Raw genomic sequence first — 144179 nt, 5'->3', positions numbered from 1 at the left:
GGTTCGATTCCCAGCTGGGTCAGAGATTTTCTCCACTCAGGGACTGGGTGCTGTGTTGTCCTAATTATCATCATTTCATCCCCATCGACGCGCAAGTCGCCGAAGTGGCATCAAATCGAAAGACTTGCACCAGGCGAACGGTCTACCCGAAGGGAGGCTCTCGTCACACGCCATTATTATATCATTACCTAGGGCGTGATGATTCATATGAACACCTAAATTGGGCAAGGAGGCATATCTCACTCACTTACCAGGCGTGCAAATTAGGTGCATCAATAACAGATGCATATCATATGACACACGTACTGTCACTAACATCTGTCACTAATGCCATGGTCCGGTGAAGGATTTGGTTGACTTATCGCTTTGTCATCAAACGTTTACGGTTCTCATTCAAAAGCCATTACCTTTCAGATGCTTAATAACAACAACATTGACATGAAGGAGTTTGTGCATGGGTTACCCGCTTGACAGTCCAACACTGGGACTATTTATTCATGACGTTGTCACTGTTTTGACCTCCTCTGTATTCTACTTATTGTCTTTGCACAGGTCACAGTTTCTATTTTGCTTGTTTTCCACAGTTCAGTACACCTTCTTCTTGTTTTCATGTTTGGTCTATGTTCATTCTTCGACAGGCTGCTCACTGGGCCATCTTACCACTAAATCTCATGAATGTGAAATCGGGAGTTGCCCTTCTCAGAAGAATCGATGAAGCGCGACTGGACAAAGCTCAGGTAGCAGAAGAAAAAAATGCCAAAGTTGGGTAGGCAAAGGAGGCAGGGGAAGAGATTGCTCCAGGAAGACAAGGAAGAGAACAAAGATTATGGATATGGACAGCGTTAGTCACTAGAGGTATAGTAATATTGTCAAAAATTTAAATAAAAGCTTTGAATGCTAATTGTCATAAACTGACTTTTTTGAGCCATAATGAACCCTTTCTTAGGAACTACAAAAGCTAACATACTGAAATTCGGCATAGTTGTTAAGAATTACTAAATAATCCTTTGCAGCACTATTCAATTATTTTTTCTCAACGGAGACGTCCAATGCCACCTGTCTGCTTTGACCCGTGATGTAAGGGTGTTGTGGTGTGTGACTTCATTACGGCACGGACTTTAGTTTACAAGTTAGTTATGTTTGTAGATGTCGCCTTGTTGTGTTACGGTGGAATTGGTTATGTTTGTTAATGTCATTGTGTTGTTTTTGATGGTGCCCCTCTGCTGGTGGTGGTGGTGGTGTGTGTGAATGGTCTGAGTGTTATGTAGTGTATTGGGTTCATTTGAGCTTTGGTGTTGGTAGAGCGGAGTTGTTGGCAGTGTCTGTGACTGAAGGTTTGAAATTGTTTTCAGTGAGTTATCAATTAATTTTTTTGTCTATGTGTTTGTGTTTTCGATAGGTGTCAAATGTAGTGTCTGCTGAGAAAATATGACATTCGCGAGAGCTTCAGCATCTCGGACCAGGGACGGGTACATGTGGCAGTGTCGAAAGGAGAACGTTTGGCGCTGCGCTAGATGCAGTATCAAGTTCGAGAAATCTACATTGGCCATGAGAGAGATAGTTTTGATAACTTACTATTTTTGTCATAGGACCTCTATTAGTTTTTGTGCACATGAGACTGGAGTGAGTGAGAGGACGGTGTTAGATTGGTTTTCTTTCTGTAGGGAAGTGTGTTTTGAGTATGTAAGGTATAGGGGTTAGTTGGGTGGGCCAGGGCTGGTGGTTGAGATAGACAAATCACAGCTTGGGAAGAGGAAGTATGGGAGGGGTAAGTCTGTGGCTGGTTTATGGGTGTGGGGGTCAGTTATTTTGTTATTTCGGGGGGGGCATACTAAGAGGGAATTGGTGGGGTTCATTGGAGAGTATATTGAGGAGGGGAGTACTGTAGTTTCAGATGCTTTTTAGGGCGCAACGGAAGCGTCTGATTCCACAAGTCTGCTTTGAAACGTGACGTAAAGGTGTTGTGTATGACGTCACTATGGCGCGGAGTTTGAGTTGGTGGTGTTTGTAGATGTCGTCTTGTGTCTGTTGGTGATAGTAATTGTTTTTTGGGACTGTTTGTTGTAATGTTCTATGTATTTATTGTGTATTGGCTCTGAGCACCATGGTCATCAGTCCCCTAGAACTTAGAACTACTTAAACCTAACTAACCTAAGGACATCACACACCACCCAGCCATCACGAGGCAGAGAAAATCCCTGACCCCGCCGGGAATCGAACCCGGGAACCCGGGCGTGGGAAGCGAGAACACTACCGCACGACCACGAGATGCGGGCTATTGTGTATTGAATGTCTTTTAATTTACGTAGGGATGTTTGACTTTTGAATTTTTGAAGTGTTGTGGTTTTGGTTTTGTTTTTCGCAGTTGTAGGTGTTGGTTTTTTCGTATCAATAGTTGTGGTTGATCCATAAACGTCAAGGAAAATGACCGCTTCCAATCGTTTTATGTGTAGGTATTGGTGTTTTGGTATCCTTAGCAGTGGTCAAGGGAAATGTCTGATTCAAATTTCCGTAGTTTTTGCTGTAGGCGTTGGTGTTTTGGTCAAGGGAAGCGTCCGATTCCTACAGATTTTGTAGTTATTTTTTCGTTCGTCTTCTTGTGTGTTTTGGGAGCGTGGTTTGTTTTCTTTTACTGTTATATTTAGCTTATCCCCTCCCAATAAACCCCAGTTTCCCGCGGTTGTCCCGGTAGTTTGATTGTATTTTAGGAGGAAGATGTTATTGTCTTATTTATACATATTTCCGTGTTTGTTGCCCTGTGTATGTAGTGACATCATAGGCATCATATTGGAGACGCTTAGAATAGCAATTTCCGCCATATTGATGACGTCATGCGTCAAAGCAGACGGGTGGGATCGGACACATCCGTAATCCCTGAAATTTCATGAGATGATCCCGTCGCAACGAAAAATGCCTTTTTTTAAATGATTTCCACTCCAACTCACGTATCATGTCTGTGGTGCTATCCCCCCTACTTCGCGATAATACAAAACGAGCTGCCCTTCTTTTCATGTTTATGTAGTGACGTCATCGGCGCCATATTGGAGACGCTTATAATGGTCATTTCCGTCATATTGATGACGTCATGGGTCAAAGCAGATGGGGGGGAATCGGACGCTTCTGTAATCTCCTCTGAGAATACCTCTCCCTTAAAGTTTGAGAAATATAGAGCAGTCACACAAAACTGAAAAATTAATTACAAACCAATTATAACCTTAAACAAAAATCTGTTCCACACATTTTATTAGCCTCTTATGCAGATGTAAACTGTGAAATTCCAGTTTCATAGCTTGGTTAGTTTTCGAGAAAAGGTACATAATAGAAACAATGGTAAGGCATAGAATTTCAAGTATTACGTTGTACACAATAGTCTCAACTTTACTATTTCAGCTGTAAAATTTTTGGTGATATATATGTTTAAGTACAAGAATGCATTTTGCCCTACTTCTGTCCTTAACACAACAAACGAAGTATTAAAGTGGAAAACTGTACGTTCGTCTTGAGGCAGTGTAACTGATGGCACGATCATACCCACACTATATTCATCCATTACTTAAGAAAGAGAGCACTTAGCGACTTCCAGTAAACTCTGCCCATGATTTCAAACCTTTACAAATCATCTTCTCACTGACACCCCCCCACACACTGAGAAAGTACATGCAGTCAAACTTCAACATCAGGTATGACATTTTAATTTATTACGTCTTCACTGCTAACTCTTTTTGCCTCACAGTTTGCAGACAGTTTCACCATATACCACTGAATGTACCTATAAAATTATATCATTGTGTGACATCATAAACAAGGAAGATGCATGAAAAACTATATTCTGCTTAAAATGGAGCGCAAATTACCAAGACTTTATTCATCCAGCTTTTCGTAATGAGAGCACTTAGTGACTTCGAACAAGCTTTAACCACGGTTTCAAACCTTCCTAATTTTTTCTCACTTCTAGAATTAAAGTCAAATATTTAACACATTAACTCATTCACAAAGTAATTAAATATTTGAAGGCGTTTTACATGTGGGAGTCTGATTCTTTAAAGAATCTGGGGTTTAATGGTAGATTTTAATTTCCATATTCCCTACACAAATGGGCTTGGAAAAAACCCATACTTTATAGCGATTCGCTGAGAGTGGCTGGAGATGCAGACATGAGAGTCTTGATTAGTTTATCTATGTGTTAGCTCAGTTTAAGGTTATAATATAGCCGGACCCAATGTAAATTTGTAGTGTAACAATCTTCATTGTGAACAGACTTCCACTTTTACACAACATAAAGTCTTTAAAGAAACAGCACCACATAATATATGCTGAAGTTAAGCCACTGTTTAAGAAGGGAGATAAAGAAATAGCATCAAATTTCCGTCCAATTTCACTGTTGCCAGCATTCTCAAAAATTTTCGAAAAAGTAATGTACAGTCGTCTTTATAACCATCTTATCTCAAATAACATACTGTCAAAGTCACAGTTTGGATTTCTAAAAGGTTCTGATATTGAGAAGGCTATCTACACTTACAGTGAAAATGTACTTAATTCATTAGACAAAAAATTGCAGGCAACTGGTATATTTTGTGATCTGTCAAAGGCATTTGACTGTGTAAATCACAATATCCTTTTAAGTAAACTAGAATATTATAGTGTAACAGGAAATGCTGCAAAATGGTTCAAATCTTATATCTCTGGCAGGAAACAAAGGGTGTTATTAGGAAAGAGACATGTATCAAGCTATCAGGCATCATCCAACTGGGAACTAATTACATGTGGGGTCCCACAAGGTTCCATTTTGGGGCCCTTACTTTTTCTTGTGTATATCAATGACCTGTCATCAGTAACATTACCAGATGCCAAGTTTGTTTTGTTTGCTGATGATACAAACATTGCAATAAATAGCAAATCAAGTGTAGTCTTAGAAAGATCAGCCAATAAAATATTTGTGGACATTAATCACTGGTTCCTAGCCAATTCTTTGTCACTAAACTTTGAAAAAACACACTACATGCAGTTCAGAACTTGTAAGGGGTGTCCCAAGAGTATATGTCTAACATATGATGACAAGAAGATAGAAGAAGTGGACGGTGTTAAATTCTTGGGATTACAGCTTGATAATAAATTCAACTGGGAGGAGCACACCACAGAACTGCTGAAGCGTCTTAACAAATCTCTGTTTGCAATGCGAATTTTGTCAGACATAGGGGGTATAAAAATGAAAAAGCTGGCATACTATGCTTACTTTCATTCCATAATGTCATATGGGATTATTTTCTGGGGTAATTCATCAAGCCAAGCTAAAGTTTTCCGGGCACAAAAACGTGCAGTAAGAATTATATGTGGTGTGAACTCAAGAACATCCTGCAGAAGCCTGTTTAGGGAACTAGGGATACTAACTACAGCTTCCCAATATATTTATTCCTTAATGAAATTTGTCATTAAAAATATATCACTTTTTCAAACCAACAGCTCAATTCATGGAATCAATACTAGAAATAAGAATAATCTTCACAAGGATTTAAAGTCACTTAGTCTTGTACAAAAAGGTGTGCATTATTCAGGAACACACATTTTCAATAACTTGCCAGCAGCCATAAAAAGCTTAACAACCAATGAAATTCAGTTTAAGAGAAGCCTAAAGGATTTATTGGTGGCCAACTCCTTCTACTCCATTGATGAATTTCTTAGGAAAACCAACTGATTTGTATATAAGTACAACATAACTTCTGCACAATTTCAGTGCAGTAATGTGTTCACTGAAAATTTGTGTGTGTGTGTGTGTGTGTGTGTGTGTGTGTGTGTGTGTGCTTGTGTGTGTGTAAGTGTGTAAGTATAATCTAACTTCTGCACCATTTCAGTGCAGTAATGTGTTCATTGTAAATAAGTATTACAGTAGTTGTATTACATGTTTCTTACCTTATAAATAAATAAAAAACTTTTTTATTTTAAATTCAGTGCAATAGTATTTGTAAAATGACTCTTAGTGTTCATTAAAAAATGACGATCATTCCACTTGGGACCTGTGGAATGGTACATTAGCTTATTTGTTTTAGTTGTAAATATTTGTCATGTATTGTTGTTTTTCTGACATGTTCCACATCCTTGAGGACCTCCTCACTACGGATCAATTGGAATGAAAGTAAATCTAATCTAATCTAATAAGGGTCTTTTTGTTGATTTTTCAGTCACTTAGTATCCTCAATTCTAAGGATACCTGCTGTTACCATGGGAATAATGAATTGTTAATTTTTAGAACTAAAATGAGGCTGAAACAATATCACATAAGACAAGCATGTAAATAGCTGTAAATTCTGCCTAAGTGAAAAGAATGAAATATTGCCTAACTGGAACACAGTGGTTATGGTAAACAATACTGAGTAATAGCAAATGCACATGCGCAGAAAGAACATTATTTTTTATTATTGTTCATTACTAATTCTTGTCATAGCTTTATTTCATGGAGATGTTTAGTAATTCACAAGACAATCTTTTTTCTGTGGAAGAATTTGTTGCTCATCTGAAAATAAAACATATGAATGCTTGACAGTGATAAGAAAAGAGTTATGTTTTCTACATATCATGTTGGCAATTCCCAAAATTGTGTCTTAACAACTCAGTTGCTTTGTTGTAACTGACCCTTAATTATTGGGATTTATACCAGAATGCCAAACTTTGACCATTCTGTGCTGAACAGATTTCTTTCATAGATTTTAAAATATCAACTTAATTGGTTATTCTGTGCTGAACTGATTTCTTTCATAGATTTTAAAATTTCAACTTAATTGGTCATTCTGTGCTGAACTGATTTCTTTTATAGATTGTAAAATATCAACTTAATTGTAGGTTCTTCTGTAAATTCATAATTGACAACAGGAGTACGTGTACTGAAACAATGCATAAAAAAGAGTAATTAATGCTATATATAATGATCTTATTCGTTTTTCCTGAACCATCCAACGAAAAGGTAATTTTTGTTGTTACTGGTGTCATCCTTGTTGAGCACAAGTTAAATGTAGGTTGAAGCAGAATGTTAGCTTAAGGAAAAAAGATGGCTCGTGATCAAATCAGAATAGGTAAAGAAGAATTCTGCTTCTAGGTAGCAAGATATCATCCCAGACAGGATAAAGTATGCAGATGTGAAACAACTATTCAAGAAAGGGGAAAAAACCGATTCTTCTAAGTACCGCCTGATTTCCCTTTTAACAAGTTTCTCCAGAGTTCTTGAGAAACTTATATATAAGAGAATTTTGGAGCACCTGAACATCCACAAGGCTCATAGCCATTGTCAATTCGGATACCAAGCAGACCTGTCAACTGATGATGCTACAAGGGCTGTTCAATAAAGAATTATCATAATTTTTTTTACAACATACCTTTACTCACCCTCATAATTTTGATGGTCCTTCTCAACGTAGTCTCGCATGAATGCGATGCACTTGTCCCAGCGTTTCGGTCAGCCTTCAAATACATGCTGGAAACCATTTTTTGACTGGTCCTTCAAAATCGCCTCTGCAGCCTTGCACCACTGCTTCTGATGATTGATAATCCCTCCCACAAAGGCGTCCCTTCATATCAGGGAATAGAAAAAAGTCCGGACTATAGAGAGGGTGAGGGGTTCACTTCACATCGATTTTTGCAAGATATTCAGCAACAACATTAGCAATATGTTGCCACGCATTATCTTGGTGCAGCATCCCGCCTGCTTCACGGAAATGTGGTCTTTTGCACCTGATATCGACTTACAATGTTTTCAGGACATTCCTATAGTATTGTCCAGTTATTGATGAACTATTCTATGGACATCAACGAATGAGATTACTGCAAATTTCCCAGCAGAAGCAACCACTTTTGCTTTTTGGGGGTTGGTGATGAAGGAGATTTCCACACTGAGGTTTGCTGTTTGCTCTCAGGATCAAACTGATGTAGCCAAGTTTTATCAGCAGTGATGACATTTGAAAGAAACACAGGATCTTCCTCTAACGTCAACTTTAACTGCATGCAGACATGTAAATGTTCTTTTGTTCAGGAATCAAAAGTCTTGGAACCCATCACGCACAAACACGTGTCGTGTAATTTTTCTGTCACCAACATGTGGGTGGAACCAAATGAAATGTTCAGTATTTCAGAAAGTGATCTTAAGGCAATTTGTTGATCCTCTCTCACAATGACAGTAGCAGTGTTGATGTTTTCTTCCATAAAAGCAGTAACTGGAACACCGGGTACAACTCAGCTGAAGATTAGTTGAGAAAAAAGGAGAATTTCAAAGCCGAGTATTGTTCCTCAGGAGTTGCCTACATTGCAGCGGTAGGTGATACTGAACATGTCTGACCTTGCCTGCCTCTCACAGGTGGGAACCGGGAGTGAAACTACTATGGCGTGTTTGTTGCACATTAAGCTAACAGAACATCATAAGATTAAATTTTGGCACGAGAAATTATGACCATAAAAATTATGATCATTCTTTATTGAACAGCCCTCGTATATTTGCATTTACCAGTAATGTTTTAGAAGCACTGAACAATAGATTAGCTTAAGTTTTGTATTTTGTGATTTAACCAAGGCCTTTGACTGTGTGAACCACGAAATCCCCCTTTCAAAAGCTGTCTATTACAGTTTACGTGGCACAATGGGAATGTGGCTTCGATCATACCTAACTGATAGAAAGCAGAGGGTATCGCTTGATCATAGAGATGGCACAATAGCCTCATCTGGTTGGGGGACAGTAGCTACAGGAGTGCCGCAAGGTTCTATGCTGGGCCCCTTGCACTTTCTTATTTGTATTAGTGTCCTTCCACCCTCCACAAAAGCAACTATCCAATTTACTCTCTTTGCAGATGATACATCTGATCAAGATATGTATTGTTATATGTACTAAGCATAAATGACACACACGATTACAGCAGAGTATATCTGCTGTTGGTAAACGTTGTTTGGATACTGGTCACCCTATGTTATATAACAAACCAAGATATTGGCATGCACGTCCAGCTATTGGGATAGTGTTATTAAGGAAGCTGTTGAGAATAAATTAGCGGGCAACCTTGTAAACAGGGATGGAGGTCCAGAATGAGATTTTCACTCTGTAGCGGAGTGTGCGCTGATATGAAACTTCCTGGCAGTTTGAAACTGTGTGCCAGACCGAAACTTGAGACCTTTGCCTTTCGTGGGCAAGTGCTGTACCAACTGAGCTACCCAAGCACAACTCACGTCCCGTCCTCACAGCTTTACTTCTGCAGTACTTCGCCTCCTACCTTCCAAACTTTACCGAAGAGTTCCGAGTCTCAGTCCGGCACACAGTTTCAGGGACGGAGGTTTTTGTTTAAGCTCTGCTTCGAATCCTGCTCTCTCCCCTGTCAAAAAACAGAAGGACAGTGTCAATATTACCTCACCTGCTAGTTCATAGTCTTTCGCTATCAATACCTCTGACTGTGGTCATCTTTGGTGGCACTAGTGTTTAGTGTGTGTGTGTGTGTGTGTGTGTGTGTGTGTGTGGTTCCTGAATTACTCCAAGAACCAAGGTTTTAAATTTGCTTGTACATCACTGTCCGTTGCTGTTTGTGCCTTGAAAATGGCGGTGTGTATCCCACTGAAATATCGGCGGTCACTGTAAATATTACCTGGCTGAATTCTCGTAAGTTGTTTGAAAATTTTATACGCCAGGAGAAACTCAGGAGTCACATTGCTTACCTCTAAGGGGAGAAAATGTAACGGTGTTTACGAAATTTGGATAAACTTCGTAGCTGTCGAGTTAGACTGCGGTGTGCTTTGTCTTTTTTATTGAGGTGTCGTAATGAAAATCGTGTCCCAACATTTGCTAAGGTTGTCCACCATATTAATTCTCCTGCCGCCAATCGCATCAAGCAACGTTCTGGCTTGGCTCTTGTGTGTGAAAGGATTCGTTTTACTCATCGACGTTTGGATTCTGTTTCCAAACAATTGTTTCATTTCCATTTAATAGTTGCTTCGAAATTGTCTGATTTCATTTGGGATTGGTCGACGGTGCCTCATGGACTCAAGCTGATTGGGAATACAATTCTGTTACTGCTTGGCAAAGTTTCCATCGCTCGGAGTCTGATTTTATACCTTGACGTTCTGTGATAAATCTCTCAGACAAATCTTTTGACAACGCAACCTTATCCTTGCTAGGGAAGGGTTTAAATTTTGCACCCACACTGAAGAGTTCGCTAGTAGTTGATTTTATTAGTTCAATTGAACAGGCAGCTTGCGAACTACCTCCTGACACTACAGAGGAGGTTAGGAGGGATGCACTTCGTGTGTTGACTAGGGCTCATCCACCCAAAAGTAATGTCCTCGTAATAGCCGCAGAGAGGGCTGCTTTACACTCTCTCAATGTTGATACTGACATTGTTATTTTACCTGCACACAAGGGCAATGCCATCGTTGTTTTGAACAAACAATATTATATACAAAAGATGCAATGTTAATTATCTGACTCAGCATATTGTAGGATTGATGCTGGCTCCATGAAAACTGTTAGAGACAGACCAACAGCCTCCTGAAGAAAAGTGGTTTGGCACAGGATACTATCAAGAGACTTAACACCTATAGTGGTGTTTCCCCAAGGTTATATGGCCTTCCAAAGGTACACAAGGAAGGGGTTCCTTTCCGTCCTATAGTGAGCAGTATTGGCGCTCTGGCACATCGTGTAGCTAACTGTCTTGCTTCTCTGTTAAGCCCACAAATTGGTCGCCATAAACATCATATCAGGAACTCAGCTGATTTTTTATGTTGTTTGGAGGGAATGCGATTGAATGACTCTGATATTTTAGTAAATTTTGACGTTGCCTCTCTCTTCACTCAGGTTCCTCTGTTTGATTCGTTGTGGTTAATTGAGGTTAGGTTTAGTGTTGAATTAACTAATCTCTTTCGACATGTGTTTACATCCACTTTTTATTTAATGACCAGTGTTACGAGCAGACAGATGGAGTTGCGATGGGTAGCCTGTTGTCTCCTGTAATTGCAAATTTGTTTATGGAAGACTTCAAGGTACGTGCATTGGAGTCAGCACCTTTGAAACCTGCCTGCTCCTTCATAGATGTTGATGATACTTTTGTTGTTTGGCCTCATGGTACAGAGAATTTGAATGCCATTTTAGAACATCTGAACTCAATCCACCTGAACATTTGATTTACGATAGAGGTGAAAGAGGATGGTTGCCTTCCCTTTCTTGGCATTCTGGTTAGGAGGAAGGTTGATGGATCATTGGGACATGTGGTTTACCGGAAACATACTCACGCTGACTTGTATTTACAGCCTGATACTTGTCACCATCCAGCTCAGTGTGAAGGGGTTCTTCGTACCTTGGTACACAGAGCGCGTGTCATTTCCTACACTGAGACTTTACCAGCTGAGCTGGCCCATCTTGCAGCTACACTTCGTCAGAACGGTTTTAGTGAAAGACAAGACTGAACATGCGTTGCGCTATTGACCAAGTGTGCATGGGATGACTGATAATAATACTGAGTCGACAGCTAAGTCTTCTGCCTTTTTGCCTTACACAGGAAGCACTTCCAACAAGATCGGTTGTATTTTACGAAAATACAATGTGAAATGTGTTTTCCAACCTGCACCTAAAATTAGAGTGCGTTTGGGCTCTGTTAAGGATGATCTTGGTTTGCGTAAGGCGAGTTTATATCGTATTCCTTGTAGCTGTGGCATGGCGAGTGTATATCGTATTCCTTGTAACTGTGGCATGGCATACATTGATCAAACTATCAGGACCGTGGAGGACAGATGTACTGAGCATAAATGGCACACAAGATTACAGCAACCAAGTAGAGCTGTTGTTGCTGAACATTGTTTGGGTACCGGTCACCCTATGTTATAGAAAAGTACCAAGATATTGGCATGCATGTCCAGCTATATGTTATTAAAAAAGCTGTTGCAATTAAATTAGCGAGCAACCTCGTAAACAGGGATGGAGGTTTTTGTTTAAACTCTGCTTGGAATCCTGCTCTCATCTTTGTCAAAAACAGGAGGACAGAGCCATTGTTACCTCACCTGCTAGTTCGTAATCTTTCGCTGTCAGTACCTCTGACTTGGGTCATCTCTAGTGGCACTAGTGTTCAGTGTGTGTTTGTTACCTTTCCTGAATTACTCCAAGAACCAAGGTTTTAAATTTGCTTGTACATCGCCTGCCTGTCCATTGCAGTTTGTGCCTTGAAAATGGTGGGGTGTTCTGCCGAAATATCAGCGGTCGCTGTAAATATTACTTGGCTGAATCCCTGTAAGTTGTTTGAAAAATGGCACATTCTTAAATAAAACAAACTAAAAAAACTGAAAAATTCATTGTCAGACTTACTAATTTGCCATTGCATTACTACAAGAAATTCTCCTCCAACTGGTACCTTGTGCCTACAGAACAATGCTAAATACGTCTTTACAGACTGCATAGAAAAATCTGAAGTGAAGAGTTTTTCTACCTTTAGCTAGAATTTTGAAGAGAATAACCTTAGCCTATTTTCCCCAAGGAATATCAGTGCACTATGTGTTGCATTTACAAGTTCGGTAACTTGAGGGAAGACATCTTGAAGCACCACAGAGAACAGAAACGGCAGCCAAGGCGCCAGAAAAAGGGTAATGCAGATGTAACAGCTCTGCTCTGTGTACACCATGGAATTATAGATCACGGAATTAGCTCTTTATTGGTATAGCAAGAGCAGTTAATTATAAAACAAAACTGATTGGTCATAATTTTAGTGTTCAGTCTGGAAAGTCGTGATGAACTGTGCTACTGGATAGATAATGCTGAAGAAGAGAGTGTTGCAATGAAATTTGTAGTCTGTATCATGGACACACTGTCTAGGCCAATTTAAGGAAAATCATGTACAAGTCATTTTGTGTTCGAATGGCTGCACGTATCAGAAAAGGAACATGACATGAGCAAATTATCTTCTATCATTAGCAACTGGAAAAGGAGCATTTATTACACAGAAGTTATCGAAGAAAGGTCATACCCAAGATGGAAAGTGAGACAGTCCAAGTTCCAGATTAAATGATATAAAGTTACACACCCTAGGCACTATGTCTTTTGATTTAGAGAGCAGAGAAGAAACTATAATCTTATCGAGTTATTAATCTAAAAGTTGTTAAGTATGAGAGAGGACAATCCCCATGACTATATGGCAATCCAACTTCAGTGCCTCGCAGGCCAGGGATCATTGACCAACTTTCAGTCTATTCCTCAATTGTTCCACTCTCAAACAGTGCACTGTGCGATGGGGCGATAAATAAAGAAGAAGTACGGTTGCAGAGTGTTCACACGAATGTGCATATACAAATGTTGTTTTGCTATCATGTAAGTCTCAGCGGATGATTTCCACACTTGGTGCATTAGTACACTGTTCCACACCCGCATATTAGTTATAGTTTTTGAATTAATATTCATGAGTGCAGTTTATGCTAGGGAACAAAAATTAGGCGATTGTTATAGCAAAATCAGTTTTTTACGACACAGTTCAATCACTATTTATTGGCGTTGTCCTTATCTTTCACACAATGAAATTAGCACTCGTGAGACGGTTTAGTTTTACTTTAATAATAATTTGACTCCGAGCCCCCAATAGCAGTAATGTAGGCTGCTATAAACGAAACTTATTCAAATAATTCGAACAGAACCACAAGTTCCACTGTCCTCTTTGTTCTAGCAGTTTTGGCGCGAAATCACAGATCGTCATATGTTCACTTACGCCGATGTATACCTCGTAATTCGCACTCACACAAATAATCGTAGCACTTCCAGTTCACCAAATATATGCTTGCACACTTGCACCATTAAACAATACTCTTTGTCGAAATAAATCGGGGCGAGAAGAAATTCTCAAACGACCACATCGGCCACCCTCCAAAACGACTGACCAACGACTCATCCTGGCCAAGACGGCCGCTCGCTTATATAGGCTCGGACATCAACCCCCTGGTTATTTAAGTGCCAATCTCACCAGTTAGGGTTACAAATTTTGATACATACATCCCTCGACAGCAATAAGTACACCATCGCAACCGCGCTAAAACGTACATCTTATTTATTATGTTATATTAATTTCTGGGATTATTCTATCGCCCGTAAATCAAGTTTTAGTTTCTGCAAAATTTCGCCACTTAGCGCAAATTTGTTTGTTTACATGTGTGCTGCAAAGTTTTAACATAGAACTGTGTATAGCACCGTTTCTAGACGTAATCTATAGTGATCTATACATTGTGCTGCTCAGAATCTTCATATTCATAATAATTAATTAATTATGGGCGATAAATGTTAATAATAATTTGCAAACAATGAAAACTATTGCAGATTAAGTGTATAGTATAATTTAACTAGCTTAAAATACGTGAGATGCCACCCAAAATATTATATAGTGCCCTTCTCGCACGTCGTGAATTTTCTATTGAATTTTACCTCAAACTTCGTTTATTGCTCTTTATGGACTTAATTATTTATGAATCTTAACATTTGACTACGACACTCGATCCGGTATGACGAAACATTTTTTATGAGTGCTCGCTCATCCCTGTAAGTTGGTATTTACTATTTTTATTAATCTTCCAGTATTCGTGACATTAACCGATTTTGAGGTTACTGTAACTTTTGCGTCTCGTGCCTTGAAATAAAGATCGATCTTTCAGAAGGTGCATATAGCTGACCACAATCCACTGCCGCATCGCTCTTCGCCGTAAGTTACATAGTTTTCGCGTAATGCGCGAAAAACCAAACAATGTCCCAAGCTGCGGGCCACATGGTCGCCCGGCGGCGGAGACCATCCCACCGACCGTTGCAAATCTCGCGCAGGCGCGCCACGCTCTTCCACGAATCGCGCACCATGTAGCGCGCTCGCTCTCCACAAAGGAATCCTTGCATACTAGAAATATTCATCTAGTAACGGAGGTTTGTACCGTCACAACTGGGAGAAGTAACACTTAAATCTTTCTGTGGGAACTCTGATTTGTCTTATTTTATTACGATTATCATTTCTTCCTATGTAGGTGGATCTCAACAAAAAATATTTTCTTTTCATTCGGAGAAGTTTGGGATCGAAGTTTTTGACAAGATCTTGCAGCCATGAAAAACGCTTCTGTTCTCATCACTGCCATCCCAGCTCATGTGTCATATGTGTAATGCTCCACGCCTATTTCAGGCTGATACAAAATGAACTGCCCTTCTTTGAACTTTTCAATGTCCTCTGTAAATCCTATTCCCATACCGCACAGCATTGCTCGAGCTGGGGACAGACAAGCATCGGGTAGGCATTCTCTTTACTACACCTGTTGCACATTCTAAGTGTTCTGTCTTTGGTTTGCCTTCTCCACATTATCTACGTAATTGTTCCAGTTTAAGTTGTTTGACATTGTAATTCCTAGGTTGTTGTTGTTGTGGTCTTCAGTCCTGAGACTGATTTGATGTGGCTCTCCATGCTACCCTATCCTGTGCAAGCTTCTTCATCTCCCAGTACCTGCTGCAACCTACATCCTTCTGAATCTCCTTAGTGTATTCGTCTCTTGGCCTCCCTCTACGATTTTTACCCTCCACGCTGCCCTCCAATACTAAACTGGTGATTCCTTGATGCCTCAGAACATGTCCTACCAACCGATCCCTTCTTCTAGTCAAGTTGTGCCACAAACTCCTCTTCCCCCCCCCCCCCCCCCCCAATTCAGTACTTCCTCATTAGTTATGTGATCTACCCATCTAATCTTCAGCTTTCTTCTGTAGCGCCACATTACGAAAACTTCTATACTCTTCTTGTCCAAACTATTTATCATCCATATTTCACTTCCATACATGGCTTCTCCATGGATTTTAATACCTACGAATACTTTCAGAAACGTCTTCCTGACATTTAAATCTATACTCGATGTTAACAAATTTCTCTTCTCCATAAGCGCTTAACTTGCCATTGCCAGTCTACATTTTATATCCTCTCTACTTCGACCATCATCAGTTATTTTGCTCCCCAAATAGCAAAATTCCTTTACTACTTTAAGTGTCTCATTTCCTAATCTAATTCCCTCAGCATAAGCTGACTTAATTAGACTACATTCCATTATCCTCGTTCTGCTTTTGTTGATGCTCATCTTATAACCTCCTTTCAAGGCACTGTCCATTCCATTCAACTGCTCTTCCAAGTTCTTTGCTGTCTCTGACAGAATTACAATGTCATCGGCGAACCCCAAAGTTTGTATATCTTCTCCACGGATTTTAATACCTACTCCGAATTTTCCTTTTGTTTCCTTTAATGCTTGCTCAATATACAGATTGAATAACATCGGGGAGAGGCTACAACCTTGTCTCACTCCCTTCCCAACCACTGCTTCCCTTTCATGCCCCTCTACTCTTGTAACTGCCATCTGGTTTCTGTACAAATTGTAAATAGCCTTTCGCTCCCCGTATTTTACCCCTGCCACCTTTAGAATTTGTAAGAGAGTATTCCAGTCAACATTGTCAAAAGCTTTCTCTAAGTCTACAAATGCTAGAAACATGGGTTTTTCCTTTCCTTAATCTTTCTTCAAACATACGTCTTAAGGTCAGTATTTTCTCACGTGTTCCAATATTTCTACGGAATCCAAACTGATTTTCCCCTAGGTCGGTTTCTACCAGTTTTTCCATTCGTCTGTAAAGAATTCGTGTTAGTATTTTGCAGCTGTGACTTATTAAACTGATAGTTCGGTAATTTTCACATCTGTCAACACCTGCTTTCTTTGGGATTGGAATTATTATATTCTTCTTGAAGTCTGAGGGTATTTCGCCTGTCTAATATATCTTGCTCACCAGACGGTAGAGTTTTGTCAGGACTGGCTCTCCCAAGGCTGTCAGTAGTTCTAAAAGAATATTGTATACTACCGGGGCCTTGTTTCGACTCAGGTCTTTCAGTGCTCTGTCAAACTCTTCATGCAGTATCATATCTCCCATTTCATCTTCATCTACATCCTCTTCCATTTCCATAATATTGTCCTCAAGTACTGGGTGATCAAAAAGTCAGTATAAATTTGAAAACTGAATAAATCATGGGAATAATGTAGATAGGGAGGTACAAATTGATGCACATGCTTAGAATGACATGGGGCTTTATTTGAACCAAAAAAATACAAAAGTTCAAAAAATGTCCGACAGACGGCGCTTCATCCAATCAGAATAGCAATAATTAGAATAACAAAGTAAGACAAAGCAAAGATGATGTTCTTGACAGGAAATGCTCAATACGTCCACCATCATTCCTCAACAATAGCTGCAGTCGAGGAATAATGTTGTGAACAGCACTGCAAAGCATGGCTGGAGTTATGGCGAGGCACTGGTGTCGGATGTTGTCTTTCAGCATCTCTAGAGATGTCGGTCGATCACGATACACTTGCGACTTCAGGTAACCCCAAAGCCAATAATCGCACGGACTGAGGTCTGGGGACCTGGGAGGCCACGCACGAGGAAAGTGGCAGCTGAGCACATGATCATCACCAAACGACGCGCATCTGTCGGACATTTTGTGAACTTTTTTTCTTTCTTTTTTTTTGTTCTAATAAAATCCCATTTCACACCAAGCATGTGTGTCAATTTTTACCTCTATATCTACATTATTCCGTGGTTTATTAAGTTTTCAAATTTATACTGACTTTTTGATCACTGGTACATCGCCCTTGTATAGACACTCTATATACTCCCTCTACCTTTCTCCTTTTCCTTCTTTGCTTAGAACTGACTTTCCATCTGATCTCTTGATATTCATACAAGTGGTTCTCTTTTCTCCAAAGGTCTCTTTAATTTTCCTGTCGGCGGTATCTATCTTACCCCTAGTGAGATGAGCCTCTACATCCTTACATTTGTCTTTTAGCCATCCCTGCTTAGCCATTTTACACTTCCTGTCGATCTCATTTTTGAGACGTTTGTATTCCTTTTTGCCCGCTTCATTTATTACATTTTTATATTTTCTCCTTTCATCAATTAAATTCAATATTACCCAAGGATTTCTACTAGCCCTCATCTTTTTACCTACTTGATCCTCTGCTGTCTTCACTACTTCATCCCTGAAAGCTACCCATTCTTCTTCTACCGTATTTCTTTCCCACATACCTGTCAATTGTTCCCTTATGCTCTCCCTGAAACTCTGCACAACCTCTGATTTAGTCAGTTTATCCAGGTCCCATCTCCTTAAATTCTCACCTTTTTACAGTTTCTTCATTTTTAATCTACAGTTTGTAACCTATAGATTGTGGTCAGAGTCCACATCTACCCCTGGAAATGTCTTACAACGTAAAACCTGGTTTCTAAATGTCTGTCTTACCATTATATAATCTATCTGATATCTTCTAGTATCTCCAGGCTTCTTCCATGTATACAACCTTCTTTCATGATTCTTAAACCAAGTGTTAGCTATGATTAAGTTATCCTCTGTACAAAATTCTACGAGGCCGCTTCCTCTTTCATTTCTTACCCCCAATCCATATTCACCTACTACGTTTCCTTCTCTCCCTTTTCCTACTCTCGAATTCCAGTCACCCATCACTATTTAATTTTCGTCTCCCTTCACTATCTGAATAATTTCTTTTATGTCATCATACATTTCATCAATTTCTTCGTCATCTGCCGAGCTAGTTGGCATATAAACTTGTACTACTGTGTTGGGCGTGGGCTTCGTGTCTATCCTGGCCACAATAATGCGTTCACTATGCTGTTTGTAGTAGCTTACCTGCACTCCTACTATTTTATTCATTATTAAACCGACTCCTGCATTAGCCCTATTTGATTTTGTATTTATAACCCTGTATTCACTTGACCAAAAGTCTTGTTCCTCCTGCCACCGAACTTCACTAATTGCCACTATATCTAACTTTAACCTATCCATTTCCCTTTTTAAATTTTCTAACCTACCTGCCTGATTAAGGGATCTGACATTCCACGCTCCGATCCGTAGAACGTCGGTTTTCTTTCTCCTGATAACGACACCCTCTTGAGTAGTCCTCGCCCGGAGATCTGGATGGGGGGACTATTTTACCTCTGGAATATTTTACTCAAGAGGACACCATCATAATTTAACCATACAGTAAAGCTGCATTCCCTCGGGAAAAATTATGGCTGTAGTTTTCCCTTGCTTTCAGCCATTCGCAGTACCAGCACAGCAAGGTGGTTTTGGTTAGTGTTACAAAGCCAGATCAGTCAATCATACAGACTGTTGCCAATGCAACTACTGAAAAGGCTGCTGCCCCTCTTCAGGAACCACGCGTTTGTCTGGCCTCTCGACAGATACCCCTCCACTGTGGTTGCACCTACGGTACGCATTCATGGGGGGAATTCCTAGGTATTTAGTTGAAATGTGTGATTTATCGTATAACCAAAATTTACTGGACTCCTTCTAGTACTCACGTGGATGACCTCATATTTTTCATCATTTAATGTCAATTGCCATTTTTTGCACCATAGAGAGATTTTGTCTAAATCATTTTACAATTAGTTTGATCTTCTGATGACTTTACTAGACAGTAAATAACAGCATCATCTGCAAACAATGTAAGATGGCTTCTCAGACTGTCCCTAAATCATTTATACAAACTAGAAACAGCAGAGGGCCTCTAACACTTCCTTAAAGGAACGCCAGGTATCATTTCTGTTTTACTTGATGACTTTCTGTGAGTTACTACGAACTGTGACATTTCTGAGTGGAAATCATGAATCGAGTTGCACAACTAATACTGGCATGCAACTTGATTAGAAGCAGCTTGTGAGGAACAGAATCATAACTGTTTCAGAAAGCTATAAATATGGAATCAATTTGAGATCCCCTGTTGATAGCATTCATTACCTTGTGAAAATAAAGAGGTAGTCGTGAACCACTAGAATGATATTTTCAGAATCTGTGGCGATTGTATGTCAACTTATCGTTTTCCTCGAAGTAATTCATAATGTTCCAGCACAGTGTATGTTCCATAGTTCTACAGCAAATTGATATCAGTGGTATGAGTCTGTAATTGAGTGGATTACTCCTACTTCATTCCTTGAGTACTGGGATGACCTGTAGAACTTTCCAGTCTTTCGGTTCAGATATTTCGGCGAGCAAATGGTTTTATATGATTATTAAGTATGGAGCTATTATGTCTGCATCTTCTTAAAGGAATCTAATTGGTATACAGCCTGGACCAGATGACTTGCCTTTTTAAGCGATTTAAGTTTCTCTGAGCGTATCTGTTTCTAAGTTACTTAAGTTGGAAGTCATTCTTGATTTGAATTCTGGAACATGTACTTCGTCTTATTTGGTGTAGCAATTTCGGAAAACCATATTTAGTAACTCCGCATTGCTGCTGTGAGGTGAAGGTGCCGATGTGTCTTGCCACTGGTGTACTTCACATGAACAGAATCTCTTTGGGGTTTCTTCCAAGTACTGAGATTGGATTTTCGTTGTGGAAATTATATTAAAATCATCTCACACTGAAATCCACACTAAATTTTGAACTTCTGTAGGACTTCAGCAATCTTGTGGATTTTATATTCTTTTAAACGTGCAAGCTTTCTGCATTGCTTCTGTAACAGTATTCTGACCTGTTAAGTGTATCATAGGGGTAACTTCTGTCTCTTACTGCTGATAATACAAATTTCTTTGAATTTAAGCCACATCTGGTCTACAGTTAGACAGAATGGGAGCTGACTGTCAGGATGGTGTCAAGCAAATTTTTATTTGTATTTTTAAATAGATATATTTTGTGTTTATTTTTGGTGGATTTGGATGTTGCGATGGTCAATATTGCTACAACGATCTTGGGGTCACTAAAATTCATATTCACCATAATGCTCCCAATTTGCCTGAGAAATTTAAAATAAGCCTCAAATCGTCTTTGAACTGTTCAACAACTGTATCAACTGAATCGGGAGGTTATTAAAAGGAACCAATTACGGTGTTAAATATAATATCTATCCATACCAGTCCTGGATCCACGATATTTCCGAACAGGGGCAAAAACTTGACAGTGCCCCCCCCCCCCCCGGCCATTCGAGCGTTTGGCATAGTACGTAAAAAATACAAAAAAATCGATTTTTCAAAAATATGTTCATTTTGTGCGCCCATCTTTCTGAAGAGTTTGATATATAAAACAGTATGTTCGAGGGACTGTACGACATGTTATTTGGTCTTAAGTGCACCAAAGTGCAGTACCACGCTTCTTCAAACAGCATTCTTCTATCGCACGTCACTGTATTTCGCTCTGCGGAATTCAAATGTGTGTATTTTGTAATAGAAGCCTTTAAATATATATTCAGGACAGTTGAAATTAAAAAGTGCCGTGGTGTCTCTTCTACTCGCAGTCTACCTGACCTACTGCCAGTTGGTTGGTTTGACATCCTCCCTCCACCACCACCACCCACCCACCCTTATAATAAAAAACCTCACAGTTATTACGAGGTGGGATTATTTGTGACCAGGAGAATAAGAACTCTGGAGAACAAGAACTCTGCAGAAAATTTCCACTCTTTATTGCCTATTTGACATAAAATTAAATATAGGAAAAGAAAAAACCAGTAAAGACAAGAGACAAGCAAGACAGTACACATTTCTTCAATCCCTAGGCCCCAGCATTTTCTTCTAGCTACTCTTGCTGCAACTTTACACGGCGTGCTGTTCTGTGAAAGAAACTGTTACCTCATCAAAGTTCGTCAAACGTTTTGCTACACAAAAAATCAAAACGTCGTCGTCTTATACTGAAAGGAACTGTTATTAGGAATAGTACTGAAGAGTGGTGTGTGTCTCGATTTGATTACGACAATTCTGTTACGTAACACATGCCAAATAAGCGAGATTGTTTTGGCACAAATTGTCATTTTTATCTACCTCATTTACATAAATAACACGATAGAATATAATTCATGAAGTATCAGTATTAACTGCCTAGTAGACCTATTAAAAGCAAAGAGTTTTATGTTAGGAAATACACTCCTGGAAATTGAAATAAGAACACCGTGAATTCATTGTCCCAGGAAGGGGAAACTTTATTGACACATTCCTGGGGTCAGATACATCACATGATCACACTGACAGAACCACAGGCACATAGACTCAGGCAACAGAGCATGCACAATGTCGGCACTAGTACAGTGTATATCCACCTTTCGCAGCAATGCAGGCTGCTATTCTCCCATGGAGACGATCGTAGAGATGCTGGATGTAGTCCTGTGGAACGGCTTGCCATGCCATTTCCACCTGGCGCCTCAGTTGGACCAGCGTTCGTGCTGGACGTGCAGACCGCGTGAGACGACGCTTCATCCAGTTCCAAACATGCTCAATGGGGGACAGATCCGGAGATCTTGCTGACCAGGGTAGTTGACTTACACCTTCTAGAGCACGTTGGGTGGCACGGGATACATGCGGACATGCATTGTCCTGTTGGAACAGTAAGTTCCCTTGCCGGTCTAGGAATGGTAGAACGATGGGTTCGATGACGGTTTGGATGTACTGTGCCCTATTCAGTGTCCCCTCGACGATCACCAGTGGTGTACGGCCAGTGTAGGAGATCGCTCCCCACACCATGATGCCGGGTGTTGGCCCTGTGTGCCTCGGTCGTATGCAGTCCTGATTGTGGCGCTCACCTGCACGGCGCCAAACACGCATACGACCATCATTGGCACCAAGGCAGAAGCGACTCTCATCGCTGAAGACGACACGTCTCCATTCGTCCCTCCATTCACGCCTGTCGCGACACCACTGGAGGCGGGCTGCACGATGTTGGGGGGTGAGCGGAAGACGGCCTAACGGTGTGCGGGACCGTAGCCCAGCTTCATGGAGACGGTTGCGAATGGTCCTCGCCGATACCCCCAGGAGCAACAGTGTCCCTAATTTGCTGGGAAGTGGCGGTGCGGTCCCCTACGGCACTGCGTAGGATCCTACGGTCTTGGCGTGCATCCGTGCGTCGCTGCGGTCCGGTCCCAGGTCGACGGGCACGTGCACCTTCCGCCGACCACTGGCGACAACATCGATGTACTGTGGAGACCTCACGCCCCACGTGTTGAGCAATTCGGCGGTACGTCCACCCGGCCTCCCGCATGCCCACTATACGCCCTCGCTCAAAGTCCGTCAACTGCACATACGGTTCACGTCCACGCTGTCGCGGCATGCTACCAGTGTTAAAGACTGCGATGGAGCTCCGTATGCCACGGCAAACTGGCTGACACTGACGGCGGCGGTGCACAAATGCTGCGCAGCTAGCGCCATTCGACGGCCAACACCGCGGTTCCTGGTGTGTCCGCTGTGCCGTGCGTGTGATCATTGCTTGTACAGCCCTCTCGCAGTGTCCGGAGCAAGTATGGTGGGTCTGACACACCGGTGTCAATGTGTTCTTTTTTCCATTTCCAGGAGTGTAGTTTCACATTGTGCTCATATGCTCCAGTTTCTCAAGCATGAAATCCAAAAGTAGTATTAGTAATAGTAGTAGTAGTAGTTGCTGCTGTACGAAATTTTTATATAACTTTGGAATTGTCATATTCTTTCATATAATTTGTGTTACGTCTCGGTTTTTTCTCATTCCTCGTTCTAACAAACAATTTTGTCATCGCTAATTCTGTAACTACTCATGCTATTATCAAAACTTATTCTCCTGTTAACTTCACTACCCGCCAGGGTTGCCAAGCGTGCTAACGCGCTGCTTCCTGGACTCGGGTAGGCGCGCCGGCCTCGGATCGAATTAACGACGAGGGCCGGTATGCCGGCCAGCCTGGATGTGGTTTTTATGCGGTTTTCCACATCCCACTAGGTGAATACTGGGCTGGTCCCCACATTCCGCCTCAGTTACATGCGTCGCAGATATTTGAAACACGTCCACACTATTTCGCGATTTACACTAGATGCAGATGGTTGGGGTACACTGATTCCATTCTGGGGGGTACGTGGTGGCAGGTGGGAGGGCATCCGGCCATCCCTAACACTAACACTGCCAAATCCGTTGTAACCACGCCGACCCTGCGATTACTGTGGGCCTATGGCGTAAGCGAAAGAAAGAAATTCTCCTGTTAACTTCACTAATCCTGTCAGAATCACCGTTTAGTTATCCCGCCATTTAAGGTGAATTCACACTTGCCAGAAGGTCAACATCATGTTTTTTAACGTCGACGGTCAGAGGAATTCTTGAGCATTCGCACTACACAGCACATCAATGTCGAAAGAATGTCGTGACTTTACAGCTCGTACATACGAGTCAAATGAAAACCTTAAATTTGTAATAACAAATTTCACACTGTTATCCTGTAAGTTTGTACGCGTGCTATAAACAGCGTGCAGAATGGCAGCATAGTGCAGATGCACACATACCGTCACAGTATCAGTATAAAGTTGGCCACCCCACTTACGACTTGCACCAGGGAGGAACAGCGTTCTGCTATTCGGTTTTTGCGTAGTGAAGGTGTGAAACCTATTGAAATTCATCGACGAATGAAGGTTCAGTACGGTGATGCATGTTTGTCACAGCAGTAAGTCTACGAATGTAGTAGGAAATTCGCAAATGGTGTGAGTTCAGTACAAGATGCTCCTCGTCCAGGTCAGGCACAACGAGTTGCGACTCCACAGAACATTGCAGCAGTTGAAGCCATAGTGAAGGAAAACCGCCGAGTAACACTGAATGACATTGTAGGTTTACAGATTAGTCATGGGTCAGCACACCACATTGTGGATGATGTGATGTGCTCCAGTTTCACAAAGTGTCTGCAAGATAGGCGCCACAGCGGCTGACTCCTGAAATGAGAGAATGACGTGTTGATGCTTGTGAAGAACTTCCTCGGCGCTTTGAACGAGGTGATGGCTTCCTTGCAAGAATCGTTACTGGGTACGAAACCTGGGTTCACTTCCACCAACCGGAAACGAAGAGAGCGAGCAAGGAATGGTGCCATTTCTCATCGCCAAAACCAAAGAAGTTTCGAACAGAACCATCAGCAGGGAAGGTTATGGTGACTCTCTTTTGGGACGAAAAAGGCGTCATTTTGGAACATTACATGCCTGGAGGTACCACTGTCTCCAGATCACCTAAAAAAAAAATTAAAAAAAATCATCTGCGGCCTGCAATCAAATCAAAGTGACGTGGATTGTTGTCAGCAGCTGTCCTTTTGCATCATGACAATGCAAGGCCTACACTGCCAATACAACAGTTGTAGCAATCACAGGCCTGCATTTTGGGTGTCTTCCTCATTAACCATACTCACCAGACCTTGCCCCAAGTGATTTCCGTATGTTTGGACCACTCAAAGACGCAATGGGAGGAAAGAAGTTCCGTTCTGATGAAGAGGTACGCCACGCGGTACATGAGCGGTTGGGCGGACTACCAAAATAATTTTTTTCTAAAGGAATTTATGCACTTTGTAAGCACAGGAGGACTTGCATTGAGCGTGGGGGAGATTATGTTGAAAAGTAATACAGCTTTGTACCACTTCTGCACAATAAATAATATTTTTTAAAAATTTAAGGTTTTCATTTGACTCACCTTCGTAGAATACGCACCAGAGGCGCTATTTCTCAGTTCATGGTACATCTTCATACCAAAATTAGTTTAAACACAGTCTAATATGTTAGACTATGTTTTAAAGCACTTTGCAATGATTGCTGTTACACTTGATGATGAGGAACAGACAGCAAGAAGTCTGGATCAGAAAAATATTAAAAAATCGAGACTGTGAAGGAGAACACTCTTTATAAGGAGCTTTTTTACCTCTTAAGCAAGATACAAATAAAAATTACCTAGAGAAATTCAAGATTTTGGCGTCCAACATCATCTTGACAAAAGCTGATGGTTTGGCTACAATATGTCTAGAATGCGCCGTTTTAGTGTACTAATATAGTAGTGTCTTCCAGCACATATTAAGATCTTTTCGCAATAGCAGTCAGTGGGGAATATTTCCGTATAGTTCACACTGTGTACTTAATGTATCAGCTGCTCGCCAAGTAGGCTACACTATGGCCCATGTGTGACATGCCGATGAAGCTCCATAGATGGCGTGTGTGAATGCCACCATTTGAACCGCAGAGGAGAATATTTTGACGTGATGGATGTAACAGTGACGTTCTGCTATGTGTGAATCCACCTTTATTCTCCGGCTAGGAGTTATTGCGTGTTCGTACAACGCATTTTCGTGCTACTCAGAGAATAGAAATTACGCGGCTGCTAACCGGAGACTGTACAACTTACGCTTAGTAGTGTAGCGATCTGGCAAAAAATTTCTATGAAAATTTAATTTTCTTGGACACACCGAGAAGATAATATGTAATCTTCCTGTTAGTCATTTATTTCCTCTCTGCTAATCCGAATCTATGGATTACGCTAATAATTATAACAACGCTAATCATGCGCGCACCCAATCGACCACATAAACGAACAGCGACTAGTGTTCGCTCTTTCGGCTCATCTTGTGTAGCCCCGCCCCCTTTTGTCAACAGGAAAGTTTTTTATTTCTTGAAGCGACGGGGATTCCCCTGCCAGACACATCACGTACACTATGCACGCATCCAAAAATCAATTTATGATTCATTCAGAAATCAACCAGATTGCTCAAAAACCAACAGGGATGCTTTCACAATCATATGAATATCGATAGACCAATGTGCGCTGGATGCTAGGCGCTTTGTGAAACAGTTTTTTACTTCTTCAAGAATATGAATTTGGCGCCCCCTGAAATGGCCGCCCGGGGCAGGTACCCCTGTCCCCCACCCCAATATGCTACTTGTAACAGCAAAATCACCCCATCACCAACATTATTTTCTCAATCCTTTCTGAACAATGTCACATACTTCGTACAAATTTCAGCTTAACTAATCTTCAGCTTTGGACACCTTTCAGTATCTACAGTTTGTTCTTCAAAGCTTTCTGTTCGTGCATGGAGCTGATTCTTTCCCCAACACAGCTATGACAATATATTTTTCACTGAGAAAGTGTACTACAATTGAGGTGTTGAAATAGGGGCAGGTAGTACGTAACAAAAATTAAATTTTTTCTGCAGAAGGAAAAAAGCTATTTGTGATTACTCTGATACTTCCAAATTGAAGAAATCCACTCACGCAACATACTGTAAAATCAATTTTAACGATTAGTCACAGTGTGGTTGATAAATTCATAGTTCCTACATTATCGGAATAGAAAGTTCACACCATCAGCGCTCCTTTGCAAAAGTCTTTTGCTACGCACAAATTTCCCTGCAAGATGCACGATACTTTTTGTCCAGAAAGTGCATCATTGACAGTGTCTTTCTTTTTTGCCACATTGAGAACAACTCTTCTCCCTGGGACTTCAAACTCTGAAGACTGGTGATGGCGCTGATAATGACTTGATGCCTTTTGAATATGTTACATTCCTTCCACATTTCAAGCTGGCTGCACGACTGCCTTGTTTTAAATAACTGGAAAATAATCTCTTGAAGTTCGTATCCAGTTGAGAGTTCTTATTTGAAGAGAGATTCGTACTAAACATTTATCAGCTTCAACAGCAACGTCAATAAAGTCTTCTGGTTTAATTTTAAATATTTCATAGGGCTTAAAAGCTTTGGCACTTTGAATCATTTCATCTACTTCTTCTGGAACCATAGTGTTACACTTGTGTTTTTCTCTTTTCAATTATGCCAAATTCCCTGTCACAGGGCATCTATGAATGTCCAGAAATCAGGAATTTTAATTCCACAGAATTGGAATAGTTCTTTGCAATGGCATAAAAGCATAAACATTAACATTACTTGATTATTATTCTTGCCTGCAACTTTACCATACCATATCTGAAAATTCTGATTTGCAGTGATACAGGAGGAACGAACTTTCAGACAGAAGAAATGACACCATTTCCACCACATCCACCAATGCCCTCAAGCCACAAGCACATGACATTTTGTCCTACATCACCATGGTGAAAGCATAACTATAATTTTAAAGTTGCTGACAATAAAATATGTTGGAATGTATTAATGAAGGGATGAAAATAGCTTGTTGCATGTTGGTACATGTGGGTGGTGTGCTGGAGGGCATACATGATTCGATGTTGTCAACAGTTTAGACTTTTGTAGCCTTTTCCGCTTTGTGTAGGTGTAGTTCACTATCACTTCCAAGCAACAAATGTGGGAACTTGGTTGGTGCAAAGTGGACTTACTACCTTCTCTGAACTGTGAGCTCTGTAGAGAAGCCATCTACCAGGAATATTTCAAGCTGTTCTAATTGTCATTGGACAAACAGCTTTCTCTGTGCTGATCGCCTTGGCTGTTATTTTATCCACGGAAGGGGGAGAATTTTTGGCACTTACTACCTCCCCCATGTCAATGCCTCAATTGTAGAATTGATTCATATTCCATATTGTTGCCAGATATCTCAATTATGAGCAATGGAAAATTCAGGTAATTAACTAGGTCTTTTATTTTTAACTACATAGTGAAATATTTGTAGCTTGTGATTAAATGGGAACAGGAAGAGCTGTAAAAATAATTAATCTACTACAGTATAACAAAGCCAAAAACAATGCAGTAATGTATGGACGGTAGGGTAATACAGAATCCAGAATCAATAATCAGCTATGAAGGGTCATCAACAAAATACAACTGTACACGGAATACACATTTATGAAGCAGAATCAGATCTGAGACCTGCACACAACAGCCAGTTACACTACAGTGAACGACATATAGTACGTTATAGTATTATTTGCTACAAACGCTGTTTAAACAAAGAGTGGCAGAAAAAAATCTTGGAGAAGGTTGCTTACCCAAGCTGTAAAAAGAAAGAATGAAAAGCAAGAACAACAACTTACATGTGTTCTCCTTAAGAAGTGCCACAGCTATTCTGACAGCAACTTTTGTAAATGAACCTCTTCTGGGAAGCTGTTAACTCAGCAGTGTCATCTTTTATTACTGCTGAAGGAACTTGTGATTTTTTTTTTTTTTTTTTTTTTTTTTTTGAGGGAGGGGGGGGGGGGGGGTGGGCGAGAGGAAGACTATGAAGTAACCATATTAGGAGTGCAAGAAGTATATGGAGCAAGTAGTTTCCAGTTGGGTGAGCTGGTATGGCAGTAAAGTGCATTCTTGGAAACCGAAAGGTCACAGTATCAAATTCAGTTGGACCACAGATTTTTTGTCTGCCTTGAACCTAGTTTTCAGTACTTGATGATGTGAAGATTCACAAGAAATGACACATGGTTCCTATTCCACATTAAACTGTATATTCCCTTTCCCTGGTTCGATAACTAGTGACTTGCAAGTTGCTGAAATGACACGCAATTGGAAGTCTTGCTTTAGGCCACTGAACCATGCAAAATGTGTGTCATTTCTCATCACCTAGTTAATAAACAAAGAATTAATCTTTATACAACTGTCTGTTGTCACCATTTTCACTACCAGAAACAACCTAAAAGTATTAAGTTGCACAGTACCCTTATTTTGTGTCTCTATAAAAGATTTCATCCATTTTATTTCTAAATTTTTTCATCTCTTATGTAAAATTCATGTTTTGCTATTTCAATAGCAATTCATAACTATTGTTATATGATCGGTATCACTGTGGTCAAGTAGATTTTTAGGTAGGAAAAAAAAAAAAAAAAAGAGATAAACAGCAGGTAATTAATTTTACTGAGGAAGCAGCAACTTCCAATTTCCACTATAATCAACACTATGTAACTATTAAACTATCTTAATTATTAATGCAGATTCTAACAGGTGCTTTAATTTGTTAATGCCTAACCTGATTCCTTCTAGATCCCTGATGTTTACCTTTCATAGTGGGATATGGAATATGAAATGCTAGTGCGATACAGGACTTCAGGTTAGTCATCAAAATTTGCAGAGTAATTTTCGTGCTCAGGTTGTACCAAATCTGCAGAATCACCACTATCAATTAGAAAGAAGTTCTTCATAGTGCAAATTGTTCAAACATTCCAACTGGATCCACAGTCATATACTTTTCCAATCATTTCTCCTTCACATAAGGAAATTTGTATCTGATGGGAGACAATGATTCTAATACTAATTAAAGGACTCTCTACCCTGCTTATCAAAGAGTTCCAAGCCGTTTTTAAATCTACTGGGGAGAAAAAAAGAAAGTGGACAAGGTGCATTCCAATAAGTTCTATGTTAGCTTGAATCACCATGACAATTTCAAGACTATATCCTGAAAGGTTAGGTGATGTTTTCAATACCAGATTTTTTGCAGATTTACTTGTTCATTGGTATTGGAGAGTTCAGCTTACCTGCACAAGTTATTGACATGATGATGCCAATTTTGTGTGTGTGTGTTTTTTTTATTACCTGTATATAGTGTTGGCATATTGGATTTTTGCAGAAGGTTTTGTATGGGTGTGTGTGATAGGAAAGGAAATGTTGTTCTTAACCACATAGATGAGGCATTGACTCACAGACAGGCACACTGAAAAGGTTGCTACACATTTAAGCTTTTGTCAAAAAAAGTCTTCTTCATAAACACACACGTGCCCACATCCATGAATACTGTGTCTGGTCAAAGCGGCAGTAGACAATGGTCGTGTGTGTGTGTGTGTGTGTGTGTGTGTGTGTGTGTGTGTGTGTGTGTGTGTTTTTCTCTATTTGTGAAGGACTTTTTGCAAAAAGTTTAAAGATATAAGTCTAATAATGTGTACCACCCAAGGGAATCAAGACCAATTAATTTATTAGCTCCATCAGCTAAGTAGCCAAGAAGAGAACTAATTAGGTTTGCAGTGTTATCTACTTGTAAGCCTTAGCATTGTTGCTGAGAAGCTCCATCTTGTGAAGGAATGAATGGTAGGTGTCATTACAGCAAGCTGTAGTCAAATCACCTTTAAATGGCACATGGTTTTAACAGTCACATGATGATCAGCATGCACATGATTGTTGCATATCGACTTTTCCATTTTATTTCAATATATTTTAACCACGTTCATTTCAAGTAAATCTTTTTTGGGCCCTAAGAACCTAGTCATTATACACCTAAATCTCAAACCAACCACTCAGTGTGAAGTCAAGTCACAATGAGCTGTTTGATCAGCCTGTTAATGTGCTATCAACATTCAAACTTTTTTAGTATGGTTCACATGCTTGATTTACTGTTTAACGGGAAAACCATAAGTGGAAAATTACATTCTTTATACATTTGCTGTGATATTCACATGGATCCACAATTACAGTATCTGCATGAGTTTTATGCCAATAGGAATTAGTGAATGAATGACAAGTATTCACAAACTTTATTTCACCACATTTACATATATTTTACACCAAAAATATAGGTGTTATACATTGCTTTACTTGTATTTCAGTAAGACAGAGACAAAACTGACAAACAGGAACAAATTATTGAATGTATTTTTGACGTGTCTGGAGTGCAGCAGTTGCTTAGACGTGACCTGACACCAGAGACATGACTATTATTTTATTATAATTCAGTGATATTGGGTGTATATTACCTGTGAAAATGATTTGTAACAACAGTGATAGTCTGACTGCTAAATTCTGAGAAAAACAGGTTCAACTGTGCAAAATTGAAGCTACAGTTGTCACAAATGGCACATACACCTAACATAGTGTAAATTTCAATCACAGACATTCTTGCTGTTCCATTTGCCAATATGGCTTGGGGTATGAAGCCGCACACAAAGAAAACTGCACAAGTCACAGTTACATACCTCGAAATTGAAAATATGGCAGAAATAAGGGTCAGCTAGTTGCCTTAAAACAATATGGATGGCAGCATAGCATATTGGCATCATAACACGAGTGTCAGCAAACAAAATTACTGTTTCAATGAAACAGAAAATCCCTATCAGCTTCACAAACATCCTGTACATACCACTGACGATAAAAAATGGTTCAAATGGCTCTGAGCACTATGGGACTTAACTTCTGAGGTCATCAGTCCCCTAGAACTTAGAACTACTTAAACCTAACTAACCTAAGGACATCACACACACCCATGCCCGAGGCAGGACTTGAACCTGTGACCGTAGCGGTCGCGCAGTTCCAGACTGTAGCATCTAGAACTGCTTGGCCACCCCAGCCAGCACTGAGGATAAAACATTGTATGCTATGTACCTCCAGAATTTGTCAAAGAAACTAGCAGAATGGGTACATTGTAATGGACTATTACTTTCTGATGCCTCCTTCAATACAAAGTGAGTTCCACTGCAACATCCAAGTTACTTGCATACTATAGGAAATGTGACTCCACTGTCAAATATATTTTCTTAAGTTTATTTCAAGCATTTTTGTAAATTTCAATTTTCTCATTTGATTATGACACCCTATAAACGGAGGAGAGCCTCAAAGATTTTACATGTATGCACAGTTGCTTAACATCATCACTGTTGTCATATATTATAAACATATATCATAAACTATTATAGTCATGACATTCATAATAACTATGTATATATTATGATTCATACACACCAATTCATGAAAATCACACATTGTTTTCACTTTGTTACATTGCAAATACTTTTTTCTATAGTATCTCATCAACAGACCAAATTCAAAATAAATTACTGGAAAAAAAATCAATGGTTCCTGCAATTCACTGAGCAGTGGGACCCACATCAGAAAAAAACCACATGATAACTAATCACAAACATATACCCTCCAGTTGATAACAGTGTGCAATCACTAACTTCATAAAATACAATAAATGATGAAATTCCAGTTTTGTGACAATTTTAAACATGTATCAGTGTGAACAGTCACTTTGCTGGATAACTTTGGATTTTTAAGTATCCTATAAAACTCTGTAACAAAAAAGCATAAAATTTCAATTCATCTCTGTTGCAACCTGGTTAGATGAAAGCAGGGTATGTCGTCTCCCACCAATTTTTTCTCCACATTCATTACACCTAGATACCTGCATTGCTCGTCCACACTCTGTAATCACATAGATGTGGCCATTAGGACATTTATACCAGTGACCTTGCTTCAGATTCAAAGCTTTTACAATCTGTTGCCTTTCTTGTGTAGGTAATACAATAACATTGTTCAGAATCCTGTTAAGATTTCCCAATGATTGTCTGAAGATGGTGCTTTGATCTGTTGTAAATTTTTTAACAGAACACACGGTTTTTCGAGCTATATCGTACTGATACTGTACATGAGCATTATTGCAGTGCATTTTGTACATTTTTGTGCTTTCTAAACGACAGAGGTGTAGGAACAAACTGAACCTGTTAAGTTCACAATTAATATCATTAACCTCTTGATTGCTTAAATATCTGCCCCTGGATTCCATGATATTCATGAGAAACAGCACTTGTTGTTCAACCTTTGTGATGGAGTGGCTGTCTAGACCTCCTGATGCATATCTCATGGTCATGACAATTTCTTGCATGAACTTTATGTGCAGTTCTAATGACTCCGTATCCATAATACTCAACTGATTGCGGCGTTGTCCTTGGACTGGCAGCATCTGCTGTTTCAGGTTATCTAAATGCTGTTTCAGTTTAGCTGAGCCTATTACTGAAACGACAGAAACACACTAAATTAATGTCTAAATATGGTGATGGAAAGTTACTTATGAAATACATAGGGAAGGAGAAAGGGTAATAATTCACAGTACAGTTACATGTTGAGTTGTTGACAGGCACATAATCAAGACTGAAAATGTTGCTAAGCTTTCAGACAAAGATCAAAGGTAACTAATAACGATACAGATTGTGAACTTTCCCAACTAAACAGTGAGTTGATACATTTACTCCTACCATAATTTACCAAATTAATGTCTTTTATCCAGGGTTAACCCACTTAATACTATTTCTATAGATCCTTCATTATTGCTAAAATGAGAAAGGTATCAAGAGACAGAATGCTGGCAAATGTAAGCTCTGTATATGAGTGATCAGAAAAAAATTTTTGGTGCACTCAGAACATAGTATCTACATCTAATTACATACTCTGCAAACTACTGTGAAGTGCACAACAGAGGATACTTAGCATGGGGGCAACATGTTAAGAGTTTCTTTACATGTCAATCGTATATGGAGTGTGGGAAGAATGACTACTTAAATACTTCTAGGCGTGCTGCAATTTATCTAGTCACATCTTCACTGACCTCAGAGGAGAAGTACCTAGGGCACTTAAGAATATCTTGTTAAATAGGCTTTTGTGGGATAACTGTCACCCATCTTCAAGGGTCTGCCAATTAAATTTTGTAAATACTCCCTTGTGAGTAAAACCAGATACACAGTTACCTGAAAACCACAAGAAACCAAAGAGGGTCCCAGCAGACGGGTCTAAATGTCAACTAAGCAGAAGAAACATGGTGCTGTCTTGCAACCTAGAAGAAAATAACAATGGCCATGGAAGCCTGCAGACTTACATAAACATGTGACTATCTGTGCCACCCTTCCCTGTTAGTTCTACTTGACAATGTCATTCTATTTGACTATCTGTGCCACCCTTCCCTGTTAGTTCTACTTGACAATGTCATTCTATTTCATATCCCTACATACTGTTACACACAGGTTAATTGACTTCCATTGTGACTCATTGATATTACTTGTTATATGATACTAAATGTTTTAGTTTTGTGAAGTGCGCATTTATATATTTTTGAACACTTAAAGTTTACTGCCAATATTTAAAATACTTTGAAATCTGATCAAGATCTGACCAGATATTTGTACAGCTTTTTTTTTTCAGACAGTACTTCATTACTGATAACTGTATCAGAAGTTACTATTAATGCTGCCTGGTGTGTCACTAACAAACAGCATGAATAGTAAGGCTCTCACCACACATTCTTGAGGCATTACTTCTACTTTTGTCAGTAACTCTCCTTCCAGGATAACATGCTTTGTCCTACCTGCCAAGAACGTCTTAACCCAAGCACAAATTTTGTTTGGTGCCCTTGACAATCATACTTTCATAGATAAGTGTTGGTGTGGTACTGAGTCAAATGATTTTCAGAAGTTAAATATTACTGCACCTACCTGACTGCCTCTATCCATTAATTTCAGGTCACGTGAGAAATTCAGAGGTTGTGTTTCTCATTATCAATGTATACAAAGAAGGGCAGCACTAACAGTCACAAGAGAGTGTCATGGAGATGCTGGAAAAGTTGAACTAACAAGACACTTGAAGATAGGTGCTAACTATTCTTTGTAAGCCTACTTACAAAGTTTCAAGAAGCAGCTTTAAGTTAAAAAAGAGAATATATTACAACCCTCTACATTTTGGTCCCATAGGAATCGCAACGATAAGATTATTCTGTAACAGCTCGCACAAAGGCATTTAAGCAATTATTCTTCCCATGCTATATATATGAAAGAAATGAGAAGCAGCCCTGATAATGGGTACAATGGCAACAACTCTTTATCATTCACTATACAGTAGTTTGTAGAGTATACATGTATCTGTAGCTCAGTAAGTGACTGTAGTTTGAACTCACCCAAATTTGGACTTTGAAGTCATAAAACATAGTTTTTGTAAAAGCTAATTATTGTATCATCCAAATACATCCCTGACACTTTGCCTAGCTGCAGCCAGCTCATAAAATGGAAGTTGTAAATGGAGTGAGTGAACATGGAACTACAGATTTTGCCAACAAAATGCTATTACGGCACAACCTGATATATCATACATCTGAGAAGGAGGTATTGCGTATGGTATTTAGATTCCAAAAGTTGGGAAGGTAGGGATGATTATGTATTAACTGACTATAAAGCTGTAAGTGATTTCAAGATCCTGATTAATGAGGAACACCATGTCCCTTCAGAAATTCATTTACAATAAACAACACGTAAAAGGGATTGAGAACAAGGTGGATGATCTGTCCTATCTGGTGCTAGATGAGGGTGAATACAGGGAAGAAAATGAATATTACGGAGTGTTCAAGACATTGTAAATAAAAGGTTCCGAAGATGAAAACAAAATTAAATTTAGCTACAAAGAAACACAGACTTCAGAAAGGGGATCCAACATTAAAATTAATATAGTAAATTGTGGCTATAAGGGATTTACGTAGTTACATCATCACAAAATTTAACAAGATGTTTTGTTTCAGCAGAAAGATTTAGACAAGAAATATTGAAACTTTCAAGGGGTAGTCATAACATTTTAATCACCACTTAAGTAAGTACAGAGTTACTTAATAAATTTTTGTTTGTTTGCAGGTACATGTCTGCAGTCCCCGTACACTTTTCTAAACTTAAAATAGAAGGGGACGCTGACCCTGGATATTTTTAAGAGCACTTGCAACATCACTACCAGAAAGTTGGGTTGACACAAAAGAGGTAGATTTTGTTGTTAGCTACCTAGAATGGGAAGCTGTGTAGGAGGGAACAGCTCTATCGGAAGATTCACTTAATGAAATGACTTTGAGGGAAAATTTAAAATGAAATATTGGTCATCAAGCACACAAGAAATATCAGAACTTGAGTTGTTGGATCCACAGTGGCAGTTGGTGCAGTTATAAGAAGTGTATAAAATGGAATTTGACAAGGTCAATGTACTAAGACTGCCACACAGAGAAAAACTCATTTGGTGAAGGTTAGTTCATAGTTTACCTCAACAGTCGCAAAATGAGATATGGTATCACAACTATACAAATGCTAATGAACTTTTGTAGAAGGGATCAAGGGGACTATGCTCAAGGGAAAATCTATCTATCACACAATAAGAATGGAAATCAGTATCGTCCACAATTTTAACGCAAAAGTGAAAATAATTACTGTAAATTAAGAAACAAAATAACAGAGTCAATAACAAATTTCGTATTAGAAATCAACCATTTAATCCAACAAATACACAATGAATATGCACATAGATCAACAGCCAGACTTTTTCCAGATCTATCATAAGAAGACAACACAATTTCTGGAGCAGGGACAAGCTTTAGAATGTGCAAATAGAGCTTTAGGTTCTCGTACAGAACAAGTAGAGGCATACACATGTCCAGAATTTACTCCATTTACAACTTTCATATTATGAGCTGTCTGAGGCTAGGCAAAGTGGCAGACACATCTTTGGATAATACAAGGATTTGCTTTTTCATAATCTATTTTTTACGGTTTCGAAGTCCTTGCTGCATTCATGTACCTGCTTCCATGTGACATTTTTTCTTTTAACAGGCGACATAAATCTGGGCGAGTTCAAACTACAATCACTTCTGAGCTTCTACAAATACATCTATACTTGAGGAACAAAGAAGGGAACATGAAAAGGAAGATGTATGACCTATTACAGCTGGCAAAATTGTTAGAATAAAGGGGGATGTTCATTTACATACAGGTAGCATATCAAAAAAATGTTTTCATGTACTGTACTACCACTAACAGGGATGTATGTCAGTGGAATTAAAGGAAATAAAGGGAACCAAAAAACATGAATTGGAAGATTCAGTTAGTGTAGCAGTAGTAGTAGTAGTAGTAGTAGTAGCAGCAGCAGTAGCTTTATTCATCCATAGATCTCTTTTGACATGGATATAGGACATGTCAAAGTATTTACAAATTTAGATCAATTTAGATGAATGTCTTTCACAATTAATACATATACTTCCTACTAAAGAACGCTTGTAATTCCTAATTTAAATGGTTGATGGATAACAAAGTTTTGTTGGATTCTAACAGAAAAGGGGCTGTATGAAAAGTAAATGGACAACTAATATACCTTTCCAAAATAATTTACTGGAGGTTAAGGAAGAATGACAATGAGTGAAGCATGTAAATGCATAAAACTGCAACCAGTCACTTTGTTGAGTAGTCATTTATTATTCCATGAAGCAGTTTCGAACCTTTTCAGGTTCATCTTCAAATGGTTTCCTGGATGTTACATCATTATTTAATGCTGCGTGCTGGCGATAACATGAGAGCACAAATTTTTCTTGGTTTTAAAAATAAAGTCTATGCTCATAAATACAGCTTCAGTTCATTACAACCACTATAACTTTTATACATATTACATTTAGCTAAAATAAACAAAATCTACTCTTACTAATATTCCAGATCTGTTTAATGTAATAATGGAAATAAGTCAGCAGTTCATTTGAAGGTTTGTTATTGTTTTAAATTTAAATACAAAGGTCATGGTCATACAAAAAGCTGAGTCTCACTGCAAATACTGTAATTCTGTACTATTTTATTCCTGAGCATTCATGTTAATCCAATCTTGATTATAATATTTGCTCATAAATTCGTACATTAATATACGAATGGAAATAAGACATCAGATGACTTGAAGTTTGTTCTTGTAGTAATTCATTTATTTATTTATTTTATTTTGTGTTCTCATGTTATCGACAGACTGATTAAAATATTTGCCCTTATAACGACTTTAAAAACATGTAAACAAGAATAAACTACATCTCTGAGCAAAGTAGGCCTATGCTATATCTTTTTGGCAAGATCTTTGTAACAAGCAACAGTTGTATAGCATATGCTGGATGCTGGCAAAGTTTCACTGTCATAGTGTAAATGAGTACAGATTGTGTAAAAGTGTGTTAAGTGATGCATCAACTGGCCATCGAAAAGTACAAGACTAAATTTTGCATTCATATCGACAGATAAACAATAGTCAACATTAAAGCATGTTCCCTCTTCTTGTCACAGAGCCAGCACGCAGCACTGTGCTAAAATAATGATGTAACATCCAGGAAACCATCTGAGGATAAACCCTGAAAAGGTTCGAAAACTGGTTCATGGAACTATGTAAAAAAGTGACTAGCTGCAATTTTATGTATTTACATTCAATTAACAGTCACAGGTTCTAAAACATCTGTAATAAGTAGTGAAGTGTCTTCATCTGGTAGCATCTGGTGGTAATGATGATGCAGATCATCAAGAACAGGCTGAACAAGGATTACTGAAAAATATGGTATCAAAACCTCTAGAATAAAATATTTTGACTTAAGAACAAAAGGCTCTACTAAGCAATATCTTATTAAAGTGTAAGACTGTAGTTTCAGACAAACCAGGTATAATTAAAGAGTACTTACGTAAGTTTAAGGTAAAGGACAATAAACCTTTTTTCTTAATACCTTATCCCCATCCAACGAGCCTTTGGGCTGCAGTTCGAAAATAAATTCAAAAGATGACTGACAATGATGTTACAGAATGTAGTTTTAGGTTCCTTTAACTATTAGTGATAGACTATTTAGACACTGTGGGAGGCTTTCACTTGGTTTTGAATGCCAGAACACTCAGAGACTGAAATACATGGACTTGCAGCTACAGAAGAGTTATTTATCTAAATGTGAGAAAGCTAGGTTGTTTATCTCAGCTAAATAATCCAGATCAAATACTGCCTTCCTGTTCACAGGTAAATCTTACCAATTTCAGATATTAACTTTTGGATTAAACATTCCAGTACCAGGTTTATTTAGGTTTTAGACAGGTCTTTGAACAGTGAATTATTACCTGATCTAATAATGTGCATAGACAATTTACTTCTAATTTTAATTCTTGTGAAGATCATTGTAAACTACTAATGTGAACTTTAAGCTGATTAGAAGAAAAAGGAATAACAATAAAACTTTCTAAATCGCATTTTGTGAGACAAGAATTAACATTTTTAGGCCATACAAAGGGTACTACAAAAGTTTTGCAATACGACACAACAATAAGCCATAAGTGGCTGATTGTTGCTGTGTTCTGAGAATACTCCATACTAACATTGCAGCTGCTGTGCCAAGTCTATGGGTGCAGTTGTTAACTAGCAGGGTTAGTTCGAAGTGCTTGCTATGGCATCATGGTCGTGAGTGAGATTCGGGCAGTTTTGCGGTACAACTTCACGCACAGTTTAATCATAGACTAGTGCTTTGAAAAAGTGACTCTTGCACTCTGTGTCCACATTGTACAACCATATTCAAGTACAGAGAATTCCAAACATGAAATTTCACTCTGGGTTATGCCGGGAGGATGGGAAGATCACAATCATCAGTTATGGAGGAAAACATTGGTGCTAAAAGGAAAATGCTAGACGAAGACAGGTGAGTAATCTTTAAGCAGATAGAGGATACCTTGGGGCTAAATGCACCAGCAATTCGTTCAATTCTGCATGATCACTTGCAAGTAAAGAAACTTAGTTGTGTCTGGGTGCCGCATAGACTGACAGAACAGAAGATGATGCAACATGCGACTTAGTGCCAGGAGATGTTAAAGAAGCTTTCAAGTTACAATCATGACAGGTGACAAGACTTGGCTGTACTACTATGATATGCCAACTAAGGCTCGACTTAAAGATTGGGTATTTGAAAATGACCAACACACTCGTAGCTGTCAGAAAATCTCGATCAGAAGAAAATTATAACTGTTCCTTTAAAATTGAGTAGAATTGTGGAGCATGTGATACACTGAGCAGTGCCTGCCCAAAGTCAATCAATCTTTGAAGAACCTGTGATCAAAGTCAAGAATGGACACTTGGTTCCTCCATCATGAGAAGCTCCAGCTCACCGTGCCAAAGCGTGCACTGAACATTTGCAGAATATAGGGCTGAAACTTCTTGAGCACCCTCCTTACAGTCCAGAACTTGCTGTTCGGACTTTGCACTGTTCCCGCATGTGAAACTGAAACTCAAAGATGGGCAGTTTTTAAGTGATGAGGACCTTCTGAGGGCTTGGGACAGTGAGTGTGCCTTACTGCCTACAGAAACCTGGGAGAACTACTTTAGGAATTGGTTTCAGAGGATGTAGAGGTGTATTCAATGTGGCAGAAATTACTTCGAATAAACAAATAAATAAAGCTGTATTGCAAAACTTTCCTATCACCCTTTGTATTATACAAATTACAGTAATAAAACCTGATCATGAAAGAATAAGAGCCTTCAAAGATTGTTCCAAAACTAAGTGTCAAATAGTAAAGTGCATTTTTACGTTTAGCTGGGTTCTTAGCATATTAGTAGAATATGAAAATGAGAAGCTAAATGGGTGTCGGATGATGGAATTGTCAATAATGTTGAGCAAGTCCTACTGGATGCTAAAATTTTGTGTCACCCTAAAATGAACAAAGAGTTTTAAGTTGATCACAAACATGTTGCAATACTGTCTTGGGTATAAATAGTTCCACAGAGAATGGGACCCAGAAAGAAGTGAACATCAAACTATGGAATTTGCTTGTTGCAGTCTCAATAAACATGAGTTGTATTATTCAGCAACAGAGAAGGAGCTTTTTCCAACACTAACAGGGGATTCTATGTTAATAATACACACACACACACACACACACACCCCATCAGGCTTTGTCGTTCAGGATGAAAAACAAGAATATAAATTGGAGATTAATCACATTAAAGGCTGACAAAAGGTGGTCCCTGATGCACTGTGTCAGTTACCACTTGGTATGACTAATAAATACAGAACTGCAGGATCTGGAGTCATATTTAGAGTTAATTTTATGTCAGTAAATTATTGAAATAATGAGATAAGATCATTGGCTCAAAAATGAAAGATAGGTTGAGATCAGATAAATATTGTGGTCCCATAATTACATCTTGGGAACAAGGAACATTATCTCAAGAGGAGGAAACAAAATGTTTACTACAGGAAAAAGAATTTATTTGGAAGATAAACTAAAATTCAAAGGGCTGTAGAAAGTGTATTCCTACTACAGCAATTAATGACTTGTGTGTTATACTTTAGGTTAGGTGCATTTAGGAATACATTTGTGTATTAGACATGTAATTGTGTCCGAATTTCAAATGCTATTGAGTATGAAGATGTCCAATAATACTTAAGAGATTAAATGATTTAACAGCAAAAGTTCTATTTGGGCCTTTACCAAAAGATAGTATGAGAGTTGCTTCCTTTTTTGTAGCTATAGATTATTGTAAATAATCCAAATTCTATTCCACTAAATTAATAAATACTGTCACAGTAATAAATTGTTTAAAAAGTTATTTTATGGATACTGGAAAACCTAGGTTACTTACTGACAATAGATGGATGGATTCATTTAAAACTGTAAACAGTGAGGTCATCGGCGCCATTTATTGAGGTCACAGTACTGCCGTATAAGTAGCCACTGTTGTTAAAATGAAAAGTAAAAGCCGACTAACTACAGTCCCAGTCATAAACAGGTTTCTCAAACATTCACCATTGTATCTATTCATACTGCCAACATACATGATAACTCTCCATGCTACTCTGTTCTCTGCAAGCCTCTTCATCTCCTATCAATCAATCAATCCCTTCGTTTACTTAAGTCATGCCACAAATTTCTTTTCTCCGAATTCTAACCAGTAACTCCTATTAATTATGCCATCTACCCATCTGATCTTCAGTATTCTTCTGTAGCACCACATTTCAAAAGCTTCTATTCTCTTCTTGCCTCAACTCCTTATTGTCAACACTTCACTTCCATGCAAGGCTACACTCCTGACAAATCCTTCAAGAAAAAACTTCCTAACAATTAAATCAATATTCAATGTTAACAAATATCTCTTCTTCAGAAACCTTTTCTTGCCATTGCCAGCCTACATTTTCTATTCTCTCTACTTTGGCCATCATCAGCTGTTTTGCTGATCAAACAGCAAACTCATTTACACCTTTCGGAGTCTTATTTCCTAATGTAATTACCTCAGTATCACCTGATTTAATTCACCTTAACTTTCATTACCCACATTTTGCTTTTTTTAATGTTCATCTGATATCCTCCTTTCAAGACACTGTACATTCTGTTCAACAGCATTAATACAAAGGTTGTCCAGAAAGTAATGCACCATTTTTTTTTCCTTCATCAATTCTTTATTGAACATTAAGAGAATTACACGCATGAATGAATGGTGTTTTATCTACACACACTACCTTTCTGCATAACCTCCATCCCATTCTATGGCCTTGCTCCAGTGCAAAACAAGGGCATGTATACCCCGTCGGTGCCATACCAATCATTGTCCTGGTAGAGGAGCCAGTGCTTCACTGTGTGAATCACCTCCTCATCGTCCTCAAAATGTCTTCCAAAAATGGCATCCTTTAATGGCCCAAACAACTGGAAGTCCAAGGGAACTATGTCCAGGCTGTAGGGTGGACGGCCTAACACTGTCCGACCCTGTTTTGCGATGTGTTCAGTTGTTCTCAGACGAGTGTGAAACTGAGCATAGTGTTGCAGCAAAACATCTCCTGGGTTGCTGTGGTGCTGAAGTCGCTGTAACCATGTCTCAAGTTTTGTTAATATGTTGACACATGATTCTGAATTAATGGTACCACTTCTTGGCATCACATCAATGAGGATCACACATTCACAGTTCCAGGACATGTTGATCGTGACGATAAGCAGTTGCTTTGAATTTTTTCTTCTTTGGGGAGTGGAAATGGGGACAGTCCATCGACTGTCGTTTAGTTTTGGAATCAAAATGGTGAACCCATGTTTCATCACCTATCGGAGTCCAGGACGAGAAGGCGTCCCCCTCAGCTTCAAAACGTTGCAACAAATCCAGACAAATGTTTTTTATGTGTTATGTGATCCACCATTAGACACTGCCAGACCCATCTTGCACACACTTTTGAATATCCAAGAGTGCGGATAATTGCATCCACACTTACTTTGCTAATTGACAGATGCAGCACCAACTGCCGAGTTGTAATGTGTCTGTCCTCATGAATGGCAACATCAGCTCACTGCAACATGTCAGGTGTGACAGGCATGGATGGTCTCCCCAACCGCTGCAAACTGTGGAGCTGCACCGAAACACATCCTGATGACCTCACCCTCTGTGCGCTGTGACTAACTGTATTTCTGTCGACAGCAGATGCTCCATAGATTTTGCACAAGTGTTTGTGAATATTCCCCACAGTTTCTCCCTCTGCAGAGAGAAATTCAATGACGGCACATTGCTTGTACTGTACATCACCTACAGGCGCCATTTTGAAACTGTCCTGCAGCTACGTCATAAGTGATGGAAACTTGGTGCACTCATTACTTTCTGTGCAACCCTCATAATATAATGAACTGCATTAACATATCAATTTATGACATAAATATGGCAGGTTGATAGTGTATCTACTAGGATGAACCAGTCACCTAGAATCACTTTAAAATCTCTGTCCAATTGAACTGGGCAGGAGTCCTGTGTGACCAAAATGTCAAGTTTTCTTGCTATTGTCACATCATTGTCTAAAACTGAGGGTAAGCCCTCATTAGACCAAAAGCCTTCCTTGTATCAGCATCAAAAACACACACAGTGTTAAAACATGATGCTCTATGAGGTGATGCCACGAACACTGCATTCCAGCAGATTTTCTTGCCACACGAGAGAAGCATGTGCTGAGTGGGCAGTGTCCAACGTGAAGACAAGTGAGCACCATTTCATGCCTTCTCCGAGTTAAAAGGATGTGCACCATGGTCGAACAGTTCATCTGAGAGCATGTTGTTGGCAAAAATTTTAAGAAATTTCTAGCTTCAGAAGGAATAAGACATACTAAACTTTCTAAATACTATCCCCAACCAAACCCATCTTAAAAGAGTTGTGATGGAAATTTGCCAACTTTGCCAGACATACTGTACAAGCCAACCTACCTGGGCATAACTGATACCTGAATTCCAAGTGATTTTAAATGAAATGCCTCATTTAACTGCTGGGCTTTCACCAGAAGAGATATTTAACAGGAATTTTATAGGAGAGCCTTTATCAAAACTGTTGAAATGGTCCAAGGGTATAGCTGAAGAAAAGGGATAATATTCACAAATGTCTAATATGCAAATTAAGCCACGAGACACAATGATCTTACATCTGCAACTTCTAATATTAAAATAAGTGATATGGTGTTTGCTATGGCTGATCATTCAAATTCTGATCTAAAAATGGAGACTAGTAAGTTTTTTTCGTAAGTATGAAGGACCTTATTGAGTGTTGGACATTCCACATCCAAAGAAAAATTTTCAAGAGATCTGTCATCTGAAAATGGTAAAGTCTGAAAATGATAAAGGACTGTATAACACTGATATGATAAAAATATCAATAACCCACACAAAGTCCCTCAGGGGTTTCATATTATCTGTGAATTTGAAGTTGACACCTACAAGGTCTCAAGTCAACCACTGTGTTCTTTCATACTTCGTTTTCTGTACAATGACCCTACCCTCTTACTATTCTGTGTACTCTGCTTATAACTTTTTTGACTATTACCATCTATCTATATAGGCTTCATAACTGTGGCTTCACTAACAGGTTGCAGTGCTTAACAGAGAGAAAAAAAAAGTAAGCTTGTGTTACAATAAAAAGTCAAGGAACACTTTCTAAAAGAGAATGCATAAACCACACTAGTTTAAAACAGCAGGTTCTTCTTCTTCTTCTTCTTCTTCTTATGCTGATTAGGATTGTCCTTGTTTGTATGCCTCATTCCAGGGATGTCTGGACCAACTGCTGTCCCATCTCTTGGGTGGTCATCCTGGTAGTCATTTCCCCTCACGGTTGTCCATGTTTACCAATTTTAGCTAGTCTTTTGGGGTCCATCATTTCCACATGATCGATCCAATTTTTTTAAAAATTGTCTTCACCCATTTATTTATATCTTGTATTCAAAATTGTTCCCTAATCCGTACATTTGTTCTTTTGTTCCATATGGTTACACCTTGGATCTGTCTTACTACCTTCTTCATTTTCACTGGCTTTAATGTTTCTTTTATCCTTTTTTTTCTGCTGCATATGTCATAACAGGTTGCACCATTGTTGTACATATTTTTATTTTCCCTCGATTGTCATGAATTTGTTTCTCCATACAGTATTTTGCAGGCATAAAGCTACCTGTACTGTGTTTGTCACTTGATTTTTCACTTCCAAGGTTAACGTCGTTATAGCTGGTAATAACAGTACCTACATAATTAGAGATCATCACTCATTCAACTGACACCATCTACTTTTAATTTACATATATGTTTCTGATATTACTATACCTTTTTAGATGAGATTTCCATGCTATATTACTTAGCTGTTTTATTAAATGGGTGGAGTAATCTTCGTAAATTATCCTCATTATTTGCTGTCAGTACAGCATCATCAGCAAGCCATGTAACATTTACTACTTTGTTGTTTGGTTTCTTTCTTATGGCATCAATGATGTGGACCACTTACAAGTGGACTTCATAAATCTCCTTGTCTAATTCCTTTATCTAGTATGATCCTGTCTGTGTTTTGCTTCTAATTTTATTACTTGTGTATGTATCTTTTATGACTTCCATTAAACCCAATGGTACACTCTTGTCAATTAAAGTTTGACTTAAAATCCTTTTTCGCAATCCTATCAAAGGATTCAGACAAGCCAACATAGCACACATACCTGAATACTTGCTTTTTTCTGCTATTTCTGTATCATTCTGTATTTTGTCTCTAATTATTGATGTTAACAGTTTTAAGGTGGTATCATGCAGGGTAATTCCCTAATACTTGTTTATCTCCCTTTTCATACGCTGGAACTCTAATACTTTTCTTCCATTCTCTTGATATTCTACCTTCCTTCGTGATACTGTTAAATAAAATATGAAGTTGTTGATATAATACTTACCTCCCATATTAAATCAATTCATTATACATGCCACCTGGCCATGGAGTCTTTCTATTCTCAAGCTTTTTTATTACAGTTCACATTTCCTCCAATGAGAAATCTATATGATTGTCATTTTCTGTGCTCTGATTATTCGTTATATTTCCACCTTTGTTATGTCCTTACACTGTAAAATAATTTTTCCACTGAATTTTGATTACATTTCATATCCGAATGTGTTCATTAATATCTTTCTTCTGCTTAATTAAGAGCATCCACCATAATTTCTTTTGTGATCCATAAGGGTCTCATCCCATACACTTTGTATATGCTTCCAATAATCCTTTTATTTTTCAAATATCTGTGTTCACCCTATTACAAATGATCTAATACCCCATGTAACTATATTCACTTAGACCGGCTTTATATTTTAGAAATGTTGTCTTCCTCTGAATAGCTCATTCTTTAATATTCTGGTTAAACCATGGTGTTCTGCATGTAGTACTGCCTCCTGTCACATTCAACACCAAGGTGTTGAGACCAATTTTAGGGATCTGTTGGGGTGATGCCGGTGGCATCCATTCTGTAGAAATGACACATGTCCATCCTCTGCCAGTGAAGTACCCCTCCCCTCAGAGGAGTCCTGGTATGGGGGATGGACAGTGTATTTGTCTTTGTGGGCCTTCCTTCTTTTCTTCCGTGGTCTCAACATTCTGAGCCTCTTTTTCCTTTCATACTTACCTCTAGCCACATCCATATGTCCTTTTGTATGTCTTCCTGGCTAGAAAGGTACTTAGAAGATAGACTAAAGAAAAATATGCCACCAGCTGGTTTAATATTTCCATTTGCAAAGTACAATATATGTAATAATGGAGTTTCAATTTTAGAAAAGTACAGGAGAAGGATATGAAATATTTAATTTTAAAGGCAAATTCCAATGTTGTGCAAAATAATAATAATAATAAACCCTTGACTGAGTAGCAGAAGGTTAAGAAAGTTAAGTAAATAGGAAAATATTACAGATATGAAGAGAGACTGAATGTGTCTGTCTTAGACATAACAGATGTCAAAAAGACAAATGAATTACAGTCTAAAAGCCACACGTAAGTTTAAAGAGTGCTAAGCATTCAGAATATAATTTTAGCAAGATTAATGCTCAAGACAAAAATAAAACCTATTACAAAATGAAGTGGTAGCCTGAGCCTATTATCTACTCAGGACAGATCTACCGTATTTACTCGAATCTAAGCCGCACTCGAATCTAAGCCGCACCTAAAAAATGAGCTCGAAATAAAGGGAAAAAAAATTTCCCGAATCTAAGCCGCACCTGAAATTTGAGACTCGAAATTCAAGAGGAGAGAAAAGTTTTAGGCCGCACCTCCAAATCGAAACAAAGTTGGTCCATTTTAATATGAGACACAATTTAGGTCGAATGAATGACGATACAACTACAGTAGTTTGGTTCGAGTCGTAAGCTTAGCAGTTAAGTTTTACAAGGTAGCCATTGCTATGCGTCAGGCGCTCCGTCCGTATTGATAAGGGTATCCTTCCTCTTTCACATGCTTCGTCTGGTTTGAATTGATTGCTTATTTTTCTTTGATCTGATAAGTGCCATTTTCTTTGTTAAAGGTGTTGACGTCACTCTAAGCTGAAAATGCATTACTGTACTGTGTCATGCATTGTTTGTCGCATTCTGATAGTGCGTGTTCACGGCCTGTCGCCGCTCACGGCATGGCTTGCTTTTCTGTGTACTACCGTGGCTTAAAAGAGAGAGAGGAATTGTCTCATTAGCGAAACAATGGCAAGAGACTGCTATTTGTTGTTACTTACACTGCTGCTTTCTTCGGTAATGATCAACAAGAACCAAATAATAGACTGCGTATGATAGAAGATGTTCTGAACGAGAGTTTAGCGAAAATGTTTCCCTGTTTTAAAATCTTTGCAGACGCCGCTTTAGTACATTACATTACATTACATTCTACACAGAAATTAGTCATCTTAGATTTAAAAATCTAGTAAATTGCCGTGCTTCATTTCTGACTGTATCACTATTAGCCATAAGAAGAATACGAATATAAACATGACATGATATTTTTGCTGACGCAGAAGTTTTGGCGCCAGTATTTATCTTTGTGCCTGCAAAGCAAGCCTGTGTAACGCTACATATTTTCGACGGCAGAAGTTAGTTGTGGCGGCACCTACCAACATTTTTCAGAACTTCCGCTTACTTTGCACTCGATTCTCAGCCGCAGGCAGTTTTTTGGATTACAAAAACCGGAAAAAAAGTGTGGCTTAAGATTCGAGTAAATACGGTATATTTGAAGACTCATTCTTGTAACTTTGTCACAAAAGCAATTTTCTGTCCATATAGTGTACGAATCATTAAGTTTCAGATGACAAACACAACATTCTTACCATACTGTGTACAGTTGGCATTACCGATAAAATATTTGTGATGATAAAGACATGCTATGTACTGGGTGTTTATACGGTGCAGCTAATCACAGAGATCCAGTGCGGGCTGTAATTATCATATGGTAGTGGAAATTGGGAGAGATGCTAATGCGTTAATGCATCAACTCTGTTGGTGTTGCACTACATAGGCAACATACCAGCTCCCAACAAACAGATCATGCAAATTTTACCTATGAGGCCTCCTACGAGGTCTGAGAGGCTGATCACTCTCCATCACTGGCACTGAGCTGATCCTAAATCCTGACAACCAAGAGACTGAAGTTTCCCATGATGCCTCTCCCTATGTATGCATACACACCTTTTTCAATAAACAAACCATTTGTGTGTTAAGTATGCATTCTTATTAACTTTGTGTAAGCTAAGAATTATATCGTTGACTATTGATAGTCGCCTAATGCAGAGCAACAGTGTGGAGTAATGGCGTAGCCTTCATGGATTTTTTTTTTTAAAGGGCACACAGCTACAGTGGTCATTAGCGCCCAGACTAAGTTATGAGTGCACTGTGAGGCACAAGGTTAAAACAGCAACTAAAAAGGACAACACTATAAAAGGCACATGAACAGGCAAGGGATTAAAAGAAAACAGCATAATCAAATGTCCTTAGACAGGTGTGTCAAGTGGATAAAACGAAGAACGCGAGCAGCTGCTCCTGGGACATCCACTAAAATTTCATCCAGAGTACATGGAAGGCAAAGATCAATGCGCAGTGTATTAAAATTCGGACAGGACATTAAAATGTGGCTTACTGTCAGCAATTGCCCACATGTCAGAACGGCGCCGGCGCAGCCGTCAGCAGATGGCGATGGCTGAATCGGCAGTATCAAATTCGTAACCAGGCCAAAACGACCTCCTCCCAGCGAGAAGGGCGTGAAGAGGTCGTCCAAGCCGTGGGGAGAGGTTTCAAGGCTTGAAGCTTGTTTGCAGAAAGTGTAGATAAATTGGCATGCCACAGCGATAAAATGCGCTGACAAATGACCCTCGTAAAATCAGATGAAGGCACATGACAAGAAGCTGTCCGAGGCTGGAGGACTGCAGCCTTGGCCGCGGCATGTGCAGCTTCGTTCCCAGGGATACTGACATGGCCAGGAACCCACATAAAGGTAACCGGAGAACCGTCATCCGCCAGCTGCTGAAGAGAGTGTTGGATCCGGTGCACGAAAGGGTGAACCGGATACAGATCACTGAGACTCTGGATGGTGCTCAGGGAATCAGAGCAGATGACATAAGCAGAATGTCGGTGGCGGCGGATGTAAAGAACAGCCTGATAGAGGGCAAATAGCTCAGCTGTGAAGACCGAACAATGGCCATGGAGCCGGTATTTGAAACTGTGTGCTCCGACAATAAAAGAACACCCGACACCGTCATTGGTCTTAGAGCCTACTGTATAAATGAAGATTGTATTAATGAACTTCAAACGCAGTTCAACAAACCGCGAGCGGTATACCGAAGCTGGGGTAACCTCCTTTGGGAGCGAGCTGAGGTCAAGGTGAACGCGAACCTGAGCCTGGAACCAAGGTGGCGTTTGGCTCTCGCCCACTCTAAAGGTTGCAGGGAGTGAAAAATCAAGGTGCTGAAGGATGCAACGAAAGCGAACTCCAGGGGGTAGCAGGGCAGATACATACAACCCATATTGACAGTCGATAGAGTCATCAAAAAAGGAACGGTAAGATGGGTGGTCGGGCATTGATAGTAGCCGACAGGCATACCGACAAAGCAGTACATCGTGCCGGTAGGTTAGTGGCAATTCAATGGCTTCTGCGTGAAGACTCTCGACGATACTAGTATAGAACGCTCCGATCGCAAAATGTTACCCCCGATGTTGTATAGCGTTGAGGCGGCGTAAGATGGACGGCTGTGCAGAGCTCCCATAATCCAGCTTTGAGTAGACGATCAACCGATATAGGCAAAGTAGGGCGGTTCGATCCACTCCCCACGAAGTACCGCTGAGAACACGGAGAACATTTAGGGAACGGGTACAATGGGCAGCCAAATATGACATGTGGAGACCAGCTACGTTTCCTGTCAAATGTAAGACCTAAAAATTTTGTTGTCTCCACAAATGGGAGAGCAACGGGACCAAGATGTAAGGACAGTGGGAGAAACTCTTTGTAGTGCCAGCAACGGGACCAAGATGTAAGGACAGTGGGAGAAACTCTTTGTAGTGCCAGAAGTTAATACAGACAGTCTTCTCGGCAGAAAAACGGAAGCCAATGGCGACACTCCAGGCGTAAAGACGGTCAAGACAACGCTGAAGACAGCACTCCAGGAAACATGTACGCTGCGCACTGCAGCAGATGGTAAAATCGTACACGAAAAAGGAGCCTAATACATCAGCTGGGAGGCAATCAATTATTGGATTGATCGCTATGGCGAAGACAGCGACGCTCAAAGCTGAGCCCTGTGGCACCCCATTCTCCTGGCGAAAGGCATCGGACAGGACAGAACCCACACATACCCTGAACTTTCGATCCATTAAAAATGCAAGAATAAAAAGAGGGAGGCGACTGCGAAGGCCCCATGTATGCATGGTGCGGAGAATGCCCGCCCTCCGACAGGTGTCGTAAGCCTTCTCCAAATCAAAGAACACAGCCACTGTCTGGCGCTTCCGCAAGAAGTTATTCATAATGAAGGTCGACACGGTAACCAGATGGTCAACAGCAGAGTGGCACCTACGAAATCCACATTGTACATTGGTAAGTAGGCGTCGAGATTCGAGCAGCCAAACCAAACAAGAGTTAACCATTCGTTCCATCACCTGGTAAGGGAAATGGGTCGATAACTGGAAGGCAAGTGCTTGTCCTTCCCCGGCTTAGGAATCGGGACAACAATAGATTCGCGTCAGCATGTGGGAACATGACCCTCAATCCAGATGCAATTGTAAGTACGAAGAAGAAAACCTTTACCCGCAGCAGAAAGGTTCTTCAGCATATGAATATGAATAGAATCAGGCCCCGGAGCATAGGACCGTCACCGGGCAAGTGCATTTTCGAGTTCCCGCATGGTGAATGGGGCATTATAACTTTCATGATTCGAGGAGCGTAAGTTAGGCGGTCTTGCCTTCTCTGCCTGTTTTCGGGGAGGAGGGCAGGGTGGTAATGAGTAGAGCTCGAAACCTCGGCGAAAAATCGGCCGAAGGCATTGCAGACGTCCTCGGGCCACAAGAACGTCATTCACGACCATCAAGCCAGAAACTGGTGAGTGGACCTTAGTGCCAGATAGCTGGTGCAGGCTACCCCAGACAACAGAAGAGGGAGTAAAACTGTTGAAGGAGCTTGTGAAAGCAGCCCAGCTGGCTTTCTTGCTTTCTTTAGTAACAAGACGACACTGCGCACATAATCATTTATAATTAATACAATTCGCCATCACAGGGTGGCATTTAAAGGTGCGTAAAGCACGTCGACGAGCACGTAAAGCGCCTCTACATGCTGCGGGCCACCAGGGGACCGGTACGCGACGTGGAGAAGAAGTGGTATGAGAGATAGAATAATCAGCAGCATTGAGAATGACTTCCGTGAGGTGTGCAACCTGACTATCGCAGCTTGCGAAGTTTTGATCCTGAACTGTCGCCCTGGAAGAGAAGAGCCCCCAGTCTGCTTAGGAGATGCTCCAACTAGTTGAGGATGGAGATGGGGTATGATGCAGGAGATGGATAACATAAGAGAAGTGGTCACTCGAATACGTATCAGAAAGAGCGTACCACTCAAACCGGCGTGCAAGTTGGGTAGCACATACAGAGAGGGTCTAAATGGGAATAGGTGTGAGTTGTGTCCGAAAGAAAAGTAGGGGCGCCAGTATTGAGGCAGACAAGACTGAGGTGGCTGAAAAGGTCTGCTAACAGGGAGCCTCTCGGGCAGGATGCTGGAGAGCCCCAAAGAGGATGGTGGGCATTGAAGTCTCCAGTCAACAAAAATGGTGCAGGTAGCTGAGCAATAATTTGCATCATGTCTGCCCTAGTAACGGCAGACGATGATGGAGTGTAAACGGTACAAATGTTAAAGTGGGGAGAGTAATTCGGACGGCAACTGCCTGCAGATCGATGCGCAATGTGATGGGATCGTAGTAGATATCATCCCGGACCAGCAACATAACCCCTCCATGAGCCAGAATACCTGCCACAGGGGGTAGGTCAAAACGCACAGAGGCATAGTGTGCCAAGTCAATTCGATCGCATGGGTGGAGCTTCGTTTCCTGGAGAGCTACTACGAGCGGACAGTGCAAGCGTAGCAGCAACTTTAAGTCCTCTCGGTTGGAGCAAATGCCGCAAATATTCCAATGAAGAAGTGCCATCGTGAGAAGAAAAAGGAGAAGCAAGAAGGGGTCACCTCGAAATCTGCTGAGGGCCGCTTTTGAGCAAGCACTGCTGCCGCTATCAATAGGCCGAGTGTCACTGCCCATTTTCTCAAGAGGTTCATCGGCCACCCTGTGAAGATGGCCGGGAGGAGGAGCTTCCTCCGCTGGTGAACGGCCAGATGTCCGGCTACCAGCGGTGCGGCCAGGCGAAACGGATGACGGCCTGGGGCGGCAACCGCTGGGTGGCGCAGGAGAAGAAATGTGCCGAGGTGGAGAAGGAGAACTTTGCTTCCTATGAGCCTTCTTCGAAGGTCGTTTAATCGAAGTACTGGTCAATGGCTGGGAGTTCGGGGTACGTAGGAAGTCTTCACGGGACGGTTCCTTCTTGAAGGCCCGTGCATCTGACTTCTGGGTCTTAGTCTTGGCAGAGGCTGATGAAGGTGCTTGTGTCTTAGGGGTGACGGGAGGAAGAGGGGATGTTGACTGGGCGATCTTGGCACTGGCCGAACAGACGACCATAGCGCTAAAGGTCAGATCGCATGTCTGCGTCGACACCTCCCTGGTAGGCTGAGGAGAGGCGAGGACAGTACCGTATTTCCCCGCTGGCAGCAGTGTGGGCTTCCTATTAGCAAATAGCTTGCGAGCAGCCGAGGTGGACACTTTCTCTTTGACCAGAATTTCCTGTATACAGCGTTCATCCTTGTAGATGGGACAGTCGCGGGAGGACGCTACATGGTCACCCTGACAGTTCAGGCAACGAGGAGACGGAGGTGGACAGTCACCCTCATGGGTGTCCCTGCCACAAGTGACGCATTTAGCCGCATCAGAACAAGACTGGCGGGTGTGATTGAAATGCAGACACTGGTAGCAGCGTGTAGGTTTCGGGACATAGGGGCGAACAGAATTAACCTCGTAGCCCGCTTTGATGCACATCGGCAGCTGAACACTATCAAAGGTCAAGAAAAGTGTCCGGGTTGGTACAAGGTCATTGTCTACCTTTTTCATGACCCTATGGACAGCTGTCACGCCCTGCTCAGCGAGGAAAGACTGAATCTCCTCGTCAGTCAATCCGTCGAGTGATCTAGTATACACCACACCACGCGACGCGGCGATTTCAAAGTGTGGTGAGCCTCCACCTGGACAGGAAACGTGTACAGGAGTGTGGCCCGAAGGAGTTTGTGTGCCTGAAAGGCGCTCTCAGTTTCTAACAAAGTACCGTTATGCATTCTGGTACAAGACTTGACAGGTCCGGCTATGGCATCTACGCCCTTCTGACTAATGAAAGGGTTGACAGATGAAAAATCCTTTCCGACCTCAGATCTAGAAACTACGAGGAACTTTGGGGCAGGCGGTAGTACTTTTGTCACTGGTGGCTGGTCAAGTTTTCGTTTTTGGGCAGAAGTCGAGAGAGAAGAAGAAGAAGAAGAGAAATCCATTGCGGAGGAATCCCCCATGATTTCCAGGGTCTCCGATGGCGCGCTCCTTCCTTGTGGGGAGCCTCTCAGACGGCGCTCCCACTTTAGGTGAATGTTTACACCTCAGGTCACATCTCCCGAGATACGGACGGAGGGACCAATCGGCATGGTCGAAAGGTGTCAGCTCAGGCAATAACCCCTCCCTGGGCCTGGCCTTTGCCAGGGGGTACATGCGTGCCTTACTTGTCTACCCAGGGCGGGGAATTACGCATTACCCCGTCACCGGCTACGCATGCGAACACGTGGGTCGTCCTTCAGGCACGCACAGGGAGGAAAGAAGAGGAGGAAAAAAGGGAGAGGGAGAGAAAGTACAGACTGTCTCAAACGCCGAGGCGGAGACCATAGGGTGGACAAGAAGGTAAGGAGAAGGAGGCAAGGAGAAGAAGGCAAGGTAAAAAGTAAGGAAGACAGTGAGAGAGGGAGATGGACAAAGAAAGGAAACAAACAATAGAAGGAAGAAACCAGAATAAGCAAAAAACCAAAATGACCACAAATATAAGACATGGAACCGTCCAGCACCGCACGCAGGCACAAACTACCCCCTTGAGGGGGAGGGACTCCTTTTAGTCACCTCTTACGACAGGCAAGCCTTCGTGGAGTGTGAGTGGAGTGTTGTGTTGATTCCGTGGCTGAAGCACATATCTTACAAGTTATGGTGAAGTAATTGAAAATGTTTGCCAAACAAGTTTCGAGTTTCAGTGTTCATGAGGCAGTATCAATGTTTACCAAAAAGGTACTGTTTCTCAGTTTCTTATGTCGAGTTGGGAGAACAAAACTCAACCACATCGCGATGGTTAGGACAAATAATGTGGACTGGTATGATACTAACTGCAAGTTCTAAGTGAAAGAAACACATATTGTTTTGACTGGCTGACTATCACCAGCGCAAGTACTATCTTGTTCGTATATCATACCCGAAATTTTATGGAGCATCCGTGTTGCGATTCAGTCATGCGCACACTTGTGTTACAAGCTACTGAATTGTTCAGTACTGTTGGAAGAACTGTGCCAATCGTAGACTGATAAAACATCTGTTGAACAGTGATTATTTTGTGTTCTATGCACCGTGTTTTTGCGCTGGATGCCATCATTTAGACAGCAACCTTATACGTGACAACGGACACATCCTTGGAGTACAGATACTGATTGTGTCTACTGTGGAATAATGTAAATTGTGAACAGTGCAGCCCCACCCTGTGCGGAATACAGTGAATTCTACCAGATCAACTTGGTATTGCTGGTTTGAGTGGCTCCTCTCCCTGCTAGACAATAGTTGCTACAGGACACTTCTAGCAGGCAGTGCAGAGAGCAGCAGATCAACCCCGCCACCAGGTACACGGGTTTAGCCACACGGTCGTTAAATATCCAGCCCCGTTCCTATGTCTAGAGATGTTGTACAGTCTCTAGTGTTATAGGATAGCTTTTATTAGTACTGCCGATCATCCCCTTTTCCTCCCAGGTGTGTTACACTTGAATAATCCTAATCATGTCACCCACTTCCTAAACTGGCAATTCTGTACAATTATAATGCCATTAGTTACATAAACTAGGTGCTTATTAGTACTGCAATCTGCCTGCAGTTATTCAGTGGGAAGACCTATCAAACATGGCAACAAAGGTATACAGAAATTAATTACATTTGTCATTAGCTTTAAATATCTGCACTGCAAGTGGAGGCATCCCCTGAACCTTCAGTTACTACTTTTGTTTAAATAACTGATGCAATTTAAAACAGTGCACAATCTGCCCTTCACAAGTGGCCACTGCTGACCTGTGCGTGGTGGGGGCCATGGCACAAACTCGGATACGGCAAATTATTTCATGGCCCTCATGCAAGGAAATCCATACCATGAAAGATGACAGAATACGCAATGGCAGCATATGGAAGAGAGAAAAGAGGCAAGAAAGCGTGTCTAAACATTCGCTCATTACATATAATAGTATTTTAGATGCCGATGATTCAATGCATAGTGCTTGGACAACATATCAGAAAGCAGCTTCAGAATTTACTATTTTTCTGGGTAATGAGCTACAACTTTTATTCTGAGAGAACACATTTTAGTGCTAAGCGAATTTCAAAACAATAAATGCACTGGAATGCTAGATACTAGACTATGATAACAATCTATGGACATTTGATCTTCAATAGGGTTAAAATCAATAGCAAATAATGATAATGTTCATTTCACTGAATGGAATGTAAATAACCCAAAACCCAAGGACCCCAGCAACATCTAATGTTACCACAAAAAACTGGCAAAACTTAAGTCCTAATTCCTGTACTGGGTGGGGCAAATAAAAAGTTTCCCAGAAGAGTGGATACGATTGGATGTAAATGTGTGCATATAACCACACCCCATGATGTGCACACCATGTGTATGCCTGCCACATGATCCACACTAGTTCAGAGCATAGCGCAGGTTGTGTCAAAGTGGAGCAGTGCAAAGCGGACAATGGTACTCACAGTGGAGCAGTGCGTCTTCATTGTGGAAAGTCAAGAGACAACAAAGTCTTGAAAATAGAGTCATCAGTTGTTTGCTGAGGAGTTTAAAGGTATCAAAGTACCAGCAAAAAGTGCCATGCAATGCTTAGTCCAAAAATGGTGTCAGGCAGGATCTGTTTCGAACAAGTCAAAAAACATTCTGAAATGTGCCCGCGCGTCAGAAAATGTGGTTGCAGTTCACCAGAAAATGCTTCAAAGCCCTACCAAATTAACCCAACACCTGTCGCAAGAGACCAGCATATCATGTCGACCATGCAATCGAATATGCCATATGTACCTGCACATGCATCTCTACTTCCTCCAGAAGCCTTAGCCCCACAGAAATATCGGTCCTTTCCGAAGGTCTCATCTTTTTACCCCACTCCCAAATTCAATCATGCAGGACTTGTTAAAGATCGTCTCTCCTCCTCCCGGTCCCTACAGTGGAAACACTTTTTCGCCACCAACCCTACTAATCAGACTCAACCAAAGACCAACGTTGAACCCTGCCCAACTCAGTCTGCTCCCACTGCCCCCAAATCACCCCCTGTTAACTTTCTAGAATTACTTACCCTTGAATCTTGCCTCACCATCATTCCCCAAATCCCTCAACATACAACTACACTTACATCTGCAGAAAGAACCGCACTTTGCCAACTAAAAACTGATCCTGACCTTATAATCCTACCTGCAGAAAAAGGCTCCACCAGTTGTTTTGAACCACAAGGATTACCTGGCAGGACTCTGCCAGCTGTCAGATACATCCACCTACAAACCTTGCCACCGTGACCCCATTCCAAAAATCCAGCAGGATCTCCAGTCACTCCCCAAATCCTTAGGCCCATCCCAAAGCATCCCCCCCCCTCCCTCCCCCCTCCCCCCCCCCACTGCAACTCCGCACACTCCTACCTTTCACATGCTTCCTTAAGTCCATAAACCTAACAACCCAGGATGCCCCATTGTGGCCGGTTACTGTGCACCCACTGAGACAGTCTCTACCCTCGTAGACCAACACCTTCAATGTATTACTCGGAAGCTACCCTCCTATATAAAAAAGATACCAGCCATTTCCTCCACTGAATCCCCAAAGTTCCTGTCCCTTTACCACACTGTGCCCTGCTCGTCACTATTGATGCCACCTCCCTTTACACCAACATCCCTAATGTCTATGCCCTTATCGCTATTGAACACTACCTTTCCCAATGCCCGACAGATTCCAAACCAACAACCTCCTTCCTAGTTGACAAGACCAACTGTATCCTAACGCACAATTACTTCTCCTTTGAAGGCATTACCTACAAACAAATCCAGAGTACGGCTATGGGCACCCGCATGGCACCATCCTAGCCAACCTATTCATGGGCCGTTTATAAAAAGCATCCCTGAACACCCAGAATCCTAAACCCCTCACCTTGTTCAGATTCACTGACGACATCTTTGCAATTTCCTCCAGAACCTCAACAACTTCTCCCCCATTTGCTTCACCTGGTCCTGTTCAATACAAGAAGCCACCTTCCTAGATGTTAACCTACACCTCAAGATAGGTACATCAGTACTATCATCTATATCAAACCTACTAACCGCCAGCAGTACCTTCACGTCCACAGCTGCCATCTGTTACATACCAAGAAGTCCCTTCCGTAAAGCCTAGCCACGCATGGTTGTCGCATCTGCAGTGACGGGCGGTACCTCTCGAAATATACAGAGGGTCTCACTGAAGCCTTCACAATCCATAATTATCCTCCCAACCTTGTACAGAAACAAATCTCCCATGCCTTATCTTTCCAGTCTTGCACCACCTCACAAAGTCCCGCTGTCCAACCACAGAGGAGTATTCCTCTTGTAACTCTGTACCACCCACGACTGGAGCAACTGAATTACATTTCCCCCCAGTGTTTCGACAACCTCTGATAGTGCCGTGAAATGAGAAATGTCCTGCCCACTATCCTTCCCACCCCTCCCTTAGTAGTATTCCGCAGTCCACCGAACCTACACAATATACTCGTCCATCCCTACCCAACCCCTGCTCCCAACCCCTTACCTCATGGCTCATACCCCTGTGATAGACCTAGATGCAAGACCCGTCCTACACATCCTCCCACCACCACCTACTCCAGTCCAGTCAAACATCACCTATCCCATCAAAGGCAGGGCGACCTTTGAAACCAGTCACATGATCTACAAGCTAAGCTGCAAACACTGTGCTGCATTCTATGTGGGCATGACAACCGACAAAATCTGTCCGCATGAATGGCCACCGACAAACTGTGGCAAAGAACCAAGTCGACAACCCTGTTGTTGAGCACGCTGCCAAACATGACATCCTTCATTTCAATGATTGCTTCAGAGCCAGTGCCTTATGGATCCTTCCCACCAACACCAGCTTTTCTGAACTGCGCAGGTGGGAACTTTCGTTGCAAAATATCCTACACTCCCGTAACCCTCCTGGCCTCAACCTCACCTAGTCTTTGTCCTCTCCCATCAAGCTCCTTCTATGTTCCCATTCCAGCACCACATAGCCCCCATCCCTCCATCGCACCCAGTCTTTTTATTTCTCTCCTTTTCCGCACCCCCCCCCCCCTCCCCCTCCATCTAACCTCCTGACTGCTTGTAGCTGCCCTACCCTCTTTCCACCTCGTCCCTGCGTGCTTCCCAACAGCACATCAGTCTGCCATCCGTACCCTACTATCCCTCCCCTCCCTAGCCTCCTCGGCAAATGCCGGGATGGTTCCTTTGAAAGGGCACGGCCGACTTCCTTCTCCGTCCTTCCCTAACCCGATGAGACCGATGACCTCGCTGTTTGGTCTCTTCCCCCAAACCAACCAACCAACCTAGCCTCCTCCTTACCCCCACCCCGTCACTACTCCCATCATGCACAGGTGCTGCTGCTCACAGTGTGGCCTCAGTTGCCTGAGACTGCTATCATGTGTGTGTGAACTGCATTTGTGTGTGTTTGTCGTCTAATTTTGATGAAGTCCTTACTGGCTGAAAGCTTTATTTGTGACACTTTTTTTGTTGTGCCTATCTGCGACTCGGCATCTCCACTGTAAGGTGAGTGGCAACTTTCTTTTTCACAATACATGGATCTGTTCTTTATGTCTGATGAAGCTTGGTTTCCTGTCTGCAGCCGCAGTATTGGTCCCATCTTCTTTCATCACAAGCTGACTTCAGTGCGTTTCATTGCCAATATTTTGAAACCATTTGTGGCAGCATTAATGGAGGAAGAAAAGACCTACAGTTATTTTCAACAGGATGGAACAACTGCCCATACAGCCAGGCAAACCTTGGAGCACGTTCACACAATCTTCACGTCTTCACAGTTATTTTCAACAGGATGGTTCAAATGGCTCTGAGCACTATGGGACTTAACATCTGTGGTCATCAGTCCCCTAGAACTTAGAACTACTTAAACCTAACTAACCTAAGGACATCACACACATCCATGCCCGAGGCAGGATTCGAACCTGCGACCGTAGCAGTCGCGCTGTTCCGGACTGAGCGCCTAAGCCGCGAGACCACCGCGGCCGGCTCAACAGGATGGAACAACTTCCCATATAGCCAGGCAAACCTTGGAGCACATCACAATCTTCACACCTGCCAAAGTTCTTAGCAGAGATCAGTCTGGTCGTGGCCCTAGCTGGTCACCTGGTCTGTCAAATGTGTGGGTACTTTATGTGGGGAACCCTCAATTCTAAAGTGTATCCCAACAACCCCCATAGTCTACAAGAACAGCAGAAAACTTCGGATGAGACTGCAGCAAATCTAGCAGATATCCGTCTTCAGCAACTTGCTGACCAGGGCCCAAAAGTGCCAAGGGATGTATGGCTGTCACTTTCAACATCTGCTATCGTCAGGTTAGTACTATTATTTCCAATCCTCTGTTGTGTTTCTTTGTGCCCTGGGAACTCTGTTCTCCAGGTCACTTATTTGTCCCACCCAGTGTGACACTTTGAGGAGTGACAAGTTTAACACAATTTTAATTAAGTTCACTTTCAACTAACACAAGAAATCATGCTGATTTTCTGATAAAAAGACAATGAAATTGGCATATTTTAACAGCTCAAATGAATCAGCAAACAAGTGTATACAAAGTGTTTAGAGCCTATATGGGTAGTTGTTACAGTAATATCCACAGCTTGTGTAATTTTGTGGGTTTTGCAATGACAGATCAGGTGCATAAGGACACCGATAATGCTGGCCTAGGTCAATTAATTTCAAAAGGTTGGTACATAACGATGTACGCTGGAGAGCATCACCTTACGTGTAACTACAGTGTTTAAAATTTTTTGAGTGGGAGGTCAAGGAAATCATAGAAGTTTTGCAGGTGTTTGGAAACTTAGCATTATACTATGTATTGTACATGAATTACAGCTTGAATTTCGCAAAACTTTTCTGTGATTTTTTGCTGGTGACTTTGGTTTTTGAGTTATTTGCACCTCAGATGTATAAGTAAATTCAGGTACCCTTGCTGTTTGCGTTTTATGTTAATGACCTTGCAGACAATATTAATAATAACCTCGTACACTTCACAGCTGATGCAGTTATCTGTAAGGGAAGTTCTGTCTGAAAGGAGCTGCAGAAATATTCAGTCAGACCTGGTTACAGTTTTGAAGTGGTGCAAAGATAGGCAACTTGCTTTAAATCTACAAAAAAATAAAATTATGCACTCTATTAAAAAAAAAAAAATCGGATGATTATAATATCAATGAGGCACAATTGAAACCTGTCACTTCATAAAGAGACTTTGGTGTAACAATTTGGGGGGAAATGAAATGACACAATGAAACACATTCAAACATAGGCAAAGTAGGTGGCAGACTGTGGTACATTGGTGGAATACTAGGAAATGCAATTAGTTTACAAAGGAGACTGTGTACAAAACACTCATGCAACCCACCTTTGAATATTGCTTAAAGATATGGGACCTCTACCAAATAAGACCAACAGAGGATATTGAATGGTACAAAGAAGGGCAGCATGAATGGTCATCAGTTTGTTTGACCCATGACATAGTGTTGTGAAGATGCTGAAAGAACTAAACCGACAGATGTTTGAAGACAGACCATGAAAACTTAATTAGGAAGTTTTTAGAATCAACTTTAACTGCTGAATCTAAGAATATGTTACAGCCCCTTACATATCACTTCCATAGAAGTCATGAAGACAGGATCAGAGACTAATTACAGCACATACAGAGGCTTTTAAGCAGTAATTCTTTCATTCTTCTCACGCTCCATATGTAAATGAAACGGGAAAAGGCCCTAATAACTGGTACAATAGGACATACCCCCTGCCAAGCACTTCACAGTGGTTTGCAGAGTACAACCTGTAGAAGTAGAGAAGTTCTTGACAGTTGTGTATGTGGACTTTCAACTGCAGTATCATGTTTAGAGACTTGTGAAATTTTAGCATAGCTTTGCTGTCTTTGAAAAGTTGCTCACAAGTTATTTTCTGATCTTTAATAGCAACATGGTGAAATGGAATAAATACATTCTTGATCAAACTCATGAATAAATCTGTCATTGCTCTCACAGTATTAAGCAAGAGTTCCTTAAGCATTTTAATTTCTGAACAAACCTCAGATTGAGTTATGAACATTTCTTCATTTCACCAACCATAATCTGGCCTGCAATTTAATCAAGTTATAACAAATAAACAGGACAATAACAGTGTAATGCAACAGATAGGTGGCCATCCCTCGGACACATATGAAGCCAATGAACTTTAAAAATTGATTGTATGCTTAATTAAGCCCTTTTACAAAGAGTGTAGAGAAGAGACTGCAGTGCACTGCACATTTGGTCTTCTGTTCTGGACTAGTTTGTGAAACAAACTGACTTGGTAGGCAGTGTAGGACTTGGTGACTGTAATGACAGAAAGCAGCAGCAGTACAGACGTCAGCAAGCAACATTTTCTGGAGCATGCTATAACATCCCTGAGTGGCTCCCAGCACAGTCAGTGTTCCAACATGTCCAGGAGGTGACCAGTAAGTTCAGAACACTGCAGAACAATGTGCTGTCAATGGCAGTAGCAGTGGCAGTGGCAGTGGCAGGAAATGGCTGGAAACATGCATGAGCACTGCATCTATTCTCTTCACCAGGGAACTGAATGAGACAGTGGGGATGAGTTGTGGGTCGCTGAATAACGTTATTTTTCTGTGATTTTGTTACCCACAGCGATGGAGCATAAAATAAAGACATCACTTAGTTATTGCAAATATGTTGCTGGTGGATGCGAGCCCTTGAGTCCACAAAAGCCTGATGAATTAGGAAAAGTATCAATGAGCTGAATGTTTAGTTCAATGCTAAACCAATTAAACGTCACTCTACATAATCTTTAAGTATCTGAAAAATGATGTGTAAAGTTCAATGGATGATTTGAAAAATTAACTGGTATAATTCAGTGAGTAATCTTAGTTAATTTGGCTAATACAATGAGCAATTTGAAAAAAAAATGATATGGGCAATTCAATGTGTCATTTGAATACTGAAATAGACAATCAAATAGTTAGTTTGAAAAAGATTTAATAAACAAAATAGATGACAAGATTTGGGAAACAAGACGATAAAATTGCTGATCTGCATGTTAAGTTTGATGAAACAGAACAGAAATTTCTGTCCAGGGTTGAAACAGTGATAACTGAACTGAGGAGAGAGATTGATCTGAACAAACAGAAGTGTGATTCAAGTGTAGTAGAGACAAAACACGCTTTAGTTGAAATCGATGAAAGGATTGTGGTTTGTAATGACAAAACCAGATCTGTTCTGAGAAGCAAAACTGCATGCTCAGCTGGTACTATGATGTAGGGAATAAGAGAAGAGGTGAGTGTCAGAAAAAACGCTGAACTATTTCATAATTTAAAAAAACTCTGAACTATTGAATACTTACTAATTGTTCAAACAAAGTTTTTAATTAGGTAGTACCTAATTAAAAATTTTGTTTGAAACAAACTTAGTTTATCTTTGACATACAAATCGCGCTTCAAAATGAACTTTGACAGAAAACTCAACTTTAAAAAGGAGATTGCCAAAGGCACTACAGAGGGAGTTATATACTGCCCGGCTGACTGCTGATAGTTTCTTAGACTTTATTGAGATAATGGACCACGCAATGTGACATAGACACAACTAGGTACATAATCGGAATAATAGCCAAAGAAACCAGAATGATAAGTTGGGATAAGAATTGAGACATAATAATAATAGAAACAGGTATACTGATAGGAACTGGAGAAGCAACAGAAGGAAGATTTAATGAAGGAAATAAGAAAGAGAGCATTAGGAAAATAATAACAGGAATGAGCACAGGCAGATGCCAGATAATAGGCAGGAGCGTTATGAGCCTAATAGGGGGTAGCAGCAAGGACAGCAGTTGGGAAACATGGAACTGTTCCAACTGGGTGGACCAAAAAATTGTCATATGAGCTGAACCAAGAGAGGGAATTTTATTTTATTGATAAAAATAAATAAAGGTAGAGTTCATAGAAAATTAAAACCCAGGAAGAGGAATTTCATATTACAAGATTGTGTAATAATGAAATTAGTAGTAATATGGATACTGGAGATACTGCCCTCCAATGCTAAATTTGTGATCCCTTGATGCCTCAGAACATGTCCTACCAACCGGTCCATTCTACTTCTCAAGTAGTGGCACAAATTCCTCTTCTCCCCAATTCTAATCAATACTTCTTCATTAGTTATGTGATCTACCCAACTAATCTTCAGCGTTCTTCTGTAGAACCACATGTCGAAACCTTCTATCTTAAGTAGTGGCACAAACTCCCCTTCTTCCCAATTCTAATCAATACCTCTTCATTAGTTATGTGATCTACCCATCTAATCTTCAGCATTCTTCTGTAGCACCGCATTTCGAAACCTTCTATTCTCTTCTTGTCCAAACTATTTATCGTCCATGTTTCACTTCCATACATGGCTACACTCCATACAAATACTTTCAGAAACGACTTCCTGACACTTAAATCTATACTCGACGTCAACAAATTTCTCTTCTTCAGAAATGCTATCTTTGCCATTGCCAGTCTACATTTTATATCCTCTCTACTTCGACCATCATCAGTTATTTTGCTCCCCAAATAGCAAAACTCCTTTACTACTTTAAGTGTCTCATTCCCTACTCTAATTCCCTCAGCATCACCCGACTTAATTCGACTACATTCCATTATCCTTGTTTTGCTTTTGTTGATGTCCATCTTATATCCTCCTTTCAAGACACTGTCCATTCCATTCAACTGCTCTTCCAAGTCCTTTGCTGTCTCTGAGAAAATTACAATGTCGTCGGCGAACCTCAAAGTTTTTATTTCTTCTCCATGGATTTTAATACCTACCCCAAATTTTTCTTTTGTTTCCTTCACTGCTTGCTCAATATACAGATTGAATAGCATCAAGGAGAGGCTACAACCCTGTCTCACTCCCTTCCCAACCACTGCTTCCCTTTCATGTCCCTTGACTCTTATAACTGCCATCTGGTTTCTGTACAAATTGTAAATAGCCTTTCGCTCCCTGTATTTTATCCCTGCCACCTTTAGAATTTGAAAGAGAGTATTCCAATCAAGATTGTCAAAAGCTTTCTCTAAGTCTACAAATGCTAGAAACGTAGGTTTGTCTTTCCTTAATCTTTCTTCTAAGATAAGTCATAAGGTCAGTATTGCCTCACGTGTTCCAACATTTCCACGGAACCCAAACTGATCTTCCCCGAGGTCGGCTTCTACCAGTTTTTCCATTCGTCTGTAGAGAACACGGGTTAATATTTTGCATCCGTGACTTATTAAACCGATAGTTCGGTAATTTTCACATCTGTCAACACCTGCTTTCTTTGGGATTGGAATTATTATATTCTTCTTGAAGTCTGAGGGTATTTCGACTGTCTCATACATCTTGATCACCAGACGGTAGAGTTTTGTCAGGACTGGCTCTCCCAAGGCTGTCAGTAGTTCTAATGGAATGTTGTCTACTCCCGGGGCCTTGCTTCGACTCAGGTCTTACAGTGCTCTGTCAAACTCTTCACACAGTATCATATCTCCATTTCATCTTCATCTACCTCCTCTTCCATTTCCATAATATTGTCCTCAAGAACATCGCCCCTGTATAGACCCTCTATAAACTCCTTCCACCTTTCTGCTTCCCCTTCTTTGCTTAGAACTGGGTTTCTATCTGAGCTCTTGATATTCATGCAAGTGGTTCTCTTTTCTCCAAAGGTCTCTTTAATTTTCCTGTAGGCAGTATCTATTTTACCCCTCGTGAGATAAGCCTCTACATCCTTACATTTGTCCTCTAGCCATCCCTGCTTAGCCATTTTGCACTTCCTGTCGATCTCGTTTTTGAGACGTTTGTATTCCTTTTAGCCTGCTTCATTTACTGCATTTTTATATTTTCTTCTTTCATCAATTAAATTCAATATTTCATCTGTTACCCAAGGATTTCTACTAGCCCTCATCTTTTTACCTACTTGATCCTCCGCTGCCATCACTACTTCATCCCTCAGAGCTGCCCATTCTTCTTCTACTGTATTTCTTTCCCCCATTCCTGTCAATTGTTCCCTTATGCTCTCCCTGAAGCTCTGTACAACCTCTAGTTTAGTCAGTTTATCCAGATCCCATCTCCTTAAATTCCCACCTTTTAGCAGTTTCTTCAGTTTTAACCTACAGTTCATAACCAATAGATTGTGGTCAGAGTCCATATCTGCCCCAGGAAATGTCTTACAATTTAAAACCTGGTTCCTAAATCTCTGTCTTACCATTATGTAAGATATCTGATACCATCTAGTATCTCCAGGATTCTTCCATGTATACAACCTTCTTTTATGATTCTTGAACCAAGTGTTAGCTATGATTAAGTTATGCTCTGTGCAAAATTCTACCAGACGGCTTCCTCTTTCGTTTCTCTCCCCCCAATCCATATTTAGCCACTGTGTTTCCTTCTCTCCCTTTTCCTGCTCTTTAAATTCCACTCACCCATGACTATTAAATTTTGTCTCCCTTCACTACCTGAATAATTTCTTTTATCTCATCATACATTTCATCAATTTCTCCATCATCTGCAGAGCTAGTTGGCATATAAACTTGTACTACTGTGTTAGGCGTGGGCTTTGTGTCTATCTTGGCCACAATAATGAATTCACTATGCTGTTTGTAGTAGCTTACCCTCACTCCTATTTTTTATTCATTATTAAACCTACTCCTGCATTACCCCTGTTTGATTTTGTATTTATAACCCTGTATTCACCTGACCAAAAGTCTTGTTCCTCCCGCCACCGAACTTCACTAATTCCCACTATATCTAACTTTAACCTATCCATTTCCCTTTTTAAATTTTCTAACCTATCTGCCCGATTAAGGGATCTGACATTACATCATCATTTAACCATACAGTAAAGCTGCATGCCCTAGGGAAAAATTACGACTGTAGTTTCCCCTTGCTTTCAGCCGTTCCCAGTACCACACAGCAAGGCCGTTTTGTTTAGTGTTACAAGGCCAGATCAGTCAATCATCAAGACTGTTGCCCCTGCAACTACTGAAAAGGCTGCTGCCCCTCTTTAGGAACCACAAGTTTGTCTGGCCTCTCAACAGATTCCCCTCCATTGTGGTTGTACCTACGGTACGGCCATCTGTATCACGGTGGCACGCAAGCCTCCCCACTAACGGCAAGGTCCATGGTTCATGGGGAAGTTTGCCACTTTAATGTCATATAAAAATTCATAATCTAAAATAGCTATGATACGAGATAAAATAAATGTGACTGTGATAAGATGGATGAATATGTGAATGGCAACATGAATGATACTGAATTAGATGCATTGGAATCATCTCCTGTTGCAGTTGGTGTAAGTTGTGTGAAGGTGGAGGATCCTGTGTCATATGTTTTTGAGGATGGAGATGTACAAGAAAGTCGATGCTCTAATAGTGACGTTAGTTGTGTTCAGATACACACACTGTAACAGAAATTTTCAGAAGTTTTGTGTGGTTGATGATGCGGATACAGTGAACAGCACACTGTAGTCTGGTAGTAATAATATTAAAAATGTTGGAAGTAGTGGTGGTGAAGCTGAGGTACAGGAACACTCCTGACTAATGCCACAATTATGGATACTTTTATATTCCTACACAGTGCACTTTAAATGCATTACACAGCTTCCTAAAACAGACTCAAGCATGAATGATGTATATATGATTTCACGTATCAAAAGTATAGGCAAAAGTGATGATCTGAAACTTTTTATAAGAACTGTATTCCTTTGTTACTAGAACAAAACAACAAAATTTGATTACCCTTGGTGCTTAGCAAGGTCATGTAAGTGAGGTTTCTCTTTTAAATGCTAGCAATACTATCTGTAGTCTATGAGAAAACTTTTATTAGTTTATTAAACACAAAAATACTGTAAAATTTCCTGTGACAAAGGAGAAAATAAAAAAAAACTCAACTAGGTTTTACAGTAAATCAGTGAAGAAAGAAGTTATATTAGATGTCTATGTGGGAGGAAAACAATATAATCGAGCTTTTCTTGCAATCTGAATTGAATGTTAATGTATTTCTAGGTATAAATAGTTGTGAAAACAAGAGGCAAGCATTTGCTGCAGACACAAAACACTTGAACTAGTGCTGGAGATGGCAGGGAAAATGAAATTTAAATGAATACTCGGAGGAGGGAACTTGGTGGCTAGTTTGTGTGTGGGTCAATGTGAGGAAACTTATTTGTCTTGTTCAAAAGTGTACATGGTGTCAGTATTCTGACAGAACACACAGAAAATAGTTGCTGTTTGTTATTAGCTAACTGTTATTACAATTCTGTACTTAAATTTAGAATATGTACGATGGCGTTGATGAAAATTCTGAGTTAAAAGAAAGAGTGAGGGATACAATACATATTTTTAGTAATCACTACATCATAATCAGTGGAAGTCCTTGCAGATGGTTTGAACAGTTGATATGTTACGACGCGAGTAATTGAGTTGTTATTATGTACTGAAAGTTCTATTATGAAGTTAGAGGACTCAGAAATATGACTGGACCCAGGCTTAAATGCAGTAGGTATATGAGAAATTATAGATGTCAAATCAAGTGAACCTTTGCATGTTTATATTTACAGAGATTTGTCTTGTTGTGAGTAGTTGCCAGGTTAAGGTTATATTTTAGAATGTAAATAAATAAAATGTTGTGTGGCTAGGGCCTCCCATCGGGTAGACCGTTCGCCGGGTGCAAGTCTTTCGATTTGAAGCCACTTCGGTGACTTGCGCGTTGATAGGGATGAAATGATGATGGTTAGGACAACACAACACCCAGTCCCCGAGCGAAGAAAATCTCCGAGCCAGCCAGGAATCGAACCCGAGCCCTTAGGATTGACATTCTGTTGCGCTGACCACTCAGCTACCAGGGGCGGACATTTTAGAATGGGGTAAGGTATTTATTTACTATCTAGTGTTAAGTATGTTTTGTTTAACTTGTAGGGAAGTTGTTTGCTAAGGAGAATTTACTGGAGCCAATGGTAATGAATGGGAATTTGACGATTTAATTTTTAAACTGCAGAATCAGGAATTTGTTTAAAGTGCTTGTGTTTACTTACTTTATCACGGCATGATAAGCAGGCAATAGGAAAAATGGGAATCTTACATTTGTTTGATGTTGCAACTGATGTAGGGTTTTCTGATCTATTTCTGGGTGGGGGGGGGGGTGGGGGGGTGACTTTATGGATGCACACCCAAATTTTGGTGCTTGAGGAATGACTATGCAAGAGTGGACATGTCAGATGATTATATAATTTTTTATTACGAGTCTGAGTCATTAATGATTTATTGTTGTTTTGTATCCATTATAATAATAATCAATCCTTTCACCTTTGTTCGATACTTCCAGCCAGGAATGGTTTTGTCATTTACAATGTGCATAAAAATAATGGTTTTGCAATTTTTTATTTACAGTGGGTAAATACAGGTGCTGAGATGAAAGCTTGCACATGACACTAATTATGGAAAATCTATGTATTCTGAGCTACGACTACATTTTGGATGATGATGATGATGATGATGATGATGATGATGATGGTGTCTGGTTTGTGGGGCGCTCAATAGCGCAGTCATCAGTACCAGTACAAATTCCTAATCTATACACAAACCAATCTAGTCACTTTCACAAATGATGATGGAATGATGCGGACAACACATACACCCAGTCCCTGGACAGAGAAAATCCCCAACCCAGCTGGGAATCGAACCCGGGACCCCATGATCCAGAGGTAGCAACGCTAGCCACTAGACCACAAGCTGTGGACAACAACATTTCGGTGGGACAGGCTTTGGATGTTATGTAGTTTCTTTGATTTAAATTCTTTTATATCTGAAAGCCACAAATAGTGGCTTCACAAGAATGTGAAGTCTGTGCTAGCATCATCCCACATGAACACTACTAATTTATTTGTATTTGTCAGTGTTTTCTCTGGAATTATGGTTTTGATTGTGACAAGTCTGGACAGCAAAAGGGATGGGTTCAATTTGACCGGTCCCTGGCATATTGATGAGCGTCTCATTATTTTCTTTGATTTTTGCTAGTAAACAAATTGTCTGGCTGGCAGGAGGGATTGTAAAGGCACTGACGTTTAGGCTGCACCTACATAGTAAGTACGGGAGTTACCAGAGAAGATAACAAAACGTATAGTAACAGAAGTATATTGTACTGCAAAAAGATCTGTATAAGTGCTAGTAGAACTCTCACACCGAGGTTCTGTATACAGATAGTTCACCCATCTCAGAAAAAGAGAATCTAAATGATTTTTTCGTGTTATGTAATCATAAATTAACAATTTTCAGATTTTTTTCCATTGCTTGTACGGAGAAACCTCGCTGCTTGCCAAATTTCATGATTCTAGGGCAACAAGAAGTATTCTACAAGTCTTGGTGAGCGAGTTTCCAACAGAGTACAATAAGCTTGTTCCCACAGACAATTGTGAATCTCAGCCACATATGTAGCAGCTCACTGAAACGGGGCATTTTTCCAGATATATTGAAATACGCTAGTGTCAAACCAATGCATAACAAAGGGGATAGGTCTGATGCTAACAACTACTACCCAGTCTCACTTCTACCAGCTTTATTCAAAATTCTTGAAAAAGTAATTCAGACTAAGAGCAGCCGACCAGTTGCAAAGGATAAAGTAATCTTTACCTAGGTTTCAATAGATATAAATCTATCTTCTTCAGAAGAGGGCCTGGGGACAATGAACATCGTAATATATATTAAGGTATGAAACAGGAGTCAAGAATGAAGTTTAACATATATTAGGAAAATATTGTATTACAAGATGTGAGAAAGATTCTTGGTACTTACAGTATTATAACAACATGAAGTGATATGTCCTTATCGTTTAGGCAAACATCTGCATAGTTACATTAATTATATAAAATATAGCCCTGAAAACAGGGTTTGTCAGACAAATAAAATAGGTACATAGAAGTTGCAGAGCGCCTAAGCGACTGAGTAAAATCGGCCAGCGTAGTAGCACAGCGGCCAGGGCAGGTGGCGCTCATGTCGCGCACTATGTGCCGATAGGCGTACTGAAGTAACATTTGAAACATCAATATTAAATGCGTTCTTAAATAGAGTGATAGTAAATAAAATGGCAAGCATTTAACACTCCCGTTATGACATTGTGGGAGGTATAGGAACAATAACGTAGATACATACATCAAAAAGACAGGTGGCGCTTCCGCCGTGAGTTACATGCAGTGGTCTATATAGCCGAAATATAGAAGTTATATTACCATATTAGTGAAGCCCATAGAACGTATATAAGTCAAAACATCCAGAACAATCAGTAATGGCTTTTAAGAAAATTACGAGACCTGATCTACAATCCAGTTACTACGTAATGTAGAATAAGAGAAAATTACATGAGGGCCGCTGTAGTGGCAGCCATACGTCGTGAGAAGAACACATTATATAAACGGTAGTAAACTGAAAGATTTGAAAGTGCATTATAGCTTCCTGAGGAAATAGACTACTGAGGTTACTAGCATTAATGTTATATATTAAACAGTACGGGTTTAAAGCCCTCGAAAAATTGTTTACAGGCAAGGTTCAACTGATCGTTCAGTATATTGCCGTCTTTGAGCTCTAGATGTTTAAAAATAAATAGCTCTTCCCACAGATCTAGTCTCCGTCCTTTGACCTGTCTATGTAGGATAACCGTGTCTTCTAACTGTTTAGGCATATGGCCGGTTATCAAGAGGTGTTCAGCAAAGGTAGAGTTGCGAATATTCGTTCCTTTTTTACCTAAAAGATGTTCTTTATATCGTGTTTTCACAGCTCTGCCGGTTTGACCAATATAATAAGAGGGGCAGTTATTACAGGTTAGCTTGTAAATACCTGAATTAGAAAACCAATCGCTGGCAATCTCTACTGACTGTACAAGATTTCTTTTTAAACTGTTATCTGTAGAAAAGGAGACGTTACAGTTATATTTTTTATTTAGAAGACGTTTAATCCTATACGATAAGTTACCCAGGAATGGGATGGAAATAAATTTATTAGTTTCTGTGGTATCCGTGGGGAGAATATTTCTCAAAGTCGAACATTTTTGGGAGATTTTCTTATTGAGCAGGTAATCGATCATATTCTGGTTATACCCATTATTAACCGCAATCGCTTTGATGACATTCAATTCCTTTTTTTTTTTTTTTTTTTTGATCTGCAGGTGATAAAGGAGTGGTTACCATTCGGTGAATGGCGGAATGAAAAAATGCCAATTTATGAGCTTTTGGATGGGTTGAGTCAGCAGGAATGACATTATCTGAATATGTTTCCTTGCGGAAGATATTAAAATGGAAGGAATTATCTTCTATAGAAATTGTTAAATCGAGAAAATTAAGTTCACGTTTATCATTTTGAAGTTCTTTTGTGAAGGAAATTTTTTCATGTAAACCGTTGAAAGTGTTAAAGAGATGCTCTAACTCATGATCAGTGCCATCAAAAGCAATGAAAATGTCATCAACATACCGTGCATAATAGCGGATTTTGTGGCGTAATTCTGAACTTGAATTGAAGAACGTTGTTTCCAGGGCGTTAATGAAAACCTCTGCTAGAATACCGGTGAGGGGGCTACCCGTTGCTAGACCATCTGGCTGTACATACATTTTCCCGTTAAATGTGAAGTAATTGTATTTTAAAATGACCTTAAGCAAACCAATGAGTTCGGCAAACTGAGTTTCACTTAATTTTTTATGTTTAAGAAGATTCTCTTTTACAAGGTCTATGGTTTCATCAACCGGAACATTTGTGTAAAGGCTGACGATGTCGAAGGACACCAGTCTAGTGTCAGGTGTACAATTTATAGATTGAATATTGTTAATTAATTCCTTACTGTTTTTTACAGAAAAATTATTTTCAAATGTGAAAGCATCTTTAATTTTAAAATGGAGGCGCCTAGCAAGTGTGTGATGTGGACTGCCTATACCATTCACTATAGGGCGGATCGGGTAATTTTGTTTATGCAGTTTAAACTGACTTCTGAGCACTGGTGGTTTAGGGTTCATATTTATAAGCCCTTTCTTTTGGAACTTATTGAACAAGCTGATGGAATTCGTTAAAGTACGCCGGATTTCATTTTGCAGTTCAGTAGTAGGATCTACAGTAACCTCAGTGATGTCGTTTTCCTCAAAAAACTTTACAGTCTTCTCTATATATTCATTTTTATAAGCCACGACCACGGTGTTCCCTTTGTCACTCTTAGTGACTAAGGCGTCGTGCTCTCTAAGTTTATGATTAATGCTTTTTATTATACTATATTCGCCCGATTGCTTATTAGGAGATCATTTAATTTCTTTTTCTATTATGTTGATACATTCGTAGGCACATTTGACTTGCTCCGTTTTCTCTAATTTCAGAGATTCTAAACCGATTTTTAGATCTACAATGAGATTACAAATAACTGGATATTTATCGAGTTTAGCAGGCAAGTTATATTTAAGGCCTTTACACAACAAGTCATTTTCGGCCTGCGTAAAAGAAATATTGGTTTTATTTAGTACTCTATCGTAAAATAGGTGCTTAACACTGTTGTCTGCTGTATTATCACTTTTACTTGTGGTCCTATTACTAAACAAGTAAAAGTTTTGCATTAATCTTTGAATTTAACCAAGCACATATCATCTCAAAGTATGCTCTTTTGGGGTAGCACTGTTAACTGACACCTTATTTTCATCTTGCACCTTTCCAATTTCTGATATTATCGTGAAAATACAGCCAAATGAAATGATTGCCTTTAATGACATAACACTTTGGTTTTTGTTGTAAAATGTTACAATTTACATGCATGGGTTAGGAAAGATTGGGAATTAAACTTATACACCTTCAGGAACAGTTGTCAATAGATGGCTAAGTTAATTCAAAACAAGGTAGGGGGATTATAAACTTAATATTTTCACACACGCGAAGCGGAGGCACATGTTGCATTTACAAGTCAGAAAAAAATATAGGACAGTAATGGGACTTCAATTATTATGTGAAACACTTTCAATGTTGTGTATGTTTGGTGTAATTGTTAGCAACTTCAGGAACCCCAAATTACATTTAACAACTAGTGATTTGAATTTTTATTTACGTATAAGAAGTGTTAATACGCAATTTTATTTAGAAGTCTTTATTTCGAAGTACCCGACCACCCCCAACCCCCCCTCCCCCAACTTACCATTCATTTCCCAATTCATAATGAAGCAAACTTGATGACTAAAATTCCTAAATGTACTGTATGTTAAAATTAAGGATCTCACAGATTCTCAAAAGGAAATGTAGGACAAGAGTAACAATCAAAAATATTAAAAATTATTTATACTTCCTAACAAAATGGTGAAGCACTTAGAAGGGGAGGGGGAAAGTAAATGAAACTTATTGTGTTGAGAGGATCGCAGTGGTTACAAACAGTATGACATTGTACCCCTCTGGCCTGGATGCATGTACTGAGATTCCGTTGGGACAGGGTCATAAAAGCCAGGTGTCATGAAAGCCATTGCATCTTAACCTAAGGCAAGCTGGCCCGCAACTTTAGTTAAATGGTCCTTTATGTCTTACTGGCACTGGGATGGAACTGACGTTGGAGCTCATCCCACACCTTCTACCAGGGGCAGATCTGGGGATCTTGCAGGCCACACAGATGAGTGCCTTGTGTGAACTTGCATTGTTCTGTTTATAAATGGCACCACAATACTGTCACATGAGAGGTAATGCATGAGGAAGCAAGATGACTGTGATGTGTCATTGTGCCATCAGGGCTACCCCGACCACTATCAGCTGCAACCTGAAGTCGTACCCAATGACTCTTCACACCATGATACTTGGTGTAACACTGCTGTGCCTCTTCACTGACATGGTCATCCAGGATAGTGCACAAGCACTATTGCAAAGCATAGTGTGACACCATTCATCACCAACCCATCCTTTCCAGTCACAGTTCCTCTCCAAATGCAGTCATAGGTAAACGACATTCTACGCATGCAATGGTAATTCCTTAGTTAGGCTGCTGGTAGTCTCCAACCAATGGTGCAGGATGTCAGAGAATGTTGCAGGGAGTCCATTGCTCATTCTCAGATGACAAGCGCAATGTAAGGGTTTACGATGTGCTCGGTGCACAATATGATGATCCTCCCTCGTTGCAGTCAAACACAATCACAACAGATGCAGAGTATGCCGTAGCATTCCAAATACCCCACAAATTTGGATATTGAGTTCTACCATATCTTCCTTCGTCGTCGGCGTTGTCGTTGTTACCGTGAGGCACCGTTATACCAAGTGAAAAGGCGCGTCGATCTTAGAGCAGGAGATATGGTAACCTTAAGTCATTGACAAGACACAACGGTCACGGTAGCACCTGATTCCAGAATAGCTGCAGTAGTTAGGATCTACGAACTACCCCGTCTTGACCAGGTCCCCAAAACTTAAATCGTAACGAGATCCCTTTATAAAGACTTCGTACAATGATAAGAAATGTTACAGTTTATGGAATAATAACAGATACGATCAAACTGATTTGTTTCTTCTGTTTTATTTAATGTAACTTTGTTCACAGTTTCATTTCGCATTCACCACTCATTCACACTCTGATGTGGAGTATATGCAAGTGTCTGAACCTTTTTCAGATCCCTTCATCGGGCAGGTAGGTTAGAAAATTTTAAAATGGAAATGGATAGGTTAAAGTTAGATATAGTGGGAATTAGTGAAGTTTGGTGGCAGGAGGAACAAAACTTTTGGTCAGGTGAATACAGGGTTATAAATACAAAATCAAACAGGGGTAATGCAGGAGTAGGTTTAATAATGAATAAAAAAATAGGAGTGAGGGTAAGCTACTACAAACAGCATAGTGAACTCATTATTGTGGCCAAGATAGACACAAAGCCCACGCCTAACACAGTAGTACAAGTTTATATGCCAACTAGCTCTGCAGATGATGGAGAAATTGATGAAATGTATGATGAGATAAAAGAAATTATTCAGGTAGTGAAGGGAGACAAAATTTAATAGTCATGGGTGAGTGGAATTTAAAGAGCAGGAAAAGGGAGAGAAGGAAACACAGTGGCTAAATATGGATTGGGGGGAGAGAAACGAAAGAGGAAGCCGTCTGGTAGAATTTTGCACAGAGCATAACTTAATCATAGCTAACACTTGGTTCAAGAATCATAAAAGAAGGTTGTATACATGGAAGAATCCTGGAGATACTAGAAGGTATCAGATAGATTATATAATGGTAAGACAGAGATTTAGGAACCAGGTTTTAAATTGTAAGACATTTCCAGGGGCAGACGTGGACTCTGACCACAATCTATTGGTTATGAATTGTAGATTAAAACTGAAGAAATTGCAAAAAGGTGGGAATTTAAGGAGATGGGATCTGGATAAACTGACTAAACCAGAGGTTGTACAGAGCATCAGGGAGAGCATAAGGGAACAATTGACAGGAATGGAGGAAAGAAATACAGTAGAAGAAGAATGGGTAGCTCTGAGGGATGAAGTAGTGATGGCAGTGGAGGATCAAGTAGGTAAAAAGATGAGGGCTAGTAGAAATCCTTGGGTAACAGAAGAAATATTGAATTTAATTGATGAAAGAAGAAAATATAAAAATGCAGTAAATGAAGCAGGCTAAAAGGAATACAAATGTCTCAAAAATGAGATCGACAGGAAGTGAAAAATGGCTTAAGCAGGGATGGCTAGAGGACAAACGTAAGGATGTAGAGGCTTATCTCACGAGGGGTAAGATAGATACTGCCTACAGGAAAATTAAAGAGACCTTTGGAAAAAAAGAGAACCACTTGCATGAATATCAAGAGCTCAGATGGAAACCCAGTTCTAAGCAAAGAAGGGGAAGCAGAAAGGTGGAAGGAGTATATAGTGGGTCTATACAGGCGCGATGTTCTTGAGGACAATGTTATGGAAATGGAAGAGGAGATAGATGAAGATGAAATGGGAGATATGATACTCCGTAAAGAGTTTGACAGAGCACTGAAAGACGTAAGTCGAAACAAGGCACCAGGAGTAGACAACATTCCATTAGAACTACTGACAGCCTTGGGAGAGCCAGTCCTGACAAAACTCTACCATCTGTATTAGAGGTGAAATTCCCTCAGACTTCAAGAAGAATATAATAATTCCAATCCCAAAGAAAGCAGGTGTTGACAGATGTGAAAATTACCGAACCATCAGTTTAATAGGTCACAGCTGCAAAATACTAACATGAATACTTTACAGACGAATGGAAAAACTGGTAGAAGCCGACCTCGGGGAAGATCAGTTTGGATTCTGTAGAAATGTTGGAACACTTGAGGCAATACTGACCCTGTGACGTATCTTAGAAGAAAGATTCTGCGACGTATCTTAGAAGAAAGATTAAGGAAAGACAAACCTACATTTCTAGCATTTGTAGACTTAGAGAAAGCTTTTAACAATGTTGACTGGAATACTCTCTTTCAAATTCTGAAGGTGGCAGGGGTAAAATACAGGGAGCGAAAGGCTATTTACAATTTGTACAGAAACCAGATGGCAGTTATAAGAGTCAAGGGGCATGAAAGGGAAGCAGTGGTTGGGAAGGGAGTGAGACAGGGTTGTAGCCTCTCCCCGATGCTATTCAATCTGTATATTGAGCAAGCAGTGAAGGAAACAAAAGAAAAGTTTGGAGTAGGTAGTAAAATCCATGGAGAAGAAATAAAAACTTTGAGGTTCGCCGACGACATTGTAATTCTGTCAGAGATAGCAAAGGACTTGGAAGAGCAGTTGAACGGAATGGACAGTGTCTTGAAAGGTGTATAAGATGAACATCAACAAAAGAAAAACAAGGATAATGGAATGTAGTCGAATTAAGTCGGGTGATGCTGAGGGAATTAGATTAGGAAACAAGACACTTAAAGTAGTAAAGAAGTTTTTCTATTTGGGGAGCAAAATAACTGATGATGGTCGAAGTAGAGAGGATATAAAATGTAGACTGGCAATGGCATGGAAAGTGTTTCTGAAGGAGAGATATTTGTTAACATTGAGCATGGATTTAAGTGGCAGGAAGTTGTTTCTGAAAGTATTTGTATGGAGTGTAGCCATGTATGGAAGTGAAACATACACGATAAATAGTTTGGACAAGAAGAGAATAGAAGGTTTCGAAATGTGGTGCTACAGAAGAATGCTGAAGATTAGATGGGTAGGGTAGAGCATATAACTAATGAGGAGGTACTGAATAGAACTGGGGAGAAGAGGAGTTTGTGGCACAACTTGTCCAGAAGAAGGGATCAGTTGGTAGGACATGCTCTAAGGCATCACGGGATCACCAATTTAGTACTGGAGGGCAGCGTGGAGGGTAAAAATCGTAGAGGAAGACCACGAGATGAATACACTAAGCAGATTCAGAAGGATGTAGGTTGCAGTAGGTACTGGGAGATGATGAAGCTTGCACAGGAAAGAGTAGCATGGAGAGCTGCATCAAACCAGTCTCAGGACTCAAGACCACAGCAACACTAACATATAGGATCGGCTACCTTACTCATTAATTTACTACATATTATTTCCAATAACACTGAACAGTTATCGCCGTTGTATTTTAATTGTATTCAAAAGCATATTATTATTATTATTATTATGACCAACCAAATAGTAAAAAATCGCCTTTATTCATGCAATATGCATTAATATACAGACAGGACCGAAAGATCACTCTCTCTACCGTAACCAATAGAGGCAAATACGCTATTCAAGTTCCGTTACATCTATCTTGACTCGTATTGTTACAGCGTGATGTAACCAGTTGGAAATAACGTACACCCACAATTAGGCCTGTTTCAATCTCTGGTCAGGTATTGGTAATGCTGCCTCAGGGTGAGTATATTGCACCTCTATGCCCTTCACACCACTTGTATACCCAACCAGACTTGTAAACAGTACAATGAATCCTGACTTTTAATCACTTACATGTCCACCAATGGTGCATATGTGTATGAAGTTTCAATGAGATCCAAGTACATTTTCTGGGTGCTACACTTGCTTTGTCAGGCTGTATTACTGCACATCTGTTATCGCCATGAACTTTTAAGTGCCAGTAGCCATTTCTGATATGAAATCTATGTCCATAATATAATTCTTAAACACTGTTTGCCACTATTTTAAGCCATGCTTATTCAAATACTGTACCTACCATACGGTGAGTGCTGCATAAGCTGCGTTATCTGATGAAGAAGCATTGATCGTTTGCTTTCTATCTCACTCTGTATTCCAAAGACCTTTGCTTTTACTTTACAAATGTCTTCCAATGTTACCTTTACATCATTCAAGTACCTCTGAGTTTTTGTAATAGGTGTTTTACAACGTGGGCAGACTTTTGTTGTAATTTCGTCTTCTGATTGTTTCAGCCAGGTTTCAAGAGCTTTTGATTCAATAACATGATTACAGTCTTCCAGCAGAACAAATCTGAAACAAAATTTCTTATAAACACACTAATTACCTTCATATGTGCCCATAACAATGTAATTAGAAATAGCAAAATGCTTGGTTTAACAGTTCCTCTGCAGTTAAGATGCTTTCATATTTCAACTACGAAACAGTACTAGCAGGAGAAAAGTGATAAAATTTGCTTTTTATAAATCAAGTAGGTTTTTTTAAGTTTGCAGTGACAAGACAGTAATTCTAATAAAATGGCAGCATATGATACTAGTAATATTAGATCAGAAGACCTAACTAAATTTACTATTCCTTGATGCTTCGGGATCTCCTATGAACCTACCCATTCTTCCAGTTAAAGTGTACCATAATGACCTTTACACCTGAAATTGATGTAGTTCATTCTCGCTAGTTACTTGGTCTACCCATAGACCTTTAGTATTATGCTGTACCATCGCATTTCAAAACTTTATACTATCTTTCCTCTTGTCTCTACTCTGCATCATCCATTTCACATCCATTCTAGACAAAAGTCGGGAGAGAAAATCGGAAAAGACTTTTTACCTACAATATTATGAAAATACAGACTGCTACTCAGCATAGTGGAGATGTTGAGTTGCAAACAGTCACAGTAAAAAGACTGCGAAACAAGTAAGCTTTCAGCCAAAAGGCCTTTTTCTGAAGTACACACACACACACACACACACACACACACACACACACACACACACAAATGTGAACACAACTCAACACACATGACCACTCGGCCAGACAAGAGGTCATGCATATTGTGTGTGTGTGTCTTCATACATACTCTGCAAGCCACTGTATGATGCTTCATAGAGCATGCTTTGTACCACTAATACTCATTTCCTTTCCAGTTCCACTCGCAAACAGAGTGGGAGGAAAACAAGTGGCTTTATGCCTCCCTATGAATCATTCTTCATGGTCCTTACATTCAATGCATGTTGGCAGCAGTAGAATCTTTCTGCAATCAGCTTCAGATATAATTTCTCTAAATTTTCTCAAAAGTGGTCCTTGCAAAGAATGTTGACTTCCCTCCAGGGATCCCCATCAGAGTTCCCAAAGCATCTCCATAACATTTCTGTATTATTCAAACCTATTGATAACAAAACTAGCAGCCCGCCTTTGAACTGGTACAGATCCCGAAAACTTGAGCTAGACTCAACCAAAGCTGACTATTCGCCTTTTCCAATAAAATCTTCTCATGCTCTCATTCCCTTTCATAAAGCTTTGCAATGTTACGCTAAGATATTTAAATGATGTTACTATGCCAAGCAGCATACTACTAATGGTGTATCCAAATATTATGGGTTTGTTTTTCCTACTCAACCACATTAAATTACATTTTCACACATTTACAGCTAGCTGCCATTCATCACACCAACTAGAAATTTTCTCCAAGTCTTCTTTTATCTGTTTACAGTCACTCAACTTTGACATCTTCCTATACAACACAGCATCATCCACACACAACTGCAAATTTCTGCCCACCCTATCTGCCAGATACACAATAATAGCAGTCTTATTACACTTCTCTGTGGCACTCCTGCTGATACCCTTGTCTCTGATGAACACTCACTGTCAAGGACAACATACTGGTTCTATTACTTACCAAAAATCTTTGGGCCACTTACATACCTGTGGACCTTTTCATATGATTATCTTTAGTAAGAGTCTGCAATGGGGCACCTTTTAGAATGCTTTCCAGAAATCTAGAAATATGAAATCTGCCTGTTGCTCTTCACCGATAGTTCACAGTAAATCTTGTGAGGAAAGTGCAAGCCGAGTTTTACATGACAGATGCTTTCTTAAACCATGGGCTCAAGAAAATTTATTAATTTGAACTGAGAATTTATTCAAGGATTCTGCAGTGAACTGACATTATGCACATTGATCTGTAATTTCGTGGGTCCATTGTTTTACCCTTCTTTTGTAGAGAAGTCACCTGCACTTTTTTCCAGTTGCTTGTGACTTTCTTCTGGGCAAGAGATTTGTAACAAATGCAAGCTAGGTAAGGGGCCAATGTGATAGAGTACTCTTCTCTAAAATCAAATTGGGTTCCATCCGGACCTGGCAACTTATTTGGGTTCAACTCTTTCAGTTGTTTGCCTGTGCCTGAGATGCTTATTACAATGTCGTCCACATGGGAGCCAGTCTGATCGTCATATAACTAAGTTAGTACAATTCTCCTACGTGCATAATTTCTTAAATGCAAAATTTAAAATTTCAACTTTCTTTTGCCATCTTCAATTGCCACACCAGATTGGTCACTGAGTGACTGGATGGAAGCCTTAGATCCACTTAGTGATTTTACATAGGACCAAAATTTTCTCATGTTCTCTGCCAGGTCTTTTGTTAAGGTGAAACAGTGGCAGTTGTTGTATGATTTGTGCACAGATCTTTTTGCAGATGCATGAATCTCTACTAACCTTTCTCTGTCATCATTTGTGTTTTCTCTTTTGAACTGAGAGTGCAACAGCCTCCGCTTCCTCAGTATTTGCCAAATTCCGCTGTTTAACCGTGGTGGGCCTTTTCTGTCCTCAATCCATTTACTAGGCACTTAGTTCTCCAGATCATAAGTTACAACTGCTGAAACTTTGCCCGTAATTCCTCTACATCCTTCTTACTGAAACTGAATGATGTCAATTAACTGTCCAAGTGAGATGCTAACAGCTGCTTATCTGCTCTTCCTAGCAGAAACACTCTCCTAGCCTTTTTGACAGATTTATTAACTTCTGTAACCTTAGTCGCTATAATGACATCACAATCACTAAACCCCCATCTTTACATTGACATATTGACAAGATCCAGCCTGTCTTCAGCTACAAGTCTAAGATATTTCTATTGAGTGTGGGCTGCCAAACTAGTTGATGAATACTGGTTTTCAGAAAAAGTGTTCAAAAGTACTTTGCACAACTATTTATCTGTACCCCCACCCCCAAAATATGATTCATCTGCACGCTAGTCTGTAGTGGGTATTTTAAAGTTGTCTCCAACTAGTACTGCATGATCTGGGTACTTGCGTGCTACTTGCTGTAGATTTTATTTGAATGGCTCTAGAACTGTCACAGTGGAATCGCATGTCTGGTAAAAATATCCAATAATTAACTTGGTTTCCCTAGAGCTGTTATACACTAACAGGGAACTTCACTGTCACACTCAAATTCGACCTCTGTAGACACATTTTCCACCTAGACAACAGGTGTTGTTGGTGCCAATATGAGCCATAACTTGCAGATGACTGGACACTGCACCCTGCACACTCAATAGCCATGGGCAAGGCCACCTCCACATCTCGGATGGGGCCCCCTGGCAGACATACAGGGTGCACACTGGCTTTCTTTGCAGCCCTGGATACTATCTTCCTAAAGGGCTCCATAATGCACCTAACACTGGAGCTTCCGATAAGTAGCAAAGCCCTAACCATGTGTGCTAGCTCAAACCCTGCCAAAGGAACAGCACTCACTCATTCACGGGGCAAATAGGTGGGGGAACATGGCCAGTCTTCACATAGGCCCTCTGCCCCAAGCGACGCAAACACGTTACCAACTTGCTACCCTCCTGATGTGCCACAAACGGGCACTTGTCCCTGCCCTCTGCCTAGCCTTCCACCTGCACCTAGCTGACCTCCCCTCTCTCCACCTTGACCACGTATGCCACTAAAAGCAGCACTTGACTGCCCCCCACCCCAACTCTGCTCCCCCTCACCATCCCAGCCGCTTCCTTACCCCATCACTCAGACTGCCTTTTCCCATCACGCGCAGTTATTCACAGTCAGCAGCCAGAGAGTGGTCGTGTGTTCACCAGTTGGGTTCGCGTGAATGTGTATGTTGTCTAATTCAGAAGATGGTCTTTTGGCCGAAAGCTTACTTATTCAGTAATCATTTCGTTGTGCCTGTCTGCAACTCGGCATCTCCTCAAACAGAAAAACACACACGAAATTTCAAGAATACACTGCTAGGAAAACACGGATTCTGGGTGGCTAAATTGTAAAAATATCATCCTTCAAGTGTATTCCTTTTCAATCTATTAGTTATTTACACTTTCCACTAACTACTACAAATAAAATTTCCACTGAATAGTATAATACAACGTACCTTATTGCATGAACATACACAATATACTGTCTGTGTAGATATCTCCATTACACACACACACACACACACACACACACACACACACACACACACACACAAAAAAAATTTGCTCTATACTTCCCATGCTAAATGAAATGGGTATTATGAACCTGGATGGAAAAGTTATGGAGCACTGGCTAAACTTTATTTGATGATTTCAAACACCACTTTACAATCTATAAAGTCCATTTCAATTGTCTATTTTGTTACAAAAGTCAAAATAGGTGGGATGTATTTAATGCTGATTTTGCTAAAAACTTTCTGCAGAAGCCTACTATCCCTAGGTAAGATTTTAACTGTTTCTTACTTGTAGGTTCACAACATTATCTTATTCACACTAACTGAAGAGAATTTGGCATAATTTATTTTGTGTTTATGATAGGTCACAGAAATTTCACTTCTGCCCTTCCAAATTGTGATTTAGACAACTTAATAGTAATTCTTTGTTAATGGAATTTGGTTAATAGCTGATCTACAGCATTGAAGCGCTCTTACCAAGACTGGGATAATATGACTAAATAATTGATGAAAATTAATATTCTTTTTTTAAGAGACTGTTACCACTTTGTGTAACATTCCTGTAAACACACGCACGTTAAACACAAACGACAGATATTATTTACAATGTAATATAGCTTTGAATAGAAATGCTGTACATTTTCAAGATTCTGTGGATAACGGTATTGCCAGTAGCTCATATTAAGTCCATTGTACGGACATACCTGGCTCCTGAAAACCTAGTTCATAATTCACCTACACTACTGGCCATTAAAATTCCTACACCACGTAGATAACGTGTTACAGACGCAAAATTTAACCGACAGGAAGAACACACTGTAATATGCAAATGATTAGCTTTTCAGAGCATTCACACAAGGTTGGCTCTGGTGGCAACACCTACAACGTGCTAACATGAGGAAAGTTTCCAACCAATTTCTCATACACAAACAGCAGTTGACCGGTGTTGCCTGGTGAAACGTTGTGATGCCTCGTGGAAGGAGGAGAAATGCGTACCATCACGTTTCTGACTTTGATAAAGGTCGGATTGTAGCCTATCGCGATTACGGTTCATCATATTGCAACATTGCTGCTCGCGTTGGTCGAGATCCAATGACTGTTAGCAGAATATGGAATCGGTGGATTCAGGAGGGTAATACGGAACGCCGTGCCGGATCTCAACGGCCTCTTATCACTAGCAGTCGAGATGACAGGCATCTTATCCGTATGGCTGTAACGGATTGTGCAACCACGTCTCGATCCCCGAGTCAACAGATGGCGACGTTTGCAAGACAACAACCATCTCCATGAACAGGTCGACGATGTTTGCAGCAGCATGGACTATCAGCTCGCAGACCATGGTTGTGGTTACCCTTGACGCTGCATCACAGACAGGAGCGCCTGCGATGGTGTACTCTAATGCATGACCGCATGTTGCAGGTCCTGTACGGGCCTTTCTGGATACAGAAAATGTTAGACTGCTGCCCTGGCCAGCACAATCTCCAAAGCTCTCACCAATTGAAAACGTATGGTCAATGGTGGCCGAGCAACTGGCTCGTCACAATATGGCAGTCACTACTCTTGATGAACTGTGGTATCGTGTTAAAGCTGCATGGGCAGCTGTACCTGTACGCGCCATCCAAGCTCTGTTTGACCCAATGTCCAGGCGTATCAAGGAGGTTATTACGGCCAGAGGTGGTTGTTCTGGGTACTGATTTCTAAGGATCTACGCACCCAAATTGTATGAAAATGTAATCACATGTCAGTTCACATATTTGTCCAATGAATACCCGTTTATCATCTGCATTTCTTCTTGGTGTAGCAATTTTAATGGCCAGTAGTGTACAATTGGAGCCCTGTCCCTTCCTCCAATGGCAACTGTACTTACAGTTACGGTGTCTAACACTAAACTGACGGATCCATCTAGGATCTTAACTACTACTTATAGGCCGTAGAAACAACTATCAAAAGTTTATATAATATCCTGTTTTTCCACTTTCCGTTCATACTGCATCCTAGGGTAAGATTCAATACAGAAAAGTTCGTGTGATTTTTATCTTTAATGCACATATAAAATCTTTAATGACCCCTGGTTATGATGAAAAATTCTTTTTGGGTTTCTGCAACAGAGCATCTTATTCAAGTTTACTGAGATATGTAGAGTGCCTATGTGAACTATATCTTCTTGTTCATTGTCAAAGTACTTATGTTGGGAATTATTTCTGCAATCATCTAAAAGTGATGCTTCTGCAATTGGTCTTGCTTCCAATGCTTGTGACATGGCCATTTCCAATCACAAGGGTACCTTCCTTATGATTTTTCCATAAGGAAAGGACATCTTACCTTCATAAAAATCTGTAAAAACTTTAGTTTCTCATAGCCAATCTATATCTAGTAAAATAGGAATATTTAGTCCCCCTAACAACAAACATTGTACATTTGGAAGTGTAATTAATAATACTAAGCTTCACAAATAATTCTTCCCTGAAACTTTTACCCACTGTTCCACAAACTGCAACTATTTCAATTCCAGTAACTGGTAACATTGGTAACTTCTGTAATAGATAATATTCTTCCAGAAAATTCTGGTCAACAACAGATGTATCATGTCCAGAATCTAAAATAATGTTGGAAAAAACCACTACTATGTCACGACTTATTCTAGGTTTAAAGTATTCTTTCACTATTACTTCTCTTTCTTTTGTTATACTGGCCAGTCACATTTATGTGACTACCATCGATGTTCAACATCAGCTTGCAATAACAACTTACAGACAGCAAGTGACAGCACTAGCTGTGGACAGTTCATAAAGCATGCTGCAACTGCATAGTCATCACCGTAATGAGGAAACAGTGATTTATCCAATGTCCAAAAGGGCACAATCATTGGCTTTTGGGTCAAGGGCAGAACCATTTCCAAAATGCCAGTGTTCTGTCGACCTCAAAACACACTATGCATGGCAAAATAATGCTATACAAAACTGCTTCAAGGCAACAGCTCTGCATCACAAGCCACAGATGACAGGGGTGACCCATAGATGACGGGTGAACGATGGCTGTGGAGATGTGTATGGGCAATAGAAATGCAACTGCTTACTAACTGGTCGCCAAGCCGAACCGACAGTGTCTCCTTAAAGACCATTAGTGAACATTGCTGTGTATGAACATTGCTACGTATCTTTGTTGCTTCAGTGATCTCATTACATGTGCAAGTTCTGTCTCACGTGTAGGAAAAGATATTCCATTACTTCTAGTGAAACTATAACCTTTTTTGTCAATGTTTCATTAACTTCTGAACTATATTTACATAAACAACAATTCATGAAAAGATAAGATAGCTACGTATTGTAAAAATAACATGTTAAGTTGCAGATAGACACAATTAAAAAGACACTTACACATGCCTTTTCTGCCACAACCTTCATCAGAAAAAGGGAAACGCACACCTTTCATCCAAAGAAGCAAGCACACCTCACACACTCATGACCGCCAACTCAGAGAGCTTGGGCCAGAATGCAAGTATCACTGGCCCGAGCTGTCGGAGTTGGCTTTCACGTGTGCATGATATGTGCTCGCTTCTGTTAGTAAATTGTGTGTATTTCTGTTTTTATGATGAAGCCTGAGGCTAAAAACTTATGTGCAAGTGTCTTAATTGTGCCTGTCTGCAACTTAACGCTTCATCTTTACGGTAAATAGCAATATATCTTTTCCTATGTTGTAGATACTTCTACCTGAAGTTGCCATTGTTTGCTATATTTACAATAATGCAGATTTAAAATGAAACACACTTCACATTGATCACTCACTTCTGTCACTTGTGATCTAAGTACTATGTTCCCACTTTCTGTCTTATTAGATACATTCCTGTTTTTTATGTGTGACCATACTGTCTTAGAAATATATGATTAAATTCCAATCTCATGTTCAAACAATCCAGATTTTCCTTGCTCTTAATATCTTGCTATATTCTGTTGTCATCTTGCTATATTCTTTCTTTTCATCCCTGTACATTTCTCACTCTGCTTGACTTTGACATTTCCAAAGTCTTTCATGCATTTTTTTAAAAAAATTCTCTAACTTTCATGATTTCTCTGGTGATCTATTTCTTATTATATTTTTCATTTATTGTTCTGCAGACCTTTGGACGCAAGCTATGTTTACAAGGTGACGTAATGTTGAAATTAAAGTTTTCCAGCTTTCTTCCGCATCGTTGTGATATGCAGCTTTCCAGTCTTCTAAGCAGAATAACAATTCCATTAAGTTGACAATCTTCAGTCTACAACTACATTTCCAGTTTCAGTTTCAATTTTCTTATTCTGTACTTCAGTTAACTGACTATGGTGATCTGAAATGACTGTGTTAATTATGTGTACTTCCAGTTTATATGAAGGTACATTTGCAAAAACATTATCGTGTCTGATGATGCAGTGCTCTTCGGTGGGCTAATTACATGCAACTTCATATTACATGTGTTTACAACATCATAAAGCATTTTGTACAGATGTTCCATTTCTATGTACTTATATGTAGGTCATCAGCTCTGTTGGATATAGGAATTCTTTAATAGCTTTTCCACGTAGTATAGGCTGTTCCAAAATGAATATCTGGTTTTTAAGGCTTTTTAGCAATTGTTACATTCAACTTAGACATATAAATAATAAATCAAATGAAATACAAACTCAGTTTTGTTTGTATACCTGTGTGCATGTGCTGTTTCCTGTGTCTTCCATTAGAACGCTCTAGCAGCGAAGATGGAAGATGATGACAAGCGAGTCTTTAAGGCATACCACCAGAAATCAGTTTGGAAGGCTGGTCACAAAGCACCAATTCAAGTGCTGTCTGAGTGGAGACTGAAGGAGACACAACTATGTCCTTATAATCTGCAGTTGTTATAAGTTTTAAAGCCTACATTCTACAGGCTGTGCACCAACTTTGCTAACAAAATATTGCTGCATGATGAAGATTTTCTTGATTGTGTTGTCTTCAGTGATGAAGGGGAAATGTGAAAACACACAATGTGCACATCTGGGAGCCAGCAAATCCTCATGAGATGATACAGCTCAATGGGGCTCCCCTAAATTGAAGGCTCTTTCCTGAAGTGGAAGAAGCTGAACTACAGAAATTTATTTGCCAGAAAGATGGCGCCCCGCCTCACTGGTATAACTCAGTAAGTTATCGGTCAAACAACGTTGTACCCACTCTGGCATGGCTGCAAGGGCCTTGTTGGCACAACTTTTTTCGCATGGCTGCCACGTTCACCCAAAAAGGAACCATATGATTCTTACCTATAGTGGCTGATAAAGGATCACATGTACATGCCTCCACTAACAGCTAATGTACCCAACTTAAGAAACACTACTGAAGCAGTTCTTGCAATAATTACTCCACACACACTGATCAAAGTCTAGGAAGAACTCTCCTATCAACAAAATTGTGCTGTGTGACAAATGGTACTCACACTGAACAGTTGTAAGAAAAACTGTTTTTAGATGAGATGCTCTTTCATTTAATGTATTATATATAATCATAAGGTGAACATAATAATACTATGAAGCCTTAAAACCCTGATATTAATTTAGAAACATCTAGTACTTCAGGTTCTATTACGAAATTTTTTATCCTAGAGCTTGGAGAGCAATATACCATCAGTGTGACATTGTTCTTAAGTTTCGATGCATCCAAATCACACATTGCGGATATTGTCTAAGATGTCAGTGGAATTCACAATGTGATGCAGGGCAGAGCAGCATGTAACATGAAAATACTGTAAGTCACATGATAGCTACTTTATAGTGTGTTGGAACTATCTGCCCACTGCATGCAAATTTATATAATCAGATCAGGTGGCTGCTCTATGGACCTGAAAGATGTCACCCAATCTTTCATTAACCTAGACACCAACATCCACATACAAAAATCAATTGAGATGGCTTCTAAACATCAGATGTAATTAAGAGGTGGATGCTTCCACATCTATCTTACTTGTGTTTCTGTGATATGCCCCATATGTGGTTTTGCATTGTAAATCTGAAGCCTGATACCTTTTCTTAACTCTTCTGGCAGTCTGTTTACAATTAATTTTCCCCAGGTCTTCATAATTTTTTATTACAGAGTTTCACAAATTTCAGACAACTTGAATGTAAGACTATAATACAATATTTTTCTTCTTATATTCCCAAGCATTGACTGGTGGCTTGCCTCCATTCATTTGACCTAGGTTGTGGTTTTTGCGATCAGACAGGAAATTTTCAGAGCTTTATTGGGTCATTTGGCACGATTTTAGTACACACATATTAAAGAGAAACTTCAGCATTTTATTATTTCTGACTTACAGAGGTAACGGTCATTTTTTGCAACAGGAGGATTGGCTATTTCTATTTTACTCTCTTCTCAATTTCAAAAGTAGTAAGGGACTAATTATACAAAATTTCATGACCATTCACAACTATTACTAATAAGCTATGTGCAGAAAGACATACATGCATATTGCCCTGACAACACATTTATGGCTTAAAAGGTCACTCTGTAACAACACTAACAATGTTGTCTGTGATCAGTAATGAAATTGAAAGTACTACTGCCAACTACTTGCAACTACAAAGTCAAACAAGGGATCTTTCGCAGTTAAGGGCAACTAATTTTTAGATTCTGCTGTTCAAACTTTTCAAGCTGTCATATTTATACCAAAAGCACGGTTCTCAATTCGACAATTCAAGTATAATCATACTTGACCCGCCCAGCTAGCCGTGCAGTCTAATGTGCTCCTTCCGAAGCATGAAGGCATGCCGGTCCCGGCACCAATCTGCCCTGTGGATTAGTGTCGAGGTCCAGTATGCCAGCCAGCCTCTGGATGGTTTTCAAGGCGATTGCTGTGTGAACACTGTCTCCATGTATACGTACACCATAATTATTCTACCACGCAAACAATATATTTGGGGTTACACTCGTCTGATATGAGACGTTCTCGGGGGATGGGGCGGGGGTGGGAAGGCCACTGCACAATAACTCTGGGTTCGGCGTGGGGCGTCGGTGGACTGCTGTGTGGGGTTGTGAATTACTGAGGGCTACAGTGGGACAAAGCCTCTCCGTCATTTATACAGGGTGTATACGTGGACAAGGAAAAAAAATTCCCGGATTTTCCCCGGACTTCCCGGTTAAAAATACACTTTCTCCCGGGTGAAAAAACACTTTTTCCGTGTTAAGTGAAAATTTTCCCTGTGAAACTTATCAGTCCTTTGAAAGGTTATGATTTTATACACGGGCATTGAATTCCCGGCACTTTAGAAAACGAAACTCCGGGAATAAACCAACAAAATGATCGCTGCGTATTTTCGTATTACGAAAGTATACATTGGAATTCCACCAAACACCGCATGTTACTTTCCGAATCACTGAAATCGAGATTGAGATGCACTTCTGTAAGCCAGTTATAGCTCATGTCACGTGATCTCGCCAGCCGATGACAGCGGATATTCAGAGCATGGGACACGTGACGTAGTCAGCCAACAGCAACATCACTGTTACGTAGCACGAACACACGAACAGGGGAAGTTAATTGTTTAAATTAGTATATAGTGCTGCTACAAGAAAAACAAAGCCTTCATATATAATATTGGTCTCTAAGGTTAATAAGCTGCAAGAGAAGCTAAGCCTTTGCATACAATGTTGATCTTCTTTGTGCGTGTTACACTTTAAGATATATCACACAAATGTGCCAGTAAAATTTTTAATAGTGACATAAATGTCTTATCTTCAGGGTTCAAAATTCTTCTAAATGGCTCGTCATCAAAGAGTTGATTTTTAAGTGAGAGTAAAACGCTCTGTGATTTAAGAAATTCATGGTACATAGTTCAACTTACGTAAAAGGATATTTACTTTGAAAGTAACGCCTTTCAAACCACCATTCACAATATTTTCCCGCGACTTGTTAGAAATAGGTTCATTTTAGCAGTTGTCCGAGAGTGCAGATAACACGTGACACCGCGCTTGTGCAGTTACCATGACGTTGGAAGCCCGTATGTACGTACGCATAAAACATTGAAAGATAATACATTATGTCATAAAAGAAACATGACATCAGAGGATACTTCAAGAGCATCGGAATTTCGTGAACCATACTTAAATGTGAACTTTTTAGGTGCATACTTAAAGTGCACTTTCCTATGGCCAGATTCCCCGTGAAGTAGAGCTCGACTTGATATTAAGTTTTTCAGTGTGGTTTTCGGGATTTAAATTTTCTTGGAGTACCAGGACTGTATTACATCGTGTTTGGTTCTTTATTATGGCATAATGACAAACGTGCTAGAAGATGAAAACGTGCACTTGAAATGCAACGAACAGTTGAAACTAGGCAGTACTGTGGAATTAAATACTTCGTTTCAAATACATTGACTGCCTCTGCGGAAAAGGTTAATAAGAGTCAAATTTCTTTAGCAAACAGACAAAAATAACTTCACTGTCAGGAAAGTTGGAAATAAAATAAAATCTGAAACTAATAACATATTTTAGCCTTCCATAATTATGTGAATGTGTTTTAATTCACGAACTTTCAAAAATATGTTCATCTTGTAGCGCACATCTTTCTGAAAAGTCTGAAAAACAAAACATATGCGTTCGAGGATATGTAAGACATGATGTTTGGTCGTAAGTGAGCCAAAGTGCAGTGCCATGTCTCTTCAGACAGCATTCTTCTATCGCACGTCAATGTATTTCGCTCTGTGGAATTGAAACGTGTATATTTTGTAATGGATGCCATCAAACTATATTCAGGATAGTGGAAATTGAAATGTCCTGTGATGCCTCTCCTGCTCCGAGTCAGCCGGTTTGACAGCCTGCCCTCTAAAAAAATCTTGCAATTAATAGCGAATGGGATTATTTGTAATCGGGAGAACAAGAACTCTTCAGAAAATTTGCACTCTTTTTGCCTATTAGCTAACAACTTGCTGTTTTGTGTGTCATAAAATTAAATATAGGATACATAAAACCAATAAAGACAAGGGCCAAACAATAAAGTACACATTTCTTCAATTAGCTCCTAGCATTTTTTTCTACCTAATCTTGCTACAGCTTTACATGGCGTGCTTTTCTTTCTGCGAAAGAAGTATTACCTCATCAAAGTTCATCAAACGTTTTGCTTCATGAAAAATCGAAATGTAGTTGTCTAATACTGAAAAAACTGTTAATACAAATAATACCCAAGACTGGTGTGGTTTCTCGATCTGATTACGTCTATTTTGTCACTGTCTGCTAGTTAAAATAAAATAGGCCTTTCCAATACGGCAGCAATTTTATAACACACCAAATAAACGAGACTGTTTTGGCAGAAATGGTCATTTTTATAACATGACAGAATATAATTCACAAAGTACCAATATCAAATGCCTATGAGGCCTACTACAAACAAAAAGCTTTATGTTAGGAAATAGTTTCACATTTCATTCATACGCACCTGTGTCTCAAACATGAGATCGAAAAGTAGTATTACAAAATTTTTATATAAATTTGGAATTGTCTTATTCTTCCATAATTTGTGTGATGTCCCCGTTTCTTCTCCTTCCTCATTCTAACAAAGAATCTTGTCATCACCAATTCTGTAGCTATTCCTGCCATTGTCAAAATCTGTTTGCCGATTAACTTCACTAACCCGGCCAGAATCACAGGTTTAGTTATCCCGCGATTATTCTCCGGTTAGGCATTGTTATGTGTTCGTACAACACGTTTTCCGCGTTACTTCCAGAATAGAACTTAAACGGCTGCTAGCCGGGGCCTGTACAAATGGTCCTCACTAGTGTAGCGATGTGGGCAAAAATTTTCTGTTAAAATTTCATTTTCTTGGATACGCCGAGAAGATAACATGTAATCTTTCTCATCTGTTATTCCTGTTAGTCGTTTATTTCCATTCTGGTAGTCTGATTCTATGGATTTCGCTAGTAATTATAACAACGCTGATCATTCGCAAACCCAATCAACCACATAATCAGACGACGATTGGCATTCATCCGTTCAGCTTTACTCCGCTCAGCTCGTATATCCCCGTCTCCGTTTGTCTGCGGAAAGTTTATTTCTAGATGCAACGAGGATCCTCCTGACAGAGACATCATATACACTATGTATGCATTCAAAAGTCAACTTATGATTCGTTCAGAAATCAACTTAAACGTGTTCAAAATTGTTCAACATGGATACGTTTCAGAATCATATGAATAATCGATACACCAACGTGCGCTGGATGCTAAGCACTTTGTGAATCAAGCTTTTTTTTTCCTCAAGAATATGAATTCGGCGCCCCCTTTTCCCGGTAGCATCTAGCTGCTTGCTGCGACTGCTTGCACAGCCAACAACTACATTCCTGTTGCTAGAAGCGGGAGAATCTACTGCTCAAACGCGACTCAACTACGCATGCACAACAGCCCGCTCATAACTGCTAAAACGAATCTGTTAACAGTTGTGACTTCACGCTCATCGGAGGTAATTTGTTGTTATGAAGCATTGCATAGTCTTCCTAAAGCCTTTGACAGATTTTGCTGTTGGCACACGCTTGCATGAGCACTTTGTATCGTCGTCGTATATGGCGCATTTCCTTTGCAATTTAAGTAATTTCCGTTTTTTTCTCTCATTTATATTGTTGTTGAAGTGTTATTCTGCAGTAGCGGGATACAGTAATATCCATTGTTAGAGTATCGGTTTTTAGCAGTCAAAATTACAAAAAATTAACAGAAAACTAAAACAATGAAAAATTCCCGGAATTCTAAAAAATTCCCGGGTTTTTCCCAGTTTTCTCCCGGATAAAAAAATTCCCAGGTTTTTCCCGGATCTCCCGGTTGTCCCGGGTCGTATACACCCTACATCTACATCTACATCTACATTGATACTCCGCAAGCCACCCAACGGTGTGTGGCGGAGGGCACTTTACGTGCCACTGTCATTACCTCCCTTTCCTGTTCCAGTCGCGTATGGTTCGCGGGAAGAACGACTGTCTGAAAGCCTCCGTGCGCGCTCTAATCTCTCTAATTTTACATTCGTGATCTCCTCGGGAAGTATAAGTAGGGGGAAGCAATATATTCGATACCTCATCCAGAAACGCACCCTCTCGAAACCTGGCGAGCAAGCTACACCGCGATGCAGAGCGCCTCTCTTGCAGAGTCTGCCACTTGAGTTTATTAAACATCTCCGTAACGCTATCACGGTTACCAAATAACCCAGTGACGAAACGCGCCGCTCTTCTTTGGATCTTCTCTATCTCCTCCGTCAACCCGACCTGGTACGGATCCCACACTGATGAGCAATACTCAAGTATAGGTCGAACGAGTGTTTTGTAAGCCACCTCCTTTGTTGATGGACTACATTTTCTAAGCACTCTCCCAATGAATCTCAACCTGGTACCCGCCTTACCAACAATTAGTTTTATATGATCATTCCACTTCAAATCGTTCCGTACGCATACTCCCAGATATTTTACAGAAGTAACTGCTACCAGTGTTTGTTCCGCTATCATATAATCATACAATAAAGGATCCTTCTTTCTATGTATTCGCAATACATTACATTTGTCTATGTTAAGGGTCAGTTGCCACTCCCTGCACCAAGTGCCTATCCGCTGCAGATCTTCCTGTATTTCGCTACAACTTTCTAATGCAGCAACTTCTCTGTATACTACAGCATCATCCGCGAAAAGCCGCATGGAACTTCCGACACTATCTACTAAGTCATTTATATATATTGTGAAAAGCAATGGTCCCATAACACTCCCCTGTGGCACGCCAGAGGTTACTTTAACGTCTGTAGACGTCTCTCCATTGATAACAACATGCTGTGTTCTGTTTGCTAAAAACTCTTCAATCCAGCCACACAGCTGGTCTGATATTCCGTAGGCTCTTACTTTGTTTATCAGGCGACAGTGCGGAACTGTATCGAACGCCTTCCGGAAGTCAAGAAAAATAGCATCTACCTGGGAGCCTGTATCTAATATTTTCTGGGTCTCATGAACAAATAAGGCGAGTTGGGTCTCACACGATCGCTGTTTCCGGAATCCATGTTGATTCCTACATAGTAGATTCTGGGTTTCCAGAAATGACATGATACGCGAGCAAAAAACATGTTCTAAAATTCTACAAGAGATCGACGTAAGAGATATAGGCCCCAGTATAATACACGATAATCATACTCTCTTCCTCATTTCCATTTATTTTCCAATTCTGCTTCCAGTGTGCACAGCAATAGCACAGAAATGTCACAGGGAGGACGGGGGAGGGATGTATCAAAGGAAGGAAACAACGTAAGAAAAAGCACACCTTAAACTGAAAAACATACCTTGCATCTCTGTCTGCCTCGTGGCCAAAAAATATGGTGGTAACTTCACTGTGATTACAAATGCGGCAAAGTGGTGGGCAAGGATCACCACAGAATCCAATACAGTTATGTCCACATTTAAGTTTCAGCTTACATGGTTTGTAACAAGGTTTGCGGTCACACAGTTCGTGACACTGACGTGTGCATCTCAGGTGTTCACACTGCCAACCACATTTCTCCTGTTTATGTAAAGACCACAAGAAAAAGAGGGTTATTAATATGATAAAGATATTTGACAGATAAAAAATATTACTTTGAGAAAAAATTGAAAAATAAATGATATTAAGCAAATAAGAGGGTAGTTTGAAAAGTTCTTAGAATGGAATAGAAGGCAACAAAATACCTTAATGAAACATTATTTTTCAAAGTAGTCTCCCTATACACTGATGCACTTGGTCCAGTATTGTTCCAATGCCTCGATTCCATTATGAAAATTAGATTCCTCCAAACCTGCAAAATACCTGACAAATGTGAAGGAAGATAATCTACATCCACCGAGGCGAATTTTCAGCTTGGGCAAAAAGATGGAAATCTGATGGGAGCAAATTACGCAAATACGGCTGGCGTGGCCAATAATTTGTATCTTAGTTCACGCATCTTTGCCAATGACAACAACACTTATGTTGCGTGCGCATTATCTTGATGAAGAATAACTTTCTTCCTTACCAAACCTGGCCGGGTGTGCATTATCATGATGAAGAGTAACTTTCTTCCTTGCCAAACCTGGCCTTTTTTCATGTATCTTTTGCTGTAGTTGGTCCAGGAGGTTAGCGCAGTATTGTCCCATAACTGTTTACCAGTGGGAAGGTAATATATCAAATTCCTCTCGCATCACAGGAAACTAACACAATGTTCTTTCCTGCTGACTGTAATACAATTTCTTTCTTTGGTTGGATATGTTTTCACTGCTCTGACTGTTGATTTCTCTCTGTGATGTAGTAGTGAACCCAAATTTCATCTGTCATCACAAACCAGTGCAAAAAAATTTATTGGATGTGCTGAAAATAGATCAAACATTATTAACGAAATTTAAAACAGCTGGTGGGTCATAAAATATTGATCACTTGATGTTACTGGAACGTTTTTGTTTTTCAATTACAGATTTCGGGCACTGCCCATATTCAGACCTGTTAATAAATAGTTGCAGAGGTTTCTTTTTGTTATAAGTGCACAGATACACAGGCATATTAAATTATAAATGAGTGTATAAAAGAGTCAAAGTTACATTGGAGAAACTCCTTAAAGATAACATACCACTGAGAACAAAGTGAATACAAGGCTTTAAAACCATTGTCAATTGTAAACAGACATAAAATGATGACCAATGATTGTCTTTGAGAGACTTTTGTAATCTCACTTCTAAATTTCTAGACGAGTAAATGTACCAGCTACAGCTCTGCACAGGTAAGCTCGCTAATGTTGGATGGTGTAAACATATAGGTTCTATTATACGTAAATGTGGAGATGTGATCAACTGTATTATCATATACAATGTTTGTTTTCAAAACCAGAGAAGTGTATAAAATGTATCGTATGCCATAACTTTCATGCCAACAAATACGAGAATGCCCAATCTCCCCCCCTTTGGCTCAAAATGCAAAATGGGTTTTCAATATTTTTGAGGATCTGTTACAATAGAAAGATGAAAAAAATGTGTTCTTACTTTTGTCTGTGTACAACAATTCTATAATGTACAAATACTTTCATTTTATAAGAGAAAATAAAATCTTATGATACCTGCATTATTTGTGTTTTTAATAGTTTTAGCTGGTTTCTTAATAAATATTACTTTTAATTATTTGTACTAGACCTGTGTTTGCCTATTTGTTGGCATGAAAGGTATGACTTACTATACATTTTATACACTTATCTGGTTTTGAAAACAAACATTGAATAAGATAATACAATTGATCACACCTCTGCACTGATGTATGAAAGAACCTATACACTTACACCACCTAGCATAAGCATGCTTACATGTGTGGAGGTATGTGTTACATATAGTGATCTACAAGTAATGTACAGTGAGGTTAAGAGTTTCTGTACGACTATTGTGTCTTCATGTTATGTTTATTCATGATTTAAATGGCTTTAAAGCATTGTATTCACTTTGTTCTCTATGTATGTACTCTTTAACAAGTCTCTACAGTGTAGCTTTGGCTCGTTATAACGTCAAGTTTAACACATATATTTCAGAACGACACAACACATATAAGTCACTGAGCAAGTTGACAAAGCAAGACATGTGAACAAGGTAACATTCAAATAAGCACTGAGTCCCAGTCTAGCGGCCGCTGCTCGGCTGGCCGCTTAGGTGGCACAGCTGCTGCATGGCTGGCAGACAGCGCCGCACGTGGAGGACGCGCGTAATTGTGCGGTGGCGCTTTGAATGATCGGCGAGTCACAACACTTTTCCCCCCTTTGAAATTGTTGCACTGGTCTTGATGCAGGTGTCCTGGAGATGGCTAACGTCCATGGGCGTTGTTTGACTCGCCGTAAAGTCTCGAGGGGGAGGCTTCCCGTACGGACGGAAGTGTCCCTGATGATAACAGGTCGAGATGACAGGAGACGTAGGGGTCGAATCTGCTGGGGCCCCATGCACCAATCTGCCCATTGCGGCAAGTCCAGTTGATATGACAGGAGACATGGGCGATGTGTTGGTGTCCGTTGGAGGAGGAGGCAAGTAGATTTGCTCTGACAGAGAATGGTCATCCGGTTCCTGCATGGGCACGTCTCCTGGTGGCGTCCGTTCTTGTGCTGGCATCGCGATGACGGTGAGAAGGCTGCATTGTGAGTATTGAGAGATGCCAAGATCCCGAGTGTCAGGTAGAGCCAAAGGTGGTGTAGCGGCATTCGGAACAGGTGTTGCTGGCACACGAGGCCGAAGCTGGTCCGAATGATGCACTGCTACACCGTGTCCGTCTGGATTTCATACAGGCGTCTGCCACGGTGTCTTAAGATGCGGCCCGGGCTCCATTTTGGCCGCCTGCCATATCCCCGTACCCAGACGAGGTTGTCGGAGGTGAACCGGCCAAGTGAAGGCACCTGCGGCCGTGAGGTGGAAGGCCGCAGAAGATGAAGTAGCATGCGGGGCTGTCGGCCATGTAAGAGCTCAGCCGGGCTGTGGTCGCCCATGGGGGTGAAACAGTAAGACGCCAGAAACTGGAGAAGCGCGCCATCATCAGCAGCAGAAGAAGTCAGAAGTTTCCGCATCTGAGCCTTAAATGTGCGGACCAGTCGTTCAGCCTCACCGTTGGATTGTGGATGGAACGGCGGGGCCGTGACATGCAAACACCGTGACGAGCACAAAAATCCGCAAATTCGGAAGAGGCAAATTGTGGACCATTATCAGTAACACGAGTAGAGGGGAGGCCTTCCAAAGAAAAAATGCGGGCGAGAGCACTGGTGGTTTCCGCGGTGGTAGGCGACGTGCAACGGACAATGAAAGGAAAGTTAGAGTAGGCGTCCATTACGAGGAGCCAATAAGTACCTAAAAAGGGTTCCGCAAAGTCAGCATGGATGCGCTACCAGGGCTTCTCAGTCGAAGGCCACGGTGACAAAGGTGACTTCGGGGCAGCGGCCTGTGACGCACAAGGGCCGCAGGCAGCGACCATGTGTGCTATTTCAGAGTCGATGCCAGGCCAATACACATGACGGCGCGCCAGAGATTTTGTGCGACACACACCCCAGTGCCCTTGGTGAAGGAGGCGCAAGACCGAAGCACGCAAAGACGCAGGTACCACAACACACGGCGAAGCATTGTCAGTGGAGAGGAGGATAACACCATCCCTAGCCGTGAGGCGGTAGCGCAAAGTGTAGTAGTTCCGCAACGGATCAGAAGTCTTAGTGGACGGGCGATCTGGCCAACCCTTCTGAATACAGCGTAAGACCCGGGAGAGGGTAGGGTCAGAACCCGTAGCAGCCGCCAGCCTGTCCCCTGTGATGGGGAACCCGTCCACAACCCGCTGCTCGGCAACATCCAGGTGGAAACACAAAAGTTCATCCCTATCGAATGCCTGATCAGGACCCATGGGAAGGTGAGACAGAGCATCAGCATTTGCATGTTGAGCCGTTGGCCGGAAATGAATCTCATAATTGAAACGAGACAAGTAAAGAGCCCAACGCTGGAGGCAGTGTGCAGCCTTGTCGGGAAGTGACGGTGATGGATGAAACAAGGAAACAAGTGGTTTGTGATCCGCAACAAGATGAAATTTTGAGCCATAGAGAAAAACACCAAACTTATGAAGAGCGTAAATAATAGCCAAAGCTTCTTTCTCAATTTGAGAATACTTCTGTTGGGCATCTGTGAGCGTTTTGGAGGCATAAGCAATAAGTTGTTCCGAACTGTCAGAAAAACGGTGCACAAGGACTGCACCGACCCCGTATTGAGAGGCGTCTGTGGCAAGAACAAGATGTTGGCCAGGTCGATTGGTAGCCAGGCACGGGACCTGTTTCAGCAGTCTTCCATTTCTGGAAAGCCGCTTCGCATGACGCAGACCATAGAAAAGGTACGTTTTTATGCAACAGGCGATGCAACGGCTGAGCCACCGAAGCCGCAGACGGTAAGAACTTGTGATAGTATGCTATTTTCCCCAAGAAGGCCTGCAGTTCCTTAACAGATGTAGGGCGAGGAAGGGCATCAATCGCAGCGACAGTTTGCTGAAGCGTACGAATACCATCCCGAGAGAGTTGAAACCCCAAGTACGTGATAGATGCCTGAAAAAATTGTGATTTCTGAAGATTACACTTAAGACCGGCAATCTGTAAGACATGAAAAAGTGTGCGGAGATTTTGAAGATGTTCTTCAGTGGTGGAGCCAGTGACAACAATGTCATCCATGTAATTGATACACCCAGGGACAGGGAGCAATAATTGTTCCACGAATTGCTGAAAGAGAGCAGGGGCGCTAGCAACCCCGAATGGCAAGCGTTGGTATTGATAGAGGCCGAAAGGCGTGTTAAGGACCAGAAACTGCCAGGAAGCAGTGTCGAGAGGAAGTTGATGATAAGCTTCTGACAGGTCAATATTAGAAAAATACTGGCCTCCAGCAAGTTTAATGAACAGTTCTTCAGGACGGGGCATAGGGTAAGTGTCGATGAGGCATTGAGCATTTACAGTGGCTTTGAAATTGCCACAGAGACGAATATCACCATTTGGCTTAGCAACGACAACGACAGGAGAGGACCACTCACTGGAAGTGACAGGAAGCAAGGACCCTGAGGGACGAAAATGTCGTCGACAAGGAATCCAGTTGAGCTTAAGGAATAGCATCAGAGACAATATTGACAGAGTCATGTATGGAGAACCCAAAAACCCGAAAGGCATCGAAACCTAAAAGATTTCCTGCATTGCTCTGGTCGACCACAAATATGGGAACAGTGGGAACGATGGATTTGTAAGATACCTCAGCAGTAAACTGTCCCAAGAGAGAAATCTTCTGTTTATTGTACGTCCGTAATTGCCTAGTGACAGGTGACAGGAGTGGAGAACCCAACTGAAGATACGTCTGAGAATTAATTATAGAGGCAGCAGAACCGGTATCCACTTGCATCTCGACCAAGAATTTGGACAGTGAGGAATAACTTCCCTGAAAGGGACGAAGTACAATCGACAGACAACACAGAATCAGAATCAGCGTCATGTTCATGAACATCATGTATGCGGTCGGATTTGCAAACGGAAGACACATAACCTTTCTTTTTGAAATTGTGACACACAGCCCAATGTTGGGGACAATCCTCACATGAATGTTTCGTAAAACACCGCTGACATGAAGGAAGTTGCCGGGGGTTTTGCTGCAGTTTCTTAGCGGGTTGTTTGCGGCTAGGCTGAGGCTGCGCGTGGGAGCGCACTGCGGCCACGTCGGCCGGCGGGTACGCGCCGCACGCATCGTCAACAGCACACAGAGGTTGTATTTCCCCGACATCACCTCACGCCTCTATTTGCGCCCCAGCGGCACGAGAAATTTCGAAAGACTGCGCAATGGAGAGAACTTCATCTAGAGTCGGATTCGCCAACTTAAGGGCACGTTGCCGAACTTCTTTGTCGGGCGCCGACCGGATAATAGCATCCCGTACCATGGAATCGGCATAGGATTCTTTGTGAACGTCAGTAACAAATTGACACTTTCGACTGAGGCCGTGAAGTTCAACAGCCCAAGCACAATAGGATTGATTCGGTTGTTTTTGACAATGATAAAAGGCAACACGAGAGGCTACCACATGCGTTTGCTTTTGAAAATAGAGACAGACAGAAGTGAGCACATTTCAGCAAAGGACAAAGATGCAGGATCCTTCAAAGGAGCCAATTGCGACAACAACTGATACGTTTGAGGTGAAATCCAGGAAAGGAACAGAGACTTACATGGTTGTTCGTCCATGACATGAAATGCCAAGAAGTGCTGTCTAAGACGTTTTTCATAATCAGACCAGTCTTCCGCCGTCTCGTCGTAAGGAGGAAAAGGAGGTATAGCCAACGACGAGAAACGCCCCGCATTTGACACCGCGACGAAATCGCGAATCGCCGCTGTTAGAAGCGTTTGCTGTTCAAGGAGATATTGCAATAGTTGCTCGACAGTAGCCATGGAATCCTGTGGGTCAATGGTGGAAAGGAAAAATCCACTACCTCGTCGCCAATTGTTATAACGTCAAGTTTAACACATATATTTCAGAACGACACAACACATATAAGTCACTGAGCAAGTTGACAAAGCAAGACATGTGAACAAGGTAACATTCAAATGAGCACTGAGTCCCAGTCTAGCGGCCGCTGCTCGGCTGGCCGCTTAGGTGGCGCAGCTGCTGCATGGCTGGCAGACAGCGCTGCGCGTAGAGGACGCGCGTAATTGCGCGGCGGCGCTTTGAATGATCGGCGAGCCACAACAGCTCCTTTAAACACGTTTCTTATTTAATTTGCTTATGTATCGGTGTCAACTTGTAAATAAAATACATCTCTGTTACTACTTATCTGCAGATCATCTGAAGGTGGGCAGCACCTGAAACACATAATGCAAAAGTAAAAATGTTCCAGTAACATCAAATAACCTTTATTTTATGAGCTACCAGCTGTTTACAGATCTTTTAATAACTTTTTTTTTAATAGCCACATGCTCCTATAATGACTTTGTCACATTCAAAAGGTCAAAAATTGTTAGGACATTTCCATTCTGATGTATTTCTGATCCTGCAGCACCAATCTAGTAGCAGATAATTCTCTCATACTCAGTTCCAATGTTAAAATGTGATATGACTGTTCAGATGACATCAGTATAGAATCAGAATTTCTTACACTTTCAGCAGGAAATCCCCCACAACCATTTTATACACTTTTGCAACAATTTTTGGGCAGTGGCACATCTTGTCTGCCGCTATGCGGATCGGATCATCATCTAAGTGGACCTGATCAAGTTTAAAGTTTTTTGTCCACTTGGCAAAAGTTAAATATAAAGGGGCTGAATCCCCCAGCGTGTTCTGAAAATTATGACAAACTTTCTTTGCTTTGATACCTTTCTTTATGAAGTACTTAATCACTGTTCGATTCTTTATTTTTTCCATCTTCACAAATCACTTCACGGGCCCAACAACACATACACACATTCATACCACAGATCTCTACCCAGAGCACTGATGCATCATATGTTCACTCATGAAGGATGACCTGTTATTACTTCTGAGTCTCGCTGTGGTACTGCTGACAGCTGGTGGCAATTCTGCGAACTTTTCAAACTACACTCTTATGACCCCATAAAAAAATATCAGACTTAATTTTTTTTAGTTCCATACTACTGAGCAAGCAGCTCCTGTCATTAATGCGAATGTGGATCCTCAGCCAATACTTACTCTGCATGGTGTACAAGGCTCACCACATTGGTTTGCACATTTTGAATGCCTGCATCTGTGTGAACATTTTTTTGTGCATGGTGGGCAACTCTGAGAGCACGGGACAGGGCACCTAAAAGATTGAAAATATATTTTTAATACAAAATAATTCTTTTTCAGAGGGGGAGAGGGAGATGAAAGAAAACTCATTGGTAAAATATTACAAAAAGTCACATCATCAATTACTACTTAATGTACATTAAGAAATTTATTGTGAACAGACAAAGAAATTTATTGTGAACAGACAAAAGCTCATGTGCAACACCTCACAGCACAATTACAACGTTTAAACCATCTAGTTCTAGTTGTGAGTGAGCCTGTCAATGCAGCATCACAATATAAATGACAAGTGATCTACCTGATAGTGTGCTATTTTTCCATCTGCAGAGAGAGAGCGGTGGCCAGGTGTGTGTGCGCGTGTTAAAAGTGGGAGGGGGGGGGCCTTTTTTGATGAAGGACTTTCTCCAATAGCTTATCCAACAGTCTGATTTTAAATGTGCCTTTCACTGTTCAATGCCTCCTCTATGTGGTGAGTAGTAATCTATCCTAATTCATATTGTTTCCAACTCGGATTTTACACAGTTAAATTACAATTTTGATATTTTACGGATTGGCAATTTTGGTGTCACCACAGTTGTTAGCCACTAACACAATACTCTATGGTATCCACATTACTAGAAGTTTATTTCCAGAGAAAATGTTAGTTTTGTGAGAGATTTGTGTGTAAAGTATTAAACTATACAGAAGAAGAAAGCACTGAAATCCTAGCTTAACAGGCAGTCAACAGTGTACTTTTAGGTGTGGTTTTGCTTCTTAAGTCTGGGGAGTTTGTTACCTAAGTATGGATTTTATTTTAACTATTGCCACGAACTGTGGTGTATACATTGTGGTACAGAGGTTAGCAACACAGGCTGGTGTAATGCACATTGCTGGTTCAGACTACGTCCAGCAATTATTTGTTGTTCAGTGCTCATCATTTCCGAAAGGTTCTTAAAATACCTCATGCTGTAATGTTTGTATCTTTGGAATATTATATGGTTGTAAAAATACTAGCATTCTGGAATATTCTATGTTTGCATAAATACACTGATAAGCCAAAACATTATGACCACTGCCCACCATGACACTGGATGTCTCCTGGTGGCATTGCAGGCATGTGACTCGGTAACAAAAGACAAAAGTATGTAAGCGGAGCAGACAGAGACGGAGGATCACCCAAGCGAAGATGTGGGCTGCAAATGGGGAAATCCATTGAGATAAACGACTTCTGACAAAGAGCAGATTATTATTACGCAGACCCTATGAACGTGTATCTCGCAAACGGCAAAGCCGATTGAATGATCATGTGCTACTGATATGCACATCTACGGAAAGGGGTACAAGGACAATGAAACTACCACAGGGCACTAAATGGTTGGACAGCCATGACTCTTCATAAAACGTGGGTTTCAGAGGCTTTTCTGCTGTGTAAAGTAGGATAAATGGTGATCTGTGGGACCTCTATTGAAAGAGCACACTACTGGTGCACGCACAAGTGTTTCGGAGCACACAGTTCGTCGTATACTGTTGAATAAGGAGCAAAGCAGCAGACCACCCCTATGTGTTCACATGTTGACCCATGACATGGTGAATTATGATTGCAGTGGGCATGGGACCATTGGGATTTGACAGTTTATCAATGGAAACATGTTGGCTGTTCAGGTGAATCACATTTTTGCTATTAGGTCTATGGTCGTCCCCACAAATGCCATCATCGAGATGAATGCCAGCTTGAAATGTGCAATGCACCATGGACACAGGCTGCTGGGAGCAATATTATGCTATGAGAGACATTCTCCTACTTCGTTTACACGGGACCTGTGGTAGTAATCACTGACGGCTGCAAACCATCTGCATCCCTTCACACTTTATGTCTTCCCCAACGGCAATGTCATTTCTCATCAGTATAATTGTCCATGTTGGAGCCAGAACCATGCAACAATGGTTTCATGACCATTCTAGTGGAGTCACATTCATGTCTCAGTGACCAAATTCACCTATGAAATCCATCTGGGTCGCTATCGGGCGCCATTACCGTGTACGAAAACAGTGGCCTGTTGTTTACACAAATTACACGACCTGTTCATACACATCTAATTAATGCCACATACCTCCATAAACCTACCAAAAAAACTGTTGGGTCCCTAATATGCAGAATTAGTGATGCATTTTAATCCAAATACAGACAAACTATTAAGCACACGGTCATAATGTTTTGTCTCAGTGTTAACAGTACTCTCCTTCTTGGTCAGTTGTGTGTGACTGGTCTGAAGAGTTTCTAGTAAATAGAAAGCAGCACATCATGCTGAATGGAGAGAAGTCTTCAAGATGTAAAAATAACTTTGAGCATGCCCCAAGGGAGTGTTATAGAACAATCACTTTTCTCAACATATATAAATGACCTACTAGATAGCGTTGGAAGTTCCTTGGGGCTTTTTGCGGATGATAAAATAGTATACAGAGAAATCACGACACTAGAAAACTGTAGCAAAATATGGGAACACTTGCAGGGGATCAATACTTGGTGCAGGGATTGACAACTGACCTTCAACATAAACAATTGTAATGTCTTCTGAATACATAGACAGAAAGGCACTTTATTGTATGATTACAAAATTGCAGTACAATCACTGCAAGCAGTTACTTCCATAAAATATCCAGGAGTACACATATAGAGCAATCTGAAGTGGAACAACCACATAAAATTATTCGCGAATAAGTCAGATGCCAGACTGAGATTCACTGGAATAATCATAAGGAAATGTAGTCCATCAACAAAGGAAGTAGCTTAGAAAACATTTGTTTGACCAATACTTGAATATTGCTCATCAGTATGGGTTTTGTACCAGATAGGATTGGTAGAGGAAATAAGAGTAGATAAAAAACTTTTCATTACAGGTTCATTTAGTAGATGTGAAATTGAGGCATTTTGCATCATGGTACAGTGTATAGTTAAAGTTCCAATAGCGATATTTCTAGAAGAGTCAACTGCTACATAATTTCCTTCTATGCCTTATCTCAAGAAAAGACCACGGAGATAAAATCATAGGGATTTGAACCTACACGGAGGTCAACCTGCAGTCATTCTTTCCATGAAGCATGTGTGTCTGGAACAGGAAAAGGGGACACAGATACACGAAGTACCCTCCACCGCAAATTGTATGGGTATTCTTTAAATATCTTATGTATGTAATGTTTGTATGCCTGGAATATTCAATGGTTGTCTAAATACTGGCATTCAGGAATATTCTATGCTGGTATACATAATTGCACTCTCTTTCCATGAGGTCAGTTCCATTCTTGCTGTACTTTGGAGTCTAATAAGCATGCTTTCAGTTCCAAGTATTGTATTTCATAGCTGACATGCTTTTCAGATTTGGGCCTGATTCTGGTTATGACGATCTATTTACTGGAGATTATCAAATAAAGAGCAGTACGATGTTACAGATAAAGAAGGCCATAGGCATCAACATTTACACCGGCAGAAGATATATTGTACCAATTCTTTTATTGTTAGAACCAATGAAATTTAACAACAATCTTACGAGTTTGTATGTCATGAGTTGTAAGTTTAAGTGGGTAATGTCATCTCTGTAAAACATGGAGCCATTTAGGTAGCCTACTCTCTCTGGAAACATGCAAGGTATTTGCTAAAATTAATGACGACCTTGTCTGCCTTGTCTCATGGATAGATCACGGTCGACAGTGTAAAGACTGGCTTCACAAAATGTGACACTACGTGTAAGTTCGAATTAAGCTAATGACAATGACTTCGTGTCGTCACTGAAAAAAATTTTCACCAACGAGATTCAAACTTAGTGTTTCTGCATCAAGAACAACTGCTGCATTTGAAAGCTCAGCTGAAGCGTTAAGTAGTTTGCTCAGTAATTAATTTATACTCATAGATGATATTCAAATTACACAAAAAATTGTTCCAAATATCATAATCAACAAAAATGATCTAGCAAAGCACTTAAACATGATAATGTTCATAGATTCAAATCACATATTAGCCTGCTTCCTTCCTATCACAACTGTGAGCAAGACGGACATCCTTTCTAAATTAAGCAAACACTTCTTGCAATTTGCATAGTATATTATTCTCATCAGATGATTAGAAGCACAATAACTTATCTGGAATTATATACAGTGGAAGCAACTGACATCAAGAATAATTACACATTTCACAACTTCAAATGCTTGGTGTTCTGCAGTTTATACAGACTAAGAAAATATAATTAGTTGATAGGAAGAATTAATATGCATCAGATTAGAATTAAGTGATCTTCAATTTCATTAGAACACATTGACTTTAAGATCTCCAGCCTTATTTTTAGATGCATGTGTTCACATTAAAGAACAACAACAAACCACTGCATACACAATAATATGGCATTAGTTACAAATTATGTGTTAACTTCCTCGACCTCTTCCAGAAAATGTGCATAAATTACAATTTCATATATTCACAGGCAAGAAACATTCATACAACAATATTGTTGAATCTATGTATTCTGAGTACCTTCTGATGGTGTTGGGAAGCGGTTTATATACTAGATTAACAAAAATTTTTATAACTGTGTGTGTGACACATTTCAGTGTCCTTATATGCTGCCGAGCCAGAAACAAAGTTAAAACCTAGTGATTAAATGGGGTAACTTCATAAAACAACACAGAAATGTAAGTCATACCAGTTTAATTGATAGTGGGGTCTCACTATAAAAGCACTGTAGAAATTCATTTAACAGCCCCACATTACATGCAGAGTAGCCAATTAACAACATGGTATCATTTCACATAAGGGCAACGCATCTATGAGACATTCCATCCGTGAAAGTTAAACAGACATTATTTCCTGTACACCACATGAATTTTGTGATAATGGGCTAAAATTAGGTGTGTTGCTTAACTGTTTGCCTATGACTACACAAGTCACTAAAACCAACCAGAAACCATGATGATTCACACACAATAACATCATCTGCTCTTGATATGCGTCTACACCCGTTTTGAAAAGTGCAACATTCAGACGAAACACAAACACAAATAAAAATGGTGTTATCATGTAAAATGGTGAAGTACTATCGAAGAAGTACTACAGTTTGATCAAGCTGCAACGTGCTGGCAACAACAGTGTTATCACACTCTGAAACCACTGTAGATCAGTGCATTCCATATTTTACACATCATCTTCCATATAAAAGCCAACTGCACAAAATCCAGAGACAAATACACCAAACGATACAATAATAAAATAATGTCAGAAATTATGTTGGGCACTGGTGTTTTAAGATCCACTCTCCTTTAGTCATTCAGCTGAGAGAAGTTGCAGATACACTGTGGAGAGAGGACTACAAAGTAATTCCACATTGAATAGCATGAAACAGGTATATATTTGGTATCCTAATTATAAACTACACAGAAGAGCCAAAGAAACTGGTACAACAGACTAGTGTCATGCAGGGGCCTGCGAGCACACAGAAATGCCGCAACATGATGTGGCATGGACTAGACTGATATCTGAAGTAGTGCTGTAGGGAACTGACACCACGAATCCTGCTAGGCTGTCATAAATACGTAAGAGTATGAGGGGGTGCAGATCAGAGGCTTCCTTTACCAGGATACAGATTAGCTGGCTGTTTTTCAAGGAGTTCCCTGCAGGGAGGAGATGGGGGAGTGGCTATGTACATAAAAAACAGTATTCCATTTTAGTCAATAGACATATCATGGTACTGCACTGAACAGATATTAGAATGTAGTGCAGGGGCAGTTGAATTTAGTAAAACTAAACTTCTAATTGTTATTGTTTGTAAGTCCCCTAACTCTGACTTCAGAGTATTTCTGCTCAAGCTAGAGAGGGTTTTTGATTCACTTTGTAGGAAGTACCAGAAATTAGTTATATGTGGTGACTTCAATATAAATTTTGCATATGATGGTGCAAGAAAAAGGATGTTGCTAGATCTCATAAATTCATATGATCTGAATCAGACTGTGTTGTTTCCAACTAGGGTGCAGAGGAACAGTAGCACAGCCATAGACAATATTTTTATTCATTCATTACTGGAAGGGCATTCTGTTAGTGAAAATGTGAATGGCCTTTCAGACCATGATGCACACATTTCAACACTTAAAGGCTTTAGTACTCAAACAAATGCCACATTTAATTACAAACTATGTAGGAAAGTTAATCCAACAGCATTTGAGAGTTTTCTAAACCTTGTCAAGGAACAAGAGTAGCAGGATGTTTATAGGGGTTGGTAACATAGATGACAAATATAATGCTTTCCTTATAACATTTCTCATCATCTTTGAGAGTTGTTATCCACTAGAACAATCTAAACGGGGTATTAACAGCAATAGGGCAGCCCGGGTGGCTGACTAGTGGAATAAGGATATCTTGTAGAAAAAAGTGGCAATTATATCAAAATGGTAGAAATAGTCACAATCAAGCTACAGTAGCCCATTACAAACAGTATTTTAAGGTGCTTAAAAACGTTATTAGGAAAGCAAAGGGTATATGGTATGCAAATAGAATAGCTAATTCACAGGATAAAATTAAAACCATATGGTCAGTTGTGAAGGAAGTGTCCGGTCAGCAGTACAAGACTGATGATATAGTGAGTTCGCAGTAAAAATATTTCTGTTACTGATAAATCAGATATACTTAAATTATTTAACAATGATTTTCTGAGCATTGCTGGTGAATTAAATAAAAATTTAGTTTCTACAGGGAATCATACGACTTTCTTGGCAAATGCCTTTCAGAGATTGATGTCTGAAATACTCCTCAGTGATACAGACAAGAGGGAGGTAGAGTCAATAATTTAATCACTGAAGATTAAGGACTCTCCTGGTTATGATGGAGTGCCTAGCAGAATAAGAAAGTACTGTGTTGAACATGTTAGTTCTGTATTTAGCCATATTTGAAATTTTTCCTTTAGGAATGGTCAGTTTCCTGTACAATTAAGTACTCAGTAGTAAAGCCGCTCTATTAAATGGAGGAAAGGGACGATGCAGATAATTTTAGACCTGTTTCTACACCATCAGTGTTTGCAGAAGTTATTGAAAAGGCTATGTATGTATGGATAATTGATCATTTTATGTCACATCATTTGCTATCAAATGTACAGTTCAGCTTTAGAAGTTGTTTAACAACTGAAAATGCTATATTCTCTCTTCTCTGTGAGCTACTAGACGAGTTAAACAAAAGGTTTCAAACACTTGGCATATTTTTTTATTCACCTGAGGTATCTGATTGTGTCGATCACAAAATATTGCTCCAGAAGTTGTACCATTACGAAATACGGGGAGTAGCTCACAATTGGTTCACTTCTTACTTTAGCAACAGAGAGCAAAAGGTCATTATTCACAGTGTTGAGAATGGCTGTGATGTAGGGTTTGAGTGGGGTAGGGTCAAGTGGAGGATGCCCCCAGGGATCAGCGTTGGGGCCACTCCTGTTTCTTATTTATATAAATGATATGCCCTCTAGTATTACAAGTAACTAAAATGTTTCTGTTTGCTAATGACACTAGCTTGGTAGTAAAGGATGTTGTGTGCAACACTGGCTCGGTTCCAAATAGTGCAGTTCATGACCTAAGTTCATGGCTTGTAGAAAATAAACTAAAGCTGAATCACAGTATGAGTCAGTTTTTACACTTCCTAACACACAATTCAACAAAACGTGGCATTTTAATTTCACACAATGGGCATATGATCTGTGAAACCGAACAGTTCAAATTACCAAGTGTTCAGATAGATAGTAAGCTGTCATGGAAAGCCCATGTTCAGGATCTTCTCCAAAGACTTGATGCTGCTATTTTTACTATTCAAATGGTATCTGAAGTGAGTGATCATTTGACACAAAAATTAGTCTACTTTGCTTATTTTCATTCACTTATGTCATATGGTATTATATTTTGGGGTAACTCATACCATCCTAAAAGGATATTTTTGACTCGGAAACGAGCTGTTCAGGCAATAAGTGGTGTAAGTTCACAAACCACTTGATGACCCCTGTTCACGTGCCTGGATATTTTGACGCTGGCCTCCCTGTGATGTGACTTACCAAAAGAAAGTGCTGGCAGGTCGATAGACACACAAACAAACACAAACATACACACAAAATTCTAGCTTTCGTAACCAACGGCTGCTTTGTCAGGAAAGAGGGAAGGAGAGGGAAAGGCGAAAGGATGTGGGTTTTAAGGGAGAGGGTAAGGAGTCATTCCAATCCCGGGAGCGGAAAGACTTACCTTAGGGGGAAAAAGGGACGGGTATACACTCGTGCGCACACGCACACACACATATCCATCCACACATATACAGACACAAGCAGACGTATTCAAAGGCAAAGAGTTTGGGCAGAGATGTCAGTCGAGGCAGAAGTGCAGAGGCAAAGATGTTGTTGAATGACAGGTGAGGTATGAGTGGCGGCAACTTGAAATTAGTGGAGATTGAGGCCTGGTGGGTAACGAGAAGAGAGGATATACTGAAGGGCAAGTTCCCATCTCCGGAGTTCTGACAGGTTGGTGTTAGTGGGAAGTATCCAGATAACCCGGATGGTGTAACACTGTGCCAAGATGTGCTGGCCGTGCACCAAGGCATGTTTAGCCACAGGGTGATCCTCATTACCAACAAACACTGTCTGTCTGTGTCCATTCCTGCGAATGGACAGTTTGTTGCTGGTCATTCCCACATAGAATGCGTCACAGTGTAGGCAGGTCAGTTGGTAAATCACGTGGGTGCTTTCACACGTGGTTCTGCCTTTGATCGTGTACACCTTCCGGGTTACAGGACTGGAGTAGGTGGTGGTGGGACGGTGCATGGGACAGGTTTTACACCGGGGGCGGTTACAAGGGTAGGAGCCAGAGGGTAGGGAAGGTGGTTTGGGGATTTCATAGGAATGAACTAAGAGATTACGAAGGTTAGGTGGACGGCGGAAAGACGCTCTTGGTGGAGTGGGGAGGATTTCATGAAGGATGGATCTCACTTCAGGGCAGGATTTGAGGAAGTCGTATCCCTGCTGGAGAGCCACATTCAGAGTCTGATCCAGTCCCGGAAAGTATCCTGTCACACGTGGGGCACTTTTGGGGTTCTTCTGTGGGAGGTTCTGGGTTTGAGGGGGTGAGGAAGTGGCTCGGGATATTTGCTTCTGTACCACGTCGGGAGGATAGTTGCTGGATGCGAAAGCTGTTTTCAGGTTGTTGGTGTAATGGTTCAGGGATTCCGGACTGGAGCAGATTCGTTTGCCACGAAGACCTAGGCTGTAGGGAAGGGACCGTTTGATGTGGAATGGGTGGCAGCTGTCATAATGGAGGTACTGTTGCTTGTTGGTGGGTTTGATGTGGACGGACGTGTGAAGCTGGCCATTGGACAGATGGAGGTCAACATCAAGGAAAGTGGCATGGGATTTGGAGTAGGACCAGGTGAATCTGATGGAACCAAAGGAGTTGAGGTTGGAGAGGAAATTCTGGAGTTCTTCTTCACTGTGAGTCCAGATCACGAAAATGTCATCAATAAATCTGTACCAAACTTTGGGTTGGCAGGCCTGGGTAACCAAGAAAGCTTCCTCTAAGCGACCCACGAATAGGTTGGTGTACGAGGGGGCCATCCTGGTACCCATGGCTGTTCCTGTCCCATGCACCCTCCCACCACCACCACCTACTCCAATCCTGTAACCGGGAAGGTGTACACGATCAAAGGCAGAGCCACGGGTGAAAGCAGCCACGTGATTTACCAACTGACCTGCCTACACTGTGAAGCTTTCTATGTGGGAATGACCAGCAACAAACTGTCAATTCGCATGAATGGACACAGGCAGACAGTGTTAGTTGGTAATGAGGATCACCCTGTGGCTGAACATGCCTTGGTGCACGGCCAGCACATCTTGGCACAGTGTTACACCGTCCGGGTTTTCTGGATACTTCCCACTAACACCAACCTGTCAGAACTCCGGGGATGGGAACTTCCCCTTCAGTATATCCTCTCTTCTCATTATCCACCAGGCCTCAACCTCTGCTAATTTCAAATTGCTAATTTCAAGTTGCCGCCGCTCATATCTCACCTCTCTTTCAACAACATCTTTGACTCTGTACTTATGCCTCGACTGACATCTCTGCCCAAACTCTTTGCCTTTACAAATGTCTGCTCGTGTCTGTGTATGTGCGGATGGATATGTGTGTGTGTGTGTGTGTGTGTGTGTGTGTGTGTGTGTGTGTGTGTGTGTGTGTGTGTGTGTGTGCGTGTGTATACCTGTCCATTTTTCCCTCTAAGGTAAGTCTTTCCGCTCCCGGGATTGGAATGACTCCTTACCCTCTCCCTTAAAACCCACATCCTTCCCTCTTTCCTGATGAAGCAACCGTTGGTTGCGAAAGCTTGAATTTTGTGTGTATGTCTGTGTGTCTATCAACCTGCCAGTGCTTTCGTTTGGTAAGTCACATCACCTTTGTTTTTAGATATATTTTTCCCATGTGGAATGTTTCCCTCTATTATATATCTTATTAACAATGTTAGCTTATTCCCAAGAATAAGCAGCTTTCACTCAGTTAATATTCGACAGAAATCAAACTTACATTTGGAGTGGACTACCGTAACTCTTGTGCAGAAAGGTGTGCATTATACCGCTGCATTCATTTTCAATTGGCTACCACTCGAATTCAAAAATCTTAGCAGTAATCCACATGCTTTCAAATCGAAACTGAATAGTTTCCTCACGGGTCACTCCTTCTATTATGTCAAGGAGTTCCTTCAAAAACTAAGCTGATTCTTGTCACATTGTTGATTGCTTAAACTTATGGACTGACTTTTTTTCGGGTTCATAAACATTTATTTTTATCTGATGTTACTTTTATGTTGTAATTTCATGTACTGACACATTCCATGACCTTAGATTTGCTCCCAAATTTGGTCCTACAGAACTTGGTGTGTAAATAAATAAATAAATCTCTTCTGAACAGCAGATTGCAAGGCATCCCAGATATACTCAATAAAGTTCATATCTGGGGTGTTTGGTGGCCAGCAGAAGTGTTTAAACTCAGAAGAGTGTTCCTGGAGACACCCTGTAGCAAATTCTTGACTTGTGGGGTGTTGCATTGTCCTGCTGGAATTGCCCAAGTCTGTCGGAATGCGCAATGGACATGAATGGATGCAGGTGATCAGACATGATGCTTACGTATGTATCACCTGTCAGAGTCGTATCTCGACATATTAGGGATCCCATATCACTCCAACTGCGCAAGTGCCACACCATTACAGAGACTCCACCAGCTTGAACATTATGCAGGGTCCATGGATTCATGAGATTGTCTCGATACCCGTACATGTCCATCTGCTCGATACAATTTGAAACAAGACTCCTTCAACCAGGCAACATGTTTACAGTCATCAACAGTCCAATGTCAGTGCTGGCAAGCCAAGGCGATGCGTAAAGCTTTGTGTCGTGCAGTCATCAAAGGTACACGAGTGCACCTTCAGCTCTGAAAGCCCACATCGATGATGGTTCGCACACCGACACACGCTGATGGCACAGCATTGAAATCTAAAGCAATATGCCCATGGATTCCACTTATGTCACGTTGAATGATTCTCTTCAGTTGTCATTGGTCTTGTTCTCACAAGATATTTTTCCAGCCACAGCGATGTCAGAGATTTGATGTTATGCCGGATTCCTGATATTTACAGTACACTCGTGAAGTGGTAGTATGGGAAAATTCCCACTTCATCGCTACATACTCTGCCATTGTAGCAGCAGTAACTGATCTAACAACTGCACCAGATACTTTCAGTCTTATATAGGGTTTGCCGATCACAGCTCCATATCCTTACTCTTTACATTTCATCTCTGTATTTGAATACAAATGCCTGTATGAGTTTCTTATGGGGCATCAGTGTATATCAACAAAAATAATGTTTTAAACATAATGTAACTGGATAGATAAAAAATCAACTCACCAAGTGGCAACAGGAGAACACGCATTTAAAGGCACAGAAATTTGCAACCTTTTGGAGTCACTGCCTCCAAAAACTTACAGATTTCTATTACCATTAGATGTGTGTTCTACTGCCACTGCTTTATCTGTCAAATTATGTTATAACTATAATATCCAATTTGAGTGAAGCAACTTGTCTAATTTAACATAACTTAATGCTCCCTCTGTTGGCTTACCCCGAAACAGAACTTACATTCCCTAATGTTATCTATTATTGAGAATATACATGAGCAATGAACAGGTTTTTCAATAGACTGTATGCATTCAAGACCTAAATAATTAAAGAATTAGAAAAAAAGAAAAAGAAATTAATCATATCAATGTGTCATATATTTTTCTTAAAACCCTATCTCTCTGTCATCAATTGTCATGAAATAAAACGCACCATAAAAACATAGAGATTAAAAAGTATATGTATTTTGGGTTGCTCCCACCTGACCTGTCATACCAGTGATGCACAGCCCCACTCACAAAGTGGCCAGCCACAGAATATGTTTGCTGGGAAATGACCTTGTGCCCATGTGCTATCCCTCAGACCCTAATCAGATAAAGGTGTAGCATACAGAGAATAATTTTAGACTTCAAGAACATGTAAGGAAGTATTTTAAAATTTTCCATTTCTAATGACTTCATTGCATTATACCCTACTCTAACTTCCCATTTTAAACTTTGAAACACACATGACACAAATGTTGCTTATAATTACCAATAAATATTAAAACAACACAGAGCATTTCTACTAGCCACAATGGAAAGTCATGATCCAAACTATGGCAATAAAATTGTAGACATAAATGTCTTGTAAATCAATGCATGCTCTATTTAACAATATATCCATAAGCTTTGTAATGAAGACAGTCAAGAAGGTCTCTCTCTCTCTCTCTCTCTCACTCTCTCTCTCTCTCTCTCTCTCTCTCTCTCTCTCTCTGTGTCTCTCTCTCTCTTATATAGAGGGAAACATTCCACGTGGGAAAAATATATCTAAAAACAAAGATGATGTAACTTACCAAACGAAAGTGTTGGTATGTTGACACACACACACACACACACACACACACACACACACACACAAAATTCAGCTTTCGCAACCCACGATTGCTTCATCAGGAATGAGGGAAGGAGAGGGAAAGACGAAAGGGTGTGGGTTTTAAGGGAGAGGGTAAGAAGTCATTCCAATCCCGGGAGCGGAAAGACTTACCTTAGTGGGAAAAAAGCACAGGTATACACTCGCGCACACACATATATCCATCCACACATATACAGACACAAGCAGACATATGTAAAGGCAAAGAGTTTTTTGTGTGTGTTTGTTTGTGTGTCTATCAACATACCAACACTTTTGTTTGGTAAGTTACTTTATCTTTGTTTACATATACATATATAAAAAGAACGTTCCTCTCCTGTGCCAACCTTTTCATCTCAGATTAGCACTTGCAACCTATGTCCTTAATTACTTGCTAGATTAGTTCCAAACTCTGTCGTCTTCCTCTACAGTTTTTATCCACTACAGCTCCCTCGAGTACCATGAAAGTAATTTCCTGAAGTCTTAGCAGATGTCTTATCATCCTGCCCCTTCTTCTTGTCAGTGTTTCCCTTATATTCCTTTCCTAGCCAATTCTGCAAGGAACTTCCTCATTTCTTAGTTATTCAGCCCACCTAATTTTCAACAATCTTCTGTAGCACCACATCACAAATGCTTCGATTCTCTTCCGTTCCGGTGTTCCCACAGTCCTCAGTATCTGAGGAAGAAATTTGTGGGAATGTACGTTTGGGGCACAGCATTGTATGGTAGTGAAACATGGACTGTGGGAACACCAGAGCGGAAGAGAATCGAAGCATTTGTGATGTGGTGCTACAGAAGATTGTTTGAAAATTAGGTGGGCTGAATAACTAGAAATGAGGAAGTTCCTTGCAGAATTGGCTAGGAAAGGAATATAAGGGAAACACTGACAAGAAGAAGGGGCAGGATGATAAGACATCTGCTAAGACTTCAGGAAATTACTTCCATGGTACTCGAGGGAGCTGTAGTGGATAAAAACTGTAGAGGAAGATGACAGAGTTTGGAACTAATCTAGCAAGTAATTAAGGACATAGGTTGCAAGTACTAATCTTGTGTTTGATACTAGTAGACTTATCTTGGCCAGGAATCCCCTTTACTGCCAGTGCTAGCCTGCTTTTCATGTCTTCCTTATTCCATCCATCATGGGTAATTTTGCTGCCTAGGTAGCAGAATTCCTTAACTTCATATGCTTCACGATCCTAAATTCCTATGTGAAGTTTCTTGCTGTTTTCATTGCTGCCACTTCTCATTACTTCTGTCTTTCTTAGATTTACTCTCAACTCATATTCTGTACTCATTAGATTGATTATTCCAGTCAACACTGCCTATGATTCTTCTCCAGTTCCACTAAGGATAGCAATATACCTGTGAATCTTATCACTGATATCCTCTGACCTTGAATTTTAATACCATTCTTGAACCTTTCTTTCATTTTTACCACTGCTTCTTCAGAGTATAGATTGACAGTAGAAATGAAAGACTACATCTCTGTCTTACACCCTTTTTAATCCGAGCACTTTGTCCTTAGTCTTCCAGTACTGTTTCCTCTTGGTTCTTGTACATATTGTATATACCCATCTTTCAATATAGTTTACCCCTATTTTTCTACAAATTTTGAGCATCTTGCACCATTTTACAAAATACTTTTTCCAGGTCGACACATCCTATAAAAATGTCTTGATTTTTCTTCAGTCTTGCTTCCATTGTCAACCACAATGCCAGTTATTATTCTCAGCAAATTGGGTCATGAGTTGTTACTTTGATTGTGCAATAACTCACACTTGTCTGAGCTAAGTGGATGATGTTTTCCTATGAGTCTGATGCCAGTCTCATATATTCTACACCAGAAAGTGGAGAGTCATTTCGTTGCCACTTCTGTGTCTATATCATCTCAAATATACTGACTTTATGGCACAGGTTGCATTCATTAGAATAAGTTTACATTATCTACCATTCACAAGACAACTTTATTTATAAACAATTAAATGCAAGCTTTGTTGTGACATAACACACACACACACACACACACACACACACACACACACAAAGAAGGGTACAGATTTAATACTTAACATATTCTGAGTCTTATCTGCTTATTCAGCAGACCGTCTGGGTTTATTATTGAATGACTACAAATTTCTGTTTCCTTTTGAATGTTTAATGTTCTTCCTTTGACCAGTATGTGGAGAATACGTAAGTTGTCTCGTGTATCTATAATTGTGTGTTTTACAATTTCAGATGTTCTGTGAGGGTAGAGTGATTACTGTTGTCAACAGCTATATGTTTATTGAATCACTTTTTTAACACTCTGCCTGTTCCTCCTATATGCAGTTTATAACACTTGGTACTTGTAATCATGTATATATCTGACTGTGAAACTGTAACAACCAAAACAATCAATTACTGAAAAAATTATTTAATTGGATAGATAAAGCGCTCCATTCACTAGCGTCTTATCGCTACGTCACTTCCGCTGATAAGGTTTGATTTTTGCCCGACGCGGCCCTAGTAATACTAGGGGCCGCGTCTCCTGGCTGCCTCGGAAAACGGCTAAGTCCCGCTCAAGGTCAGCCGCCTATAAGACCAGTCACGGAAGATGAATTGCGGAAAACTATACAGAAACTGAAGTCCAAGAAATCAGCTGGTGATGATGAAATATCAAATCATGTAATAAAGCTGGTATGTGAGGAGATAATAACACCACTGCTGAACATAGCAAACTGTTCTTTCAGAGATGCAATTTTTCCAGAAAAACTGAAGATAACGAAGGTAGTGCCAGTGTACAAGAAAGGGTGTAAGGATGATCCCAACAACTACAGACCAGTTTCACTGATATCAGGTTTCTCAAAAATCCTAGAAATGCTTATGTATACCAGATTAGTTAACTATTTGGACAAACATAACATTCTCATGACCTCACAACATGGTTTCAGAAAGGGTAAATCTACAGAATCAGCAATTGTCAGTCTAACAGAATACATTTTACAGTCCTTAGATGAGAAAAAGGTTGTCTCTGCAATGTTTCTGGATCTTTCAAAGGCATTTGACACCATTGACCATGAAATGCTGATACAAAAATTAAGCAACTATGGCATTCGGGGGCAACCAGGTGAATGGATAAAATCATACTTGTGCAACCGCAAGCAGTATGTATCATTAGGAAACTCATACCAATCAGAAACCCAATCCATCAAATATGGAGTGCCGCAGGGTTCGGTAATGGGGCCATTGTTATTTAATGTATTTGTTAATGATATAGGTGTTGAGGAGGAAGAAAAGAAAATATTGTATGCTGATGACATGACAATACTAAATAGTGACCAAAATATGGAACAGCTTGAGAGAAGAGCATACATATCTGCAAATGTCACAGCTCAATGGCTGTTGGAAAATGAACTGGTTATAAATCTAAAAAAGACTATGTATGCAGTGTTTAAAAACAAGGAAAAGGCTGTAGACATGGATTTAGAGGTTGACGGAACAAGGCTGGAAGAAGTAGAATCTGCTAGATTCTTAGGTATTCTTGTGGATAATGAACTGAAATGGAAAAAACATATTAATAATGTCTGTAAGAAACTGAGCTCTGTCATATTCTTAATGATGCAGCTATCACAGTATTCAGACAAGAACCTTCTGTGTACAGTGTATCATGGACTTTTCGAACCATACTTACAGTATGGAGTGACGGTGTGGGGAAACTCAAACAAACAAGAGACAAAACGAGTGTTCACATTACAAAAAAAAGCAATTAGGACCATTTTAAGAAGAAAGACCTCTGAAACATGCAGAAACTGTTTCAAGAATTTAGGTATCTTAACTTTTTCATCATTATATATATACAAAACAATAATGTACATCACAAAAGGTAGTGAGGACTGGATTACAAATGCTAGTGTACACACCCACAATACAAGAAAGAAGAATGAAGTACGGAGCATACCCCACCGACTGGCAATGCTAGAAAAAGGACCCCAGTACTCTGGTATCAGACTACTAAGAAGTCTGCCCAAAATCTTGCAAGATAGTGTACTTCACAATGAATTTACAAAGAAACTTAAAGACTATCTCATTGAAAAAGAGTTTTACAGTGTTGCAGAATACTTATGCCATTAAATTTGTATATATTGTTACTCATTATCAGTGATGTAAAAATGTAAGCTAAAGGTGTAGAAAAATAATTGATAAAGAATTTTAATACTTTGACATGTCCTATATTACACGTACATTTACTGTACATGATGTAATCTTACAGGATCAAATAAAATTCAATTCAATTCAATTCAATTCAAAAAATATCTACTCACCAAGCAGCAGGAGAATACATGCATAAAAGATGGCTGTAATTGGCAAGCTTTTGGAGCCAGTGGCTTCTTCTTCAGGCAGAAAGGTTGAAGGGGAAGGAAGAGGGGTAAAGGAAAATGACTGGAGAGGTCTAAGAGAAGGGGTAGATTTCGGGAAAGTCACCAAGAACCACTTGTCAGGGGATACTTACTGTAGGGGATGAGAAGAAAAGACTGATTGTTGGGGGTTACATCAGACGAGATTTGGACAAAGGATCTACCAATGCGGTACTTGACCAAAAGGAGTAAACTAGTGAAGGTCTACCTACCTGACACCTCTACATATAGAATCTGCCATCAAGATCCCATCCCTACACCCCCACCTTTTACTTTCTTCCTAAGATTCATAAACCGAATCACTCTGGCCATCCTATATTTGCTAGCTTCAAAGAACCCACTGAACATATATCTGCCTTAGTTGATCAACACTTGCAACCCATAGTAAAGACTCCCTTCCTACATCAAAGATACCAACCATTTCCTAGATCATCTGAAATCCGTGCCCATCCCACTCCCACCATACACTTTTCTTGTCATCATTGATGCCACCTCCCTCTATACCAACATCCCCCAAGTACATTGTCAGTCTGTCCTCAGTCAGCACACACCTGCTTCCAAACCTGTGACATCCTTCCTACTCATCTTAATCAACTTTATATTTACCAGCAATTACTTCACCTCTGAGGGGTAGACATACAAACATATCAGGGGTATGGCAATGAGAAAGAGTATGGCTCCTTCATATGCCACCCTCTCATGGGTCGCTTGGAGGGGGCTCTCCTGGGATCCGTAAGCCTTCAGCCCCTGGTTTGGATTAGATACATTGATGACATCTTTGCCATATGGACTCATTGTGAGGCTGACCTGCTGAAATTCCTGGAATCTCTGAATACCTTCTCCCAGTTAAAATTTCACATGGTCCTTTTCTGAATCCCATGCCACTTTCCTCTATGTTGATCTTGTCCTCACCAAAGGCCAGTTAGACACTTTCGTCCACATTAAACATCCCAACAAACAACAGTACTTACATTTTGATAGTTGCTATCCTTTCCATGTCAAACATTCCCCCATACAGCCTTGGCATCCAAGACAAACAAATTTGTTCGGATGCAGACTCTTTACCACAATACACCACCATTCTCACCTCAGCCTTCACTGCATGTAATTATCGAACCAACCTAGTTAAAAAGCAGATTTCCCAGGCCATCACATCTTATCCTGGTATGCTGATCCCTCTTTTTTTTATATTAAAAAAAAAAAAAAAAAAAAAAAAAAAAGGTTCGGAGCAGACCATTGGTGAATCAGTATTATCCAGTCTGGAACGAGTTAATGGCTTCCTAAAATCATGCTCTGAAATGAGATCCATTCTGTCTGAAATTTTGCCCACCACCCCTAGAATAAACTTCCGTTGCCTTCCCAATCTCCGCAATTTTCTCGTCAGACCCTATACTCCTTCTGCACCCATCTCCTTACAATATGGCTCCTACCCCTGTGACCGTCCCCACTGCAAGACTTGTCCTATGCACCCTCCTACCACCACCAATAACAGCACTGTAACTGGCAAAACTATCAAAAGAAGAGCCACCTGTGAAATGACACATCATATACCAGCTGTATGGGCCTTCTGCATCGGCATGACTGCCACCAAATTATCAATTAGGACGAATGGGCATAGGCAACTCGCAATATCCTGTTGCAGAGCATGCTCTATAACATGACATTCGTGACCTCGGTGCCTGTTTCACCACACGTGACATCTGGTTTTTTCCCCCAGACACCAATTCCTGAGAACTCCACAGGTGGAAACTAGCACTACAACGTGACCTTGGTTCTAACCATCCACCTGGTCTTAATTTATGTTAATTTCCTCTGTCTCAGCATTTCTTCACTGTAACTACTCATTGCTTCATTCCGTTTTAGTTTTCTACATCTTTCATTGTCTTTCTTTTCTATTTTACACCACCCCCTTCCACTTTTGTAGCATACGATGCACTTAGCTTTTCGTCTTATTAACTCATGCATGATGTTTGAGCAGTAATCTCTGTCTGCATATTATCCTATCTTCCACCTTTAAGTTCTCAGGTTTTCAAATCTCGTCCTATGCAGTTCCAAACAATCAGTCCTAAGTCTCTCCTGACCCGCGGTTATGGGTGACTTTCCCGAAATCTATCACCCCTTCTCCTAGACCTCTCCAGTTGTTTTCCTTAACCCCTCCTCCTTCCTCTTCAACCCTTCTGCCTGAAGGAGGAGCTCCGAAAGCTTACCAATTACAACCGTTTTCCTTAACCCCTCCTCCTTCCTCTTCAACCCTTCTGCCTGAAGGAGGAGCTCCGAAAGCTTACCAATTACAACCATCTTTTATGCATGTGTTCTGCCACCACTAGGTGAGTAGATTTTTTTCTATACAATTAAATGACTGTGAAAAGTGTGTTGGATTTCTGTAATAAATTAAGTACTCTCGAAGATAAAGTTTTATTTGTGCAAATTAGTACTTCTATGTTGGATCCAAGAAAACCTCTTTTGATCTGTTCAGGTATGTACAGTTGCTGTGCACTTTGAAATTTTACATTTCATGTCAGCTTTTTGAAGAGTAATTTCTCGATGTATACTTAGGCACTTTCTTATCATTTCTCTATACGAGTTTCCCATTATTATAAGGTTGTAACCGTTGTTGCCTTTAAGAATATTTAGTTTTTGTTATATCATTTTCTGCAAGGGCAATTTAATTATCTAAAAAAAGTGGTTTTGTAGATTTCAGGATGTTCATAATTTTTATGAATGATCACGTCTATTGTGCTTGGTTTTCAAGCAATGTTCGCTAGATTCCAAGCAGCATCACACTGCTAGGCGTCTGTCCTGTTTATAGAAATTATTCTCTAACCGGAAATAGGGTCAGCTCCAGTAAGAAAATTCATATACTTAACATACTGTCATTCTACTGGAATGTAAAAGGGTTTTTTTTTTATTTTTTTTATTTTATTTTTTTTTTTTTTATCTTCTGCTTATCTGTATCCTGTACTGGTATATCCATGTATAAATTGACTACATCTAGCAAGACCCATACTTATGAGCATCCAAGCTGGCAGATGGCTGGTAATTACAGTTCATTCCTGATCTCTCTCTCTCTCTCTCTCTCTCTCTCTCTCTCTCTCTCTCACACACACACACAGAGCCTCTCTAGCAGATGTATCTGTTACCTGTCTCAGCTGCACAGTTCACACTTTAGTAGGAGAATGGATCTTAAATAACCATGCACAATGTAATTTTTTAACCTTATTTTCCTACTACATTGTTCAGTTCATGTCTTTAAATTCGCCAGAGTTTTGTCATATGGCCTTTTGGATGGAGGATGATGTGTATAATACAGTACACACTTGGATCCAGTGGTTACCCAGTATGACCCCCGTGTTGTTGCAATGCCAGAGTGTTAGAACTTGAGCAAACTGTTGTATCTCTTCAACAGTACTTCGTCATTTTACGTGACAGTACCATTCTGTTTTGTGTTTGTGTGTCCAGTAGTTTTGATGAAACAAGTTAAATACAGTTGTTTCATTTGGTTTTGGTCACTGTTGTACATGCTATTGTGTTCTAAATGGCCAACAACACATCTAATTTTAGATTGTGACCAAATAGTTCATGTAGCACACATACAATAGTATCAATTTCACCTGTCACAATGGAACATCTCATAGATGCAGTGCCCCTATGTGGCGTGTTGTGTATGAAGTGTAACTATGGGCCTCATGGAAAAAGGGTGACTCTTAGTCTGATCACAAGGGATGGTCATTATTGCACGCGTAGACCACGTAGGCTGACGTGAGGATCAATGAACTATACTTAGTGGGATGTATCTGGAACATCTTAGGTGACTAGAAGTTAGTAGACAGAAATACAATTAAATATTTAGCTTTAATTCAGCATCAGTGATGAACGTTGATCTTGACTTTGTAAAATAATATTTACAAGTGCAGTTATAGACTGAACTGCGAATACTGCTTTACAATTCTGATTGCTTCCCACATATAGATCAATTGGCAATGCATAAACTGTATGTGGCACCTGGCTAGGTCATAGCTACGGACTTAGCTGAAGGCTATGCAAACTAGTGTCTCTGCAATTGAGATCTCTGAAGCTATAACGAGTGAACCATTCCTATTAAAGTTGGCTGTAGAACTGGGCAGTGTGCTAGCTTATCTCTTAAGACCAGCCACGTGGTGGCGCTCGGTCTGCTAGCGTCGACAGTGGTGACTTGCGGGTCCGATGTGTACTGATGGAACAGCACTGATTTGAAGCCTACAAACTAGCCAGTGTGGTGTCTTGCAGTGACACCACAACATGACATCCATGTTGTAATTTGGGTGCTCACAGCCTGTAACATGACTCTGTCAGATGGATTTATACTTCACTCTTGACAGTCGGATTCACCATAGTGTTTCAGAATGGTAAAACTTTTACATTTTTTCTGTGCCTTTTAGAATAAGAAGTTATCCTGTTTAATCATAGGGTTTCATCTTTGTTTCTGGGGCATAAGTACATGACAACAATTAACCATTGTGAGGTACACAGAAGAGGTTATGTCCCACAGGACCAGTTATTAGGGTTTCTTCCCATTCCATTCATATTTGGAGCATGGGAAGAAACACTGTTCGAATGCTTCTGTGTGTGCAGTTATTGGGGTTGTAGTACAGTATATTCCTAGAATCACCATTTAATGCTGGTTCTTGAAACTTTGTTAATAGACTGTCTTGGGATGCTGTATGTCTCTCTTAGTGTCTTACAGTTCAGTTTCTTCAGTAATTCTGTGACACAGATCAGACAAACATGTGACCATTCGTGCTGGTACAGGTCCCACACACTTGAGCAATGTTCTAGAACCAGTCACACGAGTGATTTTTAAGCAATCTCCTTTGTGGACTGATCGCACTTCCCCAGTAATCTACCAATAAACGGAAGTCTACCACCTGCTTTAACCACGAGAGAGCCTATGTTATCATTCACCCATTTCATATCCCTACAAAGTGTTACATTCAGGTATTCGTGTGGGTTGGGCATTTCCAACAGTGATTCACTGAAATTATAGATACAGGATACTACATTTTTTTCATTTGTAAAGAGCACAATTTTACACTTCTGAACAGTTAAAGCAAATTGCGAATCTTTGCACCACTCCGAAATCTTATTGAGACCTGGCTGAATGTGTGTGCACCTTCTTACAGGTAGTACTTCATTATAGATAACTGCATCATCTGAAAAAGGTCTGAGGTTGCTATTAATACTGTCTCCAACATGAACAGCAAGTGTCCCAACACACTTTCTGGGGCACACCTGAAGTTACTTTTACGTCTTACGATGACACACTGTCCAAGATGACAAGCTCTACCTAAAACTTCTCAATAGTGCCACGAATTCCACTGATACCCCATACGATTGTACTTTTTACAATAAACATAGTTGCGGTACTGATTGCCTTGAGCCAAAGCTTTCAGTATGCCATGTAAGAAAAGTAAGAGTTTGGTTTCACATCATCAATGTTTTCGAAATCCATGCTGGTTGGCTCTGAGGAGGTCATTCTGTTCATAATACCTCATTATGTTTGAGCTCAGAATATGTGGTAAGTTTCTACAACAAAACGATGTCAAGGATATTGGACAGCAGTTTTGTGGACGCCTCCTACTACCCTTCTTGAAGACGGGTGTGACCTGTGCTTGTTTCCAAGAACTACGCACTGCCTTTTGTTCAAGGGATCTATACTAATTCAGCCGCCAAGTCAGCATAAAATCTGACCAAGATTCCACTGGGCCCCGGAGCTTTGTTGAATTTCAATGATTTCAGCTGTTTCTTAACACCACTGACACTAGAGATAGTGGTGTTATAGTTGGTGCACGAGAGTTGGGACACTACATCTACATCTACATTTATACTCCGCAAGCCACCCAACTGTGTGTAATGGAGGGCACTTTATGTGCCACTGTCATTACCTCCATTTCCTGTTCCAGTTGCATATGGTTCGCGGAAAGAACGACTGCCTGAAAACCTCCGTGCCTGCTCGAATCTCTCTAATTTTACATTCGTGATCTCCTCGGGAGGTATTAGTGGTGGGAAGTAATATATTAGATACCTCATCCAGAAATGCACCCTCTCGAAACCTGGACACCAAGCTACACCGCGATGCAGACCACCTCTCTTGCAGAGTCTGCCACTCGAGTTTGCTAAACATCTCCATAACGCTATCACGCTTACCAAATAACCCTGTGATGAAATGCACCACTCTTCTTTGGACTTTCTCTATCTCCTCTGTCAACCCGACCTGGTATGGATCCCACACTGATGAGCAATACTCAAGTATAGGTCGAACGATTGTTATGTATGCACCTCCTTTATTCATGGACTACATTTTCTAAGGACTCGCCCAGTGGATCTCAACCTTGTACCCGCCTTACCAACAATTAATTTTAAATGATCACTTCAAAACGTTCCGTACGCATACTCCCAGATATTTTACAGAAGTAACTGCTACCAGTGTTTGTTCCACTATCATATAATAGTACAATAAAGGATCCTTCTTTCTATGTATTCGCAATACATTACATTTGTCTATGTTAAGTGTCAGTTGCCACTCCCTGCACCAAGTGCCTATCTGCTGTAGATCTTCCTGCATTTTGCTCCAATTATCTAATGCTGCAACTTCTCTGTAAACCACAGCATCGTCCGCGAAAAGCCGCATGGAACTTCTGACACTATCTGCTAGGTCATTTATATATATTGTGAAAAACAATGGTCCCATAACACTCCCCTGTGGCACGCCAGAGGTTACTTCAACATCTCTCCATTGAGAACAACATGCTGTGTTCTGTTTGCTAAAAACTTTTCAATCCAGCCACTCAGCTAGTCTGATATTCTGTAGGCTCTTACTTTATCAGGTAACAGTGCAGAACTGTATCGAACGCCTTCCAGAAGTGAAGCAAATTGGCATCTACCAGCCTTCAAGGTCCGGGCAATCGCAGAGGGTGGGCTTATTGGTAGTTGGGAGCTCCAATGCGCGTAATGGGGCCCCTTAGGGATATGGCGGCCAAGGAGGGGAAGAAATCCAGTGCGCACTCCGTGTGCTTTCCGGGTGGAGTCATTCCTGATGTGGAAAGGGTCCTTCCGGATGCCATGAGGGGCACAGGGTGCAGCCAGCTGCAGGTGGTGGCACATGTCAGCGCTAATGACGTGTGTCGCTTTGGATCTGAGGAAATTCTCTCTGGATTCCAGCAGCTATCTGATTTGGTGAAGGCTGCCGCTCTTGCTTACGAGATGAAGGCAGAGCTCAGCATCTGCAGCATCGTTGACAGAACCGACTGCGGACCTTCGGTGCAGAGCCAGGTGGAGGGCCTGAATCAGAGGCTCAGACGGTTTTGCGACCGTGTTGGCTGCAGATTCCTTGACTTGCGCCATAGGGTGGTGGGGTTTTGGGTTCCGCTGAATACGTCAGGAGTTCACTACACTCAGCTGGCGGCTACATGGGTAGCTGAGGCTGTGTGGCATGGACTGGGCAGTTTGTTAGGTTAGAAGGCCTCGGGAAAGTACGGGGTGGGCTGCAATCTCAAAGGCTGCATGGCAAATACAGGACATGCTTGGATCAAGGAACAGTCGGAATTGTAGTTGTAAATTGTTGTAGTTGTGCTGGGAAAGTCCCTGAGCTTCAAGTGCTAATAGAAAGCACAGAAGCTGAATCGTTATAGGTACAGAAAGCTGGCTAAAACCGGAAATAAGTTCTGCAGAAATTTTTACAAAGTCTCAGACAGTGTTCAGGAAAGATAGATTAGGCAGAATTGGTGGTGGAGTGTTTGTGTCTGTCAGTAGTGGTTTATCTTGTAGTGAAGTCGAAGTAGATACTCCGTGCGAATTGGTATCGGTGGAGGTTATACATAACAGCCAAACTAAGTTAATAATTGGCTCCTTCTACTGACACCCACACTCCGATGATATAGTTGCTGAACAGTTCAGAGAAAATTTGAGTCTCGTAACAAATAAATACCCCACTCATATGGTTATAGTTGGTGGGAACTTCAACCTTCCCTCTATATGTTGGCAAAAATACTTGTTCAAAACCGGTGGTAGGCAGAAAACATCTTCCGAGATTGTCCTAAATGCTTTCTCCGAAAATTACTTTGAGCAGTTATTCCACAAGCCCACGCAAATTGTAAATGGTTGCGAAAACACTCTTGACCTCTTAGCCACAAACAATGCAGAGCTAATAGAGAGCATCATGACTGATACAGAGATTAGTGATCACAAGGTCGTTGTAGCTAGGCTCAATACCGTTTCTTCCAAATCCACCAGAAACAAATGCAAAATAATTTTATTTTGAAAAAGCGGATAAAGTGTCACTAGAAGCCTTCCTAAGAGACAATCTCCATTCCTTCCGAACTGACTACGCAAATGTAGATGAGATGTGGTTCAAAGTCAAAGATATAGTAGCAACAGCAATTGACAGATTCATACCTCATAAACTGGTAAGAGATGGAACTGATCCCCCATGGTACACAAAACAGGTCCGAACGCTGTTGCAGAGGAAACGGAAAAAGCATGCGAAGTTCAGAAGAATGCGAAATCCCAAAGATTGGCTAAAATTTACAGACGCGCGAAATTTGGCATGGACTTCAATGCAAGATGCCTTTAATAGGTTCCACAACGAAACATTGTCTCGAAATTTGGTAGAAAATCCAAAGAAATTCTGGTCGTATGTAAAGTACACAAGCGGCAAGACGCAGTCAATACCTTCGCTGCGCAGTGCCGATGGTACTGTTCCCGACGACTGTGCCGCTAAGCGGAGTTATTGAATGCAGTTTTCCGAAATTCCTTCACCAGGGAAGACGAATGGAATATCCCAGAATTTGAAACACGAGCAGCTGCTAGCATGAGTTTCTTAGAAGGAGATACCTTAGAGGTTGCGAAGCAACTCAAATCGCTTGATACAGGCAAGTCTTCAGGTCCAGATTGTATACCTGATTAGGTACCTTTCAGATTACGCTGATACAATAGCTCCCTACTTAGCAATCATATACAAGCGCTCGCTCACCGATAGATCTGTACCTACAGATTGGAAAATTGTGCACATCGCACCAGTGTTTAAGAAGGGTAGTAGGAGTAATCCATCGAACTACAGACCTATATCATTGACGTCGGTTTGCAGTAGGGTTTTGGAGCATATACTGTACTCAGACATTATGAATCACATCGAAGGGAACGATCTATTGATACATAATCAGCATGGTTTCAGAAAACATTGTTCTTGTGCAACGCAGCTAGCTCTTTATTTGCACAAAGTAATGGCCGCTATCGACGGGATCTCAAGTTGATTCCGTATTTCTAGATTTCCTTTAAGCTTTTCACACCGTTCCTCACAAGCGACTTCTAATCAAGCTGCGGGACTATGGGGTATCGTCACAGTTGTGCGACTGGATTTGTGATTTCCTGTCAGGAAGGTTGCAGTTCGTAGTAATAGACGGCAAATCATCGAGTAAAACTGAAGTGATATCAGGTGTTCCCCAGGGAAGCGTCCTGGGACCTCTGCGGTTCCTGATCTATCTAAATGACATGGCTGACAATCTGAGCAGTTCTCTTAGGTTGTTCGCAGATGATGCTGTAATTTACCGTCTAGTAAGGTCATCCGAAGACCAGTATCAGTTGCAAAGCGATTTAGAAAAGATTGCTGTATGGTGTGGCAGGTGGCAGTTGATGCTAAATAACGAAAAGTGTGAGGTGATCCACATGAGTTCCAAAAGAAATCCATTGGTATTCGATTACACAATAAATAGTGCAATTCCCAAGGCTGTCAGTTCAACTAAGTACCTGGGTGTTAAAATTACGAACAACTTCAGTTGGAAAGACCACATAGATAATATTGTGGGGAAGGCGAGCCAAAGGTTGCGTTTCATTGGCAGGACACTTAGAAGATGCAACAAGTCCACTAAAGAGAGAGCTTACACTACTCTCGTTCGTCCTCTGTTAGAATATTGCTGCGCGGTGTGGGATCCTTACCAGGTGGGATTGACGGAGGACATCTAAAGGGTGCAAAAAAGGGCAGCTTGTTTTGTATTATCATTTTTTTTTTTTTTTTTTTTTTTGGGGGGCGCAAAACTGCTACGGTCGTTAGCGCCCAGTCTGTGACTTGGGAAAAGGCAGAAATAGGAACGAAACTCAAAAAATTGGAGAAACTAAAAATAGAAGGAAAGCTTAAAAAAACCACTAAAGAAGGGGGTTGTTGTCCCCAAAAAGAGCATCAAATGACTGACGTCATCTCACTGGCACTAATAAACTCGAGAACGCGATCGACTGAGCGCGTGTCATCTGCTAAAAATGGACGATATTTCAGGCGACAGCTGTAGACGGACGCGTAACGGAGTAAAATAGGGGCACTTAAGTAAAAGGTGTCTTACCGTCCACAGCTGAGAGCAGTGGGGACAGAGTGGCGTAGGATCACCACTTAAATGATGTCGATGGCTAAAAAGACAGTGCCGTATCCGGAGCCTAGTTAAAATCACCTCTTCCCGACAACGCATTCGTGAGGAAGAGGTCCAAGCACAGGGAAGAGCTTTCACTTCCCACAATTTATTATTGGGAAGTGTCGTGTGTGCCATAAAAGAACAACACGACGACATAAAACACTCCGTAGATCGGCGAAGGGAATTGTGCAAATAGCTAGCTGAAGAAGAGAGACTGCAGCCTTGGCCGCTATATCAGCCGCCTCATTTCCACAGATACCAACGTGTCCTGGGATCCAGAGGAACGCCACAGAGACGCCCCCCAAGTGGAGCAAGTGGAGGCAGTCCTGAATCCGGTGGACCAGAGGGTGGACAGGGTACAGAGCTTTAAGACTGAGGAGAGAGCTGAGAGAATCTGAACAGATAACATACTGTATTCGCTGATGGCGATGGATGTATCGGACAGCCTGGAGAAGAGCATAAAGCTCCGCAGAATAAACCGAACACTGGTCGGGAAGCCGAAATTGATTTGGGGTGTCGCCAACAATATTGGCACTCCCTACACCTAACGGTGTTTTCAAGCCATCTGTGTAAATAAATGTGGCTTCCTTCATTTGTGCACATAGAGCAGCAAATGCCCGACGATAAACAAGAGAAGGGGTACCAGCCTTGGGAAACTGACAAAGGTCACGGAGCAGGCAGGTCCGTAGACGGAGCCAAGGCGGTGCTGTACCCCAAGTTCTCAAGATGGCTTTAGGAAAGCGGAAGGAAAGAGAATGGAGCAGTTGACGGAAGCGGACTCCTGGTGGTAGTAGGGAGGAAGGGCGGCCAGCATACCCTACATCCAAAGAGGCGTCGAAAAAAATGTCATGAGCCGGATTAGCAGGCATGGAAGACAGATGGCTAGCATAACGACTCAGAAGGACTGCTCGCCGATTGGACAGTGGAGGTTCAGCAGTCTCAGCATAAAAGCTTTCCACAGGGCTGGTGTAAAAAGCTCCAGACACTAAACGTAATCCACGGTGGTGGATAGAGTCAAGACGCCTAAGAATAGACGGCCGAGCAGAGGAGTAAACTATGCTTCCATAATCCAATTTCGAGCGCACTAAGGCGCGACAGAGGCGGAGAAGGACCACTCGGTCCGCTCCCCAGGAGGTACCATTCAGGACACGGAGGGTGTTGAGGGATCACAGACAGCGAGCCGAAAGATAGGAAATGTGGGAGGACCAGCACAGTTTCCTGTCAAACATAAGACCCAAGAATTTAGCGACGTCCGTAAACAGAAGGTTGACAGGTCCTAGATGTAAGGAGGGTGGAAGAAACTCCATACGACGCCAAAAATTAAATCGTCCACAAAGAGGGAGACTGAGACATCGGGAAGGAGACAGTCCATAATGGGATTTATGGCAATGGCAAACAGTACAACACTTAGCACGGAGCCCTGGGGTACCCCGTTTTCTTGGGAGGAAGTACAGGAGAGAGTAGTGTTCACCCGCACTCGAAATGTGCGCTCTGCCATAAATGCGCGAAGAAAAAGGGGCAGCCGACTTCGAAAGCCCCAAGAGAACAGTGTGCGGAGGATGCCTGTCCTCCAACAGGTATCGTATGCTCTCTCCAGATTAAAAAAATATTGCTACTGTTTGGCATTTCTGGAGAAAATTGTTCATGATATAAGTGGAGAGAGTAATAAGATGGTCAACTGCAGAACGATGCTTTCGGAAACCGCATTGGGCAGGTGTTAAAAGACTGCGGGACTCCAGCCACCAAGCTAAACGGCAATTCACCATATGCTCCAAAACCTTACATACACTACTCGTGAGAGAAATGGGGCGATAGCTAGAGGGGAGGTGTTTGTCCTTTCCAGGTTTTGGAACAGGAACGACGATAGCTTCCCGCCATCGTCTGGGAAAAGTACTGTTGGTCCAAATTCGATTATAAAGGCGAAGGAGGTAACGCAGACTATGGTTTGATAAATGCAGCAACATTCTGATGTGGATACCATCCGGTTCTGGGGCGGAGGAGCAAGAAGAAGAGAATGCACGTTTGAGTTCCCGCATGGAGAAAACAGTATTATAGCTTTCGCGATTTTGAGAGGAGAAAGCAAGAGGTTGCACTTCCGCTGCACGTTTCTTCGGGAGAAACACTGGCGGGTAATTTGAAGAGCTTGAAATCTCAGCAAAGTGTTGACCCAATGAGTTAGAAATTGCGACGGGGTCTACTAATGTATCATGCGCGACAGTGAGCCCAGAGACCAGGGAGAAACTAGGCGCGCCAGATAACCGTTGAATCCGACTCCAAATTTCCAAGGAGGCAGTGAAGGTGTTAAATGAGCTAGTAAAGAAGTTCCAGATTGCCTTCTTGCTATCGCAGATGACGCGACGGCATCGCGCACGGAACTGCTTATAGCGGATACAGTTGGCCAAAGTAGGATGGTGGCGGAAAACGCGAAGAGCACGTCGTTGCTCACGTATTGCGTCACGGCATGCCTTGTTCCACCAAGGAACTGGGGGGCGCCGGGGCAATTCGGAGGTGAGTGGTATTGAACGTTCCGCAGCTGTAAGAATAACGTCTGTAATATGTGTGACCTCACCGTCAACGCTAGGAAAGTGACAGTCATCGAATGTCGCTAGAGACAAAAAAAGTGTCCAATCGGCTTGGGCAAACTTCCAGCGTCACGGGCGCATATATGGCAGTTGAGGCTGCAGTCTAAGGACACATGGAAAGTGGTCACTCGAGTGTGTATCATCAAGGGCAAACCATTCGAAGCGCCGAGCTAGCGGAACAGTACCGACCGAAAGGTCCAAATGAGAGAAATTTGATCGTGGAGGCAGACAAATATGTAGGGTCCCCAGTGTTGAGGCAAACAAGATCCGCTTGGTGGAAGACGTCTAGCAATAGTGAGTCACGCGGGCAAGGATGTAGAGATCCCCAAAGCGGATGGTGGGCATTGAAGTCCCCAACCAGCAAACAGGGGGGTGGAAGCTGACCAAGAAGATGGAGGAGATCAGCTCGTGCCATTGGTGTGGATGATGGAATGTATACAGTACAAAGAGAAAAGGTGTATCCAGAAAGGGAAAGACGGACAGCGACAGCTTGGAAGGAAGTGTTTAAGGGGATTGGGTGATAATGGAGAGTATCATGCAGAAGAATCATAACTCCTCCATGTGCTGGAGTGCCTTCAACAGAGGGGAAATCAAATCGGACGGACTAAAAATGGGGGGGGAACAAAGCGGTTGTGGGGACGCAGCTTTGTTTCCTGAAGACAGAAGATTACTGTCAAGTAGGATCGTAAGAGGATCGACAATTCATCCCGATTGGCTCGAATGCCGCAGATATTCCAGTGGATAATGGACATAGCGTGAACAGAAAATGGAGGGATGGGACCAAGGTTGCCGTCAACTCAACGACTGCTCAGAGCTTGCGACCGACAGCATGGAACAGCATTCAGCCGAAGGCAGAAGATCCTGATCCATAGGTTGTTCAGGAGCAGCTCCTGCCACCAGCGATCGGCCGGTTGATCGGCCGCCAGCAGTGCGCCTCGGCGACACAGAAGACGGCCGAGGCCGGTTACCACCAGGTGGTGCTGTAGATGAGACACGCCTTGGCGGAGGAGAGGAACTGGGTTTCTTAGTAGCCTTCTTGGAAACATGATGTTTAGATGAAGGAGGAACCGATGGTTGTGAAGTTGGGGTACGTAAAAAATCTTCACAAGTATGCTCTTTTTTCGAAGTCTTGGTGTCTGACTTTTGGGCTCGAGATTTAGCAGAACCCGATGAAGGGTGAGCCATAGAGTGAGCAGGCGAAAGTGGGGAGGTTGGACGGGCGATCTTTGTGCTCACCAATCTGACGGCCATGGCACTAAAGGTGGGATCACAAGTCTGCGTGCCTGCCTCCTTTGTTGGCCAAGGAGAGGCAAGGACAGTGCTGTATTTTCCTGTCTGAGGCACAGTGGGCTTTCGACTGGCGAATAATTTTCGAGCAGCAAAGGTCGACACCTTTTCCTTCACTCTGATATCCTGAATGAGCTTTTCGTCTTTAAAAATGGGGCAATCTCGAGAGGAAGCAGCGTGGTCACCCATACAGTTGATGCAATGAGGGGATGGAGGTGGACAAGCATCCTCATGGGCATCCTTGCCACACGTAACACGGATTGGAACAGGACTGGCTGGTGTGATTGAACCGCTGACACCGATAGCAACGCGTAGGGTTTGGTATGTAAGGGTGAACGGAAATTATCTCCTAGCCCGCTTTGATTTTCGATGGGAGTTGAACTTTGTCAAATGTCAAGACGACAGTACGGGTTGGAATGATGTCGGTGTCAACCTTTTTCATGACTATATGAACAACCGTTACGCCCTGGTCAGACAGGTAGCGTTGAATTTCCTCATCGGACAATCCGTCGAGGGAGCATGTATAAACGACCCCACGTGATGAATTTAAAGTGCGGTGCGCTTCCACCCCGACAGGGAATGTGTGTAGCAGTGAAGTACGCAGCAGTTTTTGTGCCTGGAGGGCACTGACTGTTTCTAACAACAAGGTGCCATTTCGTAATCTCGAACAAGACTTTACAACTTTACAGGACCTGCAATTGCGTCGACACCATTCTGAATAATGAAAGGGTTGACCGTGGAGAAGTCGTGACCTTTGTCAGACCAAGAAACAACAAGGAACTGTGGCAACGATGGAAGGACTCTCTGTGGCTGAGACTCATTGAACTTACACTTGTGAGCAGACATAGTAGAAGAGGAGGAAACCATTGCGAAAGTATCCCCCATGATTACCATCGTCTCTGATGGCGCGCTCCTCCCTTGTGGGGGCCCTCTGAGGGCACTCCCGCCTTAGGTGATTGTTCACACCTCAGGTCACACCTCTTAAGAAACGGACGGAGGGACCAATTGGCACTTTTGGAAGGTATCAGCTCAGGTAATCACCCCTCCCTGGGGCTGGCCGTTACCTGGGGGTACATACGTGTCCTACTTGTCTACCCGCGGCAGGGAATTACGCGTTACCCCATCACCAGCTACACATGAAAATGCATGGGTCGGCCTTCAGACACGTACAGGGAGGAAAAAAGAGAAAGGGAAAAAACAAAAAAAGGGAAAGGAAAGAAGAGAGGTCTCAAACGCCGCAGCGGAGAAAAGGGTAGAGAGAAGAGGTAAGGAAAAGAGAAGGACAAAGGAAGGATGAAGACGTGCAAGCACAGAAAGCGAAGAATGTGTGACTTTTTCGAGCATCCGTCTCCGGACGTAGGCACAAAACATACTCCCAGAGGGGGAGAAAGGGAAGGAGAGAGGCCGAGAGGCCGAGGTGAGGGGAGGGGTAGGGGGGGGGGGGTAGGGGGGGGGGGAAAGGGCGGGGGTGGCGAAGATGGGGGATAGGGAAGGATGTGGAAAAGGAAGGTATGCAGCCCGGAAAGGAAGGAGGGCCACATTAGCTCGGGGTCCCGTGCTCGCTACGCATGTATCCACAGTTTAGCTTCTGTCTGACAGAGAGATTTTGGCTGCATTTACATTTGCAGTGAAGCTCTCTTTGCTTTCGCAGCAGTTTCCTAACTTTGTTGTTGAACCACGGTGGGTTTTTCCCATCCCTCACAGTTTTACTCGGCACGTGCATGTCTAAAACGCATTTTATGATTGCCTTGAACTTTTTCCATAAACACTCAAAATTGTCAGTGTTGGAACAGAAATTTTTGTTTTGATCTGTTAGGTAGTCTGAAATCTGCCTCCTATTACTCTTGCTAAACAGATAAACCTTCCTCCCTTTTTTTATATTCCTATTTACTTCCATTTCAGGGATGCTGCAATGGCCTTATGATCACCGATTCCCTGTTCTGCGCTTACAGAGTCGAAAAGTTCGGGTCTGTTTGTTATCAGTATGTCCAAGATGTTATCTCCACGAGTCGATTCTCTGTTTAATTGGTCGAGGTAATTTTCGGATAGTGCACTTAGTATAATGTCACTCGATGCTCTGTCCCTACCACCTGTCCTAAACATCTGAGTGTCCCAGTCTATATCTGGTAAACTGAACTCTCCACCTAAGACTATAACATGCTGAGGAAATTTACGCGAGATGTGTTCCCGATTTTCTCTCAGTTGTTCTGCCACTAATGCTGCTGAGTCGGGAGGTCGGTAAAAGGAGCAAATTATTAACCCAGCTCGGCTGTTGAGTATAACCTCCACTCAATAATAATTCACAGGGACTATCCAATTCTATTTCACTACAGGATAAACTACTACTAACAGCGACAAACACGCCACCACCAGTTGCATGCAATCTATTCTTTCTAAACACCATCTGTGCCATTGTAAAAATTTCGGTAGAATTTATCTCTGGCAACTATGCAGCTTCGACAGTTTACAATTACAATACCGATTGCTGCTTGGTCCCCGCATGTCCTGACTTCGCCCCGCAGTCTTTGAGGCTGTTGCCCTTTCCGTACTTGCCCAAGGCCATCTAACCTAAAAAACTGCGCAGTCCACACCACACAACCCCTGCTACCCATGTAGCTGCCTGCTGTGTGTAGTGGACTCCTGACCTATCCAGCGGAACCCGAAACCCCACTACCCTACAGCGCAAGCCGAGGAATCTGCAGCCCACATGGTCGCAGAACCGTCTCAGCCTCTGATTCAGACCCTCCACTCGGTTCTGTACCAAAGGTCCGCAGTCAGTCCTGTCGACGTTGCTGCAGAGGGTGAGCTCTACTTTCATCCTGCTAGCGAGACTGGCAGTCTTCACCAAATCAGATAGCCGCCGGAAGCCAGAGAGGATTTCCTCCGATCCATAGTGAGACACATCATTTGTGCCGACATGAGTGACCACCTGCAGATGTGTGCACCCTGAGCCTTTCGTGGCATCCCGAAAGACCCTTTCCACATCTGGAATGACTCCCCCCCGGTATGCACACGGAGTGCAAATTGGTTTTCTTGCCCTCCCTTGCAGCCACATCCCTAAGGGGCCCCATTATGCGCCTGACATTGGAGCTCCCAACTGCCAGTAAGCCCACCCTTTGCGACCGCCCGGATCTTGCAGACTTAGGGGCAACCTCTGGAACAGGACATGCAGCTATGTCCGGCCGAAGATCGGTATCAGCCGGAGACAGAGCCTGAAACCGGTTTGTCAGACAAACTGGAGAGGCCTTCCGTTCAGCCCTCCAGAATGTCTTTCGCCCCCTGCCACACCTCGAGACGACCTCCCACTCTACCACGGGTGACGGGTCAGCCTCAATGTGGGCAGTATCCCGGGCAGCAACAGCCGAAGTCCGATCGGGGGATGCGTGGGACGAGCTGGCCGTCCTCGACAAACCCCTGTCCGGACCCCCACAGTGAAGCCCATTGGCAACAGCCTCAAGCTGTGTGACCAAAGCCAACAATGCCTGAAGCTGGGAGTGAAGGGATGCCAACTCAGCCCGCACCCGAACACAGCAGTCGCAGTCTCTATCCATGCTAAATACTGTTGTTATAAGAACGTCTGAACTAATCTACAGAGAGCACAAACAATTCTATACAAAATTTAAACGGTTATTAAAAATACAAGGCTGCCTAGTAAATGTAGTAATGCTGCTACTTGCGCACTGCCGACACGCTGCTCGGTGGCAGAAGGCTAACTGGACTGTCAGTAATGTACAAAGAGTATTTGAAAGAAATAAACAAATGACAGACGACTACACGACTTTACACATCACAGATATTAAAATGCAAATCTGCCCTGCTAATTACGAAACTACACATTGATTTGACGGATTTAACCAAGCAAGTGCGCTAAGAACCCTCAAACAAATTTTCAACTTGACTACTACACTTACATGAACGCTAAATAAGCCATTTGCTGCTACTTGCGCACTGCTGACACACTGCTCGGTGATGCCCACATGTTCATTTCATGAATGTACCGTGAATATCAGGAATATGATAAAACATCAAATCTCCGACATCACTGTGGCCCGAAAACAGGACTAAGAACAACTGAAGAAAATCATTCAATGTGACAGAAGTGCAACCTTTCTGCAAATTGCTCCATTTTCAATGCTGGGCCATCAACAAGTGTCAGCATGTGAACCATTCAACAAAACATCATCGATATCAGCTTTCGGAGACAAAGGTACACTCGTGTATCCTTGACTGCACAACACGAAGCTTTACGCCTTGCCTGGGCCCGTCAATACCGACGTCAGACTGTTGATGACTGGAACCATGTTGTCTGGTTGGACTAGTCTCGTTTCAAATTGTACTGAACAGATGGACGTGTACAGGTATGGAGACAACCTCATCATGAACCCTGCATGTCAGCAGCAAACTGTTGAACCTGGTGGAGGCTCTGTAATGGTGTAGGCTTGTGCAGTTAGAGTAATGTGGGACCCCTGATACGTCTAGATAAGACTCTGACAGGTGAAACGTACATAAGCATCCTGTATTATCACCTGCATCCATTCTGTCCATTGCGCATTCTGACAGACTTGGGCAATCCCAGCAGGATTATGCGAAAACTTACATGTCCAGAATTCCTGCACTGTGGCTCCAGGAACACTCCTCTGAGTTTAAACACTTCCGCTGGCTACCAATCTCCCCAGATATGAAAATATCTGGGACGCCTTCCAACCTGCTGTTCAGAAGAGACTGCCACCCCTTCCTCATACTCTTACAAACTTATGGACAGTACTGCAGGATTCATGGTGTCAATCCCCTCCAGTACTACTTCAGACATTAGTCGAGTCCATGCCACATTGTGTTGCGACACTTCTGTGTGCTCGCGTGTTGCGACACTTCTGTGTGCTCGCGTGTTGCGACACTTCTGTGTGCTCGCGTGTTGCGACACTTCTGTGTGCTCGCGGAGGCCCTACACGATATTTGGCTGGTGTACCAGTTTCTTTGGTCTTCAGTGTATTTCCATCTTCAGTGGGGTTCCTAACTATCTGTTCTAAATAGTTTTCAGAGAAGGCATTTTGTAATGGTACACAAGCTGTCTTATTCCAGCCACTAACAAAACTGTAATTTTCCCAATTAATTGTTGGATGATTTAAATCTCCACCAATGAGTAGAGTGTGATTGGAGAACTTCTGTACAAGTGAACTACGGTTTTCTCTAAAGTTTTGTTACACACATCAGTCTGGTGGACGATAGAAGAATGTAAGTATCATTTTATGACAAACCCTGTTACTGTGTCTTGCCCAAACAATCTCAGATGCATCTTGTTAATTTGAGGTTTAAGCTGACTGTCAACACCTTCACATGATATTCAAAATATACAGATTGGACAATATGTTTTACAAATGTTTCTTTCCTGTGAATATATGAAAATGTAATTTATGTACATTTTTGGTATGAAAGTAAGGACATTAACTGATTTCACAACCAAAACAGATCAAGGAAATGAATACTTAAGTAATACATAATACAACTGTATTATGCATACACTTGTTTGGTGTACCTCAACAGGTACACTGAAAGATGAGGCTGGAGGGCTACAAATCGATAAAACTGAAACTCATTTAATTGTAGATTGAGATAAATTGATTAACTCTCTCAATTTATATTATGGATACACTTTAGCAATTCTGCTAACAATGGAAAGTTTAATTCAAGTTCTTGGAAACTTTCCTGTTTTCTTCAAATCACGGTAACCGATTTTTGACCGTATAAATGAAAATTCCTACATGCATACTTCAGAAACAATGAAAACAATATAATTTACTTTGAATTGTAAAACTTACTTGTGTCCACATATCAAAATTTTTCGCACTCTTTAGTACACCTCAGGTGAACCCGACCTTGGAAGCATTCTGAACAGGTTCCAGAACATACATGTCCACAGTCCAGAAGAGCATTGCATGGTTCACTGCAAAATGCTGAAACTTCTCCTAGCATTACAATTTCTGGGGGAAAAAAAAGAAAAAAACTGTTCATCTTAAGAGAAAGTATTTCCAGTTAGTTGTATTTATATTCCACAGATCATAACTGCAACCTCTCCCTATGCTGTGGAACAAAGCAGTTTTTTCAGTGAAAAATTTGGCAACACACTGGTCACCTACACAACAGTCATAAGCTATTTTCTTTAATTAACATATAGTGAGTTGCTCTCTCTCTCTCTCTCTCTCTCTCTCTCTCTCTCTCTCTCTCTCTCTCTCTCTCTCTCTCTCTCTCTGTGTGTGTGTGTGTGTGTGTGTGTGTGTGTGGGGGGGGGGGGGGGGGGGGGGGGCGGGGGGGGGCGGGGGGGCGGGGGGGGGGGGAGGGGGTGTCTGCGTTCCCACACTGAGATATTACTACACGGAATGGAAAGAGGTGTCAAGCAAATATTACTTCAGTTTGTGTTCAAAGTGTATTTTATTATCTATTAGATGATATTAGCTATTAGATAAAGCCTGCATAAGATAGACTAACATGGAGAGCTGTATCAAAGCAGTCTTATGATTGAAGACCAGAGCAGCAACCCAGTATGTTACATTAGCCCAAAAAATAGCCCTGCAACACACCAGTACCATGCATACTGGAAAAGCAGCTGAAACTAAGGTGAGTCCTTTGTCTAGCTAGAGGACACACACACACACACACACACACACACACACACACACACATGTGCCCAGTACAAAGCGCTGGCTGGTTGCATCCAGCCAGTACAATGTAGGGGCACAACCATGAACCTGCTGCCTCTCCTATTGAACAATAATTCAACTTTCTTGTGATGCTATCTTGGTTCACACATTTAAAATTATTAGTTAGGTCACAAAATATCTCCAGCAATCATTATTGGAAATTTTTTGTGACTTAACTAATAATTTTGAATGCGTGAACCAAGATAGCATCACACAAAAGGTGAATTATTGTGGAATAGGAGAGGCAACATGTTCAGGATTGGATCACAACCTGAATTTTAAGTGTTTGCCCTAGGATTAATGATTCACCTTAGTTCAGATAAAGTAAGATGGTTTTGGTAGAAAGCATATTATCAGGAGGAGAGGAGACCACTCTCCTGATAGCAGAAGCGAAGAGTCATCAATAGGGTGCCCAGTACAATGCGCTGGCTGGTTGTGTCCAGCCAGTACAATGTAGGGGCACAAGAGTGTGTGTGTGTGTGTGTGTGTGTGTGTGTGTGTGTGTGTGTGTGTGTGTGTGTGTGTTGGTAAGGGGGGGGGGGGGGGCAGCAGGTTCATGATTGGATCACAACCAAATATTTCCAATGATGATGATTTCTGATCTCCCACAAGTCCAACCCCTCATCGAAGTCATGGGAGATGGGCAATGGCATAAAGTAGGAGATTGCCTGCAGGAGCGAGGTACAGTGAGGACTGACTGTGCCCCAGGACCGCTAAGGTAGCTGTGAAGGTCCAACAGGAACCCTGAAAAGTGACGGCTAGTGGGGCTCTGGTGAAGATAGAAGGACTGGCGGCGTGTGAAAGCACGTTCAGGACACACAGGGACAGGAACAAAGGTGCGCACGTTAGCAGTTAAAGGGTTAAACACACGTTGGAAGAGAAAGACAAGGTTGCGAAAGTGTGATTGGAACAGAGGATTGGGGCAGCTGAAACTAGGAGGGTGAAAGAAGAGTTCTGTCAAAGGAATAGCTTGCTGGTTAGGAACTCTTTGTTCAGGAAAGGAGAGAGCCACAAGATTACTTGGTACAGTCAAGACTTAAAGAGAAAGTCAATAGGTGACTACTTCCTGCACGATAGTAAGATGAATAGGAATATCATTGACATTAAGGTAACACCACAATAAAAAAAGATGGAAAGAAACACCCTGGTGGAATGATAAAACAAGGGATATAGTACAGAAGAAGATAGAGCCTTTAGGGGTATGGTTCCACAAGAGAACAGTAGAGACAAGAGAAGAGTATGACAGACTATGCTCGAATGGTGAACAAAAGTGGACAAGATATAGAGAATTAAGGAAGAACTCAAGAATATGTGGAAGGAGTATTTTGAAGAACTC

General features: G+C 41.1%; 1 protein-coding gene across 1 annotated transcript; it reads right to left on the bottom strand.

Moving 5' to 3' along the window:
- Window positions 1-31133: 31133 nt before the first annotated feature.
- LOC124799304 (NFX1-type zinc finger-containing protein 1-like) lies at window positions 31134-141994 on the bottom strand. The gene is made up of 5 exons (XM_047262891.1): window positions 141965-141994; window positions 104327-104438; window positions 96450-96667; window positions 79742-80013; window positions 31134-33406 (listed from the first exon to the last, which is right to left on the bottom strand). The coding sequence occupies exons 4-5, from the start codon at window positions 79785-79787 to the stop codon at window positions 32709-32711; spliced, it is 744 nt and encodes a 247-aa protein (XP_047118847.1). The 5' UTR covers window positions 79788-80013; window positions 96450-96667; window positions 104327-104438; window positions 141965-141994; the 3' UTR covers window positions 31134-32708.
- Window positions 141995-144179: the final 2185 nt, after the last annotated feature.

Source organism: Schistocerca piceifrons, chromosome 5 (assembly GCF_021461385.2).
Source record: "Schistocerca piceifrons isolate TAMUIC-IGC-003096 chromosome 5, iqSchPice1.1, whole genome shotgun sequence".
Taxonomy (NCBI): domain Eukaryota; kingdom Metazoa; phylum Arthropoda; class Insecta; order Orthoptera; family Acrididae; genus Schistocerca; species Schistocerca piceifrons.
This window is presented reverse-complemented; position numbering and strand designations above follow the sequence as displayed.

Excerpts from the sequence above, each read along its gene's own strand:
- LOC124799304 (XM_047262891.1), bottom strand. The coding sequence starts at position 79,787 with ATGCTTCTTCATCAGATAACGCAGCTTATGCAGCACTCACCGTATG. Across the intron at positions 33,407-79,741 it reads TATGCAGCACTCACCGTATG|TAATAGGCTCAGCTAAACTG; the intron begins GTAGGTACAGTA and ends CTGTCGTTTCAG.